This window comes from Athene noctua, chromosome 19, assembly GCF_965140245.1.
Source record: "Athene noctua chromosome 19, bAthNoc1.hap1.1, whole genome shotgun sequence".
Lineage (NCBI taxonomy): Eukaryota > Metazoa > Chordata > Aves > Strigiformes > Strigidae > Athene > Athene noctua.
This window is the reverse complement of record NC_134055.1, coordinates 6625978-6767629: the sequence shown is the minus strand read 5'-3', so window position 1 is coordinate 6767629 and position 141652 is coordinate 6625978. Positions and strand designations below refer to the sequence as shown.

Below are 141652 nucleotides of genomic sequence, written 5' to 3'. Positions count from 1 at the left end.
CAGTGCTGAAAGAAAGGTGTGTGGAGTGTAACAGTGAGCAAGACCCCAGTCCACACAGACACGGGTCATGCAGCAGACTGACCCAGCCCTCCAAAACTGATGTGTTGATTTTGGACCGCTGCTGTGAGCTCAGAGAGTGTGGCTGTGCCTCCCTGAGAGACAGGAAATCTGCCAGGGCTGCAACCCTGGGTAGCCAAGGGCGGGCTTTGGCAGGCTTTCCCAGCAGAAGAGGAAGTTCTCTCTGCCAGCAGCTGCTGGGGAGGAGTGTCTGCTGAGTTCAGACTTGGTTGAGTTACCAGAATCAGAAATAAGTGATTGTGGCTGAGGGATATTCACCCTAAGGCTGCCTTTCTGCCAAAATCTTAATGCTGTGTCAGCCTTATGCAGGAGGGAGACCCCAACCACTGGCTCATTCTCTCATGAGGGGATAGCTGAGGAAAATTAGTCCCCAGAGATCAGAAACGTACCAGTAGGTATCGGAGAGTGTCAGAAAGCCAAACTCGCTGGTACTGTAGAGGATAAGATCTTCAGCCATCTTGCTAAGGTGGATCATCAACAGGGTGGCAACAGAGAGGAATTCCACTGCAGAGAAGGCAGGAAATCACGGGGTGAAAAAGGTGCTTGTTTGCTTGACAACCCAGGGAGCTCTGACTGGAGCTTTGGAATTACTTCATAGTGAGGGATTTCAGTCCCCTCAAAGAAAGTCAGCTGGGAAGTTCTCAGAAGTCTGCTTCTAAAATATCAGTGGGAAGATGTGATTGGGTTGTGCTTACCCACAAAGTCTCTCTCACTAACGGCATCCATGCTGTTCAGGCTGATGGAGGCAAAGTCCAGCTCTGTAAGGAAGATGATGGACAGAGGAGGTCAGGTTTGGCATGTCTGGAGCTTGAATGCAGCAGGCTGCCTCGGCATGCATGTGACTGTGAGCCCTTGAGTAGTCCCAGAAAATAACCATGCTTAAGTGTTACGCTGACTGCATTCTTTGTTATTACCCCCAGGCAGCCAATGTGCAGCAGAGGTGGCTCTTCCTGCTGCGACCTCGTAGACATTCCCTGTCTCATTACAGTAAAAAGTCTTATAACAGAAAGGCTTTGGCTCCAGGACAGTGCATTACTGTGCCATTGGGAGGCACGTATCAATGCTTCCCTCCCTCCAAGGTATTACAAGTAATCCTGTGCCTCTCAGTCACAGGGAGACATTTACCACTACGCAGAAGCTCTCTATCAATTTCCAGTGGGTTGCCAGCCAGAGCACCGCTGCCAGGGGAGAAAGAAACAGAAGTCATGCATGATATCCTGTATACTTCAAGCAAAACTGAGCTCTAAGAAGCAGAAAAGGCACCTCTGAAGACTTTGCAGGGCAAAGCAAGGCCAAGTGATTACACAAACAGTAGACCTTACCTTCCCAAAGGCAAAACGTTGATCCTCTTCTTTATCTCTCCCAGGCGCTCAGAATCACGGGTCAGAGCAACAGCATGGCTAGGAAAGGACACGAGAGATGAAATACCTCAAGTCAGAAGGTGTCACCCGACCCAAGAGGTAGGAGCGGTCAAAGAATGGAGCACACAGGGTGTCAGCCTGCACTGCCCACTCAGTGCTTGGGGGCCCTCTTGTTCAGAGCCCCGCAGGAACACGGGGAGCTGCAGTTCCAGCTGGCAGGGTTAGCTCTGGTTTGTCACCACCCCCGGCTGCCCCTCAGAGGATGATGCACTTCTAGGCTCCAGCTGAGCAGGGCCCCAAGGGTGGAGAAGGCTTCCTCCAGCCAAGTGTGAAAGGTGCTTACCTGAGCAAGAACTGGCTCCATCTGATGGGCTGAGCTTTCTGCAGGTGGGTGTAGCCAGGCAAGATAACATCAATTTCTCTGCATGTGAAAGGAGAGAAAGAGGTGAGCAGCAGCTGTCAGGATAGAAGGCAGTGGCAGGCACACGCCAGGGGTTTCTGCCAAGGCCACAAAGAGAACATCTTCAGCCTGTGTTGTGCTGAAGCTGGTCTGTCTCTTCCTCACCCGTTCACCTTTCACCCTAAGCACACTGGGTTCAGATCTCCCCATCTTCCAGGGTGGTGTGTCTGCCCTAGGCTGCCCTGGAGAATTGCCTGGCATGGTAATCCCCCTGTGGCAGGCAAAGATTCCCCAGTCCACCACCGGTTTGGAGGGTGGTTTGTGAGGAGGAGAGTTAGACTGGGCGTTACCAGAGCTGAGCTTTTCCCCTACAGAACAACTTGACACATGTTCAAGTTCCCCACTCCTTCAGATGGATTTGGTGCCTTCTGAAGCCTTGCGTGGACCTGCCACCTCAACTCCTTTGCTAGGACACACTGGGGGGAAGAGGAAGGCCTCTGTGATGTGAACTGTGGAGAAAGGGGGACTGTTGCTTTCCCTGTGCTACCACACCCTGCCTGTCTGTAATGTCCTCCACAGAAGGCCCTGCTGCTGCCCTGAGTGGTGTCAGTCAAAGAGCAAGCCTAGAAGTCTCCTGGCCCTGCCAGGCCAAGGCGATGGATATGGAAAAGGACTTACATGGCAGCACGTTCCACCAGGGTCTTAATGAGCTGCAGGAGGTGAGTGGAGATGACAGAGAGGGAATTCTTCATGAACAGCTTCAAGTCGGTCACAACCTGTATGAGATTGGCCACCGTCAGACAAAGCAGAATGTGACATACATAGTGACCAAATGCTGTTCCCCAGAAAGGCTTGGCAGTGTTATTCCCTCTGTGTTCTCTGTGATGGGAATGGATATATTCCCCTCATAAATTGGTCATTTTGATGTGGTAATGTCACTCTATCTTGCTCTCCCAAAAGCCATTCTGGTCTGAGGTCTCCTAAAATGCGGTTGGGGAGGAGTACAGTGGAAAAAAAAATAAAGGCTCTGTATATACCTGATCATTTCTGCTTCTTCCAGTGTGCAGCTTTCCTGCTATGTCTCCAATCAACTCCTGAGGACAAGAGGAGGATTTCTGTCAGCATCTCATATTCTAAGCAGAAGATTCCACATGAGCAGACCTCCCCCCTGCCTGGGAGGGACTCGGCTCTAGCAACCTGCGAGTAGCCGTGGGACCTCCTCTGGGGAAAAGGGCAAGTTTGGGAGCTATGCTTGTACAGTGCCTCTTGCACAAAAGGGCTCTTGGAGACACTTGTTCGTGCACCTGGGGTTCCAGTGCCACAAGGTCCAGAGGAATTTCAGAGAGGGACAGAGGCACATGCACTTAACGTCAGGCAGATCTAGCTACAGAGGAATGGGAACAAGAGGTGAGAGGATCCAGACCTTTAGTCTGCGTTCATTGGCAGTGTGGATGTCCTCATCAGTTTGGGTCACCACAAAGATTCCTTTAGACCATTCCTCAGAGATCTACAAACACCAGCAGAAACACCAGTCAGCCACCACGGTTACCCTGCTGCGTGGGGGGGCTGTAAGTGTCCCCAGCAAATACCAGCTTCTGCCATCCCAGTGCAAATCAAAGTGTGAAGTTATGGCTCTAGGAGGATTTAAGCACTGCAACAGAAGAGCGAGCTGAAATGTCAGTGATTGCTTTAGCATTGTCCACAAATAATTTTTCCTATACAAATATTGTATAGAGTCACCATTGTCCATGGTGGGTGAGCAACAACAATGGATATTTTAAAAAAGCGCTTAGCTGCTGACTTCTCTTCACCCCTATACAATGCTATGCATTGCCTCCTACTTACTTGGGCCGCCAGACTCAAAAGGATCCAAGTGCCAGCAGAAAAAGAATACTCCTAATTCATACTGAAACAATTCCTGGTGAATGTTCAGCCTGAAGAGGATGGGCAGGCAGGTCACAGCGAGCACACCTCAGCGAGGCCCCGGGGCTGCCGTACTGGGCACCGGGAGTGTGCTCATCAGGGCTTCAGGTCTCCCTGGGTGCTCGTCAGCTGGTTCACATCCTACTGTTGGGCCCTGGTGCCTTTAGTGGGATGCAATCTGAGCATCCATCCCCTGCCCAGAATGTCTCCAAGGGCAACTCAGGGAGCCTAGTACAGGTGCTGTTAGAAAAGCAGACATTTTTTCCAGCACACATGACAGATGTGAAGGAAATAAATACCTTTTCCAGGCCACTCAGGATCTTCTCCAGCTCAGTTTTAGATAGGATACCGGCTTTCTCCAAGGCTTTGGCGTAAGCCATGCTCCCCTGGATATCAACTTCAGCCAGTCTCTGATCATAGGTAATGGAAGAGCTGAGCATCTCCATGACTGGATCTGTACTTCCAACAAACCTTCCTCCCATCATTTTATCCCCCTGCAAGTAATGAAGTTGAGGTGTGTTCAAAAGTCTTACCAATAAATCCCCTAAAAATCAGTTAATATCCATCCCACTCCTTATCCATGTAAAACTGAGGACATACTCAGTAATGGTTATTCACTGCTGTGCCATTGACCAGCAGATCTCTGGACTTTAAGACTTTTTTCAAGTACCTAAATAGGTGAAGTGATTGCCACTAGAATTTAGCCCTAGTGGTGTCAGGTCTGGCTTGGGAATCCTCCAGGTACTTTACTCTGGAGAGACTACGTCCTGTCCATGAATACAAATATCAGGGCATCTAGTGCAAGACCAGCATGCATCTGTTTTTTAAGGCAGCTGGTGATCACTGACCCTTTGTTAGTCTCCTGACAGGAAAAAAAAGGGATTCGGGGATATAGTGAAAGCTGTCTACTGTTACATGAAATAATAATTTTTTAAAAGTCATTCTTTTAGGGAGATTATAACAAAATACTCGGTTGACAAAGAGCTGTGAACAAGGCACATCCCCTAAAACACTCCTGTGACTATGAATTTACCGTTTGAAGAATCTCCGGAGTCCCTGATGTTCTTGCAAGCTTTGGCATAAAATTAGCATAAAACTGGTTAAGGTGGAGACCCCAGAAAGGAAGGGCTGGGTACCTTTCAGTATTACAGACATTCACTGGAAAAAGAAAAGAAAGAAAACCCCACGACCCCAAACCACCCCGCGGAAGGTCTGCGGATCAGCGCGGCGCGGGGCTACCGGTCCGCTCTGCGGGCTACCATGGACAGCGGGCGGTGGCCAGGGCCGGGCCCCCGCAGCCCCAGGGGCTCTGTGACCCCGGGTGCCTGGGAGGGGAGCCGGAGGGAGCTGCGGAGCTCAGGGGTAGGCACGGGCTGGGTGCCGGGCATCTCTTTTTGAAGCAGGTTTGTCAGGAGGGGCGGCGGGGAGTTGGGCGGGGAAATAGGAGTTGAAAAAAGCAAAGTTTTGCAGCTTCTCACCGGGAAACCTGTCCCCTGAGGTGAGTGGTGGAGGGGATGGGGAGTGAAAGGCCAGTGCTGGGAGCCAAGTGTTCGGGTGGCGAAGAGGTACCAAAGTATAATTTCGAGTTATCTATCTCCACTAACATGAGTTTTCACCGAAATCAGAGGTTGGGTTGGCAGAAATAAATGCAGCAAATACGTTTGCTGTCCCCTTCTTCATTTAAACACTGATAAAACAAATACATTAGAGAGAAGCACCCAAAGGAGCGGGGCAGGCTGCAGGGCTGGGGGTATCGGGCAGTCAAGCTCAGAGCACCCCGAGACCACTCGCCGGAGAAGCAAAGTTCATCCTCACCTCGGCTGCCATTTCGGACGACGTTTTGCTGGTTGGTGCAGCGATCCCGGCAACTGGTGCAACCTGTGGGACAGCGAGGGGAGGGGTGAGGGGAGGGGTGAGGGGAGGGGAGGTGAGGGGACATGAGGGGACGTGAGGGGAGGGGACGTGAGGGGAGGTGAATTGATGCTCGGCTCTACCGTCGGCCCCGGTGCCGGCCCCGGAGCAGGACGGGGGTTCCCCGCTGCCCTCCCGGCTCCTCCGGGCCCCGCTCACCTGCTCCGTAGGGCAGCCCCGGCCGGTCGCTCGCTGCTCCCCGGCCCCGCCAGTCCCGCTTTTACACGCCTCGGAGCGGGGCCGCCGGCTCGTCCCGCCCCGGCGGGGCGGAGTGTCCCCGGGGCCGGCCCCGCTCCCGGCCCCCACCTCAGCCCCCTTCACTCTTCCCACCCCTCTCCTGCCTCCAGCCCCTGCTCGACCAGCGCATGATTAGCAAGTCAGGGCGAGAAGTTTCTTTGGAGGTAGGGTTGCTGCAAGGAGGAGGGTTGGGAGAGATGCTTTCCTGTTGCTTGGTGGCGAAGGTGTTGGTGCTCCTGCAGTGCCAGAGGGTCTTGTGTGTGGAGAGGTCAGCCCCTTTTCTGGGATATCCTTGTACTGAAGGAGTCACATCACTCCGTGTCATACCCCTCTAATGAGCAGTCTTTGATATGAATGTAATTGATATGATGGCTGGATCATCACCGTTGCTCTGTCCCCATTGCCACCCCAGCAAACACACAGAATAAAATAGATGGGAACTAGGTGCCTTTCCCCATTTCTGTGTGGATGAGACTTTCCACCTCACTTGTAAGGATCCTGCACCTCCAGCTTTGGGGCTTCCCTGCTGTCCCCAGTAGCATGGGGGCACTCTTGCCAAGGAGGCTCCTGTGAGACTCCGACTGTGCCTGTGGGGTGTGAGGGTGTGAGGTTGTGCTCTGTGCCCTGGCAAATAGCCCGTGTCTTAAACTCATCAAGCCCTAAACCTCATGGAAGTAAAGAACTGATTTAAAACTCAAGAGAGCTTTGGGAGCAGCAACTCGCAAAGCTACAGCTCAGCACCGCTTTCTCATTAACTCCTCAGACACAGAGCACCGCTCTGCAGCCGCTCCACAGAAAGCTGAACACTTGCTGATTTCCCTTATTGACTGTGCTGCTACAGTATAATATTTTTTCATTTCATGGTCCAAACCTTTCACAGAGCTCAGGAAACATATTCCAGCTTTGTCATCCACGTTTTGTTTTGTTATTTTCTTCCCTTTAACTAACCCTCTTGTCCTTTTCTACTGTTCTCTCAGTTCTGCAGCTTACCTCCTTTTCCTTTTTACACTAGGACATTTACACCAGGAAACAGTGCTTGATATTTTGTGACCGTATTCCATCCTACTCTGAAATCCCTAATTTTTACCAATTTTCTTGTCTTGTTCACCCTTTAGGAGTGTCCTTGTCCTTACTCTGGGCTTTGAGAGGAGGCTGATGATGTGTTGGGAAAATCGTAAGCACTGAATTTATAACCAGAGTGAATTTATGTCAATAAGATTTTATTCATCTGTGTCTGATTTTACATGTGGCAAAGACGTGTGCTTTCACATTGGATCTGTTGGCAGTATCACTGTGTGTTTAGCAAACTTCATAGGGATTAGTTTACTTGTAGTATGCTGCTTAACTTGTATCCCAGTTTGTATCTAGGAAATTATTAGTTCTCTCCCCATTTTTTAGATTAAACAGGAAATAACTATCCTTTCTGTATAATAAGTAATGTAGAATATCAAGTAATATTTTTATAATAAAAATGGAACTGAAACTGTAAATCTAAGCAGAAGTCATTGTCATAAAAATGAACATTGAAGAAATATTGAAGAAATTCTTCAATGTGCTTGGAGTTCGAGAGTTGAATTTTTTGAGGAGAAAACAGTGAATTAGAATTGCAAAATAGGTTTTCTAATGCACAATGAAACATATTCTTATTACTGTCTTCTCTATTTGTTCTGGTCTGGATGGCTCTCCACTTCCCATCATCTTCTTTTAGTATTTTGTTTAATGAAATAGAAAGATTAAGTCCTCAAATCCCCACACCACAGTTCAACACCAAGGAAGGTCTGAGAGAAAGGTCTTCCATATATTTTCTTCTGGCACAGCAAATGGGACACTTCATACGTTAATATTCCCAGCTACACCTTTTTCCAAGCTGACATACTAGAGAGGAAGTTGCCCATTTTGCAGCGTGGAGAAGTTTAATTAAATATATTTTAATGTCCTCAAAGGTTTGAACTTTATCTGTACTTGCTTTTGTAACCAGTCACAGCTTTACTATTTCCTTCAGAGCGCATTTATTGTTGGAAGAGTGCAATATTTGGGGAGTGGAGCTCTGAAGGAGTGCTTTAGTGGTTTCTAAAAATACACTTTTCATAACAGGACTTATTTTCATAACTAAGTCTAGTGAAGAAAATTGATGGCCTAAACTGCTACCATGCACCTTCTTTAAAAACATTCTTTTTTAAACTGTCATTTTGGTTTAGAAAAAGAAAAAAAAAAAAAGCTTTATGGACTGAAAGTGCTAGTCAAACGCACTGTCAGCTAGACTGATGTGAACCAGTGCTGACATTTTTTGTTAAAAAAACCTCCAACTTTGTTTAATGAATTTTGAATGTAAAAGAAAAAAAGACACTATAGGGTGATCAGCGAAATGCTGAATACAGTAAACATCTTTCATGACAAAGAATACAAATACCCTGCAGATCTGCTTTCAATAGCAATTACTAGGCCCCCTGCTTTCAATAGTTAATACCGAGGCCCCTCTCTCTTCAAGCCTTAGTGGTAACAATCACAAGCCAATGCTTAAAATGTTGACATGCTAAGCACATTTAGAAAAACCTATGTCTGCATTCCCTATGGATGGTGTAGCATAACTGTCTAACACCTAAAGTGCAGCAATTAAAAACAAAGTGAACTGGGCTAATCACCTCATCTCCTGAAAAGTTGTATGTAGAGGTAGAGAGTTCTCTCCTAGATATTCCTCTTCCCCTTGCATGATGTCAGTAGACCTGTACTTGGTCCATTTATGTATTCACACTCTAACAGGCTACATATCTTCATTGAAAAATATTTAGGAAGAATATTGGGAAAAAAAAAAATCTGTTGAGAGAGGCATTTGTATTATGCTCATTCATCCCATCTGTTGGGATCAGGCATCATCATCATGGATTGTAAAAAAGTATATCAGCAAAATTCTGGAATGAAACTTCTGTAGAAACAGTGAAAATTAATATGATAAATTAGTGCTGGGGGAGAGATACAAAGAGGAGACACAAAGGAGAAATAAAATGAATATGCTGAAGATTCTGAATCCGTATCTGAAGAGAGTGATGAGAGGCAGGCAAGGATTAGTAGATTTCTGGAACAAAACTTTGAAACTCTATAGTCTGGAAATACCATGTTTTCTGATGAAAGCTGACATCCTTTCCCTTCTCTTCTTCCCTTTAGCCTGGCTGGGAACTGGTGTACTGGCAGTTTCATGTGCAGGGTTTGGAACATGGCAGAGATGTTACAGAGCATTTGCTGTGCCGGTTTTGGCCAACTTACAAGGTCAGTTAATCCTGACATGAAAAAGGACAGCATCCATTACATCCTACCACTGCGCCAGACCTGCGCCTTTCCGTCTGCAGTTTGAAGACCTTTCCCCTGGCTCTTTTTCCATAGGACTCCATGACAAATGATTCTGGAGCATAAATTAATTTCTCTCTCTAGTACAATCTGTGTGTGATGGGGTCTACAAATCCAACGAAACTTTTTTAGGAGTCTTCAACTGAAAAGGGTGGAAAAAGCTTTGCAGTAGGCTTTTAAACTTTGCCCAACATTTAGGTATCTGATGGTGATGTTCCTAGAGAGCTGGGGGCTGTTTGTTGCCCACTGTCCTGGCACTGAAGACTGTTCCTGAAGCACTGCAGTTTGCTCATGTTATTCAGAATTGAGGATTTGCAGCACCCCAAGGAGAATTCATGTCCCAAAGCGAGAGTGAACTTTCTTCTGTCTTGCTTCTGGGGAGGAGTGGCTGGTGGATTTTGGGCTAGTATTGCAAGCTGGAGGTTGTGGGCACCAGAAGTCTAACGCGTTTGGCTCCCGAGACTGCTCGTACAGCCCCGCTGCAAACGAGCAAGTGCATGTGTCTGTGACCCTTAGGAAGTTAGTTAGCATCGTTGTGTTTGCGTATAATATTTTTCCCGAGAGATAATGGCAAAATAATTAATGTTTTCCTGTCTCTCAGTCTCGGAGCCAATTTTCCTTGCTCTGTAGCCAATAGGATTTTCAGCCATTTTCACTCCTTGAAGCGCCTTCGAGTTTTCTCGAGAATAAAAAGGGCTCTTGCAAAATTTAATAGCGCATCGATTAAATGGGAAAGAACCGCAGTGGCGGCAGGAACAGCCCCGTGGCGGTGACGAGCCTGTACGTGCACGGCGCTTTAAAATACGGCTCGGGTGTTAGACGAGCGGCTCGGCCTTGCCGGTCCGGCTCGCACAGGGCTGGGGGCTGGCTCCGAGCGGCCGCCCCGGCCCCCCCGGCGGGCGCCCGACACGAGTCACAGCGCGGGCGGGAGCGACTCCTCAGCGCCGGCATTGGTGGTTCAGTGGTAGAATTCTCGCCTGCCACGCGGGAGGCCCGGGTTCGATTCCCGGCCAATGCAACGTGTTATTTTGTTTATTTTTTCTTCTTATAAAAATATATTTATTTATTTCTCCTTCCTTTTCCGCTTCCGTCCCGGCGGCCAAAACCTCCTTCAGCTCAACCCCGGCCTCGCTCGCACTCCCCTCGCCGGGCGGCTGCCTGAGTACAAAGGGCAGTTCCTCGGCGAGGCGGCGGCCCCAGCGTGCGGCTGCGCCTGGGGCGAACAAGATGGAGGTGTAAGGAGCGGGGAGGGAGGGGGGACGTGGGAAGGGGCTGCGACCCTTCTGTGGCGGCAGCGGGGGCTCCGGGGCTGAGGGGTGTGTGGGGAGTGTATCTGCATGGGCCTGCCTGCAGTGTGTGTGTGCAGGGCGCATCTGTGCGGGCTTACTTGGGGTGTGTGTCGGGGGCGGGGGGGTATATTTATATGGGCCTACTTGTGGGGAGGGTACATCTGTATGGGCTGTGTGTCTGTGGAGGGGTTATGTCTGTGTGGGCCTGCTTGTGGTGGTGTCTGTGAGGGGGGCTATATCCGTATGGGCCTGCTTGTGTGCATGTGGGGAGGGTCTGTCTGTATGGCCCTACCTGTGGTACGTGGGGGGGGGGGGTATATGTCTATGGACCTACCTGCAGTGTGGGGGGGGTATGTATGGGCCTGCCTGCCATGGGGGGTGTATCTGTGGTGTATGGGGGGGATACTGGACCTTTAACACCCCTATAACCAGCAGTGTGTCCAGGTATTCCGATGAGAAACTTTGGGGGGTGGGGGGTGTTTGCTTTAAAAATCTTGCTGAAGCATACATTTGTTTGGACAAAAGGCATCGTGGCTCAGCTTGAACAACCCCATCTTCCCTCCCCATCTCACCTGCTCTCCTGTCTCCTTGTGCTCCCTTCCCTCTTCTCTTCCCTGGGAGAGGTGAAACATGAATCCTCTGCCGTGGCTTCTGGGAGAGTTATTCCTGTGAGCATCAGGTAGATGACTCATTGTAGGACCCGAATATTCTGGGGAAGAAGAAAATTTAATGGGTGTGCGCCAGCAATTGCAAACTCGAAGAGGCAAGTCAGGAGTCCCCAGGCTGCTGTCGCAGGCAGCAAGTTTTGTTGCCTTCCTATGCTGACAGCACTATGCGTGTTTCTGTCTTGTAAGCATTACCTGGGCACAAACCAGTAGGATTTTACCTAATTTGAAGCTTTGAAACTCATTCTCCTGAGTTCTGTGGAGCCCCTTACGTTGTGTGGTTATATATGGGTACGTGGTGCTGATTTCTAACGCATGGGGACTTGGAGGATGCCGGTCCTGAGGGGTGTTTGTCAGCACCCACCAAGTCAGCTGAGCTACTGCAGGCTGTGTTATCCATGGATGCTTTATTATCGTTAAATCTTCTGTACTGTTAGGTATATTATCATTAAGTCTTCTATTTGTAAAATTCAATAGCAGGTAACAAATAAGAAGCATCCACTGCAATATGGGTTTGTGTTACGTTAGCCTTAACATGTGTGAGTAGCAGCCTGCAGGGAAATGAGCTGTTCTTGCTGTTAGATACTGAAAAATGCTGTGAAACACATACCCAGGCTCAAAGTTGCTGTTGCATGTGAGGAAGGATAGGATTTGCCCTGCTGAGAAAGATGCTTTTGATACCATGACTAGTAAGTCTGTGATGCTGCTTATACATTCACTTCTTTTTTAATACCTTGAGTAGCCCAACTTCTTTTACTGGTGCTACCTGTTGTAGTACCAATAGGAAGGTGCATCAGAGGTAAAGACCTGGAGGATGAAGTCTTGAGGTACAGATGGATGTCCCTTGCATTGGAGTGGAACAACTTAGTCCATTTTGCACTTGAATTGCTGTTGGAATTTAATCTTCCTAATCTTGCACCTCCTGCCTGATGGCCTCCATAGAGGGAAGCTCTGCAACTAGGAAAATCTCTCATGAGTTCTTACTATGTCAGGAGTATCTGTTACTAGAGAAAAGAACCCTCCAGAAAACGTTGTGGTTCAAATATGCAACGTATTTTAAGCAAAAGATTTAAAAATATGAAGCGTCAGTGATATTTTTAGAGGTGTGATGCCATACGCTGAGGTATTTTTTTATATATGCAGAAGACCTCAATAATATTTTGGTCTGGTCTAAAATTTGGGCCAATATTACCTATTTAAAGACTCTAAAAAGTGTTTATACATTGGTGTTAATGTGACTATTTTTCCTTTTCTGCTAAAGTCTTAATCTCATAAAAATTCAACATCCTGTTTAGTTGACAGTTTAAAAATATATATTAGAATTCATTATTTATAGTTTCTTGTTTTCTGAATGTAAAATTGATTGTTGATTCATGAGAGTTAGGACTGAAGAAAATTGTGCTCTGCTTTATAATTCTGCAACAGTTTTTGAAACTGGTTTTGTTTATCAGTTTATACTTCTGGTGTTTCAGCACAACAAAAATTGTTGAAGATTTGAGACTGACTTGTTTGCTATCCATTGTTAGAAGAAAAAAGTATCTTTCTGAATGGCGCAGTGGTTTTGAATTTAAAAAGAAGCAATTGTCTTAAAAAATGTGACTTCAGATAGATTTCTCAGACTCATTTACATAGTAATGTATTTATTCTATATGACCCTTTCACTTATTTAACGGGGTAATTCCCAATATAATTCTTCTATAGCATTATTATTTCTAACAAAGAATGTCTTTGATCCGTAGGGATTTCTGTAGCAATAGCTTGAATGCAAACATTCTGAAGAATTGCATTTACCTAACAACAAAAGCTATATGGTTTGTAAAACATGAATGAAAACTAATGCATGTGTGAGCTCACTTGCTGAAGTTTCACTCGAGTCAGCGAAATGGAAGTTCAAGTTCATCTCAGCGTATTTTAGAAGGTCCTTTTCATTTAAAAACAATGATAGAACCTGTGGAAGTTTGTGGACGTGTTTAAATCATTTGAAAGTGATGAACGTGACAGTTCTATTCAAACAGTTGATGGTGCTCAACAATACATTGTACCTTTTTTCTTTTTTTTCATAAGCTGTTGCACAGACCTGAGAAAGGCCTTTTTTTTCCTTTTGTATGGAAACTTTCTGTTGTTGTGGCTACTGACTGCTCAGCAGAATGTGTTGTTAGGGGAATATAGGATATTCTGCATCAGTTTTTCTCCCCTTTTTAAACTTAAAAATATCAAATTACAATATCCGGTAGTAATAGAGGCGTGATTAGTCTAAATATGTGCTTGACTCAGTGCATTTAGTCTACCAGCAGTGGATAACGATTCTTGATTAATTGGTACAGAATTAGTGGGAAAGTATTTGCTGGTGGAAAACGGGAAACTCACTCTTGCCCTGCTAATAAAGGAGTAGCCACATAAAGATTCAAAGAATAAATAAAGAGGAAATGCAATAAGGTTTTTTTTTCATTCAGTACAGTATGTGTAAATGTAGTGCTGTATCTGTACACACGTACGTACATTATACTAAAACCAGCAATTGTGTTTTCTTTTTCTGTAGTACTGACAAATAAATAGTGTGTATAATCTGAATTTTTCATGCCAGTCTTTATTCAAATGAAGCTGGAGGCCCCTATTTGTAAGGAAGAGGCAAGGCAATTTGGTTTCAGTCTGTAAAATTGGGTGAGTGAACGAGATAGCGTGGCTGAGTAAAAAGATTATGTTGTATAAGTGTATTATGATTTATGGGGCAAGTTGTGCGAAATATACTGTGTATTTATGTAACGATTCTACTAACAATATGGAAAAATATTTTCCAGAAGTGGCAACAACTTGGTAGTTGTAGAATCACGAAAAATATGTTTTATGATTTTTTTTTTTTTGTCATTGTTTTTTTAAACTTTATGAAAGTAGTGTCTGTTCTTTTAGAGTCTGTGTGACTTTGCAAAGAAACATTTTAAACAGCTTCATTTGGAGCATAAATTAACTGTTTTCATTTTTCATTTTAGAAAAGATGCAAATGCCGCATTGCTGAGTAACTTTGAGGTAAGTTTATGTGCTTCCTGGTTTTAAACCAGCAGTTTAAAGCTGTAATCAGTCCCTTGTATACTCCTTTGGAAGCTGAAAATTGCCAGCAGCAATCAGTAAGACCTGTATGTGATTTCCACCCACTCCATTTGATTTGTTATTAAGAAAAAAGCTTTTTAAAGAAAATCTAGTTTTCTAGAAAACTCCTAGTTTTCACTAGTAATGGGTACTGTATTATTATTTGGTTGGTCCAGAATCTATAAAAACTGATATAAATATGTTTTTCAAATAGGTGAGGAGTAGATCTTCAGAATGTCACTAACTTTAACTTCAGCCTTGTCACACTTACGCTGTGGCTGTGTAGTTAGTTTCTTGAATCCTCTTGTGTGTGGTGGTTGGTTATTTAGAATTTGATTCTCCACATCTTTAAACACTTGTGTATTTGGGCAAGTGCACTGGATTTACTGGTGCTTTGTGTGATGTATGGTGCATCGAATTCCAAATCAGGAACGTTGACAACTCTAATGGGGCAGCAATGCCCAAAATACTTTTTTTTAAAAAAAAATTATCTCATGGTTATGTGACACACTGATTCCTGGAGTTTCTTTAATACTGCACATAAAAATTCTTGCCGAAAACTTCAAATGTTTTTCACAGATGGCTGCTGCTAGAATCAATGTTTTGTATTTAACCTTGTGATGTGCACTATCATCTGAGAACCTATAACTCATTAATGCATAGTTTTATTAAAGCCAGTGCTGCTGGAAATGCAGTCTTACACCTGTGAATGCTTAACAGTATTTTTTTAAAGATCTCAAGGTGTTTTCCAATCAGGTTAGGTTATAGTAAACATGAGACAGTTTGCTGATCTGAGGTGTGTTACTCAGGATAAACAGTTCTAGAAGCCAGTGATGTACCTTGATCTGGTGTCATGGGGAAGCTACAGTGCCATGTCGTAACAAATGATGAATATTGGCATACAAATATCAAAAAATAATCTTATTTTCTAGTGTAGATAATTTATGAATCGTTTTCTTCTCTCCTGAGTAAAGAGATTTTTTTTTTTAGAGAGGTAAAAAGATGTGTAGTGTTCTTGTTGGTTTAACTTCAGCCAGGTAATGGAAAGATTTCAGTGCTTTGTTTATGAATGTAATTTTTTGAGCTCTTTTAATAATGTTTTGTGCTTTGTTTATATTGTTTTATTGCCGAAGCTTGAAAGTCGCACAGCTGTTTCATCCTATTCTGAAATAAATCTTGAAATGTTTTATCTTGAGCTGCATCTGTCTGCGTACAGCAGAGCAACCATCTGGTGACTCTTAGAGCTTTAATGAGGTACTTGGAAAGAACTGTCATGCCTAAGAAATAGATGATACTGTGTCAGCCAAAGTAGTACTAAGTGTCTGTTTGTTAAAAACATGTACTATTGCAGTACAGAAAATAGCAAGTGTTTCAGAGATTAGTTATCGCAAAATTACGTCTGCTTCCTTCTTCGTTTGCTGGGATATTTGTTGGAATTTAGGTTCAAGTGGTGGTGTCAATCGCATTATGTAAAATCTATAGGTGTCCTAAAGGTATGGTCCGGAGTAGGGAGAGCTGCAGGATCCATTCTTTGTGCTCTTCAGTCAGAACTTTCTTCAGTTGGGTGTTTTTGTCGGTGAATGTACCAACAATGTGTTGAAAAAGAGCAAAAGGAAGTGGAAAACGAAGTTACTGATGAGAGTGCTTATTTCTCATTTCCCTTTCACAGCACGGTTGTCACGCATGCAGCTTTAGATTCTTTGCAGGAAGGGATTTGCAGTGTCTGCAGCTATAGGCTTCTGGGGCATGGCTTTTCACTGCCCTTCAAAGTACTGACTCCCCCAAAACTACTGATCTCTTTCTATTTGCTCCGCTTTCCAGTTGCAATTTGACTGGCATAGCTAACATTCTCTTTCTCGAGGTAATATTTTGCACCAAAAGTGGTGTTTGAAAGGAGTATTCAGGACTGACATGTTGTATGTCCTATGCCTACATTTATTCTGTGAGTTTGGAGTTGTCATTTTGTATCTCGTTGTCAGTGGCTATATTTTCTTCAAATATTTATTAGCTAAAAGTTCATAGCTACAGCTTTGGCTTCAGGTGAGGATTTACTACTGGTGGTTAATACACAAGGTGTTCCTTTTTCATAGAAGACGCAGTGTAGAGTAATTGCAGGATTTGTAGCTGGTAATGTTATTTCTCACTGTCTAGAAATGCTTGTATTTTATTTCTTTGGACTTGTGAGTTTATAATGCCATTGGATCTGGATCTTGAATGAAGCTAGCTAAAAATTAGGGAATAAACAGTAAGAAATAGTCTGTTACTTTGCTGTGGTTATTGGCTCTGAATATACTATAAAGCCTGAAGCAAAACATCTGAAGACATTGCAACCTAATGTAATTTAATATGAGAATAAAAGAGTAATTGTGATGCTGTCTTAACATTTTGCTGCATATCTAACTATGATGAATAAAGATGTTGTGTTGCAACAGATTTGACAAAGCACAGTTGCAAAAATCAAAACGTCTTCCTTGCCTTCAGACTTACCCTCTGAATCTCTCTCCTACATTAATATTCACTGCATCATAAATGTGGAGACAACTTTATTACGTTCTTTTCAGGAATGTCTGCTTGTATTACACTCTTGTGATGAATAGGGAGCTAATTTAATCTTTGTGTCTTAGCATACCCTAACACCATGCTGGTCACTGTAACGTTTACTATTGCGAATAACTTCAATGGAATTTACAATAGGATCACTAATCTTAGGAGCATCTGTAGGTCAAACGTTTATTTAGTGGGTTCATGGCAGTGTGGCAGTTGTACTTTTATTTTTTTTCAGATAATGTAAAATTGCATTTCTGTGAGACAGAATATATATCCATTTTAATATTATAGGTACATCTGTCATAACAAATCCAGTAGGGCCATAAACTTCTGTGATATCTTGCTTCAAGCATCACTCATATTTAAATGGGAGCCCTGTGCCAGTACAGCAGGGTATGACCCAACTCTGTTTAGGATATGAGATAAGATATACAACTAAAATAGATCCATCCTGGCAGCTTCTCCTTTGGGGCTCTTGGGTAACACTTAACAAGTGCTGAAAATCTGTTTAAAATAGTCACAATTTTTAAAAAACAATTTACATACATATTCATCATTCTGGTGCCAAAACATTTTTCATTTCAATTGCTGGTACGTTCACCAAAGAAGCCAAAGAAGTTGTTGCTTGGATGATAGGATTTTGCATTGTTCGTTTATGTTTTCCTGGTGTAATATTTTTAGGTGAAATACTGTCATATGGTCTCAAACACTTTATTTTTTTTGCCGAGGTGTTCCAGTTACTTACTGATCTTAAGCAGCAGCGCAAAGAGAGTGGAAAAAACAAGCAGAGCTCCGGTCAGCAGAATCTGAACACAATCATGTATGAAGTGAGTAGCACTGTGAAATTCCTTTGCAAATTACCCTAAGCTAGAGTTTTTGCATCCTTTGGTCTGTGTATTAATAGTTTTGTATCAAATTTCCCCTCTTAAAAAACAACAGTAAAATATTTTATTTGCCACTTTTCTGTTGTTAGTTTATTCAGGTTGTACGCTAACTGTGCTGTCAGGGCAGAGGTGTGCAGCTGCTCTTATTAAAATCTGTCACAAAAAGAATTTTAAAAAACCTGTTTTTTGTGAGGATTTTTTTATTCCAAATATTCTATCCTTTTAAAACTCAGGGCAGAACTTGCTATCTTCTGGTGAATGGATGATACCATGTAATCATGATTTCAAAGCTGAGGCACAGATCACGTGGTATTTTTTTATTAACAGAATTAAACTGATAATTTCCAACTCAAATAGAGTGGGGTTGTTTTTTGTCAAAAGAACAAAATCACATGTACAGATAGCAACATCAGTTGGATGTCAGATTGGTAATAAATGTTTGATCTATTGCTAGGAAGAATTTTTAAATTGCAAAATACAAATATTAACATTTGAAATACCTAAAATTAGCAACTTCAGAACAGACTTGCAGCATGACCTGTTGTGTCTGTGTCGGAGAACTGCATGAGTAGCACCACGATTGGCAGCAAGTTGAAAGCAGCTTGCCTTGCTTGCATGAGTAATCCCGTTGAGCAGTGGAACTACTCATGTGAATAAGATTTGGCCTAGGCTTTGTTTTTGTTTTAGTTCTGGCTTTGTTTGAAAAGGTATAGAGTTGTAATTCCTAAGCCCCATATTCAACAAAATAGGGGCTTACAAAATATCTAATTCAAATCTTCACGGAGACTAACAGTCTTCCTGTACCTCTTTGAAACAGCTGAGAAAGATCCTGTAAGTATATTTTGTCAGAGTGCACCTTAAAGCTTTAATTGTCTTGTTATATTGCTGTATGTTAAATACCTATAGGATGCTCGGTTTTGTGCATGGAGTGAAGCTGGTGTAAGGTGTATTTTCTCTATATTTGAAAAAAAACCTGAATTTGATCTTATTGGATTGTCTCTGATCATGCTGAATATGTCTTCATGAGCTCTGTGCAGGCTTGTATCCATTGCTACTGAAACAACTAGGTGAAGCTTGCTAAACTGGAGCTATTTTTTTGCTGTATATCTGGAGTTTTAATTGATTTAAAATTGCCTCAAAAAAAGACTAAACTGGAAAAGAAGTTACTCCTATTAAATAATTTTATTACATGACAATATGATGATTTCATTTTAGTCATTATTGGTGAATAACAACATTTTATCTGAAAACGTCAGACAGGGCTTAACAAAAAGGATGGTTATCTAACACCTTATTGTGCTTTTTAAGTATATTTTTCAGTAGTCCAATGAAACTGGTGCTTAAGAATACCAGTGATTCATATTTCATCAATACTCTATCTGTTAAGTAGGATGAATTATCCTGTGTTGTTGAAATCTGTTTTCCTTTACCTCTCATCTTAAAATGGTAACAGATTTTAATGGAAGTACCCTGGAAATACATTTGCATAGGTTTTTATTTTCCATAATGATCTTGTAGCAATCTTTTTCCCAGTACCTGTTGTTTTCTGCTCTGTGAATACTGATTCAGCTTTTTTGGTTTCTGACTTTCCAAATACAAATACTGATTTTAACGATTTTTCTTAGAAAGACACTAATATAGAGTATCATATATAATTTTGTGGTATTTTATTATTATTACAGATAATCTCTGTGTGTTATATCCTACCACACATCTTTGTGTTTGCAATCCAGTTAGTGCATCATGAGTCAGTTGTATTGATACTTTTAAGCTTTATGTATAGCTATGCAGTATCAACAGATGAAGATTTTCTTCCTTAATTCAAAACAAGCACTGACAATACTCTTAAATCCTTCAGTTGCTGATGCACACAATGCAGACAATGCAAGGATTTCCTTGACTTTTCCATTGATGCTCATTTCCACTCTTCATTTTGAGGTCTAATCAAAGCAAAAAGCAACATTCAGGAAGATTTTACGCTATTTCCACTGAAAAGACAGCAATTTGTGTGCGCTTTTATCAACAAATTTTTTTTTTTTAAAACACAGGTCAAATTACATTATGTGTTATCTGTCTGCTAGGTGTTGTGGTATGTTAAAAAAAGCAAGTGGATATAACGCTGCAAAATTTAGCTGAGGTTAGTAGGTGTTACATGTAAAAAAATGGAGTAAAGGTAAATTGTCTCAAGTCAGAAAAACATTTCTAATACTACAGTATTGTAGATTTTCATGACAACCCACCTAAGCTGCTTCTGTGAACTTTAAGAAAGCATTGCCAAATATGCATGTAAAGGATTAAAACAGCCATAGACTGGAGAGCTTAATGAGTTATTTATGGGTTGGCAGTGAGAGTATCCCTGGCACTGAGCACATGAAAACTTGGCAGAAGGTAACATGGTTTTAAGGATGAATAGTATTCAACTTTTCTGAAGTGTTACTGCTTTTAAAAAAAACAAAAAATAAACAAAAATTAAACACACACACACCCCCTTATCTTGGTGCCTACCTTTTTAAACGATCTTTCAATCTGTAAAGGTATGTTGGTTTTTAAAGGAAAAGTAAATGAGTATTACTATTCAGCATAGCTGTATGTCTTGATCACAGTGTTAGCATCGCCTGAGATGATTTCAGACCAAGAAAGCAAATGTCTTTTACAAACATCAGGTGCTTTTTTAGCAGATAGAGCTAAAACTCACTCCTTTTCTGTACTCTTCAACATAGGACTTTGGGCTTTGGACAGATCAGATAAATGGCCATCCAGAGCCACAGAGGGACTAGTCAAAGCTGTAACTCTCACCTGGATGTGTAATGAGCTGGCTGGATCATGTCCTCACAGAACGAATTCACTGGGGCTTTCTGGATAAGTACTAATGTAAATTCCTTCACATAAAGTTGTAGTTACAGACTGCCTGTTTCTTAATCCCTCAGCAAATATCAGTGTAGTCTTACTGAAGACTGAAAAATGTGGGTGATCTGTCATCTGTGACAGCACTTCCCACTGCTAAAAAAAAAAAACAACAATAAAAAAGTAAAAAACCAAACTCTAAAACCTGAATTGACTTTTCCAGTTTTTCTGAGTAGTACTGAGGAGACTCTTCAAAATCAGCTTGTTTCATACACAACTGGTAAAGCAAATAGTAACTGTGAAATAATGTATACTTTCTTTCTATCTGTTGCAGACACTGAAGTACATTTCAAAAACACCCTGTAGGTACCAGAGTCCTGAGACTGTGAGAGATTTCCTCATAGCGATGAAAGGCCATAAGCTAACCAAGTAAGTAGAGATCTGCCTTCGATAGAAGCATAAACTCATGGCAGTGCTGAAAAACTGATCCCCATGTACACAGTATGATAATCTGTCTGGTTTTGATCGATGTGTTTTAAGTGTTTTCTGCCATTATTTAAATACTCATCCAAACATCTTTTCCTGCACTCGTTAACGCCTACATGGATGAGTATTTCCTGAAGTGGGCCTGTGTTTACCAATGTATTTCTCAAACAGATTCTTGTCAGTATGTTGTTTTTTACCATGGTTTCACATGGTCCAAGTGCAAAGTAGAGTTCATAAAATGTCTTCTGAGGAAGAAGTTTTAAATAGGTTTTGAACACAGTAAGAGAACTGCAAAAAAACCCCAACCCAACCGTGGTTTATTATCAGTCTTATTTTTATGAACTTCCTTAAGCAAAAATGCATTCATTCCTAAGAAGCAAAAAAGGTGGCTGTATTGCAGGGAGGTAATGAGTAAATAAGATTCTGGTAGAGATGTATGGGAATGTTATTTTGAAGTTAAGTTTTATGTGAATCTGTGAACACCAGCTGCTAGGGATCATCTCCCTGGGTTATGCTTTCTAATTGGTATTTAGCAAACTAAGATGATCATCTTCTCTTTTGTGCTGTTTGTCCACTGATACTTATGTCCACTAGGATTTGAGATGTGCGTTTCAGTTACCTAAACATTGTGTCAGTCAACCTTCTCCTGTTCCCTGCGGTTTCTAGTAAAGCTGAAAATACAGTTTATTCTTCTTGGGTTTTGATGTCCTGCATAGAAAAGATTTCCTTCACGGTTACAGGAAGATTCAAAGGGCGTTTTTCCTCTTTGGCAGTGATGTGAATGCCTGTTCTCAGTGCTTGAAATGCATAATCCTCTCAAACCTCTCTACAAAGTGTGAGTGAAACCTGTTGTAAATAGTCAGACCCAAAAGAAATTGAATCAGTTGTCTACTTGCTTGGATATCTCTAATCAGTCATCTGAATTTTAAAGTAGAAAGAACAAAGATTTAGTTGCTTCTAAATGACTCCTTCACCATGAAGGAGTAGTTTATGTGGTATAGGCATACACTGCGTTCTTCTTCCCTGTTGGAAAGACTCCCAAGAAGTTCATGCTCTGGGAAGGAGACTCTTACTAATGATTTGGTTGTGTCACAAAAAGAAATGTAAAGTGAGAACATCTGGAGAGTGCAGTGCTACAAGGCAAGTTTTTACCCTGTCCAAAGTATAGTAAGTTGAGTAGAAAGCAGATTGTCAGCTATTTCGTAGACTTCCAGTGCCCCCTCTCTACAAACAATTATGCTCACATCCAGTATATCAGCAACTCGGATCACAGTATTTGTCATTGCAGACACAGGGGTGCTTGGAAGCTTTGTCATGGGTATTGTAGCTTGGCTTGTAGTGCTTTCTTTTGTAGAACTAAATTTGCCAGGTCAGTATGTCAGTGTTTAATCCTCCCATAGCTCATTTTATATAGCAGGATACTCATCTGTGTAGTGGACAAGGTATCTTAATTATTTTCTGACATGGAGGTATTGAAGGATGGAGAAAATACTTCTGTTTACTGTGAAGAACTGACAGTATGGAAATGAAAGAGTATCTTAAAATTGTCAGCAAACTATTTCTTAAGTAGTGAGCATCCTTCATTTCCAGTAATGTGAAATAGTTATCCTGCTTGAAGCGAAAAAAGTTTGTTCAGTCTGTCCAGGGCAACAGTTTAGGAAGGCTCCAGAAGAATACTGTATCACAACAAAAAGCCAGCAGCAGTTAAAAAGGCAGAATGGGATTTTTCAGAAGTAATTGAATGAGTTAGGTATAAGAATCCCATTAAAAACCGAAGAGTTCTTATTGTTTTAAAGGTAATTTCTAAATTTCTTTCAGGTAGAAATTGACCAGGACCTCAGGGTTAACTCGTACAAACTGCCTGGGGAGTTCTGTTACTGTGTTAGATATCTTGACTGCATCTGCTCCCCTGTATGGGGTCTCCAAGAGTGAAGTACTAAACGCTGTTGGGTTGTAACACAGAAAATTGTAGCTACAGAATCCCTCAGTCTCCTATGGCACCTACCTCTTCTGTAGAAGACTTACCCAAATGCTCACCTTCCTACTCCTGCTTGTTCTGTGAGCTTGAACATAGCACTGCTGCAAAGGTTGAAATAGTTACAAGCCTCAAACGAGCTTTTTGACTATTTTATTTTTTTTTATGGATGCTAGGAGGTACCTTTGGTTTTAGGTATCATTCTCTTTGTCCATTTTCTCTGAATAAGTCTTAAGAAAGCAAGAGAATTATTCCCAAGTTATTTCCTTCTGCATAATGGCAGAAGGATGAGAGTGGAGAGCCAACCACTAGTTTAGGTTAGAAATTTACCACATTTATGTCTTACCAGAACTCACACTGGACTTTGATACCTTAGTTTCTTGAGCATCCTGTACAATTTTTACTTTGCTAATATCTTTGTCATCTGGTAAAGTACTTGCCAGCTCTGTATTTGCCATGTACTTTACGATATAAGGAACAGAATTGTTTAGTGTGATCTTGGCATTTCTTCTCCTAATCTTTTCCTTTCAGACACTTCAAGCTAGAAGTATCAGAGCCCATCTGTCAGCCTCTTTGCACCAAAACACAGAAAGCATATGGTGTGCAATTACTATATAATGCACTTCATGTTAAACTGCTTAAAATAGTAATGACTCCAAGGAAATTTTGAACTACCCTTTGGTTCATAACCAAGATCATTTCAGCACTGCTTTGTTGTTAAATAAATGAAAAACTAAAGGCTTTAATCATTTCCATTCTGTGGGATGGTGGTGGTATTTGTATAAAATACTTCACTAGTGATTTTGTTCCGGTTATCTGGTAGAGAGCTTTCTTCCCCTTTGAGAGGAAAGAACCTGCAATGTTTGCTCTCCAGGACCTTGCTTATGTGATTTTGCTGTAATGACCTTTCCTCCCACAAAGAGTAATGAACTCCAGAGTCTGTCTGCTACTTCCTTTCTGGGTAAGGCATTCAAAATGTGCTCTCTCCCTTAATCTCTTAGCTGGTCATATGCTGTCTCTGCTGGGGAGAGTTTTCTGAAGGTTTGATTTAAGATGTACGTTAGTTGGTGTCTGTCCTCAGTGAGGACACAGCAGCGTTTTCTGTTTTCTCGTTGCAAAAAGAATAGAGGATCTGGTTAAAAAGCACAACTGGTCAGAAGCACCTGGTCATTTTAGACTGATTCCTCTGCAGTTTAAATTCCTTGTTATGACTCTGCCTTTAATCAAAGATGAAACAATTAAGCAGTGTGTTTATGCTGTTAATTAGGTTCAGCAGCTTCTTTTCTAATACAAAGACTTCAGGGCTTTAAATATAAGAAGGATCTGCAGCTATATCTAAAAACTTGATGGAGGGAGGTAGTGTGATGAGCTGACTTTCCGCACTCAGCGTGTTATTGCAGCACTCAAGCGCTAGGTTGTGCTAGTGCATGCGAGATTTCAAGGTAGCAAAGAAAAACCAGACACCATCCAGAGAAGCATGAAGAATTGAGGCATATTCATTTAAAGAACAGGGCTTTTAATCAAGTGAATTCTCATTTTTCCTGCCCTCCTTCCACAACCCTGCAGTACTTACCATGCAGAATGCATTGCTTGTCAGGCTACACGTGATGATCTGAAATGTTCTGGCTCCAGTTAGAGAGCTGCTAGCATTGAGCTGGCAAATGGTGCAGTTCTTGTAAAATTGCCTCAAGTTTTTTCTTTGTTAGTGCTTATATTTACTACTCAAATACTACTGGTTAACAGACCAACATATCTCTTCTGCTGTTACCAATGTATTTTGTGATGGATTTTTCTCATTAGTGTTACATGCAGAAAAAAATTAAATTTCCTAAAAGGCAGATCTTAAAAATGAATAATAACTTGTACAAACAGCTTAAACCTTTGAGTCATTCCAGATAGCTGCCTTGGTAAATGGAGCAAATTCAAACATCTAAACATGTATTTCACTGCTGAGGTCAGTAAAGTATGGTAAAGCACAGTTTTTTCCTTATCATCAGTTATTTTGGTAAAATTGAAACTGTAGAATTGAGATTTTTTAAAAATTAAAATCTCTGAACTGACATTATAGTGAATTTTATTATTACCTTGTTGAGGCCTCAAGCTCTGGCTAACTAGTACAGTAAGCCTTGTTGTACTTGGAAATACAGTATGCCACTAGCAGTTAATTTTCCAGTTTTAGTCCCTGAAATGGCTTCATATTTTGTAAGGTAGTGAGAATGGCATTGCATGAAAAGAATATTTATTCAGCTTGCACTCTGTAATTAACGGTTAAATGAAAATTGGCTCTACTTGTACTTCTTCCTGTTACTGATAGCCTATCTTAGATCTAATTTTGGAATAATCAAATTTCCAATCGCTGCTTATTATTATAATTATTTAAAATTGGACATAAACATTGGCCTTTCTGTCTTTAAGTCAACACATTCAAGGAAGCATTGAGCTGAAAATCAGCAGTACTTTTAGAAAGTATTTTCCCTCATTACTGCCAAAAATTACAACAAATGTAAACCTCTACATATTAAAGGCTGAATGATTTACTTTGTAATTTTTGTCTCCTCCAGAGCTTTCAAAGTGAATATTCAACACCAGTGTCAGGATGGTGCTAGTTTAAGAACAGCATCAGTTAATAGTCTTTAAAAAGACTATTGCATTCCTGCTGAATTGATTGGACATTAACCCTTTCATCTGCAGCAGCATTGCTCATTTTTTTGCCTTCAGATACCATTATCAGCCAGCTCTCAGATTTCATCCTGGACAAATGTACTGACATGGAATTGCAGTGGTAACCCCTGAGGAGAATACAGCCCTGTATGTTGCACAGACCGTGCGCAGACTGGTACTGTGATTTCCGAGACCATGGCTCAGGACTGCTCATCTGTAAGTCAGCTCCTGTGATCTTGATTCAGACAACATTCTACGTGAGTTGCCGTGGTTGACTCAAGACCATAGGGTTTGACTCACTGAAGTATTTTCAGCTAGTAATAAAGTACATGGTAGTGTATACTGCAGTTACTTTATGGTTTTCTTAGCAACTGAAAAACATACATTCCTGAGGATAAATTTGCCTCTGCACAGTCACAGATGTTTGAGGGGTTTTTAGCTCTGTGTGCTGTATCTTGGCACTAATACCATTCTTTTCTTACCCATGCCTATAGATTTCTTACTAGAAAAGCAAAATCTGCCTGTATATATGTTTAGATACAGTCTAGGAGTTCAGTAGCTAAAAAATGGGCAATACCAAGACACATGAAGTTTTAGTTAAAATATAAATGCTGCAAATATTTGGCTCACTGCTGACAAAATATGATACTTTTAATTTGCACAACAGTATGTAACTTTTTAATTATTTTTTAGAATCTGTGACTTTATTATGCACTGTAGCAGTATGCTTGCTGTCTGTTCTGTCTACGCAGATATGCAGTGCGGTCTTGAACACAAGACAGTGAATTTCTTTTGTCTTCTAAGAGAACTTTTTTTTTTGATTGTGAAGGATTACACTATTGTAATCCTACATCCTCACCTCCTACAACATACACCCTCCCCTCAAACTCAGACCTTAGACCCACTTCCTTCTCCCAGAACTGCACACATTTTTGTCTCCCACAGCCTGAGCTTCATATGTCCCAAAGCCCACTCCACATCATTTTGCCTTCAGCTGGAAATGCTGATCTTGGCTCTAGCTGAGTCTCAGCTACTGCTGGATGTGGCCTAGAATGGGGAGGCCCTGCTCAGCCTAACAGCACTAATTGCCATTTTGGGATTTCTCGCTAGGCAGGTCCTGTTAAGAGTCTGCATAACGGACAATTAACTCTGATTAGTGGAATCTTGCTTTTATGTGAGAAAATGCTTTTCAGCCATCACTCATCTTTTGTATGTATTCTTCTCTTGAACGAGCAGCTTTCATGTTCCAAACAGTGTGACTAAAATCCAAGCAGTCCAGAGAAAATACTAAAACAGACTTTTTTGAGGCAATTAAGCTGAAAATATTCTTCACCTTCTGTTTAGATGAATGGGACAGTTGTCCTTTTTATTTAATGAGTGTGAATATAAACATGCATGCTGTAGAAAGTGTAAAGATGAGTTCATTTGAGTTGGAAAAAGTTCATTTTATTTTTTTGATGTGATGGAGCACAAACTGAATTCAGGCTTCTGTCTGTGTACATGCAGAATACTGCAGTCAGCGCTGGTACTGATGCATGTTCAAACATGCAGCATTTGCCTTCCTTAAAGCTTATTTCTGATGGAATTGTGGGTATTCAGTTTGTAATTTGTGTACATGCTAGCCATAAATCCGAGGTACACGGAGGCTCTGATTCTAACAGACAATTTTTGGTATCAAGTGTTAGAAGAAGTCAGTGCAGTGGGGTACTGAGCATGCCGTGATACACTGCTTGCTACTAGTGTTGAGGCTGAGTAATCCAGTTATATCCTGCAACATTGAACTTCAGAGGTGTTTTGTGAGTGTTTGCTACAAGGGGATGCCAAGAGTAGTAACTTTCTGGTCATTCTATTGGTTAAGAGTATGAAGGTCAGAAATGGCACTCAAGGGACCAAAACATCAAAAATCTCAGATCTTGTGCTTTGGAGTACATGTCTGTGTTCTGCACAAACAGGAGGAAGAGCTGCTAATGTGGACTGCTTGAGCAAGCAGAGGTAACTTCATGTCTTGAACACATGCGTGCTTGGTATTTCTTAAATAATCTTAGCAGCTGTGGATATTTACTGAACAGAAGAGAACTGTTACTGTTCTGTGCTGCAGGAGGAGCATATCTACCCATAGTAGTATCCAGTGTACCCGCATTAGTATTAATATATTTGTCCAAATGTCTTCAATTACAGTCAGTTATCCCTTTGCCATCTTGCAATATTTTGCCAAAGGAAAATAACCCACATCTTCATTACCAGAATGATGTTTAGGTTGATCAGCAAATAACTGGCTAGGTACCAGTTTTCAGATTACAGTTACTGAATAGTTGGTCATTTCTCTGGGTCTTTGGATTCAATCTGTGTGTAAGTAAAACAAATGCATTGCTTAAATCATCATAATTATATAATCTTAACATGTCTAAAGATTATTATTTTTTAGTGTTAATTAGTGTTCATAATTTCTAAAATGCTGTAACAGTACACAAGCACCTTCAGGTGAAATATGTCATTTATGTAGCTGTTGGGTTTTTTGTTTCCTGCTGCTAATTCCTTTTTGATGTTCTGAGTCATTTTTCCAGTAGGGAGCTTTGCAGATCAAAAAGAGGCATGAAATTTTTCAGATAACACACTTTAATGACTTACTTGCAAATTGTCTCTCATTCTTCTGTACACATTTTAAAAACTGCAACGACTCTGAATGATACCATCTTTGCTGAAATAATGCTTTTGAGATCTGTTCGTCCTGACTGTAAAACTTCAATCTATTCCCTAATGAGTTATAGTAATGTTAATGGCTTATAAGGAAAAAGTCTTTGAGAGGTGATTTTTTATTGTGTTCTGTATTTCTAGTCTTCAGGAAACATGAACAGTTTCACTAATTGATTGTTTTAGTCACTATGTATAATTGGTTTTAATTTATTTCTGTTTTTACTGGCTCTGCCAGTAATCTTTCTGTGATAAACATGATGGAGGTCTACCTGTTTTAAAATAGCTCTTGGTAAATAATATTTGCATTCTTTAGTACAGACATGATATGGCTTTGGCTATTTGATCCTTTTTATTTGGCTCTGAAGTTTTGTTGGTGACAAATTGCAAAGATACTACTTTGAAAAACAAGAATATGAGAAAATTTATCTTACGAGTTCTTTTGTAAAAGTCAAATAACATGTTTTGTCTGGAGATGTGGTAGAGCTGTAGGATTGGATTGGGATATGTCTTGTTGCAAAAGTGAAGAAAGGCTAGTTTGAAAAGGCTCTGATCTGAGAACCTTGTATAAAGTATGAATTCATTAAACAGTGAATCTTTCTTTCCAAGTAGGGCTTTGGGAGGAGAGGAAAGTGTTTTACAAGTAGATCTCCTCATAGCTGCCCTGTGAGAGCTGAAAATGGTATCTCTGTTCTAGATGTCTGGAAACTGAGGCACTGACACATGCTTGGCCAGAGACCGTAAAGCAAATAACCCTGAAAGCCAGGACCAGAGTGCCAGGTTCTGCACCACGGTCAAGTGCTCCAGGCACAGAACCAAGCAGTTTCCTAGCTCTTGAGGAAAAACTGCTAAATCTTTTGTACACGTTCAGATTAATTGGTCAGATTTTTGTATGCAGACGATGTTCTTTAGTATCCTTTACCCAGGTCTGTTAGGACTTGGGCTTCCATGGAAGCCATGTCTCTCACTGCAGTTTTACAAGGGTGGGTTTTTTCTCTCACTGATTCCTTAAATGACTGGCTCTCAGTTTTAATTCTGGTCTAAAGGATTTCAGTACTTGTCTCCTGTCAATATTAAGGTTTTATATTTGTCCTTTCGTGACTTACGACAGTAGTAAAGGGCAGCAGTTATAAATACCTTATCTTTTTGACAATTAAGCAGCCAACAGTGGTGCTCTCAGTTCAGTGTTAAATTCAGCCATGCTCTTAATAGTCTCATGTTGTAAACATCAAGCTGCCAAGTAGATATAAGTGATTAGCATGGGAAAACAAAGGAAGTGTATTCACTGCTTCCAACCAACAGAGACGCATTTGGCTTTCATCCTTGATTCTCCAAAACCAAAGCAATCTAATAAATCTGGGGAACCACACTAATTCTGATGCCTTTGTGTCATCTGTAAAATCACAATAGTTAGAATTTAAGACCAGACCCTGTGCTGCCAAGGGGTTGTTAACAGGAGAGGGAGGAAAAATGTAAACAGTTATTCTGCAGGAGGGAAGAGAGAACATAGTCGCTACAGTGGAAATTGCCTTTAAATACTGTTTTATACTATAATTGATACAAAGGACCTTCTCCCCAGCATTCTCCTGTATTTTTACAGCCTGGATGCACTTTACATTTCATGGATACAAGGACAGATCCTCTTCAGGGCACTACAGAATCTCCAAGAGGAAAGTGGCAGTCTTGCCAGGGGTCATGACCCCACAGTGCTTTTCAGCATTATTTAGTGGAGCCGTCAGAGAACATAGCAATGTCTGCTGCAGTGTGCTCTCCCAAGGGCCTTTCCTTTTCTCCTCCATGCCACATCTAATCCCCATTCTTACACCTCCAAAACCCAGTGCCTTTAAAGCAGTCACGGCTTAATTGTTCCCTTTCAGTCTTACTGACTGTAAAATGGGAATAGTGATCCTTACTACTTCATACAAGATACACAAATAAGTGTGGGCAAGCTCAAGGAACTGCTTTGATAATTGGTGTTTCTTAGAAAATGCTTTGAAACTATTAAAATATTTGCTTTTGGAACGTATTTAGGCACCTTTTTTAAGGAGTAAGTTGATGGGCTGATGTGCAGGTAGAAACATCTACCTGTTCTTCAGTAAAAATAATTAATATTTCAGCTGTGAAATCTGAAATAGATATGAAATCTGCCACACTTATTGGCATTTATCCAGGTGCCAAATGTCACTTTATTGCAGACTTTTTCTGAAGACTGAGAAAAATCGTCTGATGTAGTTCTGTAGAAGTAGAAAAGAAGATTAAAAGGATGGGATGGTACCCAAATTGTTTGTACTTGTTTTTTAAACATTTTGAACAGTTCTGTGGTTGATTAAAATGGAGTAGTATTCTATTTTTTTTTCTCCTTTATAAAGTTTTAGTTTCTTATTCTCTTCTCCAATTTTCAAATTTAGAGAGGGAAGAAATAGGTATATTTGTAATGTGAATGCAAGATGTTGAATTGTGTATGCTTTTTTAATGGTAAATGAATATACAGGAGGATTTATTGGAGCTTTCTGTTATGAACTGTTAATATTTCACAAATGCTGCATTTAAAAAGTGCAAGCTTTTCTTTTGAAGTTGGAAGTCATGATTAAAATTATTTTCCAACATTGTATAAAAATGATGGCAAAATGTCTCAGGGTCTAGATGGAACAATTAAAAACTTTTATTTTTTTGCATTTTGGTTTTGTTACCAGCAGGCTGGGTCTAAAACCAACAGTCAGTGTGTCATCTCTTTGAAGCTGTTTTCTGTTCTTTATGGCTGTGAATACTCATCACAAAACTCTCTGGTATAATGAAGCTCAGTGTTTGGTATCAGCAGAGCTGTTGCCTTCACTGAGCCACAGTCTCCTGTAGTCCTGTTCCCATCATTAAATCACTTACAATCATGGACATTTTAGCTGAAGAGGGTCTGTTATATCATCCAATCTGTGGTAATACAGGATTTTTCCTTCAGGAGACATCAGCCAGGAAAATTTTATGCTAGTGCTGCTCGTTTGGTGGATAAATGAAGGGCCTTATTCTCTTTGGGAGTCAGCTGCCTGCTGCATTAAGTAGTAAATTCAGTCTCTTGACATGTACATGTGTGTGTGCATGTACACACCAGAAAGGCTTCTCCCGAGGAGCGAAAGCACCTTGATCTTTGACCGGGTATCGGTGCACATACATGAATGATTTAGAATTGAAGTGCCTGACAGCGTTATAAGCTGTTGGCTGGTGTTAGATTTCAAGGGCAGCCAGTGTGGGAGGCCCTTTGAAATGAGTCGGTATCTCTGAAGTGTCTCCAGACACATAGACATTGACCTGTTGGTTGGAAATGCCTGCATGGGAGAGCTGGGGCCGTGAGTTACAGCAGCTGTGTTCTGAAAGCCACCCACAAGTCCAATAAACCAGGGGGAAACTCTTCAGAATTAGTTTAAATAGGCATTAAAGATGCCCTTTAAATAATAATAAATTCCAACCTTTAGTTCTTCTGAAACAGCAGTTCACTACTGTATCACAAACTGGAAGATCGCGTATGTTAACTGTCACTTCTCACTTTAATGCATTAATGTGCGTAAGAGGTGCTGCATAGACATAGATGGCTGCTAGGAGAGGCTGCTGTGTCAAGTAATAATCATTAAAGATTTATTTTCCCCAGAAAAACGTACGTTCAAGTTCCTTTACTCAATGTATGTGTTATACTTTAATTGTATGCTTTTCTTTTAAAAGTGCATTTGTTATTGTTTCATACGCCCTTTTAAACATCTGTTGTATTTTTAGGAGTGTCGTATTATTGTGCTTTTCTGTTCTAAAACACAAAGCCTGGCTCGGATCATTAGCCATGCTGCTATTTAATGTTTTGAGCTTCTGAAATTAATGAAATATGCATTACTGGCATATGACAGCTGGTTTTTACTTTGTTTTCAGAATTATTTGTATTTAAGTAGGGTGTAACATTAGTAATTTTTGGCTGCAGAGCTATTGCCTACATGTTGTGGTTTGAATTTAATGAACATACTTGTTTGATCACATCTTCAAAAAAAAAAAAAAAAAGATTTTTAAATGTCAGTGAAATTTTCTCCCTCATACCCTTTCTTTTCTGTTTTAATGATCCAAATGTTTTAATGGATATTTGTGAGATCTTGTGATTTCTTGATGAAAAAGCAGAGCTATTAGTGTTTGGTTAAAATGAATCCAGCAAAGATGATGCTGGGTGAGCTTAATGATGGTTCTGAATGTATCAGGGATTTTGCCACAGGCTTCAGTGGTGCTAAACTGTCTCCTAGAATACTGAAGTGTTATGTGTTTAAGTACCAACATCAGAAAAGTTTTACTGACTCCTCCTTGTAGGCAGAGGAGAATGGAATTTGAACTATTAACAATACAGATGCAACATTGTTCATATCTATCAAATCAATTCATATTTATCAAATCAAAACAAGAGAAACTAATATTGATTGAAGAGCTTTTGTACTTGAGGGCACAGGACTCCGAATCTGAATGCATAGATTTCTATTTGCCTTAAAGTATGGACAGGTAATCAGAAGTGTTTGAATTACTGCAAATTAATGAATTACCACTTGGCTTTTAAACCACAATAAGTGACCATACCTTTACAACTCAGACGCTAGTTGAGGGCAATGGTGGGTTTTTTGCCATTTTCTGTATTTATTGCTACCTTGCTGCTCATGGTCATAGCAGTCTTTGTGGAACTGTGCGGTGAATCAAGACAAAAACAATTTAGGAAAATGAGGTTTACAGCCCAGCTCAGTCCCACACCTGGTTTGCTGCATGGTGCCTAACAGTTGTAGAAAAAAACTCAGAAAGGTAGATTTGTATGGGACAGAGATTCTTCTCCCAAAGATACATTTGTAAAATATGGCCTCAGCCCACTCTCATAACCTATGAAAAAATACATTGGCTTGAACCATGTGGGTTGCAGACAGTACATGTGATGAGTGGTTTCAAGCTGATTTTCTTTTTTTTTCTCATTTGCAATGGACTAAAAGAATAAACAAGTTATTGCTATTTGTCTGATGGATTGTAACTTCTTAGGTATGGTAATTATTCTTGTGGTCGTGTGTTCATAGCAAAAGAGTCTGTGATCTTTGAGTTGTTTAGCATTTCTGTACAGCGTTTTAACAAAGCAGTGCATGTTAGTTAATGCTTGTATGGTAATGACTAAGGGTCTCTACCTTGCCATCTTAGAGTAGAGGTGGCAACAGCAGTATGTCTGAACACACAAAGTACTGTATTTAAAATATCCAAATTATCATGGTGATTAGACACCAATGCAAACCCAGTGAGAATTATTCTTGGCAGTGGTGTTCCATCCCTAAATTAACAGGAATGTATTTGCATCTTACCAGTCATTTGAGGTGATCCTCAGATTATATAGTAATGTGGATTGTTTTATGCTTTGCTTTTAAACAGGGCAGAAAAGCTTCAGTTGCTGAACCACAGGCCTGTGACGGCAGTTGAAATACAGCTGGTAAGTAACAATACTCCGGACTGCTTAAAGCTTAAATGAAACCAGCTTTAACCTTGAAGATCAATTGAATAATTGCTTTCTCATGGTCAGTGATTGAATGTATCCCTTTATGCACATCTTTACATTCATGGTTTGAAATCCGCTCTGCTTCCTCTCTGAGACCTCCTTAGAGACTTGCCCATCTTTCTCTCAGACAGATTCTCCACCTCTCTTTGCTTCAGTGTCACATATTGAAAATGTCCAATGCAGTCATTAAAGGTTAGTTACAGTATTGCATCTAAGAATATATTTAACCTGAGTCTTTTTGCTGCTGCTTTGTAACCAAGTACTTCACTTTTTGACAGCTGTGATGACATGGTTGTTTTGATGGCAGGATTTTATGTTATAGTGAAACCAGACACGCTAAAAGGAATGAGTAATGACTGATACAGAATTTTGAGCAGTGGTGCAGAGTGAGAAATGGATATAAACAGATTTTCTGATGGAAAGTAGCCATTGTCTATCTGTTAAGCATAATTCTGATGTCAAGATGGATTGTCACTAAATAGATGGTTCTATTCTCTGAAGTGTCTCCTTCGGAATAAAAAATTCTGCGGTAATAGAGATTATTATAGTAAGGATATTATTTTAATAAAGATCTCTTACATTAAGAACATCTGTTTATAATCTTATCCTGAAACCAAACTGTGTAGTAACAGGATCATATTTTGCTGCAAAAAAGGGAAGGATTAAAGAGGTACCAGTAGGACTATTTTTCTTTTGTAGCCAAGGAGTAGACATTACAGTGCTGAAGGCATCTCATAAAAGGCTGCTTCTAGCTGAGGAATTAATACTGTGTTTTGTGATTGAAGAGATCAATGTCAATCATCAACCCAACCAAAAGCATTAAGGCTTCATGAGTTTTGCTTAGGAATTTAGTCACAGGCGATGATGTAGAGCCTGTCTCATGTCTTTGTTAGCTTCATGTGCTTACACACAGATTTACTATATTACCATACAGACCACAAAAGGTCTTTTTCTTCCTTTTTTTTCTTTAAATGCAGTAACCTGCTGCTTTCAGGTGACTGTGTGGTTTTGTCTGTTCTTTTCCCTCCTCCCCTTGTTGTCCTACCCGGTTCCTCATTATCCTACCTATCCATAAAATACTGAAAATAATTTTGCTCCTGTGTCATATTTGAAGCCCAGGAGGCAAGTGTAAGAAATTTGCACCTTTATGTTAGAAGTCAGGTTTCTGTAGAGCGTCATACTTTAGATATTCCAAGGTTTGTAATGTCAAAGTTAGGTAAAACTCATTGCTAAAACTTACAGAATGCAGATACGAGATTTGAGTGCAGTGTCAGTCCATTACTGATATGTAACCCTTCTCTTATGATCAAAAGCAGCTTGTGGAAAATGTAATAATACATTTGGGGACTAGCCTGAATTTGTATTGTCATGAAAGTATTGGGGATGGAGTCACTTCTGTTCCATTGTGATGCCCCTGTAATTCCCAGGAGGAGTTTCTCCAAAACTAGTATTGCAGTAATCTAAGTTGACGGGATTGTTAACACTGTGTTAAATTAAGCCTCCCTAAAATTGCAGTTCATTTATTCTTTCATCAAAGCACATCAAGTCTTTTGAGCTCAGTAACTGCTAGGAAATTGCAGGCCATTTTTGTTAGTGAAATACAGAGACTAGAAGCCATAGCAAGGAAATGATTTTACTGTTTGATTGCTGTCTTGAATCATTTTGGGTTTTGGTGAGGACAGGGGAAAGAGACTGTAGCAGTGCAGCATCTTTGAACACAAAAACCCTCTGTCTTCCCTGAGCATCTCTGAGTATAAAATAATGCAGAGCACTAGAGGCTGCCAGCATTTTCTTCATTGATGTTGGTGGGGAGAAGATTACCCATGCACAGATTTTATGCAAGCAAATCAATTCACTGCAGTGGACGGATGAGAGACAACGTATAGGGAGGTGGATACTAGGTCTAAAATTGCCCCAGTTCTCCTTTGTTCAACTTGTCCCTGCCACTCGAAAGCTTTTGGGTCACTCCTGAAATTGAATCGGAAATAAATGATCATGAAAACTTCTGACTACTTCATATAATGTAGGCAAATCAATTTTATTTTTTAAAAAAGCTTTAAACAAAATGCCAAACAAGCCATGTCTCTGCCTCTCGGTTACTCAAATATTTTGATGTCTCAAACTTTTACTCAGTGCTGCCTGTCCATGGAATGGAGTCAGATTCACCTGATAGGCTTTTAACAGTTGATGTGAAAGGATAGTTATATTTACTACTGCTTGTTGCTTTTTTGCCTTTCCAACTTTTTGTTTTTTTAATTTCCCTGTATAACATTCCTTGTCTTTAGTTGTATGCAAGCAATAATTTTGATAAAATTGTATTTAAGCTAAAAAGCAATTTTATGTTGTGATCTTCTGATCTCAAATTCTTTTTTTAAGTCTTTATGCATAAATTGCTGTAATTGTTCGTATTTGTCTTTTCCGAACTGTGTGCCAGGATTTATTTTCAAACAACAATAGCAACAAAAGGAGCATGAAATCCTAATTCATATCCCACAGGGTAAAACACTGTACACATTGCAGCTATCTTGACCTCGTGTTTTAATCTTTAACATATGTTGTTCCTGGCACAGTGATTCACAAAGGAGGAAAAAAAAAAAAGGACAGTGATGTTGATCTAACCATGACAGTGGCCCAGCTTTACTTAATGCTGAACATGATGGGTTTGAAGATTAAGCATCTTTTTTTTTCTAATGAACAAATTGCTCCACATTCTTCTCTCTGAATGGAAAAGTAGATTTTAATTCTGTGCTTTTGAAAACTAAATTTCCATCTCTGACAGCTTCATACCTCGTGATATGTGCTCTGCATAACCAGCCTGGCAGATTCTTTTGTTGTTGAATAGAAAATAATAAAGTAAAGTATTCTTCTGGAAATGGAAGATGTTAGAGGATTTATTTTCTCAACAATATAGGTTGCTTCCCACTCTGCATACTTGGTTAATTATGTCTGAGGGACATTAATCCAGTCATTCAGTCTTTTACTTTATTTCTTTTTTATGTGCTTTTTTTCTATTAGCGTGTCGGTGCTGAACAATTTCAGATTACTGCTCAAAGGAGGAAATAGCAGTCATTTTCTCATAAAATATGTACCTCCTACACTGGAGTTAAATTATGTGCTTGATAGCTTTGGAAGAGATCAGAATCCCTATTTCCTTTTTTTAATGTAGTTTAATGGTTATTTTTAAAATAGAATTTTTATCTTATTATTCAAATAACCCAACACCTTTTAACACACAGGTTGTTCTGTTCTGTGATGCTGAGGTTTGTTACCCATCAAATATTACTTAGTCTTGAGAGAGTTTCTCAACTTTTTCAGGACTTTTTAGGGTTCTTCAGTGTGGCTTTCTTTATTCTTCAACATTTGCAGTGTGTTGTGTGTCTTAGGAGGCTAAATGAAATACACATTAGCACTGAAAGCTTGAAAGAAGGACAGTGAGGCTGATGAAGTCTCTTATACTTTGCTTTTACTTGGGTAAGTAAAAAAGATAAGGTATAGTTATAATTAGGGAAGGCATGTTCCTAAACTGTTTGTCCTTGTTTCACCAAGTAAAAAAAAAAATTAAAATGTAGACAAGTATGCCTGTGTCTGTGTTCATATTTAGTACTTACACATGTACATGGCACTATGAACATACAGGTTTGCACATTTATTTTATGAATAAACATTTTAATCTTTTAAATCATCTTGACAGTCAGGCTAGCTGTTATTTTCTGATTTACCTTCTCGGTAAAGAAAATCTTTAAAAGCTTCTGAAAATTGCTTTCTGCCATGAGAATTTATCAGCAGGTTTTAATGTGACTTATGGCTTAATGTAATTCTATCATTACGTTCTGATTTGGTAATTGTGGTTGTTCCTCTGAGAAATCCATACGTAGTGCTCAATTTAAAAAAGCTACTGTTAAAATGTGCAGCTGGGAAGGGCTGCATGGTAGTAAAATATTCCACATACACATTTGTTTAATAAGCACAGCTCTGGTTCCCAGTAGCAGTTATGTTACTGAGCAAGGCATCTGCCAGCGCTTTAATTCTGCACTTGGCGAGCGATTTGTCTTTTTGTTCTCTTGTAGCAAGATTCAGTGATGGATGTTGGATGCATGTTTCATTTTGCTGTGTTAGAAAGCCAGTGCAAAGGTGTATCTGGAGAGGCAGAAGAGAACTGGGATCATTTTATTGACGTATTCTCCATTTAGTAAATGTTTGCCTAATTTTAAGCTTAAAATCCAGTTAAACTAGTTGGACCTCTTGAGTACTTGAAATTAAGTCAAAACATAAGCTGTGGCTTAACAGTTAAGGTTCAAGGTGCTTAAGCAGGTGAAAAATTGGTTATTAGACTTGTAAATAAAGGTAGCATTGCTCTCAAAGGTGAGCAGTACTGTGGCTTCAGCTGCCTTCTGAATATTTTGTATATATTCCACAGTTCTGAAGATCTGGCTGTTTTTGTCAATACATTTATCACTAAACTAAGAAGCAACACTAGGTACTCAGGCTTGAAAAATACATACTAGCTGCAGGGGGATCATGCCTCCTTTTTTTTTTTTTTTTTTTTTTTTTTTCAGCTAGAATTTTATGCCAATTAAATTACCAAATACAGTTTTCCTGCTTCTTCTTTCCTTGATTCCTTCTTTGGTCATCTTGTAGATTATATTTAGAGCATTAGCCTGGGGGGAAAATGAAATGTGAGAATTTCTTACTGTAGGAATATATTGCAATGAGAATTTTAAGCTGTTAGTGGTTTGAGTCAAATAGAAGATCTTACCGAGGCCTGACTTGACTAAGTTGATCTTGACCACGTAGTTGCATTTCATAGAAAATACATAGTGTGTATATGTAGGAATTGCATTAATACACTATAACATTTGCTACCAAACCACTGTAGTTTATTTTGGGATGGTATAGACTTGAATGCTGAAATGCAGTAGCAACTTGGGAATTGTTTATTACAAGAAGTAGCATAGCTGACATGCTTACTGCCTTTCTCTTGTGTTCATTTCAAGAAAATCCTTGCTCTCAGCCCTAAGGAGGAGACATGCTTGTCTTGCTGCACATCAGGGTGCTTTTTATCTGTAAATTGTGTTACTGTAACATTGTCCAATTCTGTTACTTGCACAAATCCCTGAATATTGAACATGCACGGTTCAGCAGAGCTTTGGTTGACGATACCCTACACTTTGCACATGGCATCATCTGTGAGGATAATCTGTTTCCATTTGGTGTCTGTGGCACTGCCAACATAAACATCTTATGTCATACACTTATTAAAAACACTTGCATTTTTGTTTTCCTTAGTATGAAGTCTGCATTCCTGACTGCTTATGGTTTGAATCTCTTGCTTGAGCAGTTTCAGCCAAATGTGAGTTAGAGGGTAGCAAGGGTTTTTGATAAGTTATTTTTTCATGTGTTGATAAAATTCTTGCTGGAAAAGTAGGTATTTGAATGACAGTTGTTTCTTTTTCCCTCTGAGGCTTTTTCTTACACATAATTTCTCCTCTGAGCATCATAACATTATATCCTAGTACTATCAGTAGCAAAGGTATTTTGTCTCATAGTTGTAAATCAGAAGACTGTGAACATCTGTTGAATCTAGAATAAGCCTCTGAGTGACCTGTTTCCCTTGATATCTGTTTTCCTTTAGGACAGTTCCATTGCTCTCTGTGCTTAATTTTTGCATTTTTGCTTCTGGCATGCTGCTTTGCTGCTTCCTAATTGCTTATGTTTTCCTAAGTTGCTGCTTAGGCTGTTTTCCTGAAAGGTGAAAAAAATTGATTTTTATAGCTTATGCTTTTGGTCCTTTGAACTCTTGAATCGTGTCACAGTGAAATAGCACTGAAGCATCAGCTTGAATAATAAGGTGTCCGTCCTGCCACATGTAGATGTCTGTCTGTCACTAGTTCCTGGTGTGGGAGCTGGCAATGCGTGGCTCGGAGGCACCGAGAGGTGAGCCCTTGATGAGTTTTGCTGCAGTAGTTCACAGAATTACCACTTCCCTCTGGCAGATACTACAGATCTGTCAGCAGAAGAGAATTGGGAGCTACATTACCCACTCCTCAGTGCAGTATCTGGCATCTTTCTTTAAAGATGCTTTTCTTAACAGTTTAATGAGACATCAGTTGTAGCACCAAAGTATCTGAAACATGAGAGACTATTTTCTTTCATCAACTTTCTGGTAAAGTGTGATTTCTTAAACTGCCAGAGCAATCACCAGAGCTCATCTGTCGCTGTCCCAAGTGATATCTGCAGTTTGTCAGTCTTGCAGGCTTCCATGTTCCGCCAGTACAAATGGCATCAATCTGGTTGTTCGTACTGGGAGTTGGGCTGTTATTCATTCAGCACTGAGGAGCATGTACGAAGCAGTGATTAGTCACTCACGCAAGTATATTCTACCTTAAATGCAGAAGTCGAGAGGAGTTGATGCTGATCTAGAAATCACTCTCTATTACCTGTCTAAGTTCTGATCAAATCCTTGTGTATAACTCTGGATACGTGAAGCAGGCACCTAAAGGAGAAAATATTTGGAGAGGAAAGGGAGAGGGGATATATAGGGAAGGATAAAATTTAAATGAGAAAGAAGGGTGGACTTCATGTGATTCAATAAATCAAATTAAACTAGGCAAGGTGCCATTTGATCAGAAAGCAGTGAGATAATAATGAATGTGGGAGACATTGAGCACTAAGCGATAAATCATTCTGCCATAAGTGATACTGCCTGTCCAAAGGATGTGGGCTTTTTCTTTGTATGGTTCGTGCTGCTATGGGGCTGTCACCTTTAAAATTAAATGTAACGGTAAGTAATAACGATGTAATCCAGTCCAAAAACCAGCCTGATAATCCTGTACAAAATTTAATAGCATAGGTCATCCATAGAGTAATGGCTTTGTCAGCAGTACTGGCAACAAAAGAGTGTATGTAGGCTCTGTAACATACCTTATTGTATAAAGTTGATGCTCCAAGGTATGCTAGTCAAGCTGCCGAGAATGATCTCCTCTGAAATTCAGCTTAGCAGGCAATTACCAGCACTTCAGTAGCTGCAGCAGTTGCTTATGTTAGGAGGATTTTTAGTATATTTTAATGCATCGTGTATAGTATAGCAGCTGGCAGTAATGAGAGCCAGGGCTGTTTTTCAAGCCACTATAGTTCTTGAACTAACTGTACTTGGAAAGCCACTCTCCAGAGAATTGCATCCTTTGATCAGGATGTCCCCAAAAACAGTCATTTGCAAATGGACATTCGCTGTCTGCCTTTTGCTGCATGAGTGGATTCTAGTGTGCTCGCTTTCCTCTCCTCAAGGGTCTGTGGATAATGGCTGATGAAAGATGATCAGATTGTGCAAGGAGGGTTCATAGGACATTGAAGGAAAAAAAAAGTTAATTGAATATACCACTCTGCTTTTTAGAAGGCAAGATTCATCTGAATAGCTGACAATTTATAGCTAGAACTGATTAAACCTGCGTTGACTTGGAACCGTAATTAATATAAATCACTGCTCTTCAAAGGACATTTTAAAAGACTTTGTATAAGAAAGAAAATCTCAAACCCCGCAATCCTAATTGGTTTCATTTGCGTTTGAAGAGTTCTTTTGGCTTGCTTTTCCAGTCCTCTGACAAGCTTTTCCTTTTAACAGCTGCCTATAAATTAGGGCAGTTGTTTTTAATGGTAGCAGTGATGTAAGAGTTCCCACAGCTCCAGAGTGAGAGTAGGTCCCTAATTAACCTTATGGAATTTTATTGTTGATTCATGACAGCATGTTTTGTGTTGCGCAGAGCTTTTGTGTGCCTTTATATTCAGGAATCTCACAATCCAAGCAAATTCCAATGAAGTATAGGTGCTGTAGCATTAGGTGGTTTCTTTTATGGCCTGATTACTTACAGTCTAGGTGCTCGGGAAGATACCAAGGTTCAGGTAACTGCTCTCATGTTATCTCATTTCAATTCTCACATGAAAGCACAGGAATTTAGGAATATAGGTCAGGAGGGTAGGTCTGTACATGAGCTAAATGAAAAGCCTTGCTCAATGGTGTGTAGGTTGAGAGGCGTTAGGAGAAAGCAGGGAGGAAAGCCTGTTCTGAGTGTGTTGTTTTCCTTGTAAAGAAAGCAAGGTCTCATTGTGGAGTGCCAATTGTAGTGGATAACAATGGAGCTCTTCTTTCTTTTTTAAAATATTGCAAGAATTCCACTTTGTAAAATGCTTTTGTAATGAGCTGACTATGTCTTGCATCCACTGAGAATAGTATTTCCCAGTTAGTTGAGTCCTTCTGTTTGGAGCTGAGGAAGGAAGTATGGATTTAATGAATACAATAGATTGTTTTTTGCCTTGCAGATGGTAGAAGAAAGCGAGGAAAGGCTAACAGAAGAGCAGATTGAGTCACTTCTCCAGACAGTCACCAGTATTCTTCCAGGGGATCCGGAAGAACAACAAAGAGACTCGGCAATGGCAACCGAAGACAAAGGTGACCAAGCGTAGGAGGCATCTAGACCAAAGCTGCCAACAACATCAGCAGAAGAGAATCAGCTAATATTTTTCTGTTTTTTACTTGATACCAGTTTAATCTTGTATTGGACATCATTGTAAAATATGTTACAATTTTTATTACTCAGAGGTGATGAGGGAAGCAATTGTTTACAAGAAATCATGGAAAAGGACACTATTGTTTCAGCATTTTGTCATAAACAGGGATGGTAGTAACTGAGTTTGTAATGCAGCAGTCTGAGAAATTATGGGGCACAGAATCTGAAGCTTTTGTATTTTTTCCATTACCCCTGTAACAGCTGTACATTTGAATAGGCTTATATATAGCTGGCAATGTTTTAATTATCACAGCAGTACTATAATTATAATTGCTTTCATATGCTTTTGAATTGCCCAACTGGTTTTCAGAATACAGTCTACAATACAAAGCCAACTTTTGGAGCTGTTTGTGAGAAGGGCTGTTTTCAGTGATCAGAACATAGAGTAATGTACAAGAACTGCTTGGAATCTGGCCAGACGATTTCAAGTAGGCTGTTGGCATCGTGGAAATGAGAGGATCTGTTGGTAGGGTAACTGTTCTCAAGGGTGTCTGACAGTCCATACTTGATAAAAGAGAGGTCCAGATCATCAGCTAAATCAACATACTGCCACTGAAATTAGCTGAGTTGGACTAGTTTACAGCAGTTGAGACTCCAGACTCAAATGTTAAGGCTCTTAGTAAGAGAAACAGAAGAACATTTAGGCATGAGGTGTGTATTTTCCCTTTGAAGGTTCATTTGTTCCAGTATTTATATATCGACAAGTCAGTCTTGTGAACATGCTTTCGACTGTGGAATAAATGAATGAATCGACACTGAAGTGAAGTCCTGATCTGGTTTAGAAGAATGAGAATCAGTCCTGGTTGAAGCAGAATTTTCTGTGTACTGAGCTTTTGTCTGATTAAAGATTTCAGGATCAAGTATTTGATGTTGAAAGCATTGATGATTACAATAAATCATTTGTGTATATATACATAAAGACATGAGTTACACACGGCACTGGTTTTATACTGTGACTGCAAACTATTCTTTTACAATTATAATGTGCGGGAAATAAAGTTTGAAGTATATCCTGGGAATTTTGAGGCTTATAGATGAGGTTTCAGATCTTGAATCAGAATATCTGACTTTTTTTTTTTTCCCCCTGTTTCTGTCATGACTTTATTTTAGGCAAAGAATTTAGGCTTTCTAAGCTTTAGTTGTGCCATATATGAAAGGGAGTGATAAGTTCCAGTGTCTGGGGGATTTATGATATGCATTGTCATGGTATTTTAAGCTTCTTTGATGTTCGGAGAGAAAAGGAAATGATTGGAAAATATATTTGTTACATCGCAAAGATAATTTACCTTCTTAAATGTATTCAAGGCTGGAGGCTAAAGGTACGTTTTGACTGGGTAAGTGTAGTATTAGAGGGGGAAAGTCCTTGGTGGGTTTTGTGATACATCAATATATATTTTTTTTCTGTAAATCTGCAAGAAAACAAGAGATAAGTAGATCATATTATGGGATGACATGCAGTTAATTTTAAAATTAGCATTTTTACTCTTAGCAGTCACGGGTGTTGTTTGACATGCTGTGGCCTTGGGCTGCAAGTGTTTACATTTTTATCTGTCTCTTTCTAAAATTATTGAAGCATGTTTTAAACTCACAAAAAGCAGATGGAACCAGATCGCAAGTGTCTTTAGCCAGCAAGAATATTTTAACAGACCTCTGAAGTTAGATGCTTCATCTTGGGAATTGCTGATTTGTTATCGTAATGGATTTTTGCCAGCATCCGTGTTGTCTTCTGTTGTATGCATATTGTACAAAGTACAAGAACTCGTTCACTTGCTATTATATTTAACCTTTTTATCAAAATCAGTTCCAGATGCATACATATTTTAAACTTGTGCAAGTGCATGAATAACTTGTTCAGTCTCAGTTAAGATACGTAAACTATAATTTCCCTAAAAATGCAATACTAAGTAACATTTGAAGAGATCTGGGATTTTGACATCTGCATTACATCAAGAAATCACTTTTAAATCTACTCTCTGCTCTCTGGCTGTGTAAGCACAGGTGAGGAATTACTCTGGCTCTGAGAGCAGGTTTCACGTTGTGTTGTTTACTCTCGGGTGTGTTCTTTGGAAACCTGAGACTCAGAAATGGTTTATGGAAAGCAAATTTCATCTTGCTTATGTGATACCATTTTTACGGTGTCCTGTGTATTACATAAAAGTTGTGCTTGTCTCCCAAGGCTGCTTTTTTGTTTTCGTAACCACTTGGTTATCTAACACAATAAATGTACTCTGCTAGTTCTGTTGAAGGGGACAAGATGGCAGGAAGAGAGGGGCACTCTGAGGTGTCACGTGCGTGTTGAGTATTTAAAAGCATGGTCTGTAATTTTGAGAAGAAAAGGGCAGAGGACTCGGCCCTTTCTGAGTATTTAAGAAGTGCATATTCTTTTTAGCTGTCTTAATTTCTTGCGTGTTCCTCCCTTTTATTTTGTATCTGGGGGGCTTTAGCTGATTGACAGCACTGCTTAGGGCAGCTCTTGTGCTGTCAGCACCCCTCTGGAAGAAATGGGGAATGAGCTGCCAGAATTTACCTGAGCTTTCAAGCTGTTTGTGAGGTGCTGGGGGTTTTCTTTTCATAAATTTAAGCCCAAGAATGACAGCTCTCTTTAGGATTGGCAGTCCTCTCTGGAGAAGTTTTATTAGCGAGAAGGTTTGTTTTATAGGAAGAGAAGGAGCTGTGACTCCTACCTGGCCGTGCTCTGGTGCTGGGAAAGGGAAATAAGTACGTTGGAAACATATGACTGCAGGGAATTTTGTAGAAGATAGAGGAAATCCCTACCGATGAGCTGAGCAGCTTTAGTGGTGGTTGTGCTGTGGCAGGGCTGTGTGTGAGCCTGTCGCCCATCACTGAAATGCAGAATTTGACCAGCTCTCCTTTTCTTGCAGGGAGCAAAATGCACTTTGTTTGTCTGTATTTGTGTGGCAGATTTACTAGATAAAGGTGTGTAGTCTCAATTAGAAGAAGCAAACCCAAAAATTTTGGAGTTCTGGTTTTCTTCTGAAGCATGTCTTCAAACAACATTGAAGTAGGACATGGAAATGACATTCAAGCCTAATGCATCAGTGTGCTGGAAGGGTTAAACAACATCTACAGAGTTTCTTGAAGTTTAAAAGTGTTTATACAAATGTTTTTAAAAAGGTCCTGTCATAAACAGTTCTGTCCATAACTTTTTCCTTACTAAAATCTCTACTGGTTGTAGACAACCTATTGCTTTCAAAGTCATCCAAACCGGGCAGATTTACACTGGTTGAGAATTGTGCCCTAAAAGAATTAACCAGTCACATCACGGTAGGGTGTCAGGGGTGGATGTCTGCAGCTGCTGTAATCCTAGCAGATCTCTGAAACATGAAGAATAATCATACTGGACATATTTTTGAAACTGTCATACCTTAGAAGAAATAAAGTTAAGAAATTGAACTAGAACACAGCGGAGTCGTTGCAGACTGAAGTCAGGATGTGCCCTGGAGCAAATTCCTGCTGGTCCCAGACCTGTCTTGGAGGCTGGACTTGGAGGGACCGGGGTGAGCTGCTGGCTGTGTAATTTGTACTTTTTGTCCCGTTGGAAATACGTGTTTCTCCCAACTGATAGTTGAAGGGGAAAGACCCGGCTGACCCTGCTTGAGTCAGGCGGGTTGGACTAGGTGGTCGCCAGAGCTCCCGTCCAACCTCCATGTTTCTGTCAGTCTGCTTTCCCTTCCTCCTGCTACCCACTTGGGATGTTTTGTTTGCTCACTCAGCACGGAGGCAAAGGCTGCTCTCGCTAAATGCTGAGACGCAGCAGATTGGGGGGGTTCTCCTTGTTCCCCTTTCCATCCATGCCTGGTGCAGCGTGGCCCCTTTGCAGGTGGGTGCCTGGGGCTCTGGCACATCGCAAATACTTTATTTCTAGGATGCTGTTAAAGAGAGAAGGGGTCAGTCTTGCAAGGATCACAGCAGGGGTTTGTGTTGTGCTTGCAGTTTCTTCAGTTGCTTGGGGCTGAAATTGGAGTTCATGGAGTTGCTCTGCATTATCAGTGTGTCCTGCCCATTGCAGCTGGGATGGTGAGTTGAGTCTGTTCCAAAAAAGGCTCCTCTGGTATGAAGGATGTGTCCCAGGACGCTGCTGGGATAAGATGGTGTTTCAGTGTGATCTTAACCACTTCAGTTTTCTCTTGAGTTTTGCTTAATGTTGCTCCATGGGCCAAATTAATCTGTAGTGCCTCTCCACTGCCTTAAATTTGTCCTGAAATACAGAACCATTCACTCATTCATGCTGGCTGTGGTCAGCCCCTCCGAGTCGAGCCATGGGTGAATTAACCCAATCCAAACAGGGATTATTCTGGATCCTGGTTTTGAAACACACAATTTTTTCTGTAGTGCATTTTCTATGACTAAACTTTTTTTATTGCGTCTGGATCTCGATTTTGAAATGCACAAGTTCTTCTGTATTGTATTTTCTATGACTAAACTTTTTACTGCCTCTGCCTCCCTGGGGTGGCAGCTCTTTGCCAGGGCAACATGCGAACAGCACGTTCTGTATCCCAGAAAATGTTTCGGTTTGCTTCCTAAGCATGAAATCTGCTTCCCTGTGTTTAGACAAGCTTCAGAAGCATTGGTCTGAACTGGGACCTACTGTCCTTCGAGTGACTCCTGAAATGCTTTGGGCTTTGACAGCGGGGAGTCAGAGGAGCCTGTGTACACCTCAACCTGGCCAAGATGGGGCTTTTCCCACTTTTCTTTCTTCATTTTCCACCTGCTAGCCATAAGCAGCCTTTCCCAGCCTGTTCCTGGTACAGCTCCTACAGCAAAGGGGATGCCAGGCTGTTTCAAAAGATGTACTGCAGAAGGAGCACGAAGAAGGTCTTTTGTGCCTGAAAACTTGCCTGATTTTTTGCTGTTGTGCCAGCTGGTCTAAATAACAGATAGCGTCTCGCCCCATGAGCTTTGCCTCACTGATAAAAACATCTGTGGTTATGAAATGTCCCTGACAATTGAGAAGGACTCATGGAAATATCTCCGTTGACTCCTCTCCAGCGCAGGCAGGAGATGCTCACAAGTTAACCACCCAGCAGGCAGCAGCAGCTGCCTCTTCATGCTCTGACCCACAAAAATAAAACCTTACATTTAAATCTGCATGACAACTGTTGTCCATTTAGGATGACACAGGGCCTAGGCAGGCACTAATACTCAGCTCCTGCTGTTCCCTGAGGTCAGTTCTTTGTCCTTAGAGATTTATTTCCTTTCCTGCAGATGAGCAGTGCTGGGGTGGAAGATGTGGAGCAGGGAGCCGGTGTGGCAGGACGGGTGGTGGCTGTGCTGGCAGCGGGAGATGCCCGTGGATGGGTGCGTGGAGCAGCACGGGGTAGCGAGGTGCAGGTGGAGAGCAGACTGCATCGCAGGGTCGGCGTCGGCCACCTCGAGACCTCTCCATTGGGTCTCCAACACCACCCAACCAGCAAAAGGAGAGGAGGGTTATATAGTGCCTTTGGAGCCCGACTCGGTCAGCAAATGCCAGCTCTGCCACCAGCCTGTGGCCTTGGGGAAGTTGTTTCTCTTCTCTCTGCCTTGATTTCTTCTTCAGCCAAAGGCTGTTATTTTAGGAACCCTGAGGTGAGCGCTCAGCCAGGGCAGGGGCAGGGCTGTCTCTTGGGGCTTGCAGCCAGGCTGACGCCAGGAGTGCTGCCCAAGGGCTTGTTTAACATTTTTGTGCATCCTGACAGATAAAGGAGCCTTTTGTACTAACATCTAGGAGCTGAGGAGGAGGCTGCAGCCCCAGCCCTCTGCTTTCCCAGCACGTTGAGACCTCATGCGTGTCCATGACATGGTGCTGGGGCGACTGCACCCACCTGTGACTGTGGTCCCGTCCTCCTGGACACAGGGGTGCCCGCTGTGCCCGCGGGCTCTGCTCCCAGCTGGGGCTGTCACCTTCCCACAGCAGTCCCCACCAGACCATGTACTCGCATGTCTGCAGTGAATGCTTGGAGGTTGCTCATTATGGGGAGTCGAGTTAGGAGTTTCACAAAGCAAGGAGTTGCCAGGTGTCACAGCCGTGCGCCCCTGGGAATTACCCCCCCATGAAGCCATGTCCTGTATGCGCTGCACGTTGTTCCCATCGCTTGTAGCAGAGGTAACGGGAAGCTGAACTGTGTGATGAAATGACTTTCTAATGGAAACATCTGTGCTCTTGAATTGGGCACAAGATCAAGTCTGAGGATGGGGCTGAGCCATGAAGCCAAAGGAAAGCGTTCCCTCATGGGTGGGCTGCCATGCCGTGTCCCCTTCAGCAGGGGAAAGTCCTGCTTTCCAGAGACACAGATCATTTAATTTATTTAATGGCAGTCAGAGGATCATGTTTATGCAGGAAACCTAAGCTACACAGGTTCCTCGTGTTTAAAATGCAGTTGTGGGCGCAGATCCTGAGCTGGTGTACATGGACGTTGCTCTCCTGACCCCAGTGGTGTGACAGCAACACGTGCCAGAGCACCTGGTGACTGCAGGACAACATGGAGAGGGCAGCGCTTGGAATTATCCATGTGAGTGAATTTGCAAAGGGTGACTTGGTGACACCAAAACTGGCCTTTGCCACTGCATCAGTGAGGTGTCAGTGTTGAGAGGGAAGACCTAATTTGTGTCCTGAAGTGAATACCACAGTAGAGCTGGTGTTGGGGATATGGGTAGGGACATGGCAGAGCGGGGCAGGGCACAGGCAGCTGGAAAGCCCCCAAGAGATGAAGGAGTGGTGAGTACCAAACAGAGCATCGTACCTCTTCCTTGCCTGTGAGAGCAATACCTTCACCTGGGCTGTGAGATCCTGCCCTAAGGACACTGGTTCCTTACCACCACCTTGATAACCCAACACTCCCCACGCCACAGTGGGAGATCAGGGACCGGGATCCCTGTTGCCCGGTGAGATCCTGTAAAAGGGGGGAGAGGTTGGGTCAAGGCAGGCAGGGAACTGGTGGTTCTTTGGGATATTAAAGCTCTTTAAAATATTTCAACACCAGCTTGCGTGCATCCAACCCCCCCTTACACACCCCCAGAGGAGCACAGGGAATTCTCTAAAGAAGCCCAAAGTACCTTTTAAACCCATGAATGATATTTTATAACCTTCCCAGAGAGAGGAAGGTCACGTTAGCCCCCTTTCCAAAGGGCTGCTATGGAGGCGCAGTTTGGGATCCGGCCAGTGTCCTGGAGGGAGTCGATGGCAGTGTTGTTTAGGTTGGAGCTGCTGAAGATGTTGACAGAGAAAATATTTTCTGTTCCCACAGATAGAAAGCATGCTGCAAAGTTTTTATTGAGCAAAAAGAAATGCTTGTGCTGAAAAAAATCAGAGCTGCGGCCAAAGCGCAACTAAAATGCAGCGAGCGCTTAGGAAACATTTGTTAAGCCCCAAGAACTTTTGCTTGCCACGAGCAAGAGTGTCCCTGCACATGTTGCTTAAATTAATTTCCCTCTGCATTAAGGATCTTTATTTTATTAACTTTAGTGCTTATAAAAACAACCATCAAAGGTAGCTGAGATGCTGTTAAACTTTAAAGATAATTAAAATAAAGCCAGCCTGAGAACCAGCCAAACAGGGTGAGAGAACATCTGAAAAAAGATGGGAAAGCTAAAAAATCATCAGGAAGGACTTGATGCAAATAGCAAAGCTGGGAAGGGAGCTGCTGGGAGGGCCTGGGGATGCTGCAAATAGTCCCACCGGAGCTGAGTGCCTGGTGGGAGTTGGGGCTGTGCTGGCCTGTACACGGGTGACCAAGAGCACCCTCCCAACAGCGCTCTCAGCATCTGCCACATCCAGCCTGTGGAGACAGATGGGTGATGCTTCAGGGGAGCACCCAGCCAGGGGTGGAGGCCCTGGGCAAGGCAGGGCCTGGGTGCAGGAGGGTGGCAGTGGTGGCACCGGTGCCTTCGGTCACCTCAGATGAGCTTCAGCACTGAGTGCAGGGGCTCACTGTGTCGCTGTGGTTTAAAGCCCGGGTTTGTGAATCCCACTCCTTGTCCTCCTTGTAACGGGCAGCCACCTGACCCGCTGTGTGCAATTAGTGTTTGGCCCCATCAGGCTCCTGCTCAGTGCCCTGCTGAGCTGCAAGAGAAAAGCTGGCAGGAATCACCTGGCCCTTTTTATGGGGCCAGGCAGAAACTTCATTGTTCATTTAAAACAAACAAACAAACAAAAAAAACCCCACAAAACCCCAAAAACAACCAACAAAAAAAAAAAAAACCACCACCAAACCCATCTGTTTTCTTGAAAAGCCCTCCACCTCTCACCACAGAAAATCACGGCTGCCCCATCACTTCCCAGCCACACGTGGCCGCAGGATGGTGATGAGCCCGCGCAGCAGTGAGGCCGTGGAGTGGGGCTTCATCAGGGATATCAGCGCAGGGGGGACAGGGATGAGCTCAAACCATCAGTCCCAGCTGGAAATGAGTAGCTGGGCATCTTCACTGCTGCTCCGCTCGGTGTTGGGTTGCTGCAGCACACTGGGCACCTGGTATGTTTGTGATTCTGCAGCAGGACAGTTCCTCCTGCTAGGTTTGATCTTCATGCACTGGCTGTCTTTTTCCTCTTAAAAGATACAGAATTAAAATACACATCAGCTGCTGCTCCTGGAGCTCGGGGTGGTTTTTCATCTCCTCTGGAGCATTTGCTGTGCTGTGCTCTCAGGGTGGAGGAGCCAGCAGAGGAGCAGTTTCTCGCTGGGCCTCAGTCTCTGACCCCTGTGGTGCTTATGTGAAATTAAGGGTAAAGGTTTGCTTCACCCAGAGATTTGCTAGCCCAGAGGTTTCCATGATGAGGTCAGGGTGCTGGATGGGGTCAGCCCTCCCCTGAGTGGGTGATGCCTCAATTAACCCAAATGTCCGCCAGGGGTGGGCAGAGAAGGGCATGTTAAGCCCAAAATTAAACCCACTGCCCCAGCCATGAGCTGCGCTCTGGCCAAGGAGAGCTCTGCCACCCTCAAGACCCCTCCAGGATAAACCACCCCCTTCACCCCAAGCACTTGCCCTCTGCTCGTCTGCATCAAAACCGGTGGCTACCTCGGGGTGGCAGAGCCAGCCCAGCTCCATGACCTCACGTCTCGCCCCGCGTCAGTCCCTGGGGCTCCTCCATCATGGGATGTCGTTCCAGGGAGCAAATCTCTTTTGTTACAGACCAGACGCTGTCGAGAAAAAGGCATCCAAATATAGAAAGTCTGAGCTGTTGAAATGATCCAGCTCAGCAGTGAGCATGTGGGGGGTGCTCTCCCAGCTCTTCCTGTACTTTATAGATGTATATATAGTGAACGTTAACCCCTGGAGACATGCTAAAGGCTTTAAAAATGTGCTCTGTTGGACTAGAGATATTTTTGCCAGGGCTAAAAGGACCTTCAAGATTTTTGCTCTCCGTGCTGCCTGTCAAGGAGGGAGGGCATCAGCCAAAATGAACCCAGGGGTTTTTATCGGTGGCTGTGGTTCAAGCATCTGCTCTTGCACTGGGCCAAGAGGGCTCGTTGCCTGATTCATATTGCTCTTTTTTTGTTACTGAGATGTGTTCAGTTATCTGACCGCCCCAGGATGGGACAGCGATACGTGGGGAGCTCTGAAATGTCACGGGTGGGCAGAAAGCAGGTGGGGTTTGGGGGAAACGCGCAGGACAAGCCCCTTGATGCCTCGGCAAATGGCATCCCAGTCCCCATCCTGATGCGTTGGGCACCTGGTGGCCCTTGTCCTATGGGGGAAGTGGTTGGTGCCTTCCCAGGCGCTTGCTGAGCCCTGGTTCCCCCATCCCAGGCCAGCTCCGGACCAGCCCCTTCCCAGCTTCAGCATTAAATTTCACAGAATCATCTCACTTGGAAAAGACCTTAAAGATCATCTAGTTCAACCATTAACCTAACGCTGTCAGAAATTTCAATCCTCTGCATATCATTTCAAGACACGATTGCTTTTTTTAATACTCTTTAAATTCATCTGCAAAAGGGTTTTTTTTTCCCCTTTTGTATTGTTCATCGATTTCTTTGTAAAATGCTGTGGCAAGGCACCACTAAAGACTTCCTCGGGGTGCAGCAGCTGGAGGGTGGCTGTGAGGGAGGGAAAAGGACGTGCTGAAAACACCCACACAAAACCTAACAGGATCCAACCCAGTTTCCTCCCAGCAGGTTTGCTCCTTCATCGCCCCACAAAGTCCATAAAATCCCCCAAACGCTGCTGTTCCCAGCTGCCCACACCGCAGCATCCGTGAGCGGGCTGGGGGTGGAAATGGGCTGCTTCAGGCCAATTTAAACATTTTCCCTTTTCCTGTGCAATGTCCTGCCCCTAGGCGTGGGCTCAGCGGAAAGCTGCCTCTGTCCCAGACCTGTGCAGCGGCTCTGAGTGGGACAGGACCCCCTGCCCGTGTGTCACTGCCTCAGGTGAGCCCCCAGTGAAACAACAGGAGAAGGCGGCTCAAACGCTGTGGGTGTTGCGCTGGAAATGGCCTTAAAATGCTCCTGGTGCTCCAAAAAGCTGGTGGAGGGCATCCCTGCGTAACTCATCCCTGCGTGGTGCTGGGGTTGTCTCACCCATGCTGGGTGCCCGCAGCGGGGTCGTCGCTTCCCCATTTTGAATCCACCAGGTTTGGTGGGATGAGATGGGATAAGCAGCATACGAGTGTCCAAGGTTATTCTGGTGAAATGTGATTTATTCTGTTAGGGCTTGTTGCACAGGCTCGACGTGCTTTGCCCAGGCGAGGCTTTGCTCTGCAGATGTGGGTGCAGAAGCAGAGGCTGCTTGGATGTGGGGCTGTACAAGTAAGGATGAGCAATTGCTGCTTTCTTACGTATTTTCCTTGTGCACGGATGTTGGGAGTGGCTCAAAAGGTGAATCCAGCCCTGAGTTGCCCTGCTGTGGGAGCCCTGGCCCTGCAGCCGTGTGTGGGAAGAAATGCCAAGGGTAAGGACCGTGGCTGGTGCTGCCGGTTCTGCACAAACCCCAGCTTCTGTCCCAAATAACTTCACTGCCCACAGCATTTCGCTGCATTTCCTCAGGGCGATGGAGAGCGAGCTCTGACCACAGGCTCCAGCTCATTTCTAGTGCCCAACGCACTGAAAAAGCCTGCAATTCCTTCTAAAATCTGTGGCTGACGCTACAAATGCTGCTTCTTCATGATTTAACCTTCAGATGTTGCTTCTTCCTCTTCAGACTCTGGGGTTTGAGCTTTTTCCAGCCTTTCTGCAGCTCCAGGAGCTGGAGCCTTCCCTCTAGTGCCAGCTGAGCTGGTTGTATCAGGCCAGGAGCGGAGGCTCTGAGGAAAACCATAAATATTGTGAGACTGGTGGTGAAGCAGGGAGCTGGCAGGAGGGGAGGGAGAGACGGAGGGAGGCTGCGGATTCTGCATTTTTGCTGGGGCCTCAGCAGAGCCCAATAGTTAATCATTAAAATATGCTTATATGTAACTAATCTCTGCAGGACAATGAACTGAGAAATTATTTAATGCAATTTAAATGGGTCATAGTAGTCACTATAATAAATGTGCCTCAAGCCAATGGGAGCTATCAGGCTCCTATAAAAGCGGGTGGGGAAGAAATAGCAGCTGGCGGGAAGAGATCACCAAAGACCCGATGTGTGTCCTGAGACGCCTCTCGACACGTGGAAATCCTCTCGATCTGCCTGAAATCAGGCTCCGGCTCTCGGCTGAGCCCTTCTTCAAACACTGGTGATCCTTTCGGCGGTCAGTGGCTGCGGTGGGAAGGACGGGGTCTGCCTGGCGCCAGCACTCACTGCCACTTGGCTCTGCTGATGGGGACCAGAATCACCTATTTCAGTCTAAAAAGGTGAAATTCAGCGATGCTGTGAGCTGGGGGTTGCATTGCTTGGGTCGGGGGTGAGGGAGATGCTCTTCCAAGAGGCGGGTTGGACTTGGGGCAGTGTCTGGTTTTGATGAAACCCCATTTGGGCTTGCAGTTTTGGAGATGTGATGGTGTTTGCAGTGTTATCATGGAGTTATCCTGTGGGACATGCAGCACCATGCGGGCACTGCTGCCAGGGTTTTGCAGCAGCTCTATAAGGGAAATAGAGTGTGTTGGGAGGAATGAATGGAAATGGATTTTAGTGGACTTTGATCAGCCTGTGAGAGGGATTATATCATCCGGGTGCTCCATGAGCTGACCCCGCCAGCAGTCTCAAGTCTCAGCCTCCTGTGAGCTCAGCGCTTGGCTCCCAGCCTTCTCCCCAGTGTGTTTCTTATCCCTGGTATCATTTGCAGCCTCGCGGGACCGATGCACTGAGCGCCGTTGGTGAGCACAGCTGAGACCCTTCAGCATAGCATTGGCCATGGCTGGGGTGAGAATCTCTCTGCTAGAGGGAGAAGTGACACTGAGCTTTCTGCCAGCCTTGTTGCCTGCCTTAAAATACCCCAAAGAAGTGCTAAGTGCAGTTATTTGTAGCTCTACAGTACAGTGCACAGCGCTGCCCTTGCTGCCAGCCCTTAGATAAGCAGTAAATCCCAACAACTCCAGACATTAGTTTCATCCTGCTACTTGCTTCTTCTCCAGTCTTTTAGTTTAACAGCGTATCCGTCTCTTTTTGTGATTTTTCTGTCTTTTGTCCAATTTTAAGTCATATACAGTTGATTTATACCAAACCCCACATTACATGAAATCAGCTTTCAGCTCTCTTTCCCCTGCTTGCAAATAAGCAAATGGGTGTAAGGACTTTCAGAGGTAATCGTGACTGTGCTGGCCAGCTGCTCTCCGATCCAGAAAATAAAAAGCACAGCCTGTTTCCTGTTAAATTTTGCTGGTTGCGCTGATTTACATTGTTTGTCTCGTGTTTTATGGCTTCCAAGCTGATGTTGCGTTAAGCTGGCTGGAGTTTAGGCAAGAAATCAAATGCAGGCACTGGCAGGCTTCCCCAAATGCATTCATGAGGGTTGATCGCATAGTCACATTTTCTTAGTCACTGGAGGAGAAATAGCAGCGCTGCCTCGCTTGTGTCCTGGCTGGTTTGCATCGATGCTGTGCTGGTAAAAGGCACTTGCTGGACAGTTTTGAAAATACAAATTGTGGGGCAATGCAGGTGGTGGAGAGGCTGTGTCACCCTGTGCCGTGGCTGGGTGCTCCTCCAGCCGTCAGAATGGTGGTTTAGTGGCCGTGAGGCTTCTCCTGTCTTTATTTTGACCCATGAGTTTCTTTTAAAAACCTTATATTCTTCCCCATTATGTTGAGGAGGGAAGTGAGAGGTGCCCGGCCACCCCACCAAAACTATGGACTAGGGCAGAAATCCATATATCTCTGTGTGTGTGTGTGTGTATAGAATATCTCAGGTTGGAAGGGTCATCATCGAGTCCAGCTCCCTGCTCCTCACAGGATTACCTAAAACTAAGACATACAACAAAAAGCATCGTTCAGATGCTCCTTGAACTCTGACAGGCTTGGCACTGTCACCGCTTCCCTTGGGAGTAATCCAGTGTATGTATGTGCATTATATATATTTTTAAAATGTGGTTTAGGCAAAGCAGGATGAGTTTCTCATGTGCTTGACAAGGCACGGCATTGGGACTCTGTGCAGATAAGTGGGGTTGCATGTTGCTGCTGGCAGCTGCAGGTCAGCGCTTTGCCGGGACGGCCGTGCCACGGGCAGCAAGGAGGAGAGAGCTGCCCTGCACCCAAGGCCGGCATGGGGAGGTTGTTCAGACAGGCACGGCTGATTTGGGGTGGCACATTGCAGATCTGGGTCCTGGATGGTTTGCTGCTGTCATCCTTGCTGGCTTTCAGCAAGTCTGTGCAATGAGCTGTGGAGGTGTCCACAGGAAAAAACAAAAAAACTCAAGAAAACCCCCACACAAAACCAACTGCTTTCCTTCCATCTCGGGTTAGTCAGAGGATGTCAGCAGAGCAAGGCAGGGATATCTGCCCTAAGGAACCCAAAGTATTTGGAATCAAAAGCCCTGATCTAAGGGCAAAAGCTTCTCACCGGCCACACGAGTGAAGAAAGTTTCTTATTTTGTTTTATAAGCATATGCAGCATGTTGGCTGTGGAGTTCAGCCCTTTCTGCTCCATTTCTGGCAGAGAAAGTCTCGTTTTTTCCTCAGGAAAACAAGAAATAGAATATTCCTACAGGATTGAATGTGAGAGAACGTGCAGAAGTTAATATTACGGAATACACCTACAGAATTCAGCAGGTTCCTACAGCAATAGGTCAAATGGCATTTAGCATTCACTGAAAATTTTCTATTTATGTGTGTGTGTTTGGAAATAATGGAGAAGCCATGTGGGGGGGATTGGATGCCGGATGCGGTGAGTGAGTCCTGATTTTCCTATTTCTGCTCCCTCCCTCCATCACAGTCTGGAAAACGGGCGTATTGATGGTTGCTCTCCTTTGTTGATTTAAAAGTGCTATTGCAGGAAGATGGGTCAGCCCTCTGCTGTTGTAATTTTGGGTTTTTTTAAGGAAAAAGAAAGAGATTGTTTCTTTTCGTGCCTCAGTTTTTTTGCATAAAGGGGCAGAGCTTTGGTAGATGATTTCTTTGGTGCATTTTATTATTCTCTGTACTGCTGTTTTAATTTAACATCTGTTTTATAGTTGAGGGGGATATTATCCGGTGGATAATGCTGGGGATGGGGAGGAAGGAGGTCTGGATTTTGTGGCTTGTCTAACATGGATTTATAGTTTCATACAGGCCATTTTTTTTGGTGGGTGCAGATTTCCAACATCTTCACACCCTCAGGTTCTCCACTTGGGTCCCACCGCTCCCATCACCTCTCTAACAAAGGAGCCTCCTCTATTTTCAATTAGGGCTATTGCCCTCCCTGTAGCAAACCCAGCAGCTGCCTGAGAAACATTAAATGCCACATTCCCATTTTGAAAGGCCATCATAAAAATAAATGATTGATGGAAACCAAACAAGAAGGAGGGAGCTCTGCAGAAGGTACGGCTCCTCCCTCCCCTATTGACTCTCCCAGACTTTGGCCCCGGGGGCTCCAGCTTCACCCATTTCACAAGGTGCCTCGCTCAAGTCCTGAAGATATGGCCTTGGGAAGAAAAAATGGGTCTAAACCCGGGTTTTTAAAGCAACATCCTGGGCTGAGCTGTTCGGCCACTGCAAACAGGGAACACTGCCAGAGTAGGGTGCTGGAACCAGCAAATGAGCCTGTCCCCAAAAGCAATGGGATTTTATTTAAGGGGGTTTTTTAGGGCTTCACATTACTCTCCTCATCTCCCCCCAGGGAAGGTGCCAAGCTCCAACTGCTGAACTGATGCTTGGTGGTGATGAGCCTGAGAGCAGCAGGGCCACACAGCAGCCCCCATGGAGGGAGAATTAGGGTTTAATTCAGTTTCTTTTAGCTGACAAATCAAGCTCAGCCATAAAGGAGGTATGGGATGATGAAAATACAGCAAGTCTGGAACAAGAAACCATGGTGGGGGTGGGATTTAAATTCTGTCTTGTCTCATCTTTAATAGTATGAATTTTAACACCCCTTGTAAAAAACTCAGAGAAAAGGGCTGCACCATATATGATTTCAGCAGCAGCATTAATGGTGTTCCTTTAGAGCTTTATGTAATTTTAAAATTGTTTACACTTCTGTTGCAAGCTGGCCAGCTAACGAAGGGACAAGTGATGGACTCACTGGGCCCTCAGTGTACAGTCAGTCACTGCTTTCAAAATGCCTGCACCTTGTGCCTGATAGAGATGCCAACATATTTAGATGACAGGATATTTTTGTTTTCAGAACTGCTGTGGTTGCAAGAGCCAAGTCCTGCAAGACCAGCCAAGCTGGCCATCCTGCTCCGGAGAAACTCACTGCACGGACCGTAGCCAACTGCCCGGGCACGGTGTGTGCAGCCAAGGTGATTTCAGTGACACCATCCCAACCAGAGGGTTTGAAAGCCTTTGATCCCATGCAAGCAGAGGTCTGTGTCTTTGGCAGTGAGTTTTTTGGGGTTTGGGTTTTTTTTAGATGCTGGGGCTTGTGAGCGGCTCTTTCACCTCCTTGCACTGATGAGATGATATAATTTCTTGTATCACTGGCATTATAAATAAGCCTATGGCTCTTTAGCTCATTAAGTGCCCACCACATGTGCTACTGCTTTACAAACTTAGGACTTAATCCTGCAAACCACTGGGCATTTTCAGCCATTTCCAAGTCCTGCAAGAAATATCTTATTCCTCTTCTGTTAAGGGTTAGCGTGCAGCTACCAGTGCTTTCCCAGACAGACACCCACAGATGTGGGAACGATTGTGCTGAGGACAGGCTGTGAGGGTGCAACAGGGCTCTGAGGAGCATCACTCCTCGCTGGTGGAGGAAAGCCCAGCGCTTTGCTCCCGGCCTCCATGACCAGCCATGAGGGGCAGCTTGACAAAAGCAGCCAAGAGCATCACACATTACTCGAAGTAAATGCCTTCAGCAGCGTGGTAGCGGTCATATGAGACTTTATAAGAGCTCCAGCTTAGGCAATCTCTGTGATATTGGATTTTTAAATTTATTCTTTTTTTAGGAAAACCTAAAGAAGGGGAAGGAATTAGGCAATGGTTTGTTCTCAGTTGTTCCCGTGCCGGAGACGAGCGCTCCGCCTGCACACGTCCATCGTGCCACATAGGCAGCAGTCTGCAAGCCAAGAATATGGGAAGATGCCTATAAATGTAAAAGAGGAGAGCATTCACTCCTGCACTGTGAATGGAAAAACAGCTACTTTTATATTTATTGGATAGCTAGGACTGCCTACTGGCTGGAAAAACCCGAGGATTCTGCACCTCCAGAGGCTCCTACAGCTGGGGAAAAAATCTCCCCATGAAATAAATACATCTGATGCCTAAAACGCCTTCCCTGTGAGAACAGCGATGAGGACTTCACAGAGATATTCCTAGCCCCATAATTATTTCTCCAGGCACGTGGAGAGATCAATTCTCAGCTGTCACATTTATAAAGCAGCAGACACGAGATCAGACAGAGATGGGGGAATATAGAGCTATTTATCACAAAGAGCTGCTTTACAGGGTCGGAGCAGAAACCGCCTTGTTCCTCTCTGAGCTGCAGGCGGGTTAAGGTCAGGTTGCAGCTACCTAAAGAAAGGTCCATGTTCTCCTGACTGTAATAATGGCAGCTTAAATCCTCCTGAAATGGTGTTTGCACCAGAAAAGCTATCCCTGCTTAGTGATAGACAGTGGCTCTGCTGGGGTTGGGGAAATAAGGGGTCAAATCTGGGGCTGGAGCTGGCAGGGAGGTGGGTTTCTTGGGGCTGCAGCACTGGGTGGTTTGAACCAGGAGGGTCTGGCTCAGCAAACATGCCCAGACCCCTGGCCTGAACCTCCAGCAGTGGTCTGAGCCAGTGCGAAGTGTGTTTGATGTGTAACCAGGTCCGAGGTGTCATGCTTTGCCTTCTCACAGGACGCCAGGCAGTGGGGAGCAAGCTGAGCTTTTATTTTTTCAGGCTGATACCTTTCCTGGCAGATAGATGCAGCTGCAACATGGGATGGGTGAGAATGGATTTGAGGAGCAGGATGATCCCGTGCCCTGTGAGACCGCTGGGGATCGCTGCCTGTGAGCCCAGGGCAAAGCTGAGGTAGAGGAGTGATGCTTTCAGGTTATGCACAAGGATGATGCTGTGTGTGCAGGTTAAGTGGATCCCTGTGATGGCAGCTGAGGCTTTTTGCAGGTAAACACCAAGAATGACACCTTTCTGATCCCACAGTGATTCTCACGGCTTGGTTTGACTGGCTTTGGCTGTGAAACACAAATTGTAGGGCTATTGAAAATGCCCAGCGGTGCCCCAGCCCATCGGTGCACACATGTCTGCTCCAGCATCCCCTGGGGCCAACTCTGCACTGCCAAGGGCAAACTTAGCACTGCCAAGATGATCGATACACGAGGCAGCCGGGCCAGAAAAATAATATCGGTAGCAGAGAAAAGCAATAAAAATGAGCATGCCTCTGGGAAACGTAGAGAGAGACATTAACATCCTTCCAAGTTAAACAGCATCCTCACTGGGTTCGCAGCTGACAGGTTTGCTCTGCTCATAAGACAGACTGCGTTAAGTGCAAGGTGTGGTTCTGGGTGCAGAAACATCTATTCAGCAGAAATATCTCATTCTGCAGTGAGGGGATGAAGAGGGATGTCATCAGCTTTATGTCTTGTGGGGCCTGTTTTCTCTAATCTCAAAGGCTTTTGAACATAGTCCTTGGATGCTCTCCTCCTCTGGGGACTGTAAGTCTTCCCTGAACATCCAGGCTGGGGTTTTTTTTGGCTCAGTCTGTACTTACAGACACCGCTGGGATCCACCTGTGGTGCTGGGGGCCAGCTGCCCCCATTACTCCCCATCCTATCGTGATGTGCAGCCAGGAGCAGGGTATTCCTGCCCCCTGCTCCTGCTCTGGGGTCTGCAATAACCCTCAGCTCAAGATAAATTTAGGTCATTACAGAGGCCTGGATGTGGAGAGAGGTGCTGCCCCATGGTCCTCCCCTCGCCAAAGCACCCACCGAGGGCTTGAAGTCTGTGCTGGTTTAACTGCCAGCAGTTTTTCAGTAAAGTGTTAAGTCCATCCTTTTTTCCTCTAGTTAGAGGGCAGTTTGTTCGTATTCATAAAGGCAGAGATAACAGGATTGACTTAAGCATGTCTTTGACACAGAGCCAACTAAGCACTTAAGCGAGGTTACTTGGGGGAGGAAGGATGCCCAGCTGTGCTCTGGGCTTCGAGACAGCACAGGCACACGTGGGGCTTGGGATTTCTGGATTACTTCTACCTAAAGGCCAAATGAATTTCCCAGGCGCACAGCACAAGCTGAAATCCAACCGAGTTTCTTTGTGCTTTATCGTATCAGTATCCTCCTCCAAATTCCTCTGTTCCCTCTGTTCCTTCTGTAATGGATCTATTCATATATATCCTTCTATAACAGAGGTAACAAGGAGATTTTTTTTGAGGCATAAGCAACAGCTGAGCCTCTCACCCCCCTGGCTTTCAAAACCGCCTTTAGTGAGCATGGGGATGAAAGCCACAAGCACCACACCTCCTCCATCTGTTTCTCAGCGAAGGAGAGATCCTCCCTGAGCAAGACAGCCAGCGAAAAGCTGGGTTGTGCAATTGCTGCTGAGGCATTCGAGGAAAACGAGTAATATTTAACAGTTCTGGCAAGAACGTGTCTAAGCCAGCAAATTCAGCTCTCTTTGCTCTGGACCAGGGAATGAGCTGGGCAGAGCCAGAGGGAAATTCTTTGCATTCTTAGGATTGGGAAGGTGGAATTAAGGTAAAATGCTCCTGGATGAGGGCCAGGATATCTGGACTAGCAACTGCCGATGACAGTCAAATTGTATTCAGCACTACTTTTGGAGTGGAGTTGAAAAGCGTTGCATTGAAAGTTCAGGGAGGGAAGAAAAAAGACCTGATTTTGTCTCTGAATGTGCCAGGCCTCCAGTTAGAGGTCAGGGCAGTGCTGCTGGGGACTTCACTCACTCGTGTTCTGGCCCAGCAACTTGTATGATGTGGTAGGAAAGATGCTGCTCACCGGGCAGGCGTTGGTATGAGTGTAAGGCAGCACAGTCTGTCACTGCTGCTGGAGCTGGCATGAAGGGAGGGCAGATGCAGCCACCAGGCTCAGTCCCTCCAGGCGATGATGTCCAGCTGTTCTCTGCCATAGCAGTGAGTCAGAGAAAAGCTTTGATTTATGTTGTGGCTCACATTCAGAAATAACATGAAAAAAAAAAAAAAAGTTTAATACAGGCTCCTAAATAGCACCAGCTTTCAGGACTCAGGGCTGCTCTTCCTCCCTCCTCCTCCCACCAGCAGTCCCAGATGGGCAGTATGGCACTGCTAGAAATTAAAGCATGGGAACAACCGTAAGCCATGCCACTGCCTAGGGAAAACCGGGCACAAAGCAGACACAGTCACCGGGACCTGCTTCTATTTCTCTTGGAGCTCAGCAAACCCTGAGCTGTGGCCCTGCAGCACCAGCCCTTCTCCCCCCCACCCCGAGCTGCAGTTTTGGTCCTGGGCTCATCCACCATCCCGTGTGTGTGGCTGAGCCCCCGGCCAGGAGGCTTTATTTCTGAGCTTCAAGGAGCAAAGCAGGAACAAGCCAACAAGGAACAGCCAATGCAGCTGTCAAATGATGAGCAATTAAGTGCTATTGCTTCTTGTAGTGTTTATCCACCAGCAACAGCAACTTAACGGCTGAGAGTTAAGCTCTGTCTGTGCCCAGACTGCGTGATGCAATATTTGATGGGTTATTTGATCCATGGCTCCGGGACAAGCACTGATTAAAGAAGGGCCCAGCATGGGGCACCTGCTATGTACAGTAGCTCTGTCTGTTTTGTACAGCAGTGACCTGCTTTCCCCCTTTCCCTTGAAGAACAACATTTTTTCTGCCCTGGAGGCACTGTTTGATTGCCACAGATTGGAAGCCTTTAAAAGGGGACTATCTGTGTGAGTCACAGTTAAAGCCATAAAAGAAAAACCAATAAAGCAATCTGAAAAGTGCTGTTTAATGGATTGAGGCAAACTTACTGGAAACAGGATACACTTTAAATCATTAGTTCAAATCCAGCTGCATTTGGGAGCAAATGACATTTATTCCCTGTCAATAGCTGTCAGAGAGAAGAAATTTGAAAACAATTTTACCACCCAAAAGGAGTTTCTGGTTTCTCTACGCTCCCAGCAGCTCCCTGAGCGTGTCTGAAAGCCCTACAGGCATTAGGTACTCTTAAAATCTCAGTCTTTACAGGGCAGAGCTCTTCCTGATCTGAAAATACTGATCTTGCATGTAGATACATGCTCACATGGCTGCCTTCATTTAATTTTCGTAACAAATAAAACACGCATGAGCCACACTGCATTCAGCCCTCTCAGCAGCGATGCTTCTCTGTCACCTCGGTGAAGCAGCAGGCAGAGCAAACACTCATCTATCTGCACTGGCTCTCCAGGCAACGCCGGCAGCGAGCGTTGGATCTTCAGTATCAGTGGAAACCGCGTCCTGACAGGCTTGTAAAAGTTTTATGATAGGCGCTTTGCAAGGGCTGTGAGACACGAGGTAATGGGCTGTGATTAATTCTTTCATCCTGACGGTACCGCTGTCAGCTCAGGCACCGTCGCTCCGCATCTCGTGAGGCTGGGATGACGGCAAAGCCCAGCTGGTTATCTCCACAGCCATGCAGGATTTGTACCGTCTCTCTGGGAGTGAGTCAGACCTGATTTTAGGGCTTTCAGGATTAAAAGGGGGATGTTCTTCCACAAGGTGGTTTTCATCCTTTTTATACCAAGGTCTCGCTGCTGGCGCTGTCTCCCTGCCTCGGTGTCCCCAGCCAGCACCTCGCCGAGCCCAGTGGCACCCAGTCAGTGGTGGCTCGCATTAGCTGCCAGCCCCGTGCTGCGTTGCAGTGGCGGCAGAGGGGATGCCCCAGCTGCAGGAGGGTTTGGGAGGCAGAGGGCAAAGGGCACAAACATCTGCCGGGGATGAGCAGGGATGAGTGCTGATTGCCACTGCTCATTGCAGAGGCAGCTTTTCCCAGACTATTTTGGGCTGGCATCATGTTAAATCCCTTTAGCTGACTTTTTTTCTTCCCCATTTGGCAAGCAACACAAATCTGGGGAACGTTTTAGGGGATTGTTCCCTTTGATGTGACCCTGAGGCAGCCCTGATTTTTCCACGGGGTGATGGCAGCTGGGCCAGAGCTCCTGTATTTGAAGAAGAAATATGTTTTCAGTTTGATTCAGCCTTTACGTATCACTATGTTAATGTTAACAAGTCAAAGTCAACCTGTTTTCCTGCTCTTTAGGTATAAAAGCTGTCTTTCTGCATAGAGCACTGAGAAGGAAGGGGTTAGGATGGCCTAAGGCCAGTCCTTGTTAGACGTGAATTGATTTATCGATGTGAGTCACCTCATACAGCTACACTTCCAGGAGCAAAGTGCTGGTGAAAATCACTCTTGTTCCTTGCCTGGCTGCTTCACCAGCCGTGGGTCAGAGGAGTTGTGAGATGTGCCGGCAGCCGGCTTGGGCTCGAGCCTATGCTCCAGCCTGGTGCTATTCCAGATGTTTGCACACCTGGTGAGCACATGGCTTGTGCTTCTCCGCTGCCGCAAAACAGGTGTGGGACACCAGAGGACACCTGAGCTCTGAGCCAGGTGGTGCTCGCTGCTGTCCTGTGCTCAGTGCCTCACGTCTATTAAAGTGTTTGACTGCCGCTTTTCTCAATTTGTCAGGCAGCTGCAGCACTTAGAACCAGGACTATCTGTTTTAGATGGTTTCAGCTGCAAGACCGACCTTGGAAACCGAAGCCAGCGGGTGACATTCAGTACAGAGTTTCCTCGGAACGCTCCGTTCCAGCCTTTACCTTTCTTTTTTCGCGACGCCGGTGCGGTTCGGTGGAGTGAGCTGTGACAGAATCCAGCTGTTCCCAGCTACCAACATCTGTCTGGCACAGCTGTCCGGCCGTTGGTGCACGTGGGCTCCTCCAGATGCTCACGTGGCGCCCGCCCGCCCCAGCTGTGCGCTCCAGATGTTTCCCGCCGCGCCAGCAGGGGTTAACGCCCCCCCGGACCCGCCCCCTCGGCTGTCAATCTTCAGCGCCGGCCCAACCGCGTCCCGCGACACATCGAGGCCCGCGACCAATCAGGGCGTGGTTGTGATTTCCATGGCAGCCGCAGCCGCGCGGCTGAGGGAGGCGGCGGCGGCGCAGCCGGTCCCGGTGCCGGTGCCGGTCCCGGTCCCGGTGCCGGTCCCGGTGCCCGCGCACTGCGATGGTGCCTGGGGGCAGCCGCGGCGGAGGGGCAGCGGTGCTGCTGCTGCTGCTGCTGCGCGGCTCTCGCCCGGCCCTGGCGGCGGCCGCCGCGGCGCGGGGACGGCGGCAGCGCAGGTGAGGAGCCGCTGCCCGCCGCGCACCTGAGGCGGGAGCTGCGGCGGGGCGGGCCCCGGGCGCCGCCGTTCCCCCCGGCTCCCGCCTCACCGTTCGCGCAGCCCCGGCGGCAGCCGCTGCGCTGCGCTCCGCCCTGCCCCGCCCGGCGCCGGGGCGGCTCCGGTGCTGCCAGAGCCGTCGCCTTTGTCGGCCGGGCTGGGGGGCGGCCGCGGCCTGAGGCGGCGGCGGTTGGGAGCAGCTCCGGCGCCCCTCAGGCGGCCTACGCGCCCCTCAGGCGCCGCTGCCGGCCGGGCGGGCAGGGCCGGGCCGGGCCGGGCTGGTCGGGGCACTCGGGGCACTCGGCTCTGCGGGCATCGCCGCCGGCCCCGTGGCTGCAGCCCGGAGCGCCCGAGGATGCGCGGCGGGGCCCACTCGCCGCTTCCCGCCGGTGCCGTGGCGGGGTGCGAGGCGGATCCGAGCCGGGTAAATCGGAAAGTTTCCGTACGGGCGGGCTAACTTGCTTAAAGACCTCCCAGCGCTTCTGATGTCTTTGTTCAGCAGCTGAGATGTGTCGGGGGAGGCTGGCGGGGGCTGCGCCGCCACAGGGGAGGCACCCAGACACAGATTCACAGCGCTGCGTTCGCAGCTGCAAACACAACGTTTTTCGTACGATGTGTAAGCGTTCCGGCAATAGTTCTTCTCTAGCAGTAGGCTTGACACGGCTCGTAGCTGGAAGGAGTTTTGCTGGTGGTATTACTGGAAGAAGGCATTTGCATATGTTATGGTGAACGTGTTGTGCACATTTTTGTAGGTCTGTATCTTTTTAGTGTTATTAAGCAGTTTGATTCTATTGAAGTACCTTCTTGTATAATGGAGTGCAGAAATCCCTCTTGGGAGGCACAGTGCGCACAAAAGTGCACAGAACAGTAGCTCGTTTGCTATTAGTGTGCTACTGACTTTTTCCTCTTTTTTTAAGTATAAATGTTGAGCTTAAACCTATGTGCGTTGCCAATAAAATTCCTTTTGTTGTACTATTCTCCAGCAGTAACTGTAGTACTTAGCAAATGCTGCGTATTCTTGCATAACTGGGAGCATGTTGTTAACTGTTTTTTGATCCTTCGATATGCAAATCCAAGTAACTTGCTGTATGTATTATATAGGTAGGTAGAGCAGAATGTGTACAGTCCTTTTGCTTTCATTTGAAGTAGGACATTTTAACTAAATGTACTTTAAATTTATCTTAGAGGTCTTAAATGTTGAAAAACCTAAAAATACTGAATTTTGAGTGCTCTGGAAACCTTATTAGCTGGTTTGGATCTGGTATGTTTTTTCTCTTGCTTGTTAAGAAAGCCTGTAAGTGTTAGATCTAGAGGGACAAATGCTTCTGAATTTCTCTTTATACACACACATACATATATATTTGTGTGTATATATATCTGTTTAGCAGATTATGAAGAAAGTGGTTTTTTGGGAGGGTTTAACTGGTAAAAGGGTACAGCTTGCTTCATCTTTTACCTATTGATTATATGAGGGAAATGCATAAATATGAGCTCAACTTTTTTTAATCCTTGTAATGTGATTGTACTAGAAATTATGGAATTATTACATAATTGTATGCAGTCTTCCCCAATATGGAAACTTTGCATTCAGAAGTGGTCTATGGCTGTGAAAGTTAATTGGCCGGTTACAGTTTTTCAGAGCTTCAGATTAAAAAAAAAAAAGCCAGAAACAACCCAAAAAAAAATCAAAAAAAGGAGTGTAGGTTCAAAGGAATGCAGATGTGTGAACAACATTCCCTTATAGTTCACACTGTAGGAACTATAAGGGAATGTTGTTCACACATCTGCATTCCCTTATACTAATTTTGTCCAACTTTGTCTTACCATTCTTCTTGTCAAACCACTCTGCGTGAAGACTGGCTTCACTAGGTCTAGTTGGCTCTCTTTCATCCCAGATGCTTTCCACCAGGTGACTTACTGCTTACTTCTTTGTAGAGATGAATAAAAATTGCTCATTTTATCATCTTTTTTTGTTGTATAACTAATGGGGGGAGAAAGATAGAGAAAACAGCTGCAGTGCTTGAGAGCCACAATGACTTAAAAAGCTAAAGATGGACTTGGTACTGAGGGCTTCTTGATTTTTATTTCTAGTTTTGCTGAGTATTTTGCTTGGAGTTTGATTGCTTGTGCTGTACTTTGACATTCCTGTCAGCTTCTGTTATGTGACTGGTAGTAATACATGATACCTTGTCTTTGGGGAAATCATTAAGGTGATTGTGCAGACATTGCTTTGAAGGCATAAAAATGCTTCCTGAATACTTAAATGATTTTTGAAACATTCTTTTAAATGAGCTTACGGTGGTTTGGATAGCTTCTTGAAGTGGTATACTGTGAATATTTCAGTCTTGTTCCTTGGTGTTGTGCTATACCATTATCATGTACTGTTTAGCTTTCCTATGCAATCTTCTTTGTGGTGAACAAAGACGAACAACCAGAAACAAACCAGTTCATTGAAGGAAAGGGTTTATGGAATTCCTTTCTTTAACTTTCATTTAGGAATGCTGAAAGACTAACGTATGCAAAGTCATCTTGCTTGGACTGTTTGATGAACTTCCCCTAAGAAATATATTTTCACCAGTATATTGTATATATAAACAATATAAAAGTATATTGTTTTGAAGATGATTCTTGAGAATTTTCAGTATCTGCTGCCTTTCTGATATTTATTTTTACAGAGGCAAAGTGAAGGTGCAAAAAGAGACAAGGATGATACTGACATGGTTGATGCTTGCTTCTTTTAAGTCCTAGCAGCATTTTTCTTTCCTTCTGCAGTCAGGAGCAGAGAGTGACGATGGTTAACAATAGTGTAGGCTTTTTTTTCCTTCAATTTAGCTACCTTGCCACTGTAACATGAATTTTCTGTTCAGATTTATACCACAAGCTTTGGGTGTAGTAGTCAGACTGCGGTTGTGCACCTGAACGCATCTCTGAACTGTGAGAATCTTATTTCTGGCATCTGTATTTTGGAGTCTACTGCAGAAAGCCGTGGGGGGTGTCATGGCCCTACAGACTAAGGGATTGAGTAGACCTTCTAAATAGGAAAAGAAGATCATAGGAACATGGTAGGAGGACATGAGGGTAAACTCTAAAAATGTGAGGGGAAAAACAACTTTCCAGCAGTATGAACTCTAGCCCTCTTCCCCTCATCTCTGTCCTGAGTGTGATCTTTCCTCCCAGCACAGTTCTCCAGAAGCGCTGAGGTCAAACACTGTGATGAACACTTGGACAGATGCAGGAACAAGATGTACTCACAGAAATCTTAAGTAGTGCTACTATACTTGCTCTTCCTAGAAAGAGATCTGGTAATCAAAATCTGAGCCACAAGTTCAAGAGATGGAAGCAGAGGACTAGCTAATCACTGAAAAATGCTTTACATATATGTGGGTTGGGGTTTTTTTTGAGGTGAATAATGCCAGTGTTGCTCTCCTGTCAGCTTAGCCTTGGTAAAATCTTCCTGGTTGAACATGAGAAGGGAAATGGTCATCAGTCGTTCCAGGCTCCAAAGTGAAAGTCTGAGCTCTGGAGCTTATGAGGATTTCTTATTATTGGGTAGTAATGGATCATCTTTTTTCTCCTGGCAGGGAGTGCTTTAAACAACAACAAAACTTAAACTGTTCTAACATAAAATACAAACGAATGACTTGCTTCTTGACTAAGCTAAAAAATCTTCAACATTTTTTGGATGAACTTGAGGAAAAAGGTCTTGACCTGCTGCATGTAGCAGGAGGGGAGGAGGGAGAGAATTAGTGTGTGCAGAAGGAAGAAACAAAGCAGTCATTTTTGCTTTGCTAACATCATCTTGTGGGTGACTCACAGGCCTGACTTTTCTGGGAATAAAATTCAGTGACATACACTTTTGCTTAGCTGCACGTTCTCATACTGAAACTTGTAGATCCTGACTGTCTTTTTTTTGAGTTGCACTGAAGTCTTTCTAGGAATTAGTTTTAGTCTGTCATTTGAAACTGTTGCTGCTAAACGCCTTCTCTACCATTCTAGTCATCTTCAACTTCCTCAGCTTATGACTGTGTTGTGTGTGTGTGTGAGGGGGTTGTGTTTAGTTTAGGTGGGGTTTTTTGAGTGTTTTGTTTTGAAGCATTTTTATTTAGGAGTTGTTTGTGCTTTTAGGTGGAGTGGCACTCTGCACTTCTTGGGTCATAGCGGGTAAAAATGCCACAGTTTTTCAAAGCTCTAATTAAATGATGACAAGGGATTGCTGAGTACCTTGTTGTGATTTTTAAATGCTGTCAATTTAGTTACTGTTAACAGCAGAACATTAATGACTTGTAATGATCCTTCAGGTTGATAGATGTGATCCAGAGTGCTTATTCATTCACGTAGAGGAGGGAGAGGTGGGGTTTATTTGCAAGCTACTAGAAGGGCAGTAACTTACATATGTCATACTTGTCCTAGAGAGCTTTATACGTAACTTCAGGCACAGAAGGGGATTTGCTGGCTTGTAGAATAGATTACTTTGCTGAGAAGTGCTGTTTCTAACTGCTCCTTGGCTGTTTTCCTGATGTACAAAGTCCAGGTCTTGCCACAGTTCATGGCAGTTGCATGCTTCAGGTATTGCTTCCAGGCAAAAAAAAACCCCAAAACGGTAGTACAGAAGGTCGTAGGAGAGCTTAATACTAGCTCTTTATGGTCTTGCAGTCTTTGGCATCTTTCAATTAGCCAAATTACTGTATCAGATAAAAGCATCTGTCATTCCTTGGTGTGGGATTTTTAGTCACATGGATGAGTTTTTGGTTTTGTAGGTGAGTGGTCAATACTTGCAGCAGTTTAGGAAACCTACTCACAGACTGCAACCCTTATTTGCATTCACAGCTGAAACTGCACTGGGAGTGAGTCGTCATTCTGCTTTACCCAACCTGTGAATTGAGGATTTCAGCCTTCAGTCAACGGGCTTTCCTCCCATACTGCTGGTATCTGCGTTTGTTTTCGTTTGATTTAAAAAATTATGTTCTATTTTAATTATATTCTAATATAAATGGTCAGTGCAAAACAGTTAATGCACTCGGTCTTGAGATGTTCTTCTCTAGTGATCAGCCACCTAACTTTTGTTAGTGTCTTCAAAGAGTAGTTTTTAGTTTGGAAGATTGAGATTTTTGTGGAGGGCTTTTTTTTTTTTTTTGGAAATGGGTTTTGTGGAATTTACTCAAACTGAATAATGTTAGGGATTGTATGAAGTGTAAATATTTGCAGGTCTTATGTACTCTGTGACAAAATACTGTTTCTGTCGTGTTAACTCTTCTCTTGAAAGAGTGCTGATTTTTAACTAAATCTTTACTGTATCTAAAGCATTTAAAGAGATTCTATGTACTACTTGCTAGTTTTAAGAAGAACAGTTTCCTCTTCCCTAATTAAAAGTTTGATCTGCATGCTGAATCTGTTCGGGAGAGAGACTTTCTGATTTTTTGGTGCTATGGAAGGATAGACTATGTGATTTTTATTTTTTTTTTTTCTTCCTTTTTGAGCACTGTTCAGATGACCTCCACTTAAATTTCTGGGACTTTGTTTCTTTTAATGGCCAGTTATTTCAAGTGCAGCTAAAGCCAGCTCTTCAGCAAAGAGGGACATATGTAAGTAGAATGAAACTTGTTATGGAGGATGAATTGATTAGTGGTGATCTGTCAAGAGAGTGTGGGAGAGTTCTTTGGCCATTTTATATAAAAAGTGAATTAATCCTTAAATTATGATTCCAGTTTAATTTTGGTAACAAAGACTAAAACCTGAACTTTGAGTGTAGTATTGTGACAACTGTTGATTGGAATAAGCTTTGTTAGTGTGAAGGGGCAAGACCTGCTCACAGCTCAGCAACGGGCTCTCTTGGATGCATAGCAAGAGAAAAATATTGCCGTGACAGATGCCTGCATGAGGAATTCCCTTCCTCCCTCTTCTGCCCCTGCAGTGCCATGGACCTAAGTGGGAATTCTGTCCTCTGTCTGCACAGCTTCATAAAACAGGGCCTGCAAAGCGTAGGAACTTGGCTGCTGAGAGTTGCAGCATAACCAGCAGGGCAACCTGACTCCTGCGGCCAACCAGTTTGTGAAGGCCAGTGTCTGGTGAGGGACAGGATCCGGAGAGTCTCGCTCTGATGGTGACTTGAAAACTTCTGAGTCAATGACTGCATTTATGTGAAGGAAAAGGTTAAGTGGATAATGTTTTGGAGAGAGGGTAGAGAGTAGGCATAAGCATGTTCTTCATTCGGGGAGGTGCTGTGCTTCGCTGGCAAAGACGGAACAGCTTTGAAGAAGCCAGTCATTTAAAATGTTGGTGGTACCTCAGTACTTTGAGTTCCTCACAATTAGAAGCATCTGTGATTCATACTGTTCAGTGAGTTATTTCAGCCCTGAAAAGCAAGCTCTTATTTAAAATTTTGGTTAGAGCACTAATTTCATTTGAATTTTGAGTCAGTTTTTAGCCTACCTCATCTGAAAATCCAAAGCTGTTGAACTAACTACAGAATACATGTAGAACAACTGTCTATTCCATTTGCAACAGTTAATGTAAAAGTAAAGATACAGTGTGCAGGTTGGTGTGAACAGATCAAGTCATCCAGGCAGCAGAGCAGAAGATTTATCTAAGCCAGTGTTGGATACAACCCACCGCTATTCACTGTAAGACATGGCATATTATTAGTCCCCCTTGTAAATGTCTACACTGAAATTCAACAGACAGATTTTTAAATCTTTTGTTTCTATCTGAAGGTTTTGTTCCGATTCATATACATGTCCAGAAATCATCTAATAGAGTCTTTGTTTTTCTTCTTATCTGTAAAAATGAAAATAATGCAATTTACAGAATACGAAATGAAAAAAAAAAATTTAAAAAGTGTATCTTGGTTTCAGATTTAATCTCCTTTCATTACAGCTTGGAGAAATAACTTTTTAGAATTTAAAAAAAGGGGTTATATAAAATATTTAGTAATAGGCACGTTAGCTGTGCAAACCCTTAATTGTAATATATTTCTAATTTGTTTTTAAATACTGAGTTATTGTAGAAAGTAGTACCATATTTATTTGAAAAAAAAAAACTTACAGGAGAAAAGCGTTGGCTTTTGATGTCATAAAATTCACTTTATTAAAAAATTGTTTGGTCGCATAATAATCATTACTGCTTAAATTGTAGATTAGAAAGCAGAATGAAAGCCATGTTATTGATACCTCACAAAGTCGACCAGTGGTCATACTTGATTTGCCTTTTCTTTTTTTGTAATAGTTGTGAGGGTTTAAAATGGACTGATTAATTTAAATGTGATATTGTACAACCGGGAAGAAGATTATACTATGACATAAGTTAATTTTTTTTATAGTATATTTTTCTATTCTGTGCTGTAACTATGAAATTTGTATAACCATAAACTTCATTAATATGGGCTGCCATAATGCTTTACAAAGCATAGTTGCCTTACTGTTATTGTTACTTTAGACTTCTACATGGGTTCTTGCCATAAACCTTTCAATGTAGTAACCATATTTTCAATTCCTTAACTATAAAGTGTTACATTTTGTCTTGGAAGGAGAAGACTCTTGCTGTCTTACAAGCACAAATAGTTATCTAGATGAAGTAGAAGAGACTATAAGAAAGAGCAAGCTTGCTAGCACTACTTAAAAGGAATCCAAACCTTATTTGAAGGTAGAATGCAGTATATACTTTATTCTGGCAGTGCTTTATACATGATTTAAAATTATGCAATTCTTTAACTCTTCGTTTTTTTTCCTTGGGGTGCTGATTGAGAAGAGGGTCTATTTTTGTTTCTTCCTAATTTATTCAGTCAGTATTTCAGCTAACATTTCTGTGGAGTTCAAAACACTGCATAAAATGTAAGGGGGAAGGTTAGTGGTGTTTTATGTTGGTTTTTTTCTATCAATGAAATAATTAATTATTATGGTTATGTTGGGTCTGGGATTTGGGTGGGTTTGGGTTTTTTTAGAGAGAAATATCTCTAAGGGCCAAATTTTAGGTAAAGAAATAAAGAAAAGTTAGGATAAAATAATTTTCTTTTGTATATTGTGCTTTGTATTATCTGGATAATGGGATAGATGACAATTTTAAAGTCAGCATGGCTTGATTCCTTTGTTGTTCTTATTTAAATCAAGACTGATCTTAGCTTTCATCTTAGTCAACTTTAATCCTGGATTGTGTTTGTACTTTTTAATGACTATATACTTCTTTAATCAAAGCTTCTCTTGAAGTAAAAATTGAAGTTTCCCTTACTTGCAAACTGTTTTTCTTCATTGCTTAAAGGCCTTGATTAAATTGGATCCTGTCAGTGTTGATATGTAACTATGAAACATCTTTTACTATCATCTTGTATCCTGTGAGGCAAAGAAAGCATTTCAAGCCAAGTGGGAAATAATGTAGTTATGTGAAAATGTGACAATGAGCAGGGTACTGCTACCATCTATTCAGCAAGCCAAAGTCATTCTAATACTTAAAGTATTCCGTGATTTTTAACATGGTTTGTGTGGGGTGTCTTGTTCATTTGTTTTATCTGGGTGACTACCTCAGAGAGGTCATATTTTTGGTCTTTTAATTTTTTTTCTCTGTAAAACCTCAAGTAAAGAAGAGTGGTTTTGTAATTACTTTTTTAATGTGTAGTACCCCATATAAATTATGTCTTTTCTTGACCATAAAGTTTAGCAGTAGCTATCCAGAATTCTTTGAGTTGTTCAAATTGAATTTTTCAAATATGTTGTTAAAATGTACCAGCAAACTTCTATGTAAATAGTAATTGTAGTTATGAATCTTGTTTAGTGTTGCTTCTATGGGTAAACAAAGAGGCTTTTTATTACGGGGTGATCATGTTTAGACTTTGCATTTACTGGTCTTAATGCAACACCAGGAGATGATTGTTCTACTGAATGCTGTCAGGTATTTCTGTTAATTTATTTCTTAACAAAGTTCTAAATTATTTTTTTTTCCCCCCCCTTTGCCAGACCTTAATTTATTTTGGATTAGGCTTCCCATGGCATGTGAACTAGAAGATAATTTGAAATAGAAGACCTTTATTTTGAAGTGACAGTCTTTATCAAAATGGTTGGAAAACTCAAACAGAACTTGCTATTAGCATGTCTGGTGATCAGTTCAGTGACAGTGTTTTATTTGGGCCAACACGCTATGGAGTGTCACCATCGAATAGAAGAACGCAGCCAGCCTGTGAGGATGGAAAGTGTGAGAAGCACAGTAAGAACTGCTTCCAATGTAAATGCAAGCAAAACCTTTGCTTACAACAAAGACATGCCTTTAATATTTATTGGAGGAGTTCCTCGAAGTGGCACTACCTTAATGCGTGCCATGCTTGATGCCCATCCGGATATTCGATGTGGAGAAGAGACAAGGGTAATCCCACGAATTCTGGCAGTTAAGCAGATGTGGGCTAGATCAAGCAAAGAGAAGATCCGACTGGATGAAGCTGGAGTCACAGATGAGGTTCTGGACTCAGCCATGCAAGCATTTTTATTGGAAATCATTGTCAAACATGGGGAGCCTGCTCCATATTTGTGTAACAAAGATCCTTTTGCTTTAAAATCCTTAACTTATCTTGCTAGAATTTTCCCCAATGCCAGGTTTCTTCTAATGGTACGGGATGGTCGTGCATCTGTGCATTCCATGATATCTAGAAAAGTCACAATAGCTGGATTTGACCTGAACAGCTACAGGGACTGCTTGACCAAGTGGAATCGTGCTATAGAAACTATGTATAACCAGTGTATGGAGGTTGGTTTTGAAAGGTGTATGCTGGTACATTATGAACAACTTGTATTGCATCCTGAAAGATGGATGAGAACTCTCTTAAAGTTTCTTCGCATCCCGTGGAACCAAGCAGTGCTGCACCATGAAGAAATGATTGGAAAAGCAGGGGGTGTTTCTCTTTCGAAGTGAGTATGAGCCTTTTTCCTTTACCTTGTATTGTTCTAAGAGGTAAAATGATACATTTTTGCATATAAAAGACTACTCATAACTTGGTTTCAGTTTCTAAGTAGCTAGTGATGTCTCGGGAAGTTGATTTATGATGCATATTATCTGAAAAATAATAATTAACTAATGATTTTCAATCTCGGATTGCTCCCGCTAAGCAACTGTCCCTCTAACATGTGTATGGAGCATATGAATGAACTTTTAATTAATTGTCAATCTACCTTGAATTTGGTTCTCTAGTATCAGCCTCACTTCCACTATAGCTTTGCTTTTCTTTGTGCCCTGAAATAAAGGTGGTCTGTTTTACCTAGACTGATGTTATTCATCCTAGCAAGATGACCCGTTTGATTCAGGCACTTTAAGTATTGTTGTCAATGCAAGAACGGCCTTCGAGTTACATTTGCCAAGATCATCCTCTTCCAGGAAACTTGAGAAGCAGTTCCAACAAAATAGAAAGCAGAATTGGCATGCTTTTCTGTTGGCATGTGCTCCTAAAAGGACAAGCATTTCGAATAAAATTAACCTTGTTGTAAGCAAATCTCTCAGTACTCTGTTGTACCATCTGTGCACCTGATTTAGCTACCTTCGGAAACCAAAATCTGCTCTGCTTAGAAAGGCTAAATAGGTATTGTGAAAAGAATAAGTTAATTCTCCAGTTAAACTACTCTGGTTTCTTTGCCACTATTTGCAGCTGAAATACAGAAGCTGGCTTGTCTCTACATTGAAGGGAAAAAGCGTGAATGTTTGAACCTCTCTTCCCATTTCTGCTATGGCATATAACATCTAGCAGATTGTCTTGTTTAAGTTTCTAAAATATTGATTAAAAAGCCCTATTCCAGCAGCAGGGCATGCACAGTTAAATTTCTTGGCTTCTGTTTTTTGAATATTTGTCACTGGTCGAGGCCTTCTGAGTAACGCAGGCACCTCTCACAGCAAGCCATGTGGGCTGGGTAGAGACGTGTCAAACTGTTAAATACAGAGTGATTCCATTTTTTTAAAAACTACAGTTTTTAAAAAATTTGAGATTTTGTTTATTTAATGCCTAGGGAAGTGACTCTGGATTTTCCATTGTAGTGAAGGGGAATATGAATTAAAGCAAATCACAGAATCATCAGTCAGTGGGTACAAAGAGAACTTAAAACTCAGATAATGGTTATATGTTTACGATCTGGAGGTTTTGCATCACCGTTCCCATTGAAGAAACACAGCCACCACCACTGTGTTCACAGAGCTATCAGGAAGGCATCTCAACCCTTTTTTTTTTTTGTATTGTTCATTTGCAGATTGAAGCCTTCTGATAACATTAACCTGAAGCAGTGTACTGCTGTATGTCTCTGCAAGCTGTACCTGCATGTGGACTTGCCTTTAGTTCCCTGTATCATGTTACTGCTTCACAGTGGCAGCTGAGGGGGGAGTAAACTCACTTTTACTGGTCTAAATAGGTAGTTGCCAAGTTCTGTTAAGTGTCCTGTAAAACTAACAATGCGTAATGTCATTTCCAATAAAATACTGCCTTACAGCTTCCAGATTAGCATTTTTAAAAATTAATGGACACCTATATGATGAAAGTCAGTAGCCTTATTGAATTCATACAGTTTCAAGTAATATTTCTTGCTAAAACTGGTGGCATGGGATGTGAGGAGTTGAGAATACTTGTTCATGTTTCTAAAAATTAGGAAAATGGGTGGTTGAAAGTAAAATGTGGCTTCATGTTTATTTTTGATTCAGACTTTCAAATTTAAGACAAATGAGTATGAAAGTGTTCTTGTGACCTTCAATCTGTTCACAGAATTCTTTATGCTTTTATCATCTCTCATGAGATGATATGTGAAAGTAATTATTTCAGAAGGCTCTGGCAATAGTGGAAAAAGAATGGGTTATTAGTGTTATGTCTGTGGTGGTTTTTATCTAATCAAATGCCCTTGAAATAGGTGGTGAGATTTGTTTTTCAGTGGCAAGAGACCTTTATAAATTTATAATGATTTCAGTGACTCAGTCTTTCAACTGCTGCAGAAAAACCAGTGAATATGAAATTCTCTTAGATGTCTGTTTTGTGTATTTATATGATACTAATTGAAATTGTGCAGGGAGAGCTTGAGATTTCGCAATTTGATTTCCTTGTACCAGTTAAAACCTCCTGCTTTTGGCATCCCCAGCTCCTCACTGCCCTCTCGTGTGCAAGAGTGCTGTGGATGGGGACGTCTGTCTAGGGGGTCTTTGCCCAGAGCAGGGGGTAACTGCCCAGAAAAATTACTCTTTGAAAAGATGCTTGCTAGGTAGTTTACTGAGAACTTGAGAATCTGCCACAGCTCATCAAATTTTGACAGCTGAACAAAATACACCTTGCATTAGACTTAGTTTTCCTTCTGTCAAGTTGCATTTGGCTTGTTCTCGGCTGCAGCAAAATTCTTTATGGCCTTGGCTGTTATGCTCTGGGTCAGGTTTAACCAATGTTGTTCTCTTATGGCTTAGAATTTCTCTTTGGGCTTACTGGAGAGTTCTCTTCACAGTGTGAATACTGTTGTCTTTCAGTTGAAACAGCTGCATTGAACAGTGGAGCTCCATAGTTGGATTAGTAGCTTTCTTCCACCGGACTTTCCAAAGGCTGGTGATGAAGATCACTTCAGAAATAATCTAAGGAAATCCAAAATGCTGCTGTTTATTGTAACTCTGTCTTCTCACAGAGCTTTACTTTACCACATGTCTGTTACCAAGTGCTTCAGGCTGTTTCATAATAGTATATTAAAATCAGAACATTCAAATTGTGTTACAGTTTTTACTGGCAGGAGGAGGAGATTGTAGTACCAAATAATCTATACTGAAATGTGATGTGCATTTAAGTTACCAACACATCGGCCTCTGTAGCATAGTATGGAGAGTATGAAGATCTAGATAAAATTATTTTCCTGTTTGTCTGCAAGGTATTAGTTAGGGTAGAAAACCTCTGAAGTCAAAGTCAAAATGAACTACAGTTACAATCTGCAAAGCCTGTGATACTGTGTAAAGACTTAATTAAGTGTGCAGAGAAACCTGTTTCAATCATCTTCCACTCACCGTTAAGATTTTCAGATCTTTCAGACAGCCTCAGCATCCACTTCAGAGGCATGATGTCTGCTCAGGTCAGGTTCAACATAAGATGCCTGGGTGTGTTTTAACTGTTGGAGGGTTTTTGAAAAGAAATCTGAGAAGTGTGTGTTGTCTTCAAATATTTAAAAACATTTTGAGAAAGAGATAGCAGTAGTGCTAAAAGATCTTTATAATGATGTTATTACCGAATAACAGAAAGCCAATGTTTAAGAATATATTTTTTAACTCATCTGAAATAAAAATTAACTGTCAAACTAAATCTGTATCAGATGAACGAGGCTTTAGGTCAGTATAAGATGTTTTATTTTCAGTTGTATATAAGTTGTGCGTGCAAGCTATTTCTCTTCCAGAGATGAGCTGGCCACCCAGTGGCTTGCAGAATTCCTCAGGCAGTGAGCTGATTCCATTTTTCTTTTTATTCCAGAGTCAGAAACTCTTATGCAATAGTCTGTTAATAGAAATGTTAGATACTAGACTGTCTGTGTTTAAGGTTCTGACTTTGTCTGTTCTCCTGGCTGCTTGATTTGAAGAAACAGTTGGCTGCCTTGCTCTCTTCTGCATTTGCTTAGTAATCCCTGCTTTTTCTGCTGCTCAGGGAGCCCTAGCCTCACTGTTGTTCTGTTTTACTTGGTGTTTTTGCCTCTTATTTTGGTTTTTATTCAGCTGCAAGTAGAAACACTGTAAGGGTTTTAAGGATGTGCACCACAGCATTTGTAGTAGCGGGAAACCTTCTGTGGTTGGAAGTAATTGCCAGCGTGGCTGTTCAAGGAATGTATTATGGCTGGACTACATGCTATAACTAGTATTGTTAATATATCTCTGGCATTTGCCTCCTAACTGAAAACAGCTGTGGTGACCACTGATGCAAAGAAATGTCAACCCTTTTATAGCAATTTTTATTAGGCCTATTATGAAAATAGCTGTCTAGGCAAAATTGCTTCAGAATATGCTATTTTTAATACATACATTTCATTTGATTCTAGTACAGATGTAGAAGTATTTGGGGTTAGTCCTGTGTTCCATGTTACCATCTGCTTTCAAAGCTGAAACTGTTCCCGTGGTTTTGTAGCGGTGCCTGGAAGCACTGACCAGGCAGCATCTGCCATATGCATACATAACCAAATTTGCCAAGACTTGGTACATTTTCATGTTTTGCTCTGGTTTTTTTGGTGTTTCTTTCCTCCTGTCCCTAGTCTGTCTTCCCCCATATTCCTTAGTTCTTCTTTGATCTGAAGAATCTTTCCCGCGAACTGTATTTTACTTCCTCCCCTAACTGAAAGGACAGAAAAAGATTTAAACAGAAGACCAAATGTGGTATAGCGTATTTTTGAACTGGTGCCTAGGAGCAGCTAAATGTAGTTCCCTGCTTCCCTCTTGCCAGCTATTAATCACCAGGAAATGTTTCATGCTGAGCTTATTGTTACCAAAGACTAAAATGACAGCGGAGCAAAACATACACATTTTAAATGTGCTTTTACTTCAGGACGAGATATCCATATGTGTATGAATTTGGGTCCTGATTGGTGTATAGCACCCATTGTTTGGGGGTTCCAGTAAGTAATTAGCTAAGCCTATTACCTAGTTCTCACAGTATCACCCTTATTTTTAATGGTCAAATCAATCTGCAGTTTTGGTGAAGGGATTTGGGGCTTGGCTGGCTCTGAGAGGGAGAGGACTGTAAATCTTACACTTATCAAACACCTAGTGATAAATTGTTCTTGAGGGTACCAGGCATCATGGTTCTGAGGATTCCTCCTGGCTGTTCTTGTGCTTTGTCCTCTGCCTTGCCACTTTGAACTTCTGAAGCTCAACTCTTTAACAGTTACTTTCTTGTTAATTTGATGTGAAGTCAGATGCTTATCTTGTAATTAGAAGGATCAAAAAGGCAATGCCCAGACTTTTTAGTTTGCTGTACAGACTTGTGATCTCAGGCCAATAGCCTTCAGGAAGGCTGAAATTCGGTTGCAACTCCCTAGTCTCAAAATCCCACTGAGTTCCTGCCTTCAGTTTGAGCTGCTGAAGATGATTGAAGAGAGTTAGACTGAAAAACCTGGGGATTGTCTTACAGTTTTTTGTTAGGTGCTTGCTCATCAGCTTCCGTTAAACACCTTTTGCAGCAATCTGTGAAGGCCCTGCTTGCCAAGACAATTTCCCTATGGGTGACTCTTTCCCTTTCTGATTTGTTCTTTGTTGATTGTGTTTAAAGTACTTAAATTACTGGCCTTCCAGCATTGTATGACTAACTTCCTTCCTCTGTCCTGGAAGAATCTGAGCTGATGAGTAAAAAAGAGTAACAAGGTAAAGCCTGTTGTTAAGATCAAATTGAGTTAATGACTGGCAGACATGCATAGTTTGTAATTTAAGGCTTTCATTGCACAGTACAGTGCATCCCATCTGAGTGGGATGCCTCTTGCTGTTGATTTAATGTATGTCTGCTGTGTGACAATTCTTCAGCCTCTTGGACTCATGAAGTTAATTAGGTAGCTGTAATCAAACATGTTCCTCTTGTAAGTTGACCCTTGTCAGTCTTGAGAGCGATTTGACTTCAGTTCAGGCTTCTGGACTCAGAAAGGGAGTATGTCTGGAAACTTCAATTTATTTTCCTCAAGGTGTTTTCTCATATTCTACCTGCTGTATTACTGACGAATTAGCCACTTGAGAATTAATTTGTATCTCGGTGTTCTCGTTCTTTACCTCGTGTAGATGAGGTACTGGTGTTATACTTTGTACTGCTACTTTCAAATATAACAATTTAATTTTCAGGGTGGTAGAGCTTTTTGAGATCAAAATTCTTTAGGATGTAAAAAAGGCCTGGGAAGGATGATAGCAGCAAGTGGATGTGGCAGTTGTGTGCTTAGCACCAGATTTGAGGCAGGTATAACCAGCCAGCAGGAACCACTGATATAGTGGCATACCTTAAGGTATTGCAATGCAGATGCAAATACTCCATTAGGCAACTTGTATATGCAGACCTAATTTTAGTCTGTTTTAAAAGAAGGATAAACCTTGACATCCAAATCACATGTGCATTCTTACTGAGTTCAGAAAAAAAATAATTAGAGTAAAAACTTTTGAGTTATAAATTACTCAGCCTGATCTGAGCCCTGCTAGCTTGTTTCAGAAATAAACACACTAAAGAAGTTGTGCAGAAACAAGGAATGTGGGAAAACAAAGTGATGCCAAATTTCTTCCCCTGGAAAAAAAAACTTCAACAAAAACACACAACAAAGCTGGGGTGCAAGAATGAGAATTACTTTAGGACTGGTAAGTGAGCAACAAACCAGCTATTTTGTAAACACAGTACTTATTATGCTGCTACGATTATGCACTTGCCCTTAAGAACTGTTTAATGACCAAACAACCAGTAAAAGGAATGGTTATGAAAAATATTATTGCAGTCTATAGCTTTCTGTCATTTTCATAGGTATCTGTTATTAAAAAAAAGTTTAGTCACAGTATGGGAGGGGAATAAATGGCACATGAATTCTAATTTAGAATACAACTTTCAAGAACATTTAAGACAGCGAAACAGAGAATGTGGGAATATGCCTGTGAGAAAACAGCTTTATATGTAGGTGTGTGCATACTTTTCACTTAACAGCTCTTTAGCTTTCACTGCTGTCTTTACATGAAGAACTTGCTTCAATACATTCTGTGTGAAAGACTAAACCAGAAAGCATGCATGAATGTTTTGCTAGTTATTTTCATTTTAGCCTTATGTAGTAAAACTTCACTTCCCATCAGGTCTGTAGAAACATGAAATTTTGAGGAGAAAGGGAAAAAAACCCAAATGAGCTAAAGGTCTTCATGCTAGTGAAACAGCAAGCGTTGGTTGGAATGCAAAATAAAACCTTTCTTTATCCCTCTGCAGGGTTGAAAGATCTACTGACCAAGTAATCAAGCCAGTCAATGTGGAAGCACTGTCAAAGTGGGTTGGGAAGATACCTGCTGATGTTCTGCAGGATATGCCTGTGATTGCACCTATGCTAGCAAAACTGGGCTATGATCCGTATGCCAATCCACCAAATTATGGAAAGCCAGATCAAAAAGTTGTGGAAAACACAAGGAGGGTAAGGCATTTTTGTGTGTTTAATTATTGAAGTCTGTGTTTTGTTTGGGGTTTAAGTCTGTTTATAATACCTGTTGATACTTAGCAGTAAGTTTTCCTTGCTGTGGGGGGAAGAAGGAAGAATTCGGTGGGACCTTGAGCACTGGAAGTCTGGCTCCAGCTGTTTGTCTTCAATTTGGTTCATCTTCCTTTATCCCAACCCCAGACTTGAACTGTGTTCTTTACTGTGTATAGCTGAACCTCTAGAGAATTGTCCAGGTAGTTGGGAAACTAGTTAGTGGTAGAAAATAGCTAGCTTTCTTCCCTGGGCATCAAACTGGATTGATGAGCTCAGCTTTTTATACATGAGGATTGGCAGAAGCTCTGTCACAAAATTATACCCCAGATACTTAGTGGAATTTGAAAAGTGACCCATGGAAAGCGGCCCAAGATGATCAATATATCAGATTTTTCTAATTTATTGCTGACTTTTGTAGAACAAACAAGATATGGAGGAAGGTCTGGTGCTGATTAACCTAAATTTAGGATTTTAATCTGAATTTAATGTTATTGGAATTTGAGGAGTTAAGCTATACAGCTGTTTACTCCTGGAGGTATCCATTGAAAAGCTTGTTACCATTGTTTGAAATAAGAATAATAAACTCTTTACATTATCAAAAGAACGGAAGTATACTTTATTAAAAGAAGGTGACTTTTGCTGCTGCAGCACAGTAATCATTGGAAGAATTGAATTAATCAACTTAAAAGAACCGTCTTTCGCTAGCCTTCCTGATATTTAAAAAACAAACAAAAACCAACCAACCAAAAAAACAAAACACAAAACCAAAACAACAAACTGGCTGGTATACTAATTAAAAAAAATCTTTTTGTGAAGTCTCTAAACATTTTTGCATTGCTTCTTTTTAGAAGTCCTTTCTTGGAATCTGTCATTAAACAGTCAATGCATTAAAGGATGGCACACTGACTGTCTTAATAGCTGTTAGCTTGGCATGGAAAAGGTAACCCACCTTTTCTGGTAGGGGTAGTGGTTAGCATTTTATAGGTTTCCTGGTAATTACTGTTTTAAAGGGCTCACAAACAAACTTTCCTGCACTCAGTTTAACACCTTTAAAAAAAAAAAAAGGTGTTCAATGCCACTTCACAGAGCCTTGAAAACAAAATCCTCATGCACCTACCCATATATACTATAAAACAGTGACTTGCATCCAAATATGTGTAGTAGTGCAATAATTTAAGGTTGGTTATTTCTTACTCGTAAAAAAAATTATTTAAATTGTATGGTGACCTTTTCTGATGCCTCTACCAGTGCATGGCAAGATCAGTCTGAGTTGTAAAAATTGTATGGATTTCAGTCGCTACTATTGTGTGGCTTCTTGAAATCTATTTCATTCAAAATGCAAGAGAGAGATTCAGGTAATAAGCAAAGCCACAAGCATACCTTTAAAACAATTAAAGCCCAGTTTAGAAGGCTTAAGTGTATTGAGGCTTTTCCATTTGCTTTGAAGCATAATTAGTTTGTTTACCAGTGCTAAAAACAGCCTGAAAAACTGGAGGTTACTGTTAAAATACCCAATGCAAATATTGCAAGCATATGGAATGCTTGTTAATATTTTGACTGTTTTTTTAATTTAATAGTTTTACTTACAGCCCAAGATATAATTTTAATTTTGTTATTTATTGTAATACCCAGTATATATTTTCCTAGTTGCTTATTCTTTAACCAAATCACTTCTACATACATGGTTTGTATAGATAAAATGAAGGAGGTGTCCTGAGAAGCTAAAAGCCAAAAAAGCAGAAGAAATAAAAATGGCTGCTCTTCAAAGCTTACAATATTCCTTTTGAAAATGGAGAAACATGAGGCTTTCAAAATGTCGCATACCCCAAGGAGCCATTTAAAATGATGGCTCACATCAGTGTTGGAGTTTGCATTTGGACGCTTGAATTCATCCCCAGTCACTTTGCTTTGTTTCCTCCCAGCTGGTTCCCAGCAAATCCCAGCTCAGACCACTGGGTCCTCTGTCCTCTTTGACTATGGAAACATTGATGTCCTGACTTCCTCGGGTTTCACCATTTAAGGTTTCCCAACTCCCAGACCAGTTTGCTGCTAAGTTACCTAATTCTCGGGATAGCAGGCTTGTCACCTTCTCTAGAAGTGCCAGGCGTCCTGGCCACTCTGCATATAGATTGTCAAAATGCTGGCCACTGAGCTTGGCCTTAAACCAAGTAAGTTTTGAAATAAGTAATATTCTCGTTGGCGATCAGTGGGGGCTGACTCACTTCTGAAGAACTCTGTTTTGTTTTCCCCACAGCTTTATTTTGCTTTTGTTTGGGGATGGAGACAAATATATCGAAATACTTTAAGGTGTTTGGGGAAAGGGAGGGGAGGACATGCAGCAGGGGGTGAGAGGGGGAAAGTGTGATGTGTTGGTTTTGTCCATCAGGGATAGCATATGCTGTCCTGTGGGTTTCCCCTTCTCTTCCATAAACCTATGCTATTTTTTTTGCTGCTGCAGCTTGGAGAAGAGGGCATTTATTGAAAAAAAAAAAAATAAAATAAAAATTTCTAGCCTTTAGGAGCTGGCACTTGGCAAGTGTGTTTTTGCATACCCTTAGCTGGTGAATTGTAAATTATTGTAGCACTACTTGCTCTCTTTTTAAATTTTTTCACCTGGGATAGTCTTTCACAGAGTTTTGTACTGGGTATATTGTTGGAGATGAAGCTGTCCAAATAAAATCTTTCCAAAGTGACTCTTCAGTACATAATAAGTATATAAATCTTGCATGTAACAGTTTATTGTGTCACTTTGTGCTTGAAAACTGTTCTGTTATATTTGTGGTCTCTTGAGAACTTTAAACTGAATACAGAATTTAAATTTTATTCATTGAAAACAGATAAAAGTTTAGACTTTTAAAGACAAACTGTCTTGTGTTAGTGTAGTAACTCCTTAGAGTGACTAACTTGAAATAATGTTGAATTATCTGACACTTGCTACTCCTATACTGTCATACTTTCTTAGTCCATTTAAAATGGTGTGAGCTGGCACTTCAGATGAAGGAAGTTGCCCTTGTCTGGCAAACAGAAAGCAATAGTAAGTGGGGAGAACGGTTTTGTTTTGGTTGTTTTTTGTGGGATGGGGGTTGGTTTTGAAGGGGGGGGGAGTTTTTCAGTTTTGGGGGGGGGTTATATAATGCTGGCATGAATTGACTGTGGAAGTTGCAATAACAGGGTGGAAGCCACTGAATTCACTGTCAGGGGAGATTGTGGCTCCACCTAAAGAGGGAACAACACTGTGTCATCTAGTTCATTGCTATCAGATATGTTAAGAAGCAAACAAATCTGGTCTTGTTACGGAGAGTTCTTGTTTTATATGATTAAAAACATTCTTATATTCTACATAAGAAATCATAAAGATAAGTGGAGTGAAAACGTAAAAATTGGTCAGGATGCAAAACATACTCAGAGCTAGAATGCATTCTCTTGAATGCAGACAGGTCAGTATTTTATGACTAAAGTCTGTGTTACCCATTTTAGAAGATAATTTTAAAAGATTCCAAACTTTAAACTGCACGATGTCTGTGTTTTAAAACACGCTTAAATGTTGCTTGTAGAACTGCTTTTATACTACACTGCACTAACTGCACTGAGCAAATTCTATCACTTCTTGGGAAAGGCTACGAATTAGACGTAACAGTGAAAATACTGTTCAGCAATTTCAGAGCTGCTGCTGTTAGTCCCGAAGGTAAGAGCCAGCAGTGTAAGGGTGCCTTAAAACGAGGGCTTATACTGGAAAAGTGGAAAGGAATGACTAATGCGGTGCAAAATATTCGCTTCACCTAAGCTTTAAGTAGTTAAGTCCTGTTCTTGGGGTTTTTTTGTTTTGTTTGGTTTTTTTTTTTCCCCTCTTTTTCTGTCCCCCTGCCGGTGACTTGCATATGCACAGGTTAAATATTTTTCTTCTTCAGTCTGGAAACAAAATGAAGATTCTCACCAGCTAAAGTACAGTGCTTGAATTGGAATTTCTGTGTGCTTGTAGGTAATGCAGGGAAAACAGTGCTCCTCTGCGAAATTTGGATTTTTCACTTTAATGTTACCTGCCTAGGACACCAAAATGGTTGGGTTGGTTTTCCATGCTCCTGTAGCACAGCACAGAAATTATAAGATACAACCAGTGCTTGTTACCTTAGTTCTGGTTTTGTTTTAAGGAGTAGCAATGTGAAGCTAACTTCACTTCTTATGCTGGTCTTCAAGTGCTATTGGTGTTACAAAAAGAGACATCTCTGGCAGCACCTGCACTATAGAGTGCCAGTCTAACACAAGTATAACAGATTTTTCTGATGTTTTCAATAACAAAGCCATTAACATTTTGCTTATCTGTTTTATGTTAGACCTGATAATATTATCTTTTATGACACTTTATCTTGTCAGTTAAGGAACACAGAGCAGAGAGAACAAGGTCTGAATAGTGTTGTGTTATTCGACAGATCTCTGCATGTGACCTTCTCAAGAGGCAACCCTTTAGTTATTCAGTGACTGCAGAATTGTGCTGTCTTGTGTTTTTCTTGTAAGTCTGTTGCTGATCTGTTAATTTTATTATAATGATTGCAACGGTCCCTTCCTTACAGATACTATTTTCCCCTACCTGGAGTTTTAACAAATTCTAGATCCTAAACATAAAGGAAAATAACATCCTGTAACTGAAAGAAGTTTTAGTCTGCAAATGATGCAGAAAATGCAAATAATTAAGCTGTCTGAACTGGTAGTCCAGTCACTCTATGATGAATTGCAGAAGTAGAATCACTCTTTGTTACAAGAGTGTCTGATACGGACATATCAATACTGTGGGTTTGCCTAAAACTCCGCCAGCAATTTAACAGAATATCCCGTGCGTGGAGGACAGCTCATAAGTGCAGGACTCTGACTTATGCCCGGTAGAAACTGGCTTATTGTTATGATATGATTGGCTAAGTGGGTTCCTCTCACATCTGTAACACATTACATCAGATTTTCTTTGGCACGTACTTCCCACTAAATGAATTTGTATGCTTGGAATACATATTCCAGTCATTTAACTTCTTCATGAAGTTATATTCCTTGCCCTGGAGAGATCGAGACACGGAAGTGTACAGAACTCTATAGAAAAAGCTATGGTTTTCATCATGACTGTTTAAATACGTGTGGCGGCTTCTAATCACATCTGAAAGCTGTTATCTGTCTCTGGTTTATGTACTGTTGATGGTATTTTCTGCAGTAACATCTAGAGGAAAAAACAGTTCTATTAACTCCTGTTCCATGCCTGTTTTAAATTGTGAGGAAATGTCTCCTGCTGTTAAAGAGTCAAGACATCCATGGCAATCATGATTTCAATACTTTAAAACCTCAAATACAAAGACAGAAACAATCTATGATAAAGGGTGCAAAGTATATTTATATAGACTATATGCTATTTATATACTAATGCATGATAATAATTATTTGACCTGTCAAAGATGGGTAATTGTGGAGGTATAGTGTGAATGACAGGCAGCTCAAGGCTGTACATCTCTATTTACACTGGTTAACTTAAGCATGAAGGCATTTGGCTTTGTGGGCATTTTCCCTGATATTTAAAACAAAAATAGGAGGTTTTATTTCTTCTGTCTTGTGATCACCAACAGCACAGACTTTCTCAGTGTCCTTTTAATGTTTAATACCCTCTTTAGAGGGTATTTCTTTCAGTATGTGGACTCCCAACTTCATCTGTTTCTCCAGAGGTGCTGATACCCTCTTTTCTTTTTTTTCAAAGCAGTTATGCATATATATGATTAGTAAGGCATACAGAGCTATTAACGAACAAAATACAAAATTAGATATGGTTGCAAGCTGCCTTTTGGCAGACATTCATATGCCTGTCTAAAACCTTGCTCTGTGTTGTTCCTAATGAGTAAATATTTACATCTCAGATGTCCTCTTTCTTGACAGTTCCAACAAAGAGGTGAAGAATTGTGTAAGCCTTGTAAGCTGCTTTAAAAGTTAAGAGAAGTCTAAAAGAGCAAGATGAGGGTACTACCTCCATGCACTGTGCACTAAAGGATTGTTTCTAGAAAGGGGCTCTGTTCTGGTTTTGCTAATGTTACTTTTTTAAATGACAATTAAACATTGAAAGCCTTGTACTCTGCAACTTTGATGCTTTGAAAATCTACCAAGCCCAAGTACACTTAGTCGCAGGCTAACTTTTAGAAAAAAAAGACCCATTATATCTGTGTACTGGAACTGACCAAATATAATGTGACTTCCCAAACCAGACTTGAAAGTGGGTGAAAAGGAGTACTTTAATCTTCTATAAGGATGAATTATAGGTTACACTTCTGTTCTTAAGTTTCCCTTGTGTATTTATAAGGGTTTTCTCAGACAACTGGATGCGAAACTTGTTTTCTGATCTCTTTTTTGAGAATAATATGCATTTAGGCTGACTATAAAAATGTGGTTTGGTTTGGGGTTTTTTTTAATAGAACAGCTTGAATACTGCCAACACTGAACAGAAAACTGACACAGACCTCAGATTTCTCTTCCTCCCTCCTTTGGAAATCCATTTGGACTTGCAAAATAATTCCCTTAGAAATTACAAACACCATTTCTGCTCAGTTTTACTGAATTCTTGCTTAGACTGGAAATCATTCCAATGTCCTGCTTCTGTGCCTCTGCTGCCACTCTGAATAATGTGTTTTAGACTTAGAAATTGGTCAGAAATGGATTTTGAATCTGAAACCTCTTAATTTCTTTGGCTGCAGATGGAGTAATTGTTTTTAGGATTCTGGATTGCCATTGATCCCTGGGTTTTGACTCAAAAGGGACCACTTACTGGTTTTGGAACTACTTTAAACCAGTTTCTGTGCAGTCTCACTCTTGACAAAACCAGCATTCTAGATAGTCAGTTCTGAACCAAAATTAGGCATGCTTATCTCTTAAACCTACTCTTCTTGGGCCTGTCATTGGTTAGATTTGCCTGTGTAAATTATAGTGTGTAAATTGTGATATTTCATGTGAATATATCATCAAATGCCCTTGAAACATTTGCTTATCTTTCCAGGCTACGACATTAGTGTCATTATTTTTCTTAATATTGCTGATGGATGAATAGCCTTGACTATCCACTGTTGGATGCTTATTAGGAGTAAATGCTGTTCCTACAAAGGGCATTATGATGATAAAGTTTTTAGAGCAGACATATGTAGATACAAAGTATAAAAATTAGACCAAGTCATAATGGCAGGAGAAGGAAAGAAGGAGGCTTCCAGAGGCAGACATGGCTTTGATCACTGTGGTTCTGAATCAGTCACAAAATACTGATGATGACAATGGTATAAACTGTTTTTAAGAATTCCCAGATAATGACTGTAGTGGTTTGCCAGAAAAAGCGAAGAAGTTTTTCTTCCAATATCTAGTCTAGTAAAAGACACCATTTTTTCTTGTTCCTGTGTTGTTCTGTAGCATTTTTTGATGTGATAATATTGTTGATTTGTAACTTCCATTCCTGCTCTCTAGAACACAGCCTGCATTTTAATGGCTTGGTTACAAGCTGAAAATATGAAATATTCTCCTTCATTTATAAATATTTATAGTATATCTAGGCTTCAGTAAGCCACACGCTGAATTTTTGACCAGTGTGGCTTTCATTAAGGTTTCCATGGGAATGACAGTACCCCCTGGCTGAATATAAATGAGATCTGTGCCTGTCATTTTGAATCAGCCTTTCTATTTTATCTAAACCATGGAATAGCGGAAGGAAGAGAGTTCCACAATGTATGTGTATAGTAATTCCTACTCTCATGTTGGGACTTAGTGAAGCCTTGTTCTTTGGATACGTTTAGCCTAGCAATAAAGGGTGATAAGAACTGCCAGCTCCTGAGTCCGTTCCACATGAGTCATATGGTGTAACGCTGCAGGCCTGTTGTGGGGTGAGGCATCTTACGGACAGGAAATTCTGAGCTGACTCAGCTGCAGTCCAGGCCACTGCAGCACATTGACAAAATGAGTATGTCTTTGTAATTCTCGTCATCTCTTCATAGGAAAGCAGAGAAAATGGATATTATTAATAAGCATCCCTTGACTTCCTGAATCTTCTTCCTCTGATGCAATTTGCAAACCAAGGAATACAACTCTGAGCAAGGCTTTAGAGTAGCCCCATTTCCATTTTATGGCTTTATAGAATTCTTCTAAATAGGTTTGTGGCTTTTGATTTTTGTATGATTATAGCTACACAAGACTACAAAGAACTCATTACATTAGAGTGTTTGGTCTTTTTGGTTCAGTATAAAGGATGGTAAAACTCTCCCAGTATACTTATGAAAAAAAAAAAAAACAAAACAACAAACTAACACAGAATACCTTTTTCCCCCCCTTTGGAATGTATTCCAGCTTAATCTCAGAAGCAAACAGCTTTTAAGAAGTATCCTCTAGAGAGAAGACAATACGTTGCCAATTTATTTCCTAATTGGTCAGATAGTGGAAACACTTGTTTGGTGTGGCTGTTGGTATGTTTGAGGATATTTATTGCTTGCTCTTTTCTAAACAGCGTTGTTTCAGAATTAATATTATACTCTAAAAGATTGGAAATTGTGGTAAGGACAAACTCTCATGAAGTCAAGCTGGTAATGAGGCTACAGTTGTAGAAATTAATAATCATAAGAGCTACTGACTGTGACAGCCCTACTAGTAAGTGGAGATCTTCTGTACTTGTATATGAAGCTATTAAAACTATATGTCTACTAGTATAGAATAGCCTTCCAGTTGGAAGGGACCTATAATGATAATCTACTCTGAATAGAAAAGGATTATCCCAGTGATTTTTTTTTTTTTAATTTCTGTAGATGAAAAGCAAATTAATGACTAAATGTTATGAAAATAATAAAGGAAAACTTAAGCTTTATCGAAGCCTGTGTTCACCCTCCAGAAACTGGGGATTTTAGACATGTGGTTACAGCCTGTGGGGGAAGGAGTTTGGTGTCTGATCTCACACAGCATGTTTGCTGGGTGACTTAAGGTCTGACACAGAGTACTTGGGGAAAATTGCTGGTAATACATCCGTACCTATTATAATGGTATCTGTGTATCTTTAAAGATTAAAGTAAATGTATAAACTTTCTGAAACCTGAAAATTACACCAGGTAGATATGTAGAATAAGGGGACAGATATGTGTAAAATTGGGTAGAAGGACATGCTGACACTCCTTGAGTGTTGGCCATTTTAACTTAATTGAAACTTAAATTGTTGGCATTTTCAGACTTTGCACTGTCTCCACGTATTCTATCAAAACTAACACAACTTTCCTTTGGCAGCATAGTAAGATGGGATTGGTTGTCCAAGTGTGATACTTATGTTTGTGTGAATGATATATATTTTGTACATAATGCTGTGACACATCAGAGAAAGTTGTGTTCCGTGACATTTGTCGAGCTTCCTGACTGTGAAGTATAAATGTTTGAGAACTGAATGTTGTTTGTTGCCTGGCTTGTATATCTGTTCTGACACAGTCCATGAGATTGTGACAGGTAGCTCTTTCAAACAGAGAATATTTCAGTTGTGAATTGTAATTAAGCTCAAAGGGAACCCAAGTCGTTGATGGTACTAAAATGTGAAGCAACAGATTTGTTTTATATATAAACTTTATAAAAGTAAGTATTGTAGCAACTCCTAGTGTAATCATCCTGTTAAAAAATAGTTTTCTGAAAGCGTAGTGAATGGATTACACAGGATTTAATAATTTGAGCAAACTTGAAATGTAATATGAATCACATAGTTTTGCCATTTTTATGCAAACAAAGTCAGTGTTGAGTACAGAGCAAGCCTGGGACTGAGCATACAGCTGTAGAACTGCTTTGGATGACCAAGCTTCATGAATAAAACTTGCTTTTACAAATAGATTGTGTTCAAGTAGTCTGTTTTAGCATTATTGGATGCTAGTAACCCAGAAGAATCTCTCTTCTTTTTAATTTTTTTTCCCCCTTAACAAGCTCTTTAGCATTTCACACAGTAGTGAATGCTAGCTTTGAGTAGTATATTGTTTTTTGTTTTCCCAGGTCTATAAAGGTGAATTTCAGCTTCCTGACTTTCTTAAAGAAGTGCCACAGGTACAGTATTGGTTTAGTTTCCTTTTTGCTATTGTAGCAGCAAGTTACACTTCATAAATTTTATTTTCTGTTTGATCATAAGAGAACAGGTGACTGGAGATTATAAGAGAGTATCTCATCCATGAAATGTAATCTCTAGTGCTCATGCATTCAGCACTCCCAAGCCTCTTCTGAGTGTATGTGTAACTCCAGTGTTAATAGTATGGTGCTTGTAAACCTGAGCTGACTGAATATTGCTGTGAAACTCAAGGAGAGTTTGATGCTCTTTTGTGTAGACCAAACTGCAAAGTTTGTTATTTGTAGAGAAGCTTAATCTTTTGTTGCCTTGCATGGAAAGGTTTAAAGCAACTATAGTATGGAGAGCAGAGATAAGTAATGAGAGATTTTGAAAAAGAAATACTACTGTATCAGACAAACAAAACCACTTCAGCAATGGGTAGTGACGATGTGTTGATTTAATAATCAAGTGAGCTATTGAACTTCATATTTTACTGAGAATTCATAATCTGGTACCCTTCAAATGTTCTTAATTGTCCTCAGGTACCTAAGGGACCTAACCTTTGCAATAGTGGTTGAAAAAGCAAAATCCTTATCATGGAGCTCTCTTAAACTGCAGGATTTGTTGATGCCTTTCCCCCCAGCTATGTGAATGTGCGGGAGGCATGTTACCCACCTCATGGCCTTTCCTCACGCAGATGTGATGGAAAGGTTTGGGTCTGTAACCTCTAGCCCGTTTATGGACATAGGAGTTCAGTTCGGAAGATGGCACCCTTGCTACTGGGCAGCTCTTCTGTGTCTCCTGAAGGTAACAGGGCAGACGAGATGGACTTGTTCCATGGAGCTGCCTGCTGGAGTGCTCCTTTTCAGTAGCTTGAAGGGATTCTCTGTGTGAATGTGTTTTCACTTTTTTTTCCTCTCCAATGTGTAATGAAATGAATTCTCCCTCCCTTAACCTTGCAGATTTAAGCTCTGCTAATCTAGCTGTGAAAAATGAGAGCAGACAATCTAGACAAGGAGAAAATAATTTAATTCACCTTTTATCACAGAAATAACAGAAATATTGCTTTAATGAAATATTTTATATGAAACAAGTAGAACATGTAGCCATTGGTTTTGTTTTCTTGGGTAAGAGCTGTTCAACTAGGCTTATAAAAAAAAAATATCAATTTTTGTAGGCTGTATAATTGATGGTAAATGTCTAAATGCCATCTAAAGTGCTCTCTACACTGTGCTTTGATAGAAAAAACAGGAAGTGTCTCGTCACTGTTACTGTCCCAGGGTGTGTTCAAGTAAAGCTAAGTAGGGAAATACTTGGACTTTTTTTTGTTGTTGTTGTTGTTGTTTTTTTTTCAATTCCTTCTGCATGTACAGGAGTATAGTGTTCCAGAATTGGCAGAGAAAGCATTTTTAGGGGCACTTTGCCTCCAGAATTGTGTATGTCTGCTTGCATTACTTTATATTTCTACTTGATTTCCTATCCTTAATGATACATACAGTACAGAAATTTATTTAGAGTGTAAGTATCCTATAAAAAGTAAAATAATTTGCAATGTCATTAGTTTTGAAAGAAAAAAAACCAACAACATAATGAGCACAAGCTTTTCTGAGTTTGGATCCCCAGTATTAGGAAAAGATGTAGAGACTGAAGAATACAGAGGAGAATCTACCACATGCAAACAAAGCATTTTGACTTACTCCGTTCATTCAAACGAAAACTAATTGATTAAAAAGGAAAATTGGTTTCTTTTGTTCCAGCCAAAGAAGACAGTAGAAAGGAAGTCTCGTGGCAAGATAAAATGAACATGGATCAGTAAAGTCGAATAGCTGTAGTGTCTGTTTCATGTTTTCAGAATATAACTTTTTGTTGTGGACACCAAATCTTTCTGATAAATCTTTGTGTGATCTCTAATGTGGGCTTTGCTCTTTTACTGGATGTTTGCCTGCTCTCACCCTTTGAACAGTTAGTGCTCATGCTTTGCAAGTTGTGCTCAGCTAATAGAAAACCATTAAGAACTTGGCACCACGCAGCTAAATGTGCTGTTGCTCACAGCGTTGTTCACTCTCAACTGCTGGCCAAAATGTCTATGCAGCTTAACGGCAAGACAACTATTTAAATGTGTGCTGCTTAAAAGTTAATGTCAGCAAATTGTGTTGAGAAGGTGTGCTATAATTATTTCTAATGCTTTCAAAAGCGATTTTTGTGGTTATTTCAAGATTATCTGCAACCCTACAGATGAAGTTGCAGCATACATGGCTGCAAGCATAGGCTCTGTCAGAACAGGAGATAAAATATTGATAAGGATTTCTGGAAAATGCAGGGAGATGAGCTATCTTTAAAACACAGCACACTGTGTGTAGAAAGTGTGCTAGCAAAATAAATGATGCTTGATCTGCCTGCAGTATCTGTTAGTTAAATTGTGCTGTTTGTATTTTCCAAATATCTTGTGATATGTCAAACGAACTTGGTCCACTGTTACTAGTAAATGTCCTTTTTCAATCCATATGGTAGGGAGATTTCAAAATGGGACTCTGCTAAATTTCAGGAGGTGGATTTATACAGCTGGCTTGGTGTGATTACAGTATTTACCAAACTCTGAGCGGATTTATCCAAAGTAAAGAAAGATAATCTAAAAAGTAGAAATAAGCTCTGTGAAATAGTAAGAGAACATTGCTTAAAACATAAAAACTGATGCTGGAGTTAGTTGAAATTGATGGTGTTCTCCTTTAGGATTATACTAAAGATAAAATTAATGTAACTAGACAGCTAGATGGTTTTGAGTGTGGAGACGGGTGCTGATAATGATGTTTGTTTCTCTAATGTAAAATAGCTGATTTCATTTTAATTATTTACTTGACAGACTGAGCCTATGGAATAGAAGATACAATGGATATTTCTTGCACAGAAGGTAATAAAAGAGCATGCAGTCCTGCTCACTTGCTCTTCTCGATTTAGTTAAGGTGATTTTTTTTTTTTTTAAAACTTACATAACTCCATGTAAGATTCTGGGTAAGAAAAATATGAAGATATGGATCTTGATTCAGAATCTGTAAAAATGACATTGAGGTAAGTCCTAGTGGTGAGAGCTACAAAAGCATATTTCAGGTGCTTTAAGAGTCACAATGCAGTTCTACATGGCTCATCACAGTTTTCAGTATTTGCTATGCTCTTGGATTGTCAGCACTATTTCAGAGCCTGAAATTGAAAGGAGTATGTAAAACTATACCACTGCTTGTCCAGGCATTCTTCAGCAGGGATTTTTATTCATTTCACCGTCTGTGTCTTTCGGTACTCTGGCATACTTGCACATGTATGAAATAGTGAAGCTTTAAAGATGGTTCTTAATTGTTTTTGTCTTTCATTTTGAAATCAGTTGCCCTTTCTAGATAGAGGAAACTGCTAAACATGAGCTGATTGGTGTAATTTGCTTTTAATATGTCCCATAGCCAGTATTTTTGGTGAACTGCATTTAAGTTGTTGAATTAACAATGGTAAGACTGTGCAGGGAGCTCAGTAAATCCCAGACTAGTTAAAGAAGGAATGGTGCAAGATTTACTATATTAATCCAGGATTTCTACTTGTCTACTATGTTATCAAATGTACTAGTTTGACAACAAAAGGAGACAAAATGCATCCAGTTTAAATATAGCCAAAAGCAACATGCCGCACAAATATACCCAGCATAGATATTTATTATGTGGGTATAGGTGCTACAGAGGCTACCTGTATAGCCCTAAATATAGCCAAAAGCATCATACCAATTAGAGATCATGGATATAAAAATTTTCCAAAGATTAATTGCAGGCCTTAATTCTGAAATCGATAGAGAAACAATAGTCTTTTCATGTAGTCATTGTTAAAATGGCTAAAACATCTACTTCATTTTGCCACTTACCTCTTAGAAATATTGTATCTTTAAATACAGTTTTCAATGTAAAACCTGTTGTCGAGTTTCTGAGAAACCAAATTGTTGACTTCCCAGCAGTAACTACCACTGGTACGTTGTAACAAAAGAGACACTTTCAGCATGTAAATGCAGCCCGCTTCCACAAGTATTTTGAACGTAGGTGTAAATTCAGTTAGATTTTTTTTTTTAAACATCTAAATGTGTCCAAGAAGTAACCCTTAATGATAAAGGATGGAAAAAGGCAGCCATGTTCCTTACAAGAAAGTTTTTAGTGGCTGTGGTTAGTCTTGACAGTGACTTTTCACCTACTGAGATAAACAGAGATTACTCTTAATTATGTGTTATTTGTAACTAGGAAGTGTTGTCAAGGATGACAGAATATTACATTGAAGACTCAAACATAACTTTATTTTTCTTTTTCTTTAGAAAAAAAGACTGCTGCCTTTTCAGTGGAAATGATCTTATAAGGACTGTCCCACTGAGATCAGTGTGGTGTACTGCTCATGGCCTGCTTTTTTCAGAATTTTCTTCCCCATTTCTTTCATACTGTTTTTGTTCAAAATTTCGCTGTTGTGAGAGCATGCAAACCTGTTTAAAAAAACACTGATGTTAATGTAGAACTGTATTACATTCGCACAACTATTTTTTTTTAAGGTTTTAAAAAATGCAAAGCAATGCTTGTCTCCAAACTTGCTATTCTGTCGTAATTACAAGACTCCATGTTCAAAGATTCTTTTTTTTTTTTTTTTCCCCCGTAGCAGTTTGGTTTTAAATGTATGATGCTTTCAAAAGAGTGGTCTGTGCTTGTCCTAAAAGACTTTTTGGTGGAACAGTTGTTTTATTCACATGTGGAAATTGTTAAATATCTTATTTAAAAAAAGTTGATAGATTACATGTACAATTAAAATTCAATGATCTTTTGTATTTTATTTTTCAAAATAAATGCTTTAAATGTGATTTTTTTTTTTAATTAATGTGTTTGCCTCGGTTAAGATTTAAATAATTCAAGATATTGATGTATTACTCAGATGGAAAATACGATCTAATGTCCTGGGTTTGGATTTCTTTTTAAGGTTTGCAATTTGAATGCATTTTGTTTTCTTTTATAGCTGGGTGCTGAGGAAAAAGAGAGTATCCTACCGAGAGGTAAAAAAAGAGTAATATGAGAGTTGTTTACCTCAGGAAAGTATGTAATTTTTCACCTATTGAATTCGTTAAAAGCAATTGTGTTCAGAGAGGTGAAACGGCTTCTGAAAACCCTGCTGTGACATTTGTATGTTAAAGCTTTGAGCATCTGTCAGTGTGGAATGTGATTATTCAAGTAAGGTTTTCTTGGGCTGGTTTTTCTGTCTCACTTTCTGCTCTAGGTATACTGAAGGTGGCCTCAGCCTCCTCCCCCACTTTTAAGAGAAGTTTCCACAAACTCTGCCTTTCAGGATTTGAAACGGTTTTGCCTTCCCTCTGTTTCTTTTCTTGCGACAACTCCCTTTTGAGATCATTAACCTATTTGTAAAACCACCAGTGGACGAACGACGAAAAGTGCCTTCGGGAAATGTTAATTTTACAGCTGGGTACAGATTTACCAAATCCTGACCAAATACACTTTTTTTTTTTTTTCCCAAAAAAGTAAACCGGGAGCCCCCCCTAGTGCCAAGCCAGGGCCCTGCTGCCCCTCGTTTCTCCCTGGCCGCTCCGCCGGTGCCACACGCGGTTTGTCACCGCGGAGCCGCGGCTGCCTGGGGCGGCGGGAACCGGCCGGGCTGCCCCGGGACCGGCCGCTGCCTTTCCCGGTGCCGGGGGAGCCGGGTGCCGGCACAAGCGTTTCCCTCACGGAAGGACAATTAATTGATGAGTTAGGGGATGTTTTCCCTCACGGGTGAGCAGAACTGAGGGAAAAAAAAAAAAAAAACAAAACAAAACACGACGCGGCCGTGGCTGTGGGAGCGGTGCGGGGGGGGTGTGTGTCTCCCGCCGCCCCCCGTGCGGGGACAGTCCCGGTCCCCGTCCCCGCCTCGGCGGCCCCGCCCGCGCGGGACCCGGATGGGCCCTACGTGACGCGGGGGCGCGGCGGCCGCTCTCGCTCCCCCCTCCGGAGCCGCCGCCGCGGGCGGGCAGCAGGGGAGGGCGGGCGGCGCCGCTCCTCGGCGGGACGGGCGGGGGAGAGGCGGCGTTGCGCCCCCTCCCCCGCTTCGGGTGACGGCCCGTGTCCCTCCTGCGGAAGACGCGGCGGCAGGTGGTGCCCCGGCGGCCCGGCAGGGGGCGTCAGCGCGGCGGCGGCCCCGGTAACCGGCCACCGGCACGGCGGGAGCCGCCCGTCAGGTGAGGGGCGGGAAAACACCCCGCGGCGTCGGGCTGAGGCGCTGCCCGGGCCCGGCCCGCGGGACGGGAGGTGCCGGCCGAGCGCTGCGGGAACGGCCGTTTCCAGTGACCGCCGGGGGAGCGGGGAGCTGTCGCCTGCCCGGGGCCGCCGCCACAGCGCCGGCGGCGTCGCGGCTGGACCCGGGCCTGGGCCGGTCACACCACGGAAAGTCGACTCCCGCGTCTGCAGGCGCCTTCTGGTGAACTCCGTTAACGTTTAGGCTGTTTAGAAAGACCTAGCAAGGCGGTAAGCGACAGTTAATATTTAAGTGCCGAATTAAGACTTAATTTGCTGGACCCCCGGCTTACCCGCACGGTTTCTGAGCTCGCGTGGGACTGTGCTGCCCCGTCCGCGAGTGGGATGGTGCCTCCACACCTCACGGCGGTGAAACTGGGAAGCTGCTTCAAGCTCATAAAAGCTTCTCCGTGCTGTGAAATTCTGCGTAAGGCGGTAGTTGGTGCAACCAGTGAGTACAGCCTGAGTAGCCTTAATCCACTGGTCATTTGGCCTCCCCGCTGTCCTGTTCCTACCCAGGAAGGTCACTGGTGATGAAGTGTCCCATCGTATCCTCCAACACCGTGTGTCTTTGCTCTCTAATGCAAAAGTTAAGTTACAGTATCCCTTCATCATACCCTGTGTTGACTTTTGCTAATGACTAGAGATGCTGAGCATGTCCAGGATTTTACAGTCAAATGTATAATACAGTTTACTGCAGCTCAGCGATCCCTGCCCTTTTTCAGGATGTTTCTTTGCTATTCTGACACAGATTCATTAGAATTAACTAGATACCGCGTCTTTTACCACTTTTTTTTCCACACAAACCTTTGATCATCAGAGTCTCTTGAAGTATGCTGTGGACACTGCTAAGTCAGGTCTCATTCTGTGTCCTCACAGGGACCCAGTTTCTATTGAAAAGAGGAGAACCTTCCTAGCAATCTGGTTGGTATCTCCTCAAAACAGGCACATTACAATGAGTTAGCTTTGAATAGCAGTTTGTAGGTCTCCTGTGATCGATTCATACATCAGTATATTGATGAAAAAGACTTTGACCGAGTAATCATTATGTCACCTTTCTGTAAGCACGTACCACTGTAACCTCAAAAGGTATTTAAGAGAAAGTTGTTTTGAACTGATAGGGAAAAATTGGAACAGCAGACCCTTGAAAAGCTTTTTTGAATCTTAGCATCAAGTAAAACTCGATGCAGCTTTAGGGTTGCTATCATTGCCTAGGGAATGAAGTAAAACTTGCAAGTCCAGTTCCTTTAGTAAAGCTTTCTTTGGTGTGTGTATGTGAGACAGTAGCTGAGCTGTGGATAACAAAGCTCCAGGAAGTCATCTCTGCCATTTAAATGACAGGTAGCTTGTAAACTGGAAGGAGGGTGCTGAGGTATGGTTCAAGTTAAACGTTTGATTTAGTGATAATTTTGTTTATTGATGTTTTCTCATTAATCATCTGTTGATCTGGACCTCGGCTTACTTTAAAGTGAAATGGATGCATTTTACTTAGTTTAAATAAGCAAAACAAACTCTGTAACTTTAATGAGAGATTTTAAAAAGAAATGGTTTTGTGCATAGTTAATAGTAATTAGTGCATATGCTTTGAGTGGCAAGAAGAGAATATTCAGGTGGATGCATATTCCTTGTGAAATGCAGAGAACCAAAATGCAGAAGATTGTATGTCAGAAGACTGGCCAGTGATTAGCTTATGTTTTTCTTTTAGGAAGCTTTCTGTTCCAGTCAGCAAACTGCTGTTTCACTACTCCGTGTCTGTGGATGAACAGGAAGTGAAGCAAACCCAGAGAGGAACTTCACTTACCTTTTAATGAACATCAAAAAACAGGTTAAACTTGTCAATGATCAATCTCTTCATTTTACTACCACTGATCTTATTCTTGAAATCCTGCACTAATTATGGGCTGAGATCTTGTATGCTAAACCTCACTATGTAGGAGAGTGTTTTGTGTAAATGTTCCAAGGGCAAAGAAGGTTATTACTCATGAGCGTAACATAATCAACATATGCTCTCTCATGGTTTTTTTTCCTAAACCTTGGTGTCCTGTCGAAGGAGGATTATGAAAGAGGAAGAGTAATTCCTTTTTCTCAAACCTCTACCTCTCTTGGGAAAGAGGACCTTTTTGGTATAGTGCCAAATGGATGAACTTAACCCAAAACACATTATGTGGTCCATGATTCCAAAACACTTAATGGAGCTGAATCTTGTACGCTCCATTTATGTGAAATCTATGGGATGTTCTTGAAAAGTGTAGACAAAGATCAAATTTTTGGTCAGTCTTGAGTTCTTTTAAATAGCCTTAAGAGAACTGGAAATACAGGAGCCAAAGCACTGGTGTCAAGTTAAAGCATTATAAATAATATATTCACAGTAAATAGAGGCTCACACTCAATTTTGACTGTGCATCTTATAAATTAAGCTTCTGCAAGCTGCTTTTTGTTGATAATTTGCTTACCTCCTTAAAGGAGCCCCTACCAAAATAATCTTTCATTTATGTTGTGTATGTTCTTTATTTTTGAGACATACTTTACTTGTTTTGATAACTGATGATGTCAGAATAAATGTTGTTTTCAGACAAATATTAAAATCATTAATAGGGTGTGGACATTGACAAGCCCTTCCATCCTTGTTTATCTGCCTGTGCATTGTACTGTAGTGGAAAAATGATTATGAAGTCAAAGTCCATTTTTTGAACTGTAGAGAAGAGAAATTAAATACCCATCTTGAGTTGAGACAAACCTCTTAACAAGCTGCAGTTTAAAAAGACATTTTTAAAACTTCACAGTACCCACTTATCTAGGTTTATTGGGTTGTTAAACAGGATCTAGAATTCACCTCCACATTTTGGTGAAACAAGGCCGTGTATATTCCCACAGAGTGTGGAGGTTTTGATCTGATTAGCTCTCTGAAGAGTATCTGTTTTGACCAGGAGCATCCCGGTTCTGTCTGGGCTCATTTTGAACTTGCAGCGTTTTCTTTAAGAGCTAAGATCTACAGACAGCCTGACGGTGTGCGTAACGACTGTGTTAGCAGAATCAGTAAGGCAGAATAATTAATCATGGCTGTTAAAATTTTATGTCATTTCTGCTTGTTGATTTTGAGTGGAAGTAACCTTTATGAAACATTTATTTAGTCAATAAGTAAATGTACCAGATGTGGTTGTGCAAATATTCCTTCTCTTTTTATATGTTACGGTGATTTGAGAGAAGGAGCTTAGAGGATTAGAGAACTAGGTAAAGCCTCCAGTAGTATAATGGTTTTGTTAGGCTGTTGTGATGCCACTGGAGACACCGCAGCAATCCTGGAAACAGAGGTACTTTTTACATGATGCAGCGTAAAGAGAACAGCAGGGTTTCCACTCTTTCCTGCTCTGCTCTTTCAATTACTATTTTTATAATGCAGCTTATTGTTAGTCCTCTGGTTGAAGATGGCCTGTGAAAGCATTGTAGTTGGTGTTGCTATGCATTTTTATTCTTTTTTTCTGCATAGGAAAGGCAATTGTTAATTAGCAGCAAATGCACGGTGTAATACGCGGAGTTAAATACACGCGGATGAGATGCGTGCGTTTGCGTACAGTACGATGTGGTGCAGCGGGCAGGAAAACATCCGCTTTCTCCGGTTAGAAAACTCAGTTCTCTCATTTCACAGGGAATGCTCGAACTGAACCGAGAGCCCCTGCAGTGCCCGTCATTGTGCAGCGCGGGCTCTGATCCGCTGTCGCGGCTGAAGGTGGCGGCCGGGGGGGTGGGGTGGGAGCAGGAGCCCGTTGCCCGGCGCTCACGGCCAATGACGATGTGCACTTCGGGCCGTGCCGCTGCCGATGGCCTATTGCGATGGACCCGTGGAACGGCGGCCACCCAAATTCACCCACCAGAATGACATTCTGCTGCAAAAGCGTGACGGAGCCAATCACACCCGGCACCGCGCAGCCAATGGACGCCGGTCTCTTACCCAGGCGCTGGCAGGGGCTGTGTCTCTGTAGGACCTCGGTACAGCTCTGCCAGCGGCATTCCTGCAGAGACAGCCCTCTCCGGGTTTGTTTCCCAGCACAATAGTCGCCCTTGCTGTGATTCGTTTCCCAGTAACAGCAATGCTATTGTAAATGATTGCTGTAAAGCCGGGGAGCGACGTGCCTTGCCTGCCACGTGATCTGCAGCTGGTGGGGACAGTGCCTGAGTAATTTGGGTCTTGTTTCCCGTTTAGCATTGCCACGGCTGCCTACCCAGCAGACCTGCTTACGAGAGCCAGAGGGATGGTGGTAGTTACGGGGCAGAACAAAGTGAGTGGAAACCCGGATGATGCCATGTCGAGCTCAGATGCAGAGGATGATTTCCAAGAGCCAGCCACTCCTACTGCAACCCAGGCAGGACAAGCACTACCTCTGCTGCCTCAGCAGGTAAGAGCTCTCTGGGACTGTTCATCTGATAAGGTCCAGTTACTGCAGCATGTACTGCTCAGGTGCCAGAGAATTCAGGATCTCTTTGTTGGAGTATTTATGGATATCCAGTTCAGTTTCCATTAGCAGTTAAATAGAAGTCATTATATAAAAACTAGAATAGAATAGAATAGAATAGAATAGAATAGAATAGAATAGAATAGAATAGAATAGAATAGAATGAAAACATAGAATGAAAACATAGAATGAAAACATAGAATGAAAACTTAGAATGAAAACTTAGAATGAAAACTTAGAATAAAACTTAAGTCTTTTGAATTTCACTTCATTAGCTTGACAGCGTTGCTCAGAATTTCCATCAATGTTTGGACTTGACAAACATATGTGTTTATTCTAGTACCAAGACATCTTAAGGTGTGATATTAAGATTTTATGCCTGCTGTAAATTTTCAGTGTATAGTATACCGTAGTGTAGTAGTGTAAAGTAACCAGCAGAGTAGCAACTGAGTGCAAGTCCCAAGGTTGGCCTGAGATTTCCTACCTTTGTGGGGGGTCATGGGGGTGTGTGTAAGGGTGGGGAGGGGTTTTTGTTTTGTTTTTTCTTTTCCTCAAAAGAGCCAACAGGAATCATTCATGCTTTTAATGAATATGTGGTATTAAGGCTGATTACTGCTGTTTCACATTTCCAACTAAAATGAAAACATTCACTCATTACACCCAGAAGCCAGCCAAAGTATTCAAATTGTTAACCCTTGAACCTCACTGTTTTGTGGTGACAGACCAGGAAGGAAACAGTTGTTGAACCAAATTGTGTCACAGTGCCAAAGACTGTATGCTGTGTCTTCTAGCAGTGGTAACCCTTTTGGCCTGAACATGTCTGCAAAGGACTAGAGGCTCATTTCTGATGATGTGATTGCTTTTGCAGTTTCCAGAAGTTGTCCCACTAAACGTAGGAGGCATGTATTTTACAACAAGACTGTCAACACTGAGACGTTATGAGGACACAATGTTGGCAGCTATGTTCAGTGGAAGACACTATATTCCAACAGATGCTGAAGGCAGATATTTTATTGACAGAGATGGAACCTACTTTGGGTATGTACAGTGTCCTCAGTAGTATACTTTAAAAGTTGTTACTGAATAAAATTATTTTTAAATAAAAAGAAGTTTTAATTTTTTTTTTCCCTGTAGTTTATTGGTGTAGTAGGTAACTGTGACTTTCTGGCATCCAAGCTTTCAAAACATCTCAAGGGAAGAGTATATTGCAGTTAAAAAACTACTTGTTTTAGTCCTAAGAGCTTAAGTTTTAATTTGGGGAAAGAAAAACAAACAATGTTTTGAATTTGTGCATTGTCTTGTCTAGAGTATCTCCTTTCAAGGTATCACTGTTTTGATGTTTTAAAAAAGTATATATTTGGCATTGCTTTTCATAGGAAGCTTTTTTGTGCAACACTGTTTTTTAACTGATATTACAGTATTTATGATAAAGAGGGAATGGAAGGAATGCATCTAGGTTTCTTAAACAGTTGCAAGTATGATGTTTTCAGTGATTAACAGTATATAACTGTTAAAAAAGCACAAGCCTCAAAGAGTTTTTTTTTTAAAAATATATTTGCTGGTAGTGCCACATTCCTTCGCTTTCAGGATTCCTCCTTATGTGTTTATCTTTCATTTTAATTAAACTAACCTGATCTTACTAATACTCTTTGAATTGGTGTGAGATTGCTAGCAAAGGTAAGCAGTTTTTGTGGGTCAGTGTTCATGGGTTAAGATCTTTGCCCAAAGCACAATTTGCAATTTAACTTGTATTTCTTGTTTCTCCTTTGTAGACATTTCCTTAATCTCTTCAACTAAGAAGGGTTGGATTATTTTCAAAGCACATTTGGACTGTACTATAATCTGGGACAGAAATAAATTAAGCCACTATATTTATTGGGAAATAATTGTTTCTTTACGTTTGGCACTTTGAAAGTGCCTGCCACCTTGTTGGGAAATCAATTTATTTGTGATGTTATCAATCTGAATTCAAAATATAGCTGGAACAGAGAGCCAAGTTAGCACTTGCTGTATTTGTTGACATTCTAATGAAGATTGTAGTAATGCTTGTTTTATTTGATATGGTCAGTAATTTTGTGGTTAATGCTTTTAAAGTGATTTCTTACCCTATTAAAAATCTTGTAGCTTAACAGTGTTTCAGAACTAGAAGGAAGTGTTCTCTCTCGCTCTTCCTTATTACTGTTACATATACTATAAGTACATGGCTCTGATCCCATGAAGAAAACACCTCCTGTGCAAATGCACCATTCATTCAGTTAGGATACTGGTTCTGTGTGGGATAAAATGTCCATGCATATGATTCTCCAGGAAAATGGAAAAGATTATTATGTCACAGACCTAAATTTGAAATACAGTGACTACTATGTCTTTCTCATTAAATACTGTGTCCTCTTTTAAGTGGATACTCTACCTTGAGCTTTTTGTGTGAAATTTGATGGTATATTTTGGAGCGAGTTTTGACATTAACAGAGGCAAAATGTGAAATGATGACTTGGAAATTTGGATGCAACACATGCTTTTAAAAACATATGTTGGAAATACAACTCGGTTATTTCAGTTACTGTCTAAGTGTAAGGATTTTTGTCTCAATAGAATAAACAATGAATATCTAGTGTTTCCTCTCCTTTCCCACCTGCAATAGTTTTGGCAGAAACATGTTACTTAATAATATTTTTGCCCTTTTTTTAGAGACATACTTAACTTTCTACGATCTGGTGACCTGCCATCCAGAGAACGAGTGAGGTCAGTTTACAAGGAAGCTCAGTATTATTCTATAGGACCATTGCTAGACAATCTAGAGGATATCCAGCCTCTTAAAGGAGAAAAAGTTAGACAAGCTTTCCTGGGCCTGATGCCATATTACAAAGGTAAATAAACAAAGTAGTATTGACTGTTTCTTCTAGTGTGATTCAAGTAGTATACACAGTGCTTTCAGGTCTGCTTTCAGCTCTCAAACTAATTGCATTGTATTTGAGAAGTTTATTATGAACTTTTCATGCTCTTTAGATCTTTAAGGTCTCCATGTCGAGCTTGTTCCTGCTGCATCCAAGGATGTGGATTTTTATGCTGTCTTAAAAGGAAGCAAGATCTAGGCCATAACATGCAAGGCTTATTAAAAGAGGTTTCTCTGCCTCTGCATTTGTTTTGTTATTACCGGCAACTGAATAAACTTGGGGAAATAGTAAGGACACCAAGTTCACAAGATAACCGAGATTGATTTAATTACTATATATCTAGCTACATGCAGCTTCCTGTTGCTGCTAATGTTAAGAATAACTTGTTAATCACTGCAGTAATGTATTTCACACAAAATAATTGCATTTGTTTTCTTTTGCTAGGTGCTTCATTGTTATTTTCATCTTTTTTTTTTTTTTTTTTAGATCATTTGGAACGAATAATCGAAATTGCAAAGCTTAGAGCTATGCAGAGAAAAGCAAGATTTGCAAAATTGAAGGTCTGTGTCTTCAAGGAAGAGATGCCCATCACTCCCTATGAATGCCCACATTTCAATTCGTTACGTTTTGAAAGGAGTGAAAGTGAGACAAAGCTATTTGAACATCACTGCGAAGTAGATGTATCTTTTGGCCCCTGGGAGGCTGTGGCTGATGTATATGATCTTCTGCACTGTATTGTGACAGACCTGTCTGATAGAGGGATAACTGTGGATCATCAGTGTATTGGCGTGTGTGATAAACACCTGATCAATCACTATTACTGTAAGCGTCCTATCTATGAATTCAAGATTACTTGGTGGTGAGTTATTTTATCCAGAACGGTGCACAGGATAAAAGGACTTCTAGACGACAATTGCTTTTAATATTTTTGCAACGTGTCTCTGGAAATGCATTGCTGCTAACGTATGTTGGAATCAGTCTGCTGAAATGTTGGCTAATGCTTAGCTGCTCAGCAAAAGGGAACCTGTTAGAGAGGCTGAAAAACCTCTGAAATCTTGAAAAACCAGCCTGAAACAAGACTGTTGGCTCAGGTACCTTAACGAGGCACAAAACAAAATCACCTCATGGAAATTATGGAGAGGAGCGTCTAACTTTTTTTAAGAGAAGATGCCACCTACCATGTGGCTTCAGTATCATAGTCTGCAAAATGGGTATTGCAGACATCACCTGCATTATTGTAAAGCCGGGGTGCTAATAATGCTGACATAAACGTGGTTGAATTTTACCCACTTAGAAATGTTTTAGTCACTGCTTTATAAATTACTTACCACTATATAAATCTGAGTAACACCCAGCACAGATATTCTGGAAATTTAATGTTGTTATAATAGGTCATTTAAAAAAAAAAAAGTATTCCCTACACATTATTAATTGTTGTTACAATCAAGCTATATATTTTTTTTAATTAAGAATCTGTATTGTGAATTATTATATTTCAATTATTTCCGTTGTTATAAAAAGGAATAGCAGATTTGGAATATATTCCTTAATGCTTTTAGGAATAATAACTGTTCATGGAGGACTTGTGCCTGTTTTTAGCCTTAGAAATTCTAAATGTTTACAGTATCTACAAAACAAGAAGCTCTACAGAATCAGGTCATTTACAAAGGCTTTTGGTAAATGAGAAAAACCTGTATGTATGTTCCTATTAGCAGAAGCAAGAGGAATATTTAATGTGTATTATTTTATTACTGACTTTTTACATTCTGTGATATTAAACTTTGTTCTAGAGTTAGAGTCAAAGGATAATATTAGACCAATGCTTCCTTCACCTCACCTTCTTCAGACAATTAAGTCTCAGTTTTAACATTCTTGTTGACCCTTTTTGGTGTAATATCGAGAAAAAAAGTTTCAACCTTCATATTCAAATCTCTCTCCAATTATAAACCAGTATATCTGAGTAGTAAATTTTTTTCCACACAGGAAGAGGCAGCCATTGCAGAATCCTATTGTTTTCAGAAGGTAACTGTTGCACTTCTAATATTAGTAACCAGAGCCTGAAGTTGAATCACTTTATGTCCAAAACAGAGGTAGAGCTAAACATTTGAAGATACTACTGGTTTGTGAGGTACAGAAAACTCAAGTTTTTCTAAAAGACCCCACTTGAAGTGGTCTCAAAGAGAGAGGGAAGGTAAATGCTTGCATTTTGCATTCCATTGGATTAGTTAATCCAAGAATATTGCTGAAGTAAATTTTTGACGAAAACACTTAAGAAATGTGTTAATTACAATGATAAAAATTCTGTTACCTGAAGTAATTTTTAGAATAATTCTAAGACCTTATGATCAAATTGTCTTGCAAAAAAAGAAGGAAATTGTTTGCATTGTCACACTTTTATGGATTTTTCAGAATTTTTAGTAAATTTTCTCTCTGAGGTGGGGGCATATAGCTCTAATGATCTCTTTTAAAATGTTTACTTACAGAGGATCATTGTCAAGTGCTGAGTTTCAAGTCCAGAGTTTAAATTTTGAAATGGAGGGAAGGAGGAAATTACATGCATTTGGATCTCATTTTAAGTTTGTTTAAATTGTTTTCTTAAATATTGGCCTTTGTGTTACAAGTTGTTGTAATTGTGTTTGACAACCCAAAATTAAAAGTCAAACTGAGACTAGTAAAGTTTCCCTAAAATAAGAGGAAGCTTTCATGGTTTCTTCACTCCAGTGCTGTCTTCTTTTGGGTTGTTTTTTCTTTTTTCCAGGGAATCTTAAACTGCAAACCACAATTTCTAATAAAATAATGCAAGATCTCAAAGCTGAGGCTTACAGAGTTTTGGCTGCTTGTATACTTCAGACATTTAAGTTCAGGATTTTTAGCATCAGTTTATTTAGAGACTACAATGAGAATCGTTGTTTTCCCGGATTATTTCGAGTTTTTTGCTACTTCCCATATATGTATTTACATAGGACTTAACTCTGGTTTGAATTTCAGCACTACTTGCAGAAGTGGAACACAGTCTGATTTAACAGTATATTTTTTGGTTTGGCTTTAAGAATTTTTCCACTGTTATTCTAGAGAAGCTATGATGGCAAAATTCCTGTTTCAGTCATGTTTGCTATTTCTTCATATGCACACACTGATATTTTATAACATCTTCCTGTTTATTGCTTAAATAAGTAAGGAGCGCTACCTAACCAAAAGGATAAAATGAAAATCTTGGTCTGTATCAGTTGCATCTTAATTGAAGCTTTCATCCTTCCAGATCCTCCAGAAGACAGCAAAACATTAAGTGCAATATTGAAAAAGAAGACATGGATTTGAGCCAACATGCTTTCATACATACATTCTGTATTGTGATTTGTGCAAGTTAACAATATTGGTATTGACTACACTTGTTCTAAGCAGTCGTTGTTTACAATGATTTAGATGATATTGCCTAATATGTATTCATTTTTTGACAGAAACAGAAGAGTTGTGCAGGTGGATGTCAGGGGAGTATAATCTAATAACTGGTTTATATAACATTACTGACTTTTCTTGGCGTATAGCGTAATTTTTGAAATTCTGCGTTTGCAACAAAAATGTGAGTAGCTGATTTACTAAATCCATGTTTAAGATTATTAATGTTTTTGTATATCATGAATGCTTTATAATTGTCTAATTAAACTAAATGCCTATGTAATACTGCTTTTTTTTTTTCTTTAGGACTTTTCTTTGTATCTGGCTAGGCCAGAGGTTTGCTAGAACATATTTACCTATTTTTCTGTGCTTCTTCTACTTAGCTTTTTGCCACTTCATCATCTACACTGCTACTTTTGCACCCCCACACTCAGAATACCCTGTGTTTGCAAGCTGACACCACAGACAAATTGGCCATGCAGTACAGAGTCTCATGTCATCAATACAACGTTGCTATGAATATCATGTTTGCAGATCATTAAAAGCACAGTGCATGTCAGGCCATTTAGCTCATTCAATCTGAAGGAAAGATATTTTTTTACTTCATGTTCTGAGACAGGAATCATGCCGGTTTTGGTTCCAAATTGATATATGGGAACATGTGTGTTAGTCAACTCTTATTTATTTTTTTTTTTCCCCCCTGCCTAAATAAGAACTCTCAAATACTTTCAAAGCACGGATTGCATATCTGGATTGCAGGGATTACACTGTTTTTATGAATACTGGGGGAAATGGTGGGACAGTTGAGGGATAGTTATTTAAAAAGTAGAATTGTTAGCTATTTTTTTTTTAGGTTGCTGTGTGCCTGAACAAAAAGAGAAATCTTTTTAACATCCCCTCTATATATGCAGTGTCTAGTGGTTTTTAACAGGGAGCGAAGGGAGGTCTTACTGTCAGGTCTTATATATACTTATATACTGTCAAGTGACTTGGCCAATTTCACAGCACGTTAAATGCTTCTGCATCAGTTTTACACTTATAAAATAGGAAGGATACCTACTTGTCTTTATAAAGCACTCAGAAATGACATGAAAAAGTATTTATGTTTATGTGCAGCACCCAATTAATGACTGTTGATTTCAAGCGTTTAAAAAAAAATGTAAAATATCATAACTTTTCAACTTGGTGTGGGCTTCTTAACTTGAATACCAGAGTACGTAGTAATCTGAAATACTCATTGCTGAACTTCCATCCTCCTTGGAGGAAAGTGAAGGTATTAGCATCTTTGATCTGGGAAGCCTTTGAGCCATTAGCGGATTCTCTTCCATCCTCCTGGTGCATGTTTTCTCCCGAGACTGCTGGATTTTATTTTTTTTTTTTAACTGATTTTAACCAAAACCTATAATGAGGGATCAGCTTCTGCACTGATGAGGGTATTGGGTTCTTTGGTTTGTTTTGGGGGTTTTCAGGTCTTAGTTATCTGAATAGCAAAGGCAGTAAGTTATTGCAGCAGAAAGTTCTGCATACCCTCCCTTTTGATGTTTTGGGGTTTTTTTTACATTTTGGGATATCTGCCTCATGATGTAATACGTGCAAATACCTGAATTTGTTAATGGGAATATTTTTGAGATTTTGTTGTTGTAGTTCAGTTGTGTTAATACTCTTCCCTGAAACTAGCATGAGAGTTAAGTTTTGAGTTAAACACTGGTTTCGTGATAAACCTGCTTATGCCTCAGATGTCTCCTGCCTTCATTTTGTAAAGTGACTCATCGCAGAGGTGTTCAAATGTATGAAAAAGTAAAGGCTGTTATAGTTACAGGAAAATCAAGAATCTTCATTGATTCTCAACAATGACTCCATTAAGAGAATTGGTACTTGTCAATCCAATTGCAGTCTCCATTCTCCTGCTCCGCTTAGATGCCTGTGGCTTCAGCAGTGAAACAAAGTAGTCACAGGGTTGGGTCTGGCTAGCACAAGTCCGTGAAGGCAAAAGTCAAAGACTTCTGTCACAGAGAAGTGTACTGATCTGCATTAGCACATAATCTGGCCTTTACTGGAGTGATTGTTAAAATTCCAGCAAGCCCTGAAGGATGTTGATATTTTAAACTGTTGTAAATGATAGCTTTGTAAAACCCTAATCTGTTTTGAGCCAGATTGTTCCAATGTATGTATTGTGAAAGACAGAAAGGCTGGTCAGTCCTTTTATTTATGGTTCTCGGTATATCTGTTTACCTAGTGAAATCTGAAGCCGAGTGAGGTTGCCGATCACTGCCCCTCAGAACTGAATACAGCCAGCTTCAAAAGTATCCTATGCAGTGAGCGTGTGCTGGTTTTTGCAAATATGAAAGTGGGAGGGAATTAGTTCTGCAGTGTGTTTCCCCAGGGACAATCCTCAGTAGCTCTGAAGGATGACTTTGGTGAGATCCTGATCCACGCTCCCCCACATCTCCATTTGTCAGATGATGTGTAAGAGGCATAAGGAGATGAGGTGTCTAGTCTGAAGATTCACAGTGAGATAATGACTCTGACTGGATTCCCCCTTGGTTCTCGCCCCTTTCTCTAACCTTTAAGATGTACAACTCTATGTGCAGGAAATGTGTTAACTTCTCTCTGCTGCACCCTCAAATTTATTAGCAAGGTGAATACTTAGACTGTTTTAAACTAAATGGATTTTAGCATTACAATATTGTGACTGATAGCTGCTAAAAAATCAGTAAAAATCTTATTACCGACAAAAATACCTGAATAAATTAAAAACCTTATTTATAGCATAATCACATTAATTTCACTCTTCTGGTCTAATTTTTTCTAAAGACTGTTAAGAAATGTAAACTCTTAAGGGCTTACATCTGTTTCATAGTAATACATATTCAGGCTAAGTACCTGTATTTTGGGGTTTGAGGACTTTGTTATTTGCTTGCTGTGAGCTGAAGGATAAGTGCGTGATCTCTCATCTATTTGCTTTTTTTCTTAAAAAAAATAATTGCCGATCTAATTAAAGGTCATGATTTTCTAGCTTCATTTGGCATTTGCAGTCCCTGGGAACCTTCCTTCCCAACTTTATTCTCACTGCTCACTCTTGTTTATAGATGACCTGGGACAGGTGACGTGATGAAGAAGATGATGGAAGTACCAACGGGGAAGGTCTCATATCAGAGCTGATTGTTTGCATTGCAGAGTGTTCTTTCCATTTTATTTCAACTCTTGTGCTGTGTGAGGCAGAGGAACATTCATCACCGCTTACGTGAGGTCAGGCAGAGGATCCAGTCTGGAAGCCCAGCTAACCTCTCCACTGTTAACCCATTTTCTGTGTGAGTTCATTGTATTGTGATGTATCAAGTTAAGTGGGTGGGAAAATCCAGTGGCTGTGGATTGTACTGGGAAATACAGCAGTGACGGGTGAAGCGGTGCAGGGTCACACTTATACTTGAATTCACACTCATACTTGAATTTCAGCATTGTTTTTCAGAGGTCTGAGGACCTTTAGGCCATAGCTTATGCACTGGATCTTTCCTTTTGGCTTGGCAAAGTAGAGTAATCAAGTTTGGGATGCAACTGCCTGACAGGTAAGAGAAGACTTCAGAGCAAAAACTGTAGTAAGATGATCTCTTAACTCATCATGAATCTCTGACACATGATATTTCTTTCTTCATTTAATAACTGCTTTACTCTGGACAATTTATAGACCCCCACTGGCTTTAAGTTATGTCTGGTATTACTGAACCCTGGGGTTGTATTGATATCTGGTTGTTTATAGGTAAACAGTTGTAAATGTTTTCAGGTTGTTCACACACAGCAGAGAGGACACAGGGTAGTTCTGAGTTTGGGGCTATAGAAACATAATTTCATTTAACAAACAGAAAAAAACCCTTCAGTCTTTTGTTATCTTTCTGCAGATAAGCTAGGTTTCAGGGGGTAATTAGGTTCTGTTGTTATCTTCTGTATATAGTCCCTAACTGGAAATTTCTTGTGAGAACAGCAATTCTTAGGCATTTTACGTACACAAGCTTAGTATAAGTTTACCTCCACTTTCACTGTGACTTTTATAAATGGATTTTTTTTTTTCTGAATTATAAATTGTATGTGTCTATGCATTGTAACCCGTAATGCCTTTGAAAATCCAGCCTGGATGCTAACAATCAGGGTTTGGAATTATCTCCAAATGTGTTTTGTTTTTTTAAGTAAGTTGATGTGTGATGTTTGATACTGTGGATACTGTGGTGTATTGTTTCTTACTATGTTAGACATTTCAGTTCAGGTAATATATAGCCTATGTTTTTTATTTACAATACATGGAAGAAAATGTGGCTATAAAGTTTGTGTTGTGCAATAAAAGTGTATTACTCTGATAATCGTTGGAATCTGGCTAATTTGGTCTGCAGCCACTGCAGTCCCCCTCCTCATATTCCCTAATGATTTGAGTTTGCTTTGCCCGAGTGCAAACAAAAAGACACCAATCTCTGTCCCAGGCTTCATCTAACGGCACCAGCCACTAACTCGTCCATCAGCACTTCCTTAACAGATGGCACTTACGCAATGTCTGCAGTCTCCTCGGGGAGACCGGCTGGTATCAGATCCTTCTAGTTCTGCTTCCTTCCCTCTGTACCCACCCGTTCATGTGAAACAGCCCAGAGAAGGTCTGTACTGTCATTGCTTGGGCAATACTCAAAAAGAAAGTTCTGAATTTGCTTAGCTGGCTCTGTTCAGAAGTATTTCCCCCTTGTTTCTGAACTAAAATACCATTTTCCTTGCTGTACATTTGTCTTGCTAAAACGATCCCAGCTTTCACGTCTGGATGTTTGTGTTGAGCTGTGGGAGGAAAAAGGAAAAAAAAAAAAAAAAAAGACAGAAACCAGCACATGACAGCACTGTGTAAATGAGAAAGGAAAGGTTTAAATAGCAGTAGTTATTTCTCTTTCTGCTGCCGTCAGCATAAACACACTCAGCGCTCATGTGAGCTGCCTGATCTGGACAGTGCCTGGGTTTGAGGTAAAAACAAAGCACCTGGTGGGAGTTGGTGTGGTGTGTCTGAAGGGAGAGAGGGGGATGCTGCTGTGCGGTGTGCTGGGAGGGGCAGATAACGAGCGTCTGGAGAGAAAGATACCCCCGAACACCGCATCTGTTCCTATTTCCAGTTTATGTGTAAGGCAGGGAGTGTGAAACAGCCCTGACGAGGCCGTGCCCAGCCAGAGGGGTGGCAGCTCCTCAGCCCTGCCGCGCTCGCTGCCCCCAGCCCAGCCCCCCGCAGCCCCGAGCACCCCCGGGCCGCTGCCGGGGCCAGACCCCCCCGCCCCGCTTCCTTCCGGGAAAGGCCCCGCCCCGGAAGTGACGACACGCCCTTCCGCCGCCGCCGCGGAGGGGAGGCAGCGCCGGGCCGCCGGGAGGGCAGCGCCGCCGCGGGACGAGCGCAGCGCAGCGCGGAGCAGCGCGGAGCGGAGCGGCGGGTCCCCCCGCCCCCGCCGCCCGGGCCAGCCGGTGAGGCGCAGCTCTGACCCGCTTCGCTTCGGGCTGAGGGGCCGCGGGCCTGGCGGGCCCCTCTCGGGGGCCGCCCGGTGCCTGCGCTCGGGGCCCGGCTGTGAGAAGGGGTTCCCCCGCTGAGGGAGCCCCCGCCCCTGGCAGCTGCGCGGCGACACTCGGTGGCAGTTGGGTGGCAGCCAGCGTCCCCCCATCCTCCGCGCCCCGTCGTCTCCGCCGCCGGTCGTTATCATTCGTTCTGAGTCTCGGTGATAGTCGCGCCGGGCCGGGCCGCGCGGAGGAGGGGGGGTCACGGCCGGCCCCTCGCCTCGGGGATTGCGGCGGTGCGGAGGGTTCACCGGGCTGAACACACCGGGGTACAGAGAAACTTAGTGAACCAGTTTCTGCCATGTGCAGTTCTTAAAACTAAGTTGGCTTTATAATACGCATTTTTGTTATTTAATTTCACGCGTATGTTTCAATAGTTGATCAGGGTGAAGGTGTCACGTAACTTTGCAAATCTGGCCCCTCAGCCTGTTTTCCTGCTAAATTCCGTGTGGGTTGAGGGGTTTTTGACTCTTTGCTTGTTAAGTATTACTGCTGCACGGCTCCTTAGTGGAAGACTGGGAATCAAAGTCCTTCCAAGTCGAGCCAAGTGAAGTTTGGAGTATATCTGAGATGCTGAGCGGTGCATTTTGGAAGCTTTTGTGGGTGTTTGTCGCTGTGTGAGCACCTTGGGTAGCGTTCAAGTCGTTCCACTGAAGCAGGGAGTGGCTGTATGTTCAGAGAGGGTGTGAGGTACTGAACGATGAATGATGCACTCCAAGTAACAAACTCTCCGAGGGAGTGGTTCGACGCTGGTTTAAATCCTGCTGGGCTGCTCTGGTCTTTGGCAGGGGCACAGGTTTGTGTGGTGGGTGGGGTGCTGGATTAATTGAGGGGGTTGTTACAGGCAAAATTCAGATGAGGTTTTTGGGATTGAGTGGGGCCCTAATCTGGATCAGTGCTGGGAATTAGTGGCACTGCACAGTTTTGGGGAAAGGGTGGTGTTATGGAGGTTATGATTTAAACCCATTATTGACACAATTTGCCATACTTTTCTTGTTTGGTCTCATAGTCCCAAAACTATTTTCGAAGCAGCACTTTGTATTGGCAGTTCCTCATGCCAATACTCTGGCATATGTAGTGAGCAGCTCTTGTTTTTCCAGTTACCTGAGACTCCTTTGAGTCTAATGACCCATCAGCATAGATGGACATAGTGTTTTCCAGGAACAGTACTCTACTCGGGAATTGGATGTGTTGGCCTTCTCCACATGGTTACATGAGTGTTTTGCAGGGTAGAGGATTAGGAAAAGAATTGTAAGGCAATGGAATGCTTGGCTGGCAAAAAAAACCAAAACAACGCATAGTAGAAGGGAAGAATAGGATAGAAAGCCAGTTATTCCTAAAATCACTTCATACAACAGAGTATGATTATAAGCTTGAAGACAGTCCATGATTCTGGTATTTAATTGCAGTCTAGAACAGTCCTTCTCAGCTCCCTCCTTCCTCTCCTGCTCTTTGCTATGTAATTCCTAATTGTGGTGGGTTTGGGGTTTTTTTATTACTGATGATGGATTACTTGTGACCTAAAGATCGTGCTTGTGAAGGCCTTTTAAAATACTCTCAGCGACAAGTCGGGTACAAACTGCATAAGATGTTTTGAAGTTTTTCTCTGAGGCTGCAGCAAATTCAATTTTAATCTGTATCCAGGTGAGTGCGGTTGACAGGTTGGCAAAAAAACAGAGTGTGTAGGAGCTGACTGCTGCTGTTTCTGAGGAGATTTTAGAAGTTTTAAGTAATCCTCTTCATATTGTTACTTGAATTCCCATTCAAACAGAACGAAGCACTTTTTAGATGTTTCTTGTGATTTCATTTAAAAGTGCAATTATGAGTCACATGTAGATGGCGAGACATAGTCTGTTAATTCATGAAAGCGTGCTGCTCGTAGCTGAGTGGTCACCGCTACGAGCGGTAGTTAATGTGGACAAACAACTGTAGCTTAAGGTCTGTCCCTCTGTTGAAGGGGGAAGATGCATTTTCAAATTGAAATAAATTGTGAGCTCTGTGGGTAGAGTGATGAAGCCTCGTGGCCATTAGGTTTCAGAGGTTTTAAGTAGTGGCTGCAATTTCCCCTGCCAAATTGCAGTACCAAACAGCGCGGTTATTTTCAGGTGGCTGATCAGAATGTGTGTCTGTCATCACAGTTAACGACTGTTTTCTTTTCTCAAGATCATTAGTGAGCTACCTGTACTGTTTATACTAGGAAACAACTTCTATAGCTGCAATTTCTTAGTTGCAAGAAAAATGCACGGTAAAACTGTGAAGACTCATACGGTCTATTCTGCAAAGGTAGCTACCATGGTTCTTTCCTAATTCGTAAATTGTCTAATGGCTTTCATATTTTCTCTTCGTGAGTCTCTTAGATCATGTTGCTCCACCCTTTCCTTTAGAGGAAATTAACTCATGCTTAATTACCTTCCTGCTAATTACATGCCTGAATGTTTAGGGTTACAAATGAATCATGATTGTTTCAACACTTACATGGCTCTTAAGAGTTTTGCGGCATTTGGGTCAGTGGTTGCTCTTTGCAATACAGACGTGTTGTTTTAAGGATGTTTTTTCCATAGGCAAAATTCATATTTGTTAGAGACCTTCACCTGATCCTATCTGCCCACTCTCTCAGTTTTGATGCACTTTATAATCTACATTGTAGGTTTATTTTCATTAACTGAAGTTGTATGCAGTTTTAGGTGGACCCACTGCTCTCTTGATGTGAAGCATGGTGTACTCTTGAGGCACCAGTAGAATTAAACCAGCAACTGTTACTGTAAGAATTGTATTTGGAGATTTCCTCAGTTTTTCTTCTTTTCCTGTTCTAAAATCCCATACTCTTTGGAGCCCTTTATTATATATATTTTTTTAATGAGAAGAATGAATGCAAATTGTTCCTTACGTGCTATGAAGACTTAAACTTGAAGAGCCAAAGCATGTTTGCCTCAGTCCAGTGTAAAGACTGGTGTAGGTTGTTGCTAAGAGTTGTGCCAACGTTTTTTTGAGAAGACTGTTGATACCAGGGAATAAGGTAAAGAGATGAGAGAAAAATCCAACCACAGAACCAAATGAAACCAAAAGCAGGTGGCATTCAGATGTCAGGAGACTTTTTGTTGTCATTCTTGGTCAAAAGTGTAGAAGGCTGAAATAGGATTCCCAGAAGTCAAAGACAGTTTCATATGTTATGTGAAGTCTTTTCCTGTTTTTAGATAATGTTTAATGAACTTTGGTACCAATGTCGAAACTCCATCTACAGAACAGTCTTGCAAAGCCACTGCTTTAGTTTCCAGAGTTAGCATGCAGATTTATTTAGAAACTGGTTTTTACAGCTTGTAATAATTATAAATTGGCTTGCAATTACCTTTTACTAAAGACATCTACAGATTGATTGAGACCCCTTTCTACTCAGCTTTGATATGTGAGTTTTTTCAACCAGCTCTTCCATCCTGAACAATCCAGGACTAAAAAATAGTTTATGAAAAAGTCAATATCTTGTCATTGTGGCAGTGATGCAGTCAGCACTGACAATAAAGGTATCTGCCTACTCAGTCCCTGGGAAGTAAGGTAGGTGCGTGTTAAAAAAACCGAGAAAAACAAGCTGGTGGTGTCTGAATAATTGATAAATCTATACTACTTCTAAACCTTATTTCATACACAGTGCTTTTCCTGAAGCCAAAGCTGTGTCTGCAGTATTTGGAAACCCCAATGTATTATGAAAATTATCTTAGGCTTATTGCTGAAAAGAACATCTTATGTAAGTGTAGTTTCTTTCATGTGTGCATTAAATCAGCCCTTAGTGACAGATCTGATTTTGATGAAAGGAGTGCCTTTTTCATATTACATAAAAGCTAAGAATGCATTTGCTCTTTGTTGTGACTATGATACCTGCTTTAGTAAGTTTAGTATGATTTTTTTTTTCCAGTTATTTTGTAATCTGGCCTGTGTGAAAATTAGAATATAGTCTTTTGCTGTTGTTGAGAGCTTTGAGTCTGATATGAAAGGTATGATGTCCTGGAGCAATAATTGCTGCTACTTCGGTCCCCATTATGGGATACTGACAAAAATGGCCTAAAGATTTGTGTACTAGTAATTGGAGGGAGTGCCTTTTGGAAACGTAGAGCTACATTGTGCTTTACGTAACTGGCCTGCATGCATATCAAGATACCACATGTGATCATCAGGTGTTGGCAAAATTTTGAGCTCTCTTCTTAGCCCATCATTTTTAATTGTGAAATAGCACTGATTATTAAGGTTTTATCTTTAGTCCCATGGGAATGTAATGGAAGATCATCAGAGAAAAAAAAGTAGTAAAATAGTATCTGGCTGCCTAATTCTGTGTAGGTGCAACCTGGTTAGTTCTGCACTCATGTTGGTGAACTTGATGGTGGGATGTAGCAAGGTCTAGCTGTCTGAGCTTTGGTGTCTGTCATAGATTGTGTTCTGGTGTCTATAACTGTTTTCCAGCAGTGTGTAGGGAATTAAGATTGTAGATTACAGTCTGCAATTGTTGTCTGAAGACTAAATGCTTTGATGGAATCCCTTTGTAGATTTAAATGTATCCTTATTGCTTCCCATGAGAAACGGGCTTCTGAGACCTGAAACTGAAAATCCTTGAAAACTAGAATGTAGGTTTTATTAAGCACCTGCATTCAATGAATACTGTTGCGCTTCAGGTCCATGGAAAACGTTTATTAAAAAACCCCTTTCCTCTTTCCTCCACTCTCTCCCAACGCTCCCCTGGCTGACCTTAATGCTTAGTTCTTTTTCTTTGATAATATTTGTACCAAAATGCATGTTTCCCGTGCCTTAACCCTTTCTGTGTTCTCTTTAGTAAATCTTCAAAGATGGGTTGAAGTATGTGACTTGGGGAAAGTGATGTGGCTGTTGGCCAGCAGTATTTTGCAGAAAAGTTGTTTTTTCTGGTTTTGGCTGAGATATCTGCTTCCACGACTGTGGTAACAGAAACCCTGTACTGTATGCACATATGTTTTCAGTTGCAGCTTTGACAGAGTCATAGAGGAGCTGTTGGGCAGACAGCTGGTTTATTCTTTCTAAAAAAAATTGTGAATTTCAATTTTCTGAAATAAGAGCTATGGTTTATTGGTTTATTGGATATTCTTCTTGGATGACAAATGACAGGAAAAAGCAGTGAGCAAAGGATGAGAAACTTCTGAGTTGGTATTGCACTTTTTAAAAAGTAAAACAGATGCTCAGAATACTACTGAATAAAAAGAAAAATTTTAAATAAGTCAAGGTACAACAAGAAAAATATGTTGATAGGAAGATGTATCCAAGAGCTTCAGAACAAATTGCATTAAAGCAAGTCAAAAGGTAATTTTGAATTAAATCACAGTGGGGGGGGGGGGGGGGTTGACATGCTAGGCATTGTAACAAAACTAAATATTGTAAGATTTTTATGAAAAAGCTACAGAAGAGATCTGATCTGTCACTAGAGACCTTTGATGTGCAACCCTTCAGATATATCTAACAGGTATTGTATGCCTCATCTACCAATGGTGCACAAGTTTTCATCTGCTCTTGATATTCCTATAGTTTGGAAAAATAAAGCTCAACACCTAGAACAGCGTGGAGAGACGTAGCCATGGGCAGCTGATGCTGTGGGTCAGAGTTAGTATGCTGTCAGGCCGGGTGGGGACTGGCCTGGGAACTCCTGTGGCAGTGAGACAAGGAGCTCTTTGGCATCCATACAGCCTAGTGCTCGGGTAGCTGTGGTACAGATACACTGACTGCCAGCACTGGGACAGCTTTCCATGTTGTAATTGTTCAGAATAAATCCACTCTTGCAGCCCTGATGTAACAGTACATGTTAGCAGTGATCCTCTAAGGAACCGCATACAGGATGCGTTAGGGGGAGTTCAAAGATCGTGGCCATAGAAAGGGGCTGGGTGTTTTCCATTTTTTCCATTTCAGAGGAAAGTGGGAGGGAAGAAAAAGTGACGAGGGAAAAGGGATTTTTATAAAACAATAACTAAGGCCTGTTCTTTTTCTAAACTTTTCTAAGGGTTGTGGCTAATTAACATAGATACTAACCTTTGAGGTCCAGAACTGGTACAGAAGTGCTTAAAAGAAGATTCTGTATCATGGTATTTGTGAGGAAATGTGTAAGGAAGTGTCATTTCTGCTTTCCCTGACAATATTCACAGCAGAACTATTTGAAGCAGTTATTGAGCAAAGCAATGTATGAGTATACTTTAAATTACAGGTGTTTGCCCCTGTGAGGGAGACATGGTGCTGCTTGAGGTTGTTGAGAAGTGTTTTAATTAAGTACAGGAGAGATAAAAAGGGTGTTTGGTGCAGTGCACCTCTCCAAATGGTACTAGTTAATTTTATTTATGATCTTCTGTTACTTTATTATCCTTCCTGATAAGATTTTTTTTTTAAAATGTGGAAGTCTGTTACCTTCTGTACTGTTGTTTTCCTGACTTCTCAGTGGTCAGGCAGTATGAAAGCTGTTCAGAGTTGCCTACCTCTCTGACTCCAGGAAAACATCAAATTTCTTCTTTGTTTTGGCTTATGTGACTCAGAAATGAGCTTTGAACAGGTCATGCATTCAGGGCGTGAATGAAAATAAGAGGTCTGACCATGCAAAATAAGTGGTGTGACTGTGCAAATACACTGAGGAGTTGATCTTTGAATAAAGAATGATACACCTTTAAGTGTAGTGGAAGGGAAAGAAGGGAATAAAGAAAAAAAACCAGGCAATTTGGACACTCAAAAGTTCCAACAAAACAGTTGTAGGAATGGAAGATCAAAAAATACACAATAATTTAGTTGCAGAAAATTGACTTGGGATGGATTTTTCATATTCAGTTTATTAAAACTTGTTGCATTATTCTGTTCATTAAAATGTAAATGCTGACCTGCAAAAATTGGCTTTGTGACTTTTTTGTAATGGCCGTATGTGTTTAAAGGAAGCAGAAAGCCTCTGCTTTAAGTGCAGCTTGTGATTTCTTCATATTGATTCAAGATGACCTCTTTTGTCCCTGGATCTGAAACTGATGTAACTGCAATCAAAAATATTTGAAAGGGAGGAAACAGAACAACTTGCTTTCCAGTGGCTTGGCTTTGCAGCTGTTTACAAACCTCTCCTGAAAGAGGAAGAAAAAAAAAAAAAAAGTCTTGCTACAGAGACCTGCTTTGCTTACTTCAGGGAAAGCTGCTGAACTTTGACACTAACCAGAACCTTACTATTAGTTCTGTTGCACACAGAGGGCTAGCAGGATGCCAGAGGTAAGTGTGGTGCTAGCTAGTATGTGGTTCAAGCTCTGTGGGTACAGAGAGCTGATTTTTGTGCATCTGTGTGGAGATAGTGAAAGTGCACAGCTGGCACAGAAACAGAGTATGCTCTTAAGCTTTCAGACAGCAAGGTGGTGATGGGAATAGAAACAAAGTCATGTATTTCATTCTGCTCCTTTAGTTTTCAAAAAGTCTGAGTGTCTGAAGCACGGTGCTTTTGAATAAGAACAACAGACACCTGAATTCATGAAATTGGCCTACAGACTGCAATTGCAAAACTGTTGTAACTTACTCCATTGTAGTGGGTGATAGGATCAGGGATGGTATTTCCTTGGGTGATAGAGATCAGTGTAAAATTTCTCTGAAGATTTTGTTATGAAAATGTTTTTCTGTTGTGTCTTTGTAGCTCCCTGTAGTTTACAATGAAAACATTCAACTGATCAGCTTTACTGTTAATGGCAATATTTAAAATTTTATGCACGGTGGTTTTTTTCTAGTACAGGCACCTGCAACAGATGTCTCTAACCAAAATACTGCTGCAGTTTCTGTTTTTGGAAAGCAGTCTTTAAATAATCAGGAGCAACTGAAGAGTTTCAAGCTTTTGCTTCCCCATTCTTTTCAGAATTGGTGATGAAGGGCATATATGATGCTCTGAGAATGGGCCGTGTTTCCAAATACTGCCAACATGCAATTTCCATCCCATGTTGTGCAGCTGACAAACATTTGATGTTTAATTTCTGGTCTGGGAGATAGATTGTTAGTCAGCAGATCTGTGTACCATTATAGTTGACATAAAGACCTTACTTGAGGAATCAGAAAATGAACATAGTACAGAAACCAAAAGATTTTTGTGAAGGCAATGTACTTATTGTCCTCTCAATTTGTCCATATGGGAATGAAGTAAAGCTCTCTTAAATATTTAAAATCTAGCTGTCTTTTTCATTTTGCTTTGCAGAAGCGTATTAATGTCTGTCAGACATTTGTGTGGGAAAGAAGAGTATTCAGCTGCTCTCTGTCTATATAAATGAGAAAATGTGTCTTTATAAATGATGCCATTAAGAAACCAATTCCTTAACATACAAGTCTCTATAGTGAAACTATTTTTAGATTATATTTAGAAACTCATTACTACTTTGAAAGATAGAAAAGATGTTAGTGGAAGGAGCCTTAATACATAAGTAAGATGGAATATTTAATTTGTTTCCCCCTCAGAGAAAATAATATGTGTTTCCCATTACTTTACTTAAAATAGCTTGTTTAGATTAATGGGAAATCACCAGTCTTTTAAAGTAGTTGATCTTATATAATTCAGCTTGGAAGAAAATAGCTGTTACTGCTCATAGTAGCAAACTATCTTTGATCATGACAGTTGTGCATATCACATCTGTTTCACTGGATGACCCAGAGAAGAGTTTGAGGCTTTTTCTGAGACTGTTGAATGCAAAAGCTTCCAGGGGTGAGTAACTGTTGTTTGGGCAGACACGTGAACCACTGGAGATCCAGATTCCTCAAACATGTGAACTTAGGGGTCATTATGAATCTCAGGGGAAACCCAAGATTACTCTTGACAGCTACTGACATTCTTCAATTTATGAAAATTGCGTTTCATACATTGCGTTTCAATCTGTGTTCTGTTTTCCTTGGGTGATCTTAAGTAATGTGCTGGGGGGGAGGGCAGGGTCCTCAGACTGTGAGGCAGCGTTGATTTAAAAATCTTCTGGTTTTCCTGATAGAGGAAGGAAGTCCTAGGGGCCACCTTTGGTTATGAATGTGAGAGCAGGGAACCAAATTGCTAAGCTGCTTGCTCAGCTTACGCAAAGCACTCTGCTGAGGATTGTAGGAATAAAAAGGGGCTGGATTTGGTGACTAAGATCTGCTTTCCAGTGCCTTGCTGTGATATTTCTGGTATCTGTGTATGTTAATATTGCAATCCAAATGTCAATATTTTAATACGCAGACCTTAAACTTGCTAATGCAGGTGATCCAGTGCTGCTTGTCTCCTAAAATGAATGCAGCGTTTAGAATTAGTCAAAGTAGTTGAAATGCCCTTGGGAGCAAGCTAGCATATGGGATGGTTTCTGTCAAGTGAGAGGAGGAGAGGGCTGGATTGTTGGAAGACAGGCTTTGCACAGTGGCGGTGTAGGCATGAGAATAAATCTTTTTGTTGCAGTCACTATATATAAAGTCTAGAGAGCTGTGCTGTATACAGATGCTCAACTTAACTCTGAAGTAACTCGAGTACTTAAGGAAATGGAGATGCACCTCATCCATGTTAATGTACCCTGCTGGGTTAGCTGTGATACTTCACTGTGCTGTGGAGACATTCTTGGAGGCCAAAGATACGTTACCTAAAGTCTCACCAGTGTGATTCTTTGCAGACACAGCCTCAGCCTGAATACGCACGTATTTACATTTTGTCTCTTACTCACTTTGCTTCCTTCGTTGGTGATTATAACTTTTTTTTTCTTTTTTCCTCTGTTGCTCTGTGCCTCTGTGACTGCTAGAACAATGTGCTGGTGGGATCAGAGACTCGTTCCTTTTTCCACGTGTGTATGTACATAGCTGTGTGACTGGTACCACTGGTTGGCTTTCCAGGCCAGCTGTCTAGTACTGTTTGCAGGTCAAAGCTATGCAAACACATGCTAATGCTGCAGTTGGCTTTCGGGGCTGTATGGTTATATAACTGTGCCCTTCTGTGGCCTTTATTTTGTTGCTATGGCACTATTAAATAATTAAAACAGGTGACTTCTTTCTAAAAGGCAAGCCTTCAAAAGGAGTTATTTCCAGCAGGTTGTTATCATGTTGCTGTCTCTAACTCTTTTCTCTTTAAACAGGAAGAAAATGAACCTGAAATCAGAACGCAGAGGAATTCATGTTGATCAGTCAGAGCTACTGTGCAAGAAGGGATGTGGTTACTATGGCAATCCTGCTTGGCAGGGATTTTGCTCCAAGTGCTGGAGAGAGGAATACCATAAGGCCAGGCAGAAACAGATTCAAGAGGATTGGGAGCTGGCAGAGCGGTAAAGAGCCCTCTTTATTCCTTCCTCTTTTTACAGTAGGGTGGCTTCACTAAATACTATTCCTGTCTCCTATTTTCTAGTCCTGTTTGCTCTGGCTCAGTTTCATCATAAGTTTTCAAATTTGACCTTTTCAGCAGGAATTAAAATCTTCCTTTTGATGCAAAGATGAATATTTATGCCATTCTAATTTAAGAGGCTTCAAAAGAAAGTCTGAAGTAACAAATGTAAACACCCCCCCAACCTCTCAACAAATACTTTGACCTAATTTGCATTCTGAAATCTGTAATTCTAACCAGCAGTTGAAAGAGTGAAAGTGACAATTTTGATTAAAATACCTCTGCCTCTGGAGACTGCACTTATTGTCTTGAATATAGCCAGCACAATGGTTTTACATTTCAGCTACTCATTAAAAATCTGGTTTTAGTCTTGTCTGTGGTCATTCTTTTAAACTGCAACGTTAAGCCCAAAAGCATCAAAGCTCTAGATTTGATAATTCAGGTAATTATTTTAAGCACATATTTTCTGTAAAATAGTCTAGTTTTCCTAGTGTGATAAATGCTTGACCCTGAAAATTGGTAAAAATCTATGTTTGAGTGAGAAAATAAGAGCAGCTGCAACTGTTTTTTGTTGGATTTGGGTAGAAAGCAAAAGCATTATCCACTGCCTGAAGAACTGCAAAGCATCTTCTTTTGTACTGCAGCTGTCCTTTGTGTCACTTCTAGGTGTGATTTACATGACATCCACTCAGAATTAACTGTTTCGGGGTTATGTGAATTCTCAAGATGGAGGAGCATCTAACTATGTATTAAGAGTGCATTGACAGTTGACTTGAGCTGGCCAAGATGTTTGTCCATGCTGGCACAGATTCTCTATGTACACTTCCCTTGATTTATTAGTGATATATGCCAGAACTTTAGGAAAAAGTACAAATGCCTAAAAGACATGTCTAGGCTTGAGTTTAGAACCCTTCAGTGAATTTGAGTTACCCAGTGATACATTAACCAAGGTCACTGGGTCGGGGGAAGAAAGAAAAAGGAAAAAAAAAAAAAAAGTCATTAAGTGCACTGTTCACATCAGCCTGCCTGAAGGTGACATCTGTGGAAGCTCTCTGAACTTGAGCTGGGTCCAAACTCATGGTTATATTTTGGAAGCCCTAAGTTTTCTGGTATCTAACTACCCTAGACCCTTATACCTTAGGCCTTGAAGTAGTTTGTTTTTAAAGTTCTCTTTACTGTCTGGCACTGTAACAGATTAATCAGAGAATCATAGAATATCAGGTGGGAAGGGACCTCAAGGATCTGAGTTTCACAACCTTCTTGGCAAAAGTACAATCTTGACAAGATGGCCCAGCACCTTGTCTAGTGGAATCATAGTATCCAGTGTTGGGGAATCCACCGCTTCCCTGGGGAGATTATTCCAGTGGCTGATTATTCTCATTGTGAAAAACTTTTGTGTCCAATCAGAATCTCCCCAGGAGTAACTTGTACGCCTTACCCCTCATCTTTTCCATGTGACTTGTAAAAAGGGAGTCTCTATCTTCTGTGTAGCCACCCTTTAAATACTATCTCATGGTGATAAGGTCTCCCCTAAGCCTTCTCAAGGCTGAACAGACCCATTTCTCTCAGCCTCTCCTCATATGATATGTTTTCCAGTCCCTTGATCATCTTTATGGCCATTGTCTGGACCCTCTCTAGCTTGTCCACATCTTTTTTGTATAGCGGAGACCAAAGCCGAGCACAGTATTCCAGGTGTGGGCAGATAAGCACTGAGTAGTGTGATAATGATTCTGTATCTCTGCTGGTGATGCCCTTCTTGATGCAGCCCAGCATCCTGTTGGCTTTCCTTGCTGCAGCAGCACACTGTTCTGTTGAGCTTGTTGCCCACTAGGCAACCCCCAGGCCCCTTTCCACAGAGCTGCCCCCCAGCCAGGTAGATCCCAGGTGTGCTGCACTCTTGGATTGTTTTCTCAGGTGCAAGACCTTACACTTGTCCTTGGAGAACTTCATGAAGTTCTTGTTAGCTCACTCTTCCAGCCTCTTCCTGCAGCGTGGCTCTCCTTTCCCAAAGTGTCCACTTCCCCACTTGGTTTGGTGTCATCAGCCAACTTCATCGGGGTACACTTGATCTTGTCATCCAGATCACTTGCAAAGATATTAAACAGCAAGGTATTAAATATACTAACTGCAAAGAAAGGTAGAAGGAAGTGCTTTGAAACCTTTTCTGTCCTCATCAGAAGGTGCCAGATAAACTGTTGAGTACAGTACAGAGGACATGTCGTTTTTTTCCTCTGCCATAAATTTGCCTTAAACAGTTTATAAAAACTTAAGTGTTATTAGAGCAGGTAGTTATGCTGTCAGTCTTACAACATCTATGTACAACAAAGCGGGGCATTTAAGGAATTCTTTAATAAGTAACTGTTCAACAGGGAGATGCTAAAGGAACAGATAAGCTGTGATTGTTGTAGTGAACAGACAGGCTTGTCAGCACAGATAAGACACCATTCCTGCCTCAAGAGATTAGAAATGCAAGACCATTTGTGGTCCATCCTGAGCTGGATGGATGTTTAAAGAAAATTGCTCAACCTTTTAGCATCTTGAAAAGCAATATAATTTAACCTGTTTTAATCTTTCTGCATAGCAAGAAAAGTAACAGTTGAAGAAGTATGTTTGCCTTCCCCTACCTTTTACATATAGATGAAAAGATGGGCTTGGTCTTTGCAAAGCACCCATCGGTGCTGCAGTGAAGTGGTTCACCTTGTTCATTCAGGCAGGTGTGTGCATTACCAAGATTTGAAAACAAATTATGACAGCAGTGATCTGTTTCCCAGAATATTTCTGAGATTGTGACAGGGTATTTCACTTGCTCAGCTGCGAGCCAGTTTTTATCTTTAGTAAGATGGTAAAGGATTGCCTGTGGTAATAGGTTGTGAAACTCAGAACATGATGCAACTGAATTGATTATTGGAAGGCCTCCCACAGTCTTTCCCATCACTTCTACCTTTGTAGAATTCAGGGCTGTGACCTGAGGGGACAGTGATGATGATTGTGCTCCAGTCTCCTTCCTTTTGACCTTACTGTTTAATCCTCCCTGGCCATCCTGAGCTTTCCCTCACTTTCACCATTGCAACATGGAAAGAGTGGATTTAATGTAATGAAGGAAGATGTGGTAGGAAGCAAGAAATAAAGATGGGCATAGAAGACAATTAGCATGTCAAATAAATGATTAATTTATTGCACAGGAATTGAGTTTATTTGTGCTAGTTTTAAGCACTTAAATTAGACCTACATTTTTATAATTCCAGGCTTCAGCGCGAGGAGGAAGAGGCATATGCCAGTAGTCAGAGTACCCAAGGGGCACAGTCACTGACCTTTTCAAAATTTGAAGAAAAGAAAACCAATGAGAAAACACGAAAGGTCACTACTGTGAAGAAGTTCTTCACTGCTTCTTCCAGAACAGGAGCTAAGAAGGGTAACTGTCTCCTTTGCTTTTAATGGTTCTGTGCAACATGTTAAGTTGGAAAGTAATTTTGATAGATGTGTTGTACTAAAAGGCAGAGTAGTGCTCTGTGACTTCACTTGTAAATTTGGGATAATGATGCTTCTGGAGAATGATTGCTCTATGTGAAATCTTACTGAAAACAGAGGAAAACATGCGCTTTTGGGTGATACCAAACAATCTTTTAAATAGAAAAAGTGCACTTCTAAACCTGTGGCCATGATTGTGTTAGTTATACAGGAGTTCTTCCACTAAAGTGTAGTATAAATGTATTCCTGGTGGTGGTCTACCACTGTGCTACTGAGTGGAAGTATCTCGTTTGTATGTCACACATTCCTGCTAGATTCATGAGTCAACCACAGTGTGGTACTATGGTTTAGGTCTTGAAGGGGAACTCTTCCTGAAGAAAGCAGAATAAAAGGTACTGGCTGTCAGTCACTGCTAACAAACTGATATGTCTGTGATAGAAATGCTGATATAGAATATCAGATGATGCTGTCATAATGGATCACTTCAACAGAAAAACCAGCATGTGTAATCAGGGTGTCTTTAAATGAAAATAAATGTGAAAGGAAACTTGCAGTGTTTATGTGTATGTGGGTTGTGAATATCAAGTTTGTGGTTGGCTGAATGTTCTACAGCATGTGTTACAAGTAAGAATGATTAATGGCAGGGATGTCTTTGCATAGCAATAGCTTACATGGGCAAAAATCAGAAAATGCTAGACTGTGGAGGCGGCATTCCAGAAGAAAAAGCAACATTAGTGTATCTTAGCCTTATAGACAATGAATTGCCTTAATAAGAAGTTCTATGTATGGATTTCTTCTTAGAATTTGTCTTGGTGCATGGGCAGCAGCTGGCTAAATGAAGCATTCAGCTATGCATTAAGAACTTTTTTTATGTGCATTCTTCTCACTTTCCATATTTTCTTTTATATCCCATTCACCGTTTCTCCTGACATGCTCCTGCTCTCGGTGTCTTGCTTGCTTTTGCATTTATTTCAGTGGCTCAAGAGAAAGTCGTTAAGCAAGGACAGCTTGGGAGGGAGCGAAATGCTGATAACATTCTCAGGGATTTGAAGGAGATTTTTACTCCCTCCTGGGAACTGACTTCCCCTACTGAAGGTAATGCAGTACAGCTTGAGCAAGCTGTCTGCTTGATTTTTAGAACGCTTATTTCTTAGCTGGGCTTTGCAAAATACAAACTAGGGTTGTGCCAGTTATAACTTGTGCTGTTGAATATGAAGATGGCAAAAAAAGCAAGTCTAGCATCTTGAAGTGAACTTGAATTTCTAAACCAATTCTTTGCTTTTTGGTAGGGAGACTATAGGAATAAAGCTGAAGCTTCTTTGAGCTCTACCTTAGCATGACATTTGAAGGATTATGCAGTTTCAAAAAAAAAAAAAAAAAAATTCATAAGAAGTAGCTAGATCTTGTGCTGCTTCATGTTTTTATAAAAAAAATAATACCAGGGTGCCATTATAAATCTGATTAGAAGTTGAAACTACTTCAGTTTAATAGTTGACACTCCAAGAACTTTTGTGTCCCAAAACATCTCCAGATGTTTGTTATATTTATCAAGACGACAGTTTCATATCAAGAGAAGATATACTGGTTTCATTTAAACCAAAAGGACACCAAAACCCTTGATGCAAACAGCTTTAGGATCTTGTCTTATGTTACTTGTTTGCAATTCTGATGTGTTCTGCTGACTGAAGAAATTTGAAGATGTACCATTCTTTATTTTGCAAATTTTACGAAGATGACAAATGGGTGTGTGCAGTAGAGCTAATGACAACACTATTTTTGTATTCTTTACTTGGACTCAGATCCATGACCATGGCACAACCATAGTGAATCACTGGAGTGCTAATGTTCTGCTGTGACAACTAGCATATTTTGCAGAATGCCTTGAGAAAGATTTTAACATTAATAGTGTTTATTCTTTGTAAAGGTGATCCTTTCTTAATTCTTCCCATATTCTTTTAATTTTGGCATATCCCCTCGACTAGATTCTCTTTAACTTGTTCAAATGGAATTTCTTCCCTGTAATCAGCTTCTTTTTAGACTTAATTCTTCTAGAGTACATGACAAAGCTGTAAATATTTTGTTGCTGAAAGTACATTTGTTCCTACAGTCCTTAGTAATCAGTGCATATTGTACAGGTTCATTTTCCTTAAATCAGGATTTCAACACAGATTAATGAAGGTGCAACATTTGTGAGTGACTACATGTAGTTCTTGGTATGAATCATTAAGATGATGGTTCATTCTAACATTCAAATTTTTTTTAATGCTTACATTAACAGTAATCTGCCTCAATTGTCTACATCTCTCAAATAACTAAAAAAATTACCTATTTTGAATCTGGGACTAAAAAAAATCATATTCCTTAAGGTCAATTAGTGGAATAAGGTTCATTATTTTTCTCATACAGTGAACTCAGTGTTGAAATAAGTAAATACATCTTTGGCTGTTCTTTGAAATGAAGTCAGTAATTAACTGTGGAAAAATATCTTTTAATTTTACCCTTTCAAAAGTGGACCTGCTTTCTTTATTATTGCAAAGCTATGCTCTCTGCTTAGTGGTCATGTGATATTAACTGTGACAAATTTAGATCAACATATAGTGATGGTTGGTGTTCAGCTTGAATACTGTACAGGCATTCTACTTTGAATCTTAGGTATAAAGAAGATTGGAAGAAATCCCCCTCTGGAAAAAAGTGTTTTTGTTTAACTAGAAAGGAGATTGATTTGCACTTTCTATCTTAATTGCTACAGCTGGAATTTAAATATTTGCAAAACCTTTTCCATTCTTATCACTTAAATACCATAAATGTTCTAATGGTATCAGACCAAATTATTATCCTGAGAAGGTTATGCTGAAGTATAGTCTTGTGCTTGGGTCAGATGATCAGTGGTGTTAGTCACTGGATCATACAGCTTTGAATTTACTATAGTGCTGTATCTTTTTAAAAGCAAATAACAAACCAAAAAAAACCACCCTGATAAGCTACCTCAAGTCTAAAACATACCAACTTAAATATACTGTTCCCATTTATTTTCTTTATTTTGGAGTTCTGCATGTGTGCTTGTTGAAACAAGGATTTTTTTGTTGTGCATGTTAGTATTTTCTGATTGAAAGATATGTTTGTATCATGTTGACCATGAATGATTTCATGTTTTCTGTCTCTTCGCTGCTTGCTTTTCATCATGTTCATTTACACCATCTCTATTCAATCCTTCATTTTGAACAGTGTTGGCTGGCAAGTTGAAAGGTGGGTGAACTAAACGTGGATAGTGGAGGCATTGGATCACTACAATTAACTTACAACCTTGGAAAATCAGATGTGTTTATGTGGAAAACCCCTGTGGTTGCAGCTATATAAACTTGCATTCAGTGCTGTGTGCCGTCTGTGTTCCTACCTCCTTCTTGAGGGCCAAACAAATTCCTCCTTGAACAGGTGTGGTGCTTGGGCTCTTGCTGAAACACAAATGGCCAGGAGATTCTCATTTACGCTGCGGGTGCGATTCTTTGGCATCTGCTGCCTGGCCAGAGAAGGACTGCTGCATTTGCACCAACCTCATGCTCCCAGTCCTTGTCTTGTGCTGCTGCTGCTGCTCCTGTGACCTGGTGGGAAGCCAGCCTGGGGAGCTGATCAAGCTGAGAAATAATCCCCTAGGAAACACTGATTTTTGACTAGGACTGCCCCGAGCTACATCTCCCTGAGCTAGTTCATGAGCCAGTTGACTGAATGCTTGTGTTGGTGCAAGCAAAGGAGCAGGAAAGTGAGGGTGAGGGAGAATGGAAAAGGGGACCACTCCATGGCAGAATCCCATCTGGAAGCCTCAGTCTTAACATGGAGATACCTTACCTAGGAAAGAAAATGTAAGAAACCCAAAAGCAAACCCATTTTACAGTAGCTTGTTAATATGAAAAGGCCATTAGTGTAAAAGGGTGTGTGGCTATAAATGTTTCACTTCAGTGGAATACTCAGTTTCCTAGACTTTTGTTTAATAATATCCAGCATTTCACTCGTAAGGCTTGAGAAATAAATGCTCATTCATCTGCACAGTTGAAAAAAACAGCCTGAAATTTTAAGATGCGTTAAACACTTCCTGAGTTCATCCATCAGTGTAAAAAAGCTAATCTGATGTGCCCAAATTTTCCCAGCAGAGATCCAAGAAGCCAAGGCTCCCAGCCCTTCTATAAACAGGCAGGCTAGCATTGAGACAGATCGAGTATCCAAGGAATTCATAGAATTTCTCAAGACATATCATAAGCCTGGACAAGACATCTATAAGCAATGTAAACTATTTTTGGACACGATGAATCATAAAAGGGTAAGTTTTGCATGCCTTCTACATAAATAAAATGGGATTGTTAGGGAGAGGTGGAGAAGATGCTGCACTTCTTCCAGCAGTTTGGTTTTTACATATTGTATACAGGAGTCTTCAGCTGATGTGCTTAGTCAAATGAAGATCTAGTGGCAGCCTTAAATTCTGCATGCCTTGCTTTTTGGTATGGCATGTGACCAAAGAAACCCTCCAACCCCAGTATCTCAGGTATCTTGAGAGTTCGAACTTTCCTTTGCATCCCAAATAACTTAGTTACAAATAAATCCCAGATAAATTAGTCTTCTGAACAAACAATTTTCTAGCTGAATATGGCTTGTGGAAATTACAATATTTTACATAATGAGCTTTTCAGATATCTTAAGTCTAAAAAGTTATATAGATAATACAGTATTAACCCACATGTCTCCTTTTCTTTCTGGAAGGAGAACATGACTGTGCTGCTTTTAATGTGGAAAAAGACTTACATCTTCATTCTCCATAAAAGAATAATTTAACATTTGTGAAATATTAATGTATCTGTAGTGCCACCTATGGTTGAAATGAGTCAGTATTCAGCACACCTTTTTTTTTTTTTAATTTTTTCTTTCTTCACCTACCTTTTCTATTTAGTATTTAGTTACTCAAATTATATCCTCAGATTGGACTGGAAATTAAAGGGAGTTCTGATGGAATCTTACATGCCCTCTACTTTGAAAACATCTTGAGGGTTTTTTTTTCTTTTAGAACTGATTCATTCTGAGCATAGAGTTCGTGAAAACAGTGGTGGTGTTATTGTTTATAAACACTGAAGCTAGTCTCATTTCCTAGTTCTTTGATAATTTGTGCTAGTCAGAAGGAAGTCTTTCTCAAAGTGTACAATTTGCTACTACACGTAAACCAGGCCTAACATGCAGCACTGCCATCAGAACTGAGACTTTGTGTTCAGGGTAACTATCTAGTTTTTGGCCTTAAAGAATTCAGAAAGTAAACTCTCTTTTTTTTTTTTTTTTTTTTTTTTTTTTTTAATGTATGGTTTTATGCTGCCATTTTATGGTGAAAAGTGACTTGATCAGTAAAGTTAATTTTAACCCTTCAAACCTCTGTTCTGTTCTTCAGTGGCTGTTAGTTAATGTCCAGAAGACAATGTGGTTTCACAAATAACATTGTGAACATATTTCATAGTAACTTTATCATTAAAATTGCTTACTGTATAGATAGAACTTCAAGTTACGATTTATATTCTTGGGTTTTGATACACTGTGTATTGTCTTTTTAAAGTTAGAGACAAAATTGGGGAGCAAACCTTCTGCTTAATAGTCTAAATTATCTTGTCACCATTACTCAGGGATGTGTCTGGGGAAAATGGCATTGCACCTGTCCAATTCTGTTGCTAATACACATCTGTTTAGCAAATAAATGTGAGTCTTTCACGTGTTAAAGGACTAGTATGTCTTGGTTTCTCATATTTTTAAATACAGTTTAGCCAACATAAACACCTCTGACGATACATTTGCATTCTTAGACTGTTATGCAGCTGGACGCTTTCCTTAAACAACTACAGAACATCAGAGGCGTTGCTGCCATTTCTTCCATACATGCACATTTAATCAGTTTTCTGTTACAGGACTTAAGTATTGAGGAGCAATCTGAATGTGCCCAGGATTTCTATCAAAATGTAGCAGAGAAATTACAGACACGTTGGAAAGGTATCGTGTTCCTCTTCCTCGTATCTTACTGCTGATAAAGTAATGATTTGAGGATAAAGCTTCTTGCATTTTCAAGGAAAAATGAAGCATTCCTAACCAGCTTTCAGAAATGCTGTTAATAAATTTTAGTCCCATAGTTAGAGCTGTTCCCAGCAGCACCAGTTCTGTAAACTTTTGGCAGTCTAAATTATTTGTTTTTACAGGTTTTTCTTAAACTCTCAATTAAATGTGGTCCTATTGTTTTCGTTTCTTGTTTTAAATTCAATACTCTCTGTTTAAAACTGAAGTTGACTGTGTAGCCTCAACCCAGTTAAGAGGCTGTGAGCCTTACATTACACTGTAATGCACAAGAAGCCAGTGAGAGGGGAGCGTTTCTGTTTCAGACAGCTTTTATGTGCCTGGTATGTAAGTGGCACAGATTAAACATACCCAGGGATTTTTTTAGACATAAACAGGAACAGAGGACTTGGAAGACCTTGCTGGATTTATTCTCAAAGACTATTTTCAAGAAATATTCTTGTAAACTGCAAGCAGCTGAACCTAATTTGTGTTTTGAATGTGCTAAATGAATGTGCTTCATTGTGAACCTATGCATGTACTTACGTTGGCATGTCACTATGGTGTTCTCACCATTATATTTTTACTTCTGCTGTGGAGTGTGAAAATACTCCAAGTATATCCATTCTTTATTAACTGAGGTTGGCTCAAGTCAAGTAGTACTGATGGGGTGATAAGAGGACCAAACTGCATTAGATCTTCAAAAGAGCCATGGAATACTCTATTTACTCTATTGGGGGTGGGATTTGTACCTTTCAGTGCCCCCTGAAAAAGTTGAGAAAGCAATGGATCAAATTGAAAAGTACATTATGACTCGACAGTATAAATATGTCTTTTGCCCTGAAACAACTGATGATGAGAAGAAAGATCTTGCTGTCCAGAAGAGAATCAGGTAAGTCTTTAAAAGAAAGATAGTTGAATAATTCACAGTCCTGTAAATGAGCTCTAAATCAAGCATGTTAAAAATCTGTTGTGCACACAAAAATGGCAAACTTTTTAACCAGAAAGGGTTAAAAACACTTTATTTAAGAATTAGAAGGAACTAATAGAATGAATAATGAAAGCTACTGCACTAGGAAAACTAACTGCTTTGCTTTTGTTAAATTATAGCAAAAAAAGACAGTATTTTCTTTAGAAATAAATTACTTCCGTGGAATAAACTAGCTTATGAGTGGACTAGTGCCTCATTTACACAAAGCACTCCTTGTGCCTTGAGTTCAAGAAGCAGCTGTTTCCAAACACCTGAATGTTACTGGCACAGAACAGTTTAACATTTTTTTCTTGTTATAGGGCTTTGCACTGGGTAACACCACAAATGCTGTGTGTTCCTGTCAATGAAGAAATTCCAGAAGTCTCCGATATGGTTGTAAAAGCAATTACAGGTTTGTAAATGATGTTTATATTTACAGCTTTAAATTTCGTATCTCTTGCTCATAGAGATTATTTTCTGCTGTCATCAGAGGGGTGTCCAGGCTTTTAGATTTGCAGTAGCCTTTGTGGTATTGGACTAGTGTATTGTCTGTGAAGCAGGAATAATTTTTCTATCACAGAAGTGTTTAGGCCTACCTGATCTATTTGTAATACTTGTATAGAACCAAGAAAAGGTTCAATAAACAGATACTTTTATGGAACAGCAAGCACCACAAATAAAAATGATGCAATATTAGTATTGTCTAGTAAGTGTCCTACTCACTCAGGTGTCTGATTAATATGGTTTTAATGATTTTGAGATCTTTTTTTTATCTTACAGATATTATCGAAATGGATTCAAAGCGTGTCCCTCGTGATAAATTAGCATGCATCACCAAGTGCAGCAAGCATATATTTAATGCTATTAAAATCACAAAAAATGAACCAGCTTCTGCTGATGACTTTCTTCCAACACTTATATACATTGTTTTGAAGGGAAACCCACCCCGTCTGCAGTCTAACATTCAGTATATAACACGCTTCTGTAATCCAAGCAGGTTAATGACAGGAGAAGATGGCTACTATTTTACCAATCTGGTAAGTGCAGGAACAGTGTTGATGTTTTAGACAACAGCATTGTCTTTGACTTGGATGTAGGAATTTCTAGGAAAGGCAAACACAGCATAACGTAGAAGGAAAATTAAAACTAGTGTTCAAATACTGGTTGAGGTTATTTAGAGTACAGCAACCTTTTCTGGCTTTTTCTGCTCTCTCTTCCTTGTCTGCCTTCCAAACCAGACAGTGCTATGCATTCTTTGTAGTATTAAGCCCTTTATTTGACCAGCCTGATGTGAAACTTGGGTACATTTTTATTCTGTAAGGAGAGAAGTACTTTGTGTTCCTAAAATCTCGAGTTTGGGCTGTGCGGATGGTACACATACGAAGTTCCCCATTTAAGCCCATGAGAGTTTCTCTCTTGAAGGGACTGCAGAACTAGGCCATTAATGTCTGGAAGTAAACAGGCTTTTTAAAGCTTCTGCAGGAGGCATTTATTGGTGTGCTTGTTTATGTTAGAAGAAATTATGATTAAGAACTTGGTTTCTCTGCGTTTCATCGTAGAGCAATTCTCAAGGTAAAATATGTAGTTGAATGCAATATTTGGAATGTTAAAAATTCCTTTTAGTAGGAGGAGAGCATCCACAAGGTAAGATGGGCATTTGACAGTCCTTCCTTCAGAAAATGAATATAAAGCATAGCAGATATTTGATGATCAGATTATTAAATATTAATATAGTGCTCTTGTCTAGTTGTCATGTTCTTTCTGTTCTCTCACCTTCAAAATGCAGCGACCCCGAGGTTTGTATTGTACATTATCTAGTGAGTCAGTACTATTCAGATGAAGTGTTTGTCTTCCTGTGTATCTTCTACAGTTTTTTGACTTGAAACTTTGGAGAAAGAGGCATATGAACTATCTGATACAGTTAGCTTCTGGAATAGCTCTTCAGGAGCCATGTGTTGAGGCATTAACTAATCAGTTACTAGTCTAACAGCAGGATAAAAAATGGAACATGTACATTACAGTCTGCAGCTTGCAGTGATACTCGCTCTGTTTTGTTTGTAGTGCTGTGCTGTGGCCTTCATTGAAAAACTGGATGCTCAGTCTTTAAATCTAAGCCAAGAAGATTTTGATCGTTTTATGACTGGTCAGACATCCCCGAAGAAGCAAGAATCTGACAGTTTTTCACCTGATGTGTGCCTGGGTGTTAAGCAAATGTATAAAAACTTAGACCTCCTATCTCAGTTGAATGAGAGACAGGAAAGAATTGTCAATGAAGCCAAGAAGCTTGAGGAAGACCTAATAGATTGGACTGATGGAATTACAAAGGAAGTCCAAGATATTGTTGAGAAATATCCATTAGACATAAAACCAAAAAATCAAGCCTTAGCAGCTATTGACTCTGAAAATGTGGAGAATGACAAGCTGCCCCCACCACTGCAGCCTCAGGTTTATGCAGGATAATTATCAGTGTTAACTTTGAAAAGCATCATTATCCTCACCTACTACTATCTGCTACTTGGGAAGGGAAGTAAATTTAAGGCTAAAAATGAGATAAGCTTAAATCAGTACATTTTTTAAGGTACTTTTTTTTTTTTTGTTAAGTGTAATGAATTGTATTTATTTTAGTCAAGTAGATTTCTTATTAGGCTTTTGTGGGTTTTTGAACTGGATTTAAATTTTTCTACACAAACCGGTGTAATTTTAACGCAACACTAGTCCATTGACATCTTTCCTGAAAGCTTCCTTCTAGGCATGCACTTAATTGTTTTTAATAATTAGTTTAACTTAGAGAATTCGAGTTCCAGCAGAAACTTGAAAGGTACCAATGTTAGTCTGAATTTATTCTGTAGCTGTAAAGATGAAATATATATTGTAAAATATGTAAAATTGTAAATAGATTTAAAATCTAATGTCTCAACTGTGCATGACATTTTGTGTATGAGTGAAAATGATATAAAGTGTTCATTTTGGCACCTTTCAGTTAAATCACATTGCAGTATAAAGGCAAGTACACTGTTAATGTTTCAGTAAGCTAGATGGTATAACCAATGAATTGCAGTCAGAGAGGATATTGTTGTAATGATTTTAAAACTTGACATTCATCTCAATCTGCTCTGTAAAAAAAAAAAAAAAAAAAAAAGTACTATTTAAAATATGACATTTCTTCATGTAAACGTTCTCTCTGCTTTGTCAGTACACCCGGTAGCCTTCAGTGGTGCACGTGAGTGCTGATACTACTACTTCCGAAGAGAATGTTGAGCCAGGCTTCAGAAATAGGAAGAAATATTTGTGTTAAAAATTGCATAATGTGGAACAAAAAGGGGGAGGGGAGGAGATAGTACAAGAATTGCACCAAAAGTGGCTTTCTTTTCTGGCATTGCCTAGTAATTTCCATCAGTGGGCTAGGTCCTGATTGCTTTTTTGACAATCCTGGTAGATAAGTAAATTCATGTAATTAGAGGCTGCTTTTTAGAAGCAGCACGAGTCATTGCTTGGAGCAGAAGAGTGCACTTTATTTTCACAAAACGTCAGTCTTCTGGTCTTTAGTTGACACACACACACACACCCTTTAGCAAAGGGATTTAACCTTGCTAAAGCATTGATCATCAAGGTCTATTAATACAGCTTTATGTCACTAAAAGTTCAGATCGGTATACTTCCAAGTTAAAAATAATAGCTCACTCCGCAAAAAGTAACCTCTTGCAATATAACTTTTCTATGCCAGTGAAACATTTTGTATATCATTTTAAATATCTTTCAGTTAATCCAGTCTGCCATGACTTGTTTGTGTACCTGAGATATCTAACATAAAGCAATTTAGCTTGAACTACTTCTAAGCAATGTTGAATTCTTACCATCAAGGAGGAAAAGTACCTACCTCTTTATTATGTTCCACTGCTTTAAAAACACTGGTGTTTTAAATTTGCACTGCAATAATTTTAGACCACAACTGTGATTTCGTCCCTTTTTTGTCAAATGTATTTAGCCTTATGAACTATGCGTTCCTACTGTTTCTGAGGGAACCAGTTACCCAAAACTCCTCTGCTGAGGTGAAGCAATGAACTAATTGGATGATCACATTTATTTATTACATTATTTAATGTATCATGTGTCACTGCGCCCAAATTGCTTAGGATCTGACCAGTGCTTGCAGTAAACAATACTGTAAAGTCTTTGTTTTCTTTATAAACACTAGGTGCTAATTCTGATATCCAGGTACACAGGTTTTCCGGGGGGGGGGAGGAAGCAAACTTTTAGCTATTGTGTAAATTACCATGTTTAAATAAAAGTGTGTACATTATGGCCTCGTTAATGAGTTCCTAAAGATCTCGTCACTGGGTTTAGTTATGCTGTTAATGATTAACGTGAATATAATTGTGACGGCTTCTGCATTCTCTTGTGTTTTGGGAGACACAGTTCTTTGCCATTCAAGTGCAAATGTAGGTTACAATGTCTTTTTTCTTTGTAGAAAGATCATTGTAGTGATTTAAGAACGACTCGGTGGTGCATTTGTACTAAAGTATCATTCATATGCCATCTTGATATCAAACCACTAAAGTGGGAGTGTTTTCAGGAAACAAAGCCTCCTTAAAGGCAGGTAAAATGGATTTCCATACCCCATCTAAAAGTCAGCAAGCAGGAGCGGTTTGCTCCTTGGGTAGTAACAACGCTGGGAGCAGCTCTCGCAGGAACTTGTTTTTTGAGTAATGTTTGAGTAACTAGACTGCATTAAGACCTTGTCAGTATTTCTTAGGCAGATGACCTGTCTGTAGGTGAAAGAGAGAAATGGTTTTGTCTTGCTTAAGAGTAAGGTAGCTCAGTTACCCCAGTAATAACTGCGGAGTGTCTTTCCAGTGTTAAAAATTCAGGCTGGGCAAGCTGACACGCACAGAGTGCTGTGAGGTGCTGCTCACCGAGCTGGGGAGATGCTGTGTCAGTTCTGGGCATGCTGAAATACTGTCTTAAAGTGAACTGGAATACAGGCTGCTGTGCTTGGGTGACAGTCACAAGTATCAAAAATTATTTGTTTTTTCAACAGCCCACTCCTAGTTCAGTATTACTGAAAATGAAGACTACAGCTCGTTACTAGGAATTGGAACTTACATTGTAAATTACTTCTTTGCATGTGAACTCCCTGTTTATTTTGCTGCAGTAAAGAAGGTATTTTATTTAATTAAACTGTATGTCTGGATTTATATAACTGAGTTCTGAAATTGAATTGATTCTTCTGCCCAGTTACCAATATTCACAAATTCTCTGGTGTATATTCTCATGTGGCTGGGTATCTCATTCTTAAAGTAGGGAGGCACAGAGATGCTGATATGTACAGCCAGTGCTATTGAACAGCAATTTGAAAAAAAAAAAAGGGTTAAAACCAGTTGGGGGGAGAAGCAGCAGTGTTCCATCTGATAAAGGAACTGAAACTTGGAGGCTCATATGCTACAGGCTGCAACACAAAGCAAAACAGTTTGATAATTCATCTGGGTATCCATTAGGAGATTAATGTGTCCTTTTCCTTTATCTACAGCCACCATCCTTTTGTCAGAGATGTGTACAGAACTAGTGTATTATTCTGTTTTGTTTGAGAAGCTTGACAAGTGTGCATTGGTAATACTAGCTCCTGCCTTCCAAAAGCCTCAGTCACGAAGTCATTAACCAAGGCAAGTAATTCAGTACTGTCCTTAGACATCTCTGAAGACAGCGTCATTTCTCACCTTTCTAATCTTAAGGAAAATAGGGTAGGTTTTTTTTTCTCTCTGAAGTACCAT

General features: G+C 41.0%; 5 protein-coding genes and 1 non-coding gene across 29 annotated transcripts in view; 5 read left to right on the top strand and 1 right to left on the bottom strand.

Moving 5' to 3' along the window:
• Positions 1-5589, bottom strand: part of LOC141968215 (argininosuccinate lyase) — a 7689-nt gene extending 2100 nt beyond the window's left edge. Inside the window, exons 1-11 of the mRNA XM_074922666.1 lie at positions 5578-5589; positions 4062-4256; positions 3263-3346; positions 2877-2933; positions 2518-2615; positions 1783-1860; positions 1401-1478; positions 1204-1256; positions 774-836; positions 468-582; positions 1-5 (exon numbers count right to left, since the gene is read on the bottom strand). The exon at positions 1-5 is cut by the window's left edge and continues 80 nt beyond it. Of these exons, the coding sequence (XP_074778767.1) occupies positions 1-5; positions 468-582; positions 774-836; positions 1204-1256; positions 1401-1478; positions 1783-1860; positions 2518-2615; positions 2877-2933; positions 3263-3346; positions 4062-4256; positions 5578-5589 (838 nt within the window). The remainder of the gene's footprint in view (positions 6-467; positions 583-773; positions 837-1203; positions 1257-1400; positions 1479-1782; positions 1861-2517; positions 2616-2876; positions 2934-3262; positions 3347-4061; positions 4257-5577) is intronic.
• A 4610-nt stretch (positions 5590-10199) lies between these two features.
• On the top strand, positions 10200-10270 carry TRNAG-GCC (transfer RNA glycine (anticodon GCC)). The gene has a single exon. It is a non-coding gene; the product is annotated as a tRNA-Gly (tRNA).
• A 39-nt stretch (positions 10271-10309) lies between these two features.
• On the top strand, positions 10310-43412 carry CRCP (CGRP receptor component). 2 transcript variants are annotated; one of them, XM_074923100.1, is made up of 6 exons: positions 10310-10487; positions 14194-14230; positions 17575-17664; positions 20900-20994; positions 33791-33848; positions 42228-43412. In XM_074923100.1, exons 1-6 carry the CDS (start codon positions 10480-10482, stop codon positions 42369-42371), a joined length of 432 nt encoding a protein of 143 aa, XP_074779201.1. In that variant the 5' UTR covers positions 10310-10479; the 3' UTR covers positions 42372-43412. The 2 variants fall into 2 exon arrangements, with proteins under 2 accessions (XP_074779201.1, XP_074779200.1); XM_074923099.1 differs by having other exon boundaries at positions 10312-10487; positions 17566-17664.
• A 10799-nt stretch (positions 43413-54211) lies between these two features.
• Positions 54212-97339, top strand: TPST1 (tyrosylprotein sulfotransferase 1). 12 transcript variants are annotated; one of them, XM_074922886.1, is made up of 10 exons: positions 65055-65248; positions 70114-70211; positions 70764-70868; positions 72809-72924; positions 74229-75170; positions 82169-82367; positions 92427-92477; positions 94233-94303; positions 95336-95383; positions 96809-97339. In XM_074922886.1, the coding sequence occupies exons 5-8, from the start codon at positions 74326-74328 to the stop codon at positions 94275-94277; spliced, it is 1140 nt and encodes a 379-aa protein (XP_074778987.1). In that variant the 5' UTR covers positions 65055-65248; positions 70114-70211; positions 70764-70868; positions 72809-72924; positions 74229-74325; the 3' UTR covers positions 94278-94303; positions 95336-95383; positions 96809-97339. The 12 variants fall into 12 exon arrangements, with proteins under 12 accessions (XP_074778986.1, XP_074778987.1, XP_074778976.1 ...); XM_074922875.1 differs by having other exon boundaries at positions 65056-65248; positions 94233-94308; XM_074922877.1 differs by lacking the exon at positions 65055-65248 and adding an exon at positions 65424-65710 and having other exon boundaries at positions 94233-94308.
• Positions 97340-98407: 1068 nt separating this feature from the next.
• KCTD7 (potassium channel tetramerization domain containing 7) lies at positions 98408-113837 on the top strand. Of its 7 annotated transcripts, none has more exons than XM_074923132.1 (6): positions 98408-98701; positions 100462-100581; positions 102958-103150; positions 104076-104245; positions 105896-106074; positions 106588-113837. In XM_074923132.1, the coding sequence occupies exons 3-6, from the start codon at positions 103007-103009 to the stop codon at positions 106962-106964; spliced, it is 870 nt and encodes a 289-aa protein (XP_074779233.1). In that variant the 5' UTR covers positions 98408-98701; positions 100462-100581; positions 102958-103006; the 3' UTR covers positions 106965-113837. The 7 variants fall into 7 exon arrangements, 5 of the variants coding, with proteins under 5 accessions (XP_074779233.1, XP_074779231.1, XP_074779230.1 ...); XM_074923130.1 differs by lacking the exon at positions 98408-98701 and adding an exon at positions 98708-98987; XR_012634873.1 differs by lacking the exons at positions 98408-98701; positions 100462-100581 and adding an exon at positions 102023-102067 and having other exon boundaries at positions 106588-107192; positions 109560-113837.
• A 1004-nt stretch (positions 113838-114841) lies between these two features.
• RABGEF1 (RAB guanine nucleotide exchange factor 1) lies at positions 114842-141078 on the top strand. 6 transcript variants are annotated; one of them, XM_074923121.1, is made up of 11 exons: positions 114842-114972; positions 125136-125321; positions 128623-128789; positions 129821-129940; positions 132071-132091; positions 132991-133157; positions 134776-134857; positions 135674-135806; positions 136205-136296; positions 136665-136921; positions 137946-141078. In XM_074923121.1, exons 2-11 carry the CDS (start codon positions 125143-125145, stop codon positions 138342-138344), a joined length of 1617 nt encoding a protein of 538 aa, XP_074779222.1. In that variant the 5' UTR covers positions 114842-114972; positions 125136-125142; the 3' UTR covers positions 138345-141078. The 6 variants fall into 6 exon arrangements, with proteins under 6 accessions (XP_074779222.1, XP_074779224.1, XP_074779226.1 ...); XM_074923123.1 differs by having other exon boundaries at positions 132988-133157; XM_074923125.1 differs by lacking the exon at positions 132071-132091.
• Positions 141079-141652: the final 574 nt, after the last annotated feature.

Bases quoted from the DNA above. Each gene is read 5' to 3' on its own strand.
- CRCP (XM_074923099.1), top strand. The intron at 14,231-17,565 runs GTAAGTTTATGT...TTTTTTGCCGAG, and splicing joins CATTGCTGAGTAACTTTGAG to GTGTTCCAGTTACTTACTGA. The intron at 17,665-20,899 runs GTGAGTAGCACT...TATCTGTTGCAG, and splicing joins TGAACACAATCATGTATGAA to ACACTGAAGTACATTTCAAA.
- TPST1 (XM_074922885.1), top strand. From the start codon at position 74,326: ATGGTTGGAAAACTCAAACAGAACTTGCTATTAGCATGTCTGGTGATC. The intron at 82,368-92,426 runs GTAAGGCATTTT...TTGTTTTCCCAG, and splicing joins TTGTGGAAAACACAAGGAGG to GTCTATAAAGGTGAATTTCA. The intron at 92,478-94,232 runs GTACAGTATTGG...CTTTTGTTCCAG, and splicing joins TTCTTAAAGAAGTGCCACAG to CCAAAGAAGACAGTAGAAAG.
- KCTD7 (XM_074923128.1), top strand. From the start codon at position 102,030: ATGCCACTGGAGACACCGCAGCAATCCTGGAAACAGAG. The intron at 102,068-102,957 runs GTACTTTTTACA...TTTCCCGTTTAG, and splicing joins CAGCAATCCTGGAAACAGAG to CATTGCCACGGCTGCCTACC. The intron at 106,075-106,587 runs GTAAATAAACAA...TTTTTTTTTTAG, and splicing joins CCTGATGCCATATTACAAAG to ATCATTTGGAACGAATAATC.
- RABGEF1 (XM_074923123.1), top strand. From the start codon at position 125,143: ATGAACCTGAAATCAGAACGCAGAGGAATTCATGTTGATCAGTCAGAG. The intron at 128,790-129,820 runs GTAACTGTCTCC...CATTTATTTCAG, and splicing joins CAGAACAGGAGCTAAGAAGG to TGGCTCAAGAGAAAGTCGTT. The intron at 134,858-135,673 runs GTATCGTGTTCC...TGTACCTTTCAG, and splicing joins ATTACAGACACGTTGGAAAG to TGCCCCCTGAAAAAGTTGAG.